Raw genomic sequence first — 144179 nt, forward strand, 5'->3', positions numbered from 1 at the left:
ATATTGGGCACATTCACTGTAGAATGAGAAGTTACTGTTTTTTTGCTTGCTGTCATTAAATGGCAAAATACCAGTAGGTGTTATACCCCAAAGCCTCTAAATCACATAACAGCAAGCTGAGATCTTACAAAAACAAACAAAACTGAGGACGTGATCCACAGAACAGGTTACGTACAGTAATTGTGTAATCTTACTCACATCATGGATATTCGTCGCCTCAGCTGGGGAAGAGGGAAATCAGACCTTATTCCTGAGCCGCATCCGTTAGGCTGCTTTCACACATCCGGTTTTTGCTGAGCGGCACAATACTGCACTTTGCAGAAAAAACGCAACCGTTTTTTTTTTTGCCGCCGGTTGCGTTTATTCCACGTAGACTTGCATTAGCTCCGTATTGTGCCGCATGGCCTTGCGTTGTGTCCGGTTTTTGCCAGATGCGGCAGATTTAGCCCATGTGGCGGCCGGATGGAACGTTGCCTGGCACTTTTTTTGTGCGGCGAAGAAACCGCATCGCGCCGCGATTTACAATGCAAGCCTATGGACGCCGGATGCGTTTTTTTGCACTGCGCATGTTCAGTATCAAGCCGCATCCGTCAAAAAATGGACGGGCCGCATGGAAAAACTTATGAAACGGATCTGTTTTTTTCGCCGCATCCGTTGCATAGGTTTTTGAGCCGGATTGAGCCGCACTGAAAAAACCGGATGTGTGAAAGCAGCCTAAGGCATGTACACCATAGCAGTGGGAGGTGTCTGAGAAGAGACTGCCCCATAAGGAGCTGTAGGGTCTTCTGACGACCGCCTGCAGTCAGTCTTCTGACAACCGCCTGCAGTCAGTCTTCTGATGACCGCCTGCAGTCAGTCTTCTGACGACAGCCTGTCTTCTGACGATCGCCTGTAGTCAGTCTTCTGACGACCGCCTGTAGTCAGTCTTCTGACGACCGCCTGCAGTCAGTCTTCTCATGACCGCCTGCAGTCACTCTTCTGACAACCGCCTGCAGTCAGTCTTCTGATGACCGCCTGCAGTCAGTCTTCTGACAACAGCCTGCAGTCAGTCTTCTGACAACCGCCTGCAGTCAGTCTTCTGATGACCGCCTGCAGTCACTCTTCTGACGACCGCCTGCAGTCAGTCTTCTGACGACAGCCTGCAGTCAGTCTTCTGACGACCGCCTGCAGTCAGTCTTCTGACGACTGCCAGCAGTCAGTCTTCTGACGACCGCCTGCAGTCAGTCTTCTAACGACAGCCTGCAGGCAGACTTCTGACGACCGCCTGCAGTCACTCTTCTGACGACCGCCTGCAGTCAGTCTTCTGACAACCGCCTGCAGTCAGTCTTCTGACCACCGCCTGCAGTCAGTCTTCTGACCACCGCCTGCAGTCAGTCTTCTGACCACCGCCTGCAGTCAGTCTTCTGACCACCGCCTGCAGTCAGTCTTCTGACCACCGCCTGCAGTCAGTCTTCTGACCACCTCCTGCAGTCAGTCTTCTGACCACCGCCTGCAGTCAGTCTTCTGACCACCGCCTGCAGTCAGTCTTCTGACCACCGCCTGCAGTCAGTCTTCTGACCACCGCCTGCAGTCAGTCTTCTGACCACCTCCTGCAGTCAGTCTTCTGACCACCGCCTGCAGTCAGTCTTCTGACGACAGCCTGCAGTCAGGCTTCTGACGACAGCCTGCAGTCAGTCTTCTGACGACAGCCTGCAGTCAGTCTTCTGACGACAGCCTGCAGTCAGTCTTCTGACGACAGCCTGCAGTCAGTCTTCTGACGATAGCATGCAGTCAGTCTTCTGACGACAGCCTGCAGTCAGTCTTCTGACGACAGCCTGCAGTCAGACTTCTGACGACCGCCTGCAGTCACTCTTCTGACGACCGCCTGCAGTCAGTCTTCTGACCACCGCCTGCAGTCAGTCTTCTGACCACCGCCTGCAGTCAGTCTTCTGACCACCGCCTGCAGTCAGTCTTCTGACCACCGCCTGCAGTCAGTCTTCTAACGACAGCCTGCAGTCAGTCTATGTGACTTCTGAATCTTCAGAGTGTGCACCGTCGCAGTCAGGACTCCGGTATTGCCAGAGGGAGCAGGCGCTCACATATGACCTTTCCATGCTTTCGGCCACACTCTGACTAGACGTATCCAGCCTCTCTCCATTTACTTGCACTGTAGATCGAGGCAGTTCACGTCTAGTCGGCATGTGATCCCATGTATGGCTGCAAATCACATCTTTTCGGTCACTTGATCGCTTGCTCCCTCCGGCAACACAGGACTCGTGATAGTGACGGTGCGCACTCTGAGGATTCAGAAGTCTGCAGTCGTATAGACGGACTGCAGGCTGTCCTCAGAAGACCCGACAACCCCTTTACGCTATGTTCACATGTTGCTTATTTATGTTAAATAAAATCTGTTTTTTACAGTACCAGCAAAAGCTGAGATTTCAGAAATCAAATGTACACTTTTTCTTTATCCTGTTTCAACTGTAAAACTGCAGCATTTTTGAAAACTGCCGTCTGTCAGTTCTTTCAGCATTTGTTTACCCATAGAAAGTAATGAGGAAGTGCAGAAACGCTGCTATTTTTGTAGAACCCCCCCCCCCCCCCCAAAAAAAAACACAGATACAGCAGGATATGAAACCTATATATTTTTGTGATTTTCCCAACTAAAACCTTAAAGGGAAACTGTCAGATGCAATATGCACTGAGAACAATGAGCAGATCTGGGTGTATATTGCTAATCCCTGCCTAACCGTCCCTGTATACACTAGCATAGATAAAGAGATCTTTAGAAAAATTATTTCTAAAGATTGTTTCTTATATGCTAATGAGCGCAGGGACTAGTCTTGATGGCGTACGTTCCCTTGGCTAATCAGCCCCCTTAGCAAGTTAGCACGCCCCTGTGGGCATACTAACATGCTATTTAACGTGCAGCACCTCCGCATATATCTCATTCTTCATGGCGGCCGGCGGAGGATGGATGCGCAATGCAGAGATCCAGAGTTCCCTGGACTTCCAATCATGCGCTCTAAACTGATGCCAGGTGTAAGATTCCCGGCTTCAATGAGGTATACTGCACATGACCGGAAGTCCCAGGCAGTGCGCATCTATCCTCCACCGGCTGCCATGAAGAGTGAGGTATGTGCGGTGCAGCTGCACGTTCATTAGCACGTTAGTACGCCCACAGGGGTATGCTAACATGATATGTGGGCCGACTAGCCAAGGGAAGTAATGCCCTTGCGAGTAATGGTGGACCTCATTAGCATAAAAGAAACTAAATACTAGTGATGAGCGAGTACTAAAAAGCTCGGGTGCTCGAGGCTCGGGCCGAGCATCCCAAGATACTCGTGTACTCGGCCCGAGCACCGAGCCCAATGTTATCCTATGGGAGACCCGAGTATTTTTCTGAAATGACCCCCGGCAGCATGTAGAAACCCTAAAAATGTCACAAAAGTCTCAGAAGAGTGCTCAAATGACATGGCAACAGCATGGGGAAGACCCCTTGAAGCATTTATCACTCAAAAGTCACAGCTGTGAACAATTTTGTCCGCGTTTTACGCCATTTTTACGGACTCACCAGAAAACCTTCCAAAATGACACCAAAATGAATTTTCATGGCGGAAATGATAAGGGCACATACCCAATAGTGAGATAGAGCTGGTGTATGTTACTTTTGGAGATTACATGAAAGATTTTACGTGAAAACATTGTGTGGCACTTCGATGTCCCTGAGAAGAGACGTACATGAAGGCCTCTTGAGTCTAATGTGCCCATTTTGAGGAAGTGGGTCTATTGTAGTATAGCCCTTTGGCAGGGCAGCCAAAAATTGGGAGGCTCCACGTTGTCCCTGGATAGAGACGTGCATGAGGGTCTGTAAACCTCAAGTGCCCATTGTAAGGAAGTGGGTCTATTGTAGTATAGCCCTTTGGCAGGACAGCCAAAAATTGGGAGGCTCCACATTGTCCCTGGAAAGAGACGTGCATGAGGGCCTGTAAAACTGAAGTGCCCATTGTAAGGAAGTGGGTCTATTGTAGTATAGCCCTTTGCCAGGGCAGCCAAAAATTGGGAGGCTCCACGTTGTCCCTGGAAAGAGACGTGCATGAGGGCCTGTAAAACTGAAGTGCCCATTGTAAGGAAGTGGGTCTATTGTAGTATAGCCCTTTGGCAGGGCAGACAAAAATTGGGAGGCTCCACGTTGTCCCTGGATAGAGACGTGCATGAGGGCCTGTAAACCTGAAGTGCCCATTGTAAGGAAGTGGGTCTATTGTAGTATAGCCCTTTGGCAGGGCAGCCAAAAATTGGGAGGCTCAACGTTGTCCCTGAATAGTGTTATGGTTAATATTTTATATTAAGTTTTGATTATCATTTAAGCAATTTATATATGTTTAATAATTTTGTATTTTTGTATTAGCTTTATAAGTGTTATTCATAAAAGCAATAGCACTGGGTGTAGTCTCTTTAAAGAGGCCTTTGTCTAAAGTTTCTTTGTTACTGAAGGTCCAGAAAACTGGACAGATCTGGTTTTAAGGAATTCAGCAGGATCCATAATTTACGATTTTGTTATTTCCAACTTTCATTCCATTTTTGGTCATGTACTAAGCCGTCCCCTTATCTTTTGTGGTTTTAATAAACTACTGTTTGGGCATCTGAGATTCAGACAAAGCCTGGTACACGGACATTGACTGTGTGTTCTTGTGTTTGTCTCCGATGCATCGCTATTAATTGGACCAACATTGGCAGATCTGGAGATCACTTTGCAGCTCACCCTAAATTAGCTCTCCCAGGAAAAGGGTTTCCACGACAATAGAGACGTGCATGAGGGCCTGTAAACCTGAAGTGCCCATTGTAAGGAAGTGGGTCTATTGTAGTATAGCCCTTTGGCAGGGCAGCCAAAAATTGGGAGGCTCCACGTTGTCCCTGGATAGAGGCGTGCATGAGGGCCTGTAAACCTGAAGTGCCCATTGTAAGGAAGTGGGTCTATTGTAGTATAGCCCTTTGGCAGGGCAGCCAAAAATTGGGAGGCTCCACATTGTCCCTGGATAGAGATGTGCATGAGGGCCTGTAAACCTGAAGTGCCCATTGTAAGGAAGTGGGTCTATTGTAGTATAGCCCTTTGGCAGGGCAGACAAAAATTGGGAGGCTCCACGTTGTCCCTGGATAGAGACGTGCATGAGGGCCTGTAAACCTGAAGTGCCCATTGTAAGGAAGTGGGTCTACTGTAGTATAGCCCTTTGGCAGGGCAGCCAAAAATTGGGAGGCTCCGCGTTGTCCCTGGATAGAGACGTGCATGAGGGCCTGTAAACCTGAAGTGCCCATTGTAAGGAAGTGGGTCTATTGTAGTATAGCCCTTTGGCAGGGCAGCCAAAAATTGGGAGGCTCCACGTTGTCCCTGGATAGAGACGTGCATGAGGGCCTGTAAACCTGAAGTGCCCATTGTAAGGAAGTGGGTCTATTGTAGTATAGCCCTTTGGCAGGGCAGCCAAAAATTGGGAGGCTCCACATTGTCCCTGGATAGAGACCTGTTAGGTTCTTAGTGCGTCCGTGCTTGCATTTAAAAACCGCATGTGTGTGCCTGTCGGTGGCAGCGTACAGGTGCACTTGTGTGCGTTTTGCACAAACTTGGATATAACGCACAAGTCTAGTGAATACACATCAGCACAGCATTGCAAAATGCGCAAGGGCGTTGGCAACGAACAAGGAAGTGGACGTGATGGTGGTGCAGGCAGAGACCGAGGTCGTGTGCAAGCTCTAATTTCGCCACAACAAAGGGCCACATCTACTCGCTCGCACGTCCTGTCCCAAATTCTTGGGGACCGCAGCAGTACACCGCTCATGAACCAAGACCAGTGTCAACAGGTTGTTAGTTGGATAGCGGATAATGCTTCCAGTCAGATTGGCACCACCACAAACACTCTGTCTTCCACACGGTCAAGTGTCAGTAGCCGTGATACTGCACCGCACATTTCAGAACCTGATCCTCCTTCCTACCACCAGGCCGAATACACGTCCACGGACATTACTGATCCCACACTTGGACACTCGGAAGAGCTGTTCACGTTTCCATTCACACATTCTGGCCTCTCGCCAGCTCCTGTTGAAGTGGGTCATGAGGAGATTGTATGTACAGATGCCCAAATATTTGAGCAGCCACGTTCTCACGAAGTTGGCAACGTGTCTCAACAAGGGGTGGACGATGATGAGACACAATTGTCAGGAAGTCAGGAGGAGGAGCAGGGTGCGGAAGAGGAAGACGACGTGGTGGATGATCCAGTAACTTACCCAACCTGGCAGGAGGATATGCAGAGCGAGGACAGCAGTGCACAGGGGGAGGGAGGCGTAGCATCCCAACAGGCAGTAAGAAGCAGGGTGGTGGCCCCAGGCAGATGTCAGGCAACCGTTCCCCGGAACAACAACACGACACAAGGTGCCTGTACAAATGTTAGGTCTTCCCGAGTCTGGCAGTTTTTTAAGTTGGCTCCAGATGATTCTAAAAAGGCCATTTGCAACACCTGCCATGGCAGCATCAGCAGGGGTACCAAAACTAGCAGCCTGACCACCACCAGCATGATCAGGCACATGTCAGCCAAGCACCCGACTTTGTGGGATGTACAACAGAGTCGAGGAGCAGTGCTTGCTGATGTCACTGCTACGTCTTCACTTGTTGTGCATGCGAGCCAATCCCCTGTCCATGCTGCCCGCGAACAAGCCTCCTCCGGCCCTGCACCTGCAGTTGCCCACGCAGAAATAACACCATCATCAAGCACGTCCTTGTCCCAGCGCAGCGTTCAGTTATCCATTCAGCAAACCTTTGAACGCAGGCGCAAATACACTGCCAACGCCCCACATGCCACACTTCTAAATGCTAACATTTCGTGACTGCTTGCGCTGGAAATGTTGCCTTTTAGGCTGGTGGAGACAGAAGCATTCCGCGACCTGATGGCGGCAGCTGTCCCACGTTACTCGGTCCCCAGCCGCCACTATTTCTCCCGGTGTGCCGTCCCCGCATTGCATAACCACGTGTCACAAAACATCACACGTGCCCTGAACAACGCTGTTTCAGCCAAAGTCCCCCTAACCACAGACACGTGGACAAGTGCTTGTGGGCAAGGCCGCTACATCTCGTTGACGGCACACTGGGTTAGTATTGTGGAAGCTGGGACCCAGTCTGAGCGAGGGACGGAACACGTCCTTCCCACACCAAGTTTTGCAGGCCCTACCTCAGTCAGGGTATCACCCACACTCTACAGCTCCGGAATGTCATGCTCCTCAGCCTCCTCCTCCTCCTGCGCATCCTCATCCACTTTACCCTCCACACCAGTCCCAAGCTGGAAGTGTCGCGGGCGGAGGAGGGGACGCTGCGCTCTCCCACTGCTCGGGTCCGGCTGCCGCTGCTCTATGGCTGCTGCTGCTCGGTGGCTCGAGCGATGGCCGGATCCCGGGGACTCGAGCGGCGCTCCTCGCCCGTGAGTGAAAAGGGGTGGTTTGGGTTTTGGGGATATTGTCCGTGACGCCACCCACGGTTGTGGTGATTGTGTGGACACCACCGCTGCTCTGGACGGGGATCCCGGGAGCCTGTGACAGGGAGCAGCTTTGTTGTTATTTCTCCCCTCCGTGGGTAGGGGGGGTTGGTTGTCCCGGGGCCCGGTGATGGGGTAGAGATGGATGACAGGCGGGTTGCGGGGCCTGATGAGGTGCAGGGTTGCAGGGGCAGCGCTGTGCCGCACGGCACGGAGGTACTCACTCAGCCCAATGATGATGACACAGTTCACTGTAAAACAAGCGGCTGGATGGACGGGTCCCTCGGACGGCTGCGGTTGTTCCTCCCTGCAGGTTAGTGATGACTGTCTCTCCCTGCACCTAAGTTCAGTGTTGGTAGCGATGGGTTCCCACCGGTAACCCGCTCCCCGACCTGGATATGGGCCGGAGGAGCCCCTTTTGCCCACAGGCACTGGCCCTGGGAGACGGTTGCCCTTGGCGGTGGCGGTGTCTCCCCTTCACGGTTGGACGGTTGCCTTCTATCGGGACTTGGCTGTTTGGAAACCCGGAGGTCCCCTTCACTAACGGATTTGGCAAATTCACGGCGATTCCAAGCCTTGCCGGGATCCGAAAGGCCCCTGCCAATGGTGCTGGCTTCTCTTTGTATACCGGTCCGGTACCGCCAGGTCACCACCCGTCCACGGTCCTTACGGCAGACTCCATTCGGCCTCCACTGCAGACGGTCACCACATCCTGCCAACCTTGCTGTCCTGTCCGGGCCACACACCCGGACCAACTTCAGGCTCTTTGCTGTCACTTTTCTCCTCTCTACTACTTTCCTCCTTCTACTTCCTTAGCTTAACTCTCACTGCCTGTGTTTTCCCTCTTCCAGGACTGTGAACTCCTTGGTGGGTGGAGACCAACCGCCTGGCTCCACCCCCTGGTGTGGACAACAGCCCCTGGGGAAGGCAACAAGGATTTTGTGTTTTGACTATGATGTGCCTGCAGGGAGTGTGGGGTGTGTAAGTGTTGTGCTCTGTGGCCCCTGGCTTGTCCAGGGCGACACAGAAGCACTGCAGCACTGCCTCGGCGAAGCGGCAACAGGCTGTGCTGAAGCTAATCTGCATAGGTGACAAACCCCACAATGCAGAAGAGGTGTGGACAGCTCTGAAACAGCATGCAGATCACTGGCTCACACCTCTGAACTTAAAGCCAGGAAAGGTTGTGTGTGACAATGGCCGGAACCTGGTGGCGGCTTTGAGGCGAGGCCAGCTGACACATGGTCCATGCGTGGCCCATGTGCTCAACCTTGTGGTTCAGCGGTTTCTAAAGTCATACCTAGAGCTGTCTGATCTGCTGGTAAAAGTTCGCCGCCTGTCTGCACATTTTCGAAAGTCACCTACTGCTTCAGCCGGCCTTGCCGGCTTTCAGCGCCATTTGCATCTTCCGTCTCACAGACTGGTGTGTGATGTCCCCACGCGTTGGAATTCAACTCTGCACATGTTGGTCAGGATATGTGAGCAGAAGAGGGCAGTTGTTGAGTACCTGCATCACCTAAGCCGTGAAATGGGTCAAACTCCACACATAACACCTGAGGAGTGGAGATGGATGTCCGACCTATGTACCATCCGCCAAAACTTTGAGGACTCCACCAAGATGGTGAGCGGCGATGACGACATTATTAGCGTCACCATACCGCTTCTCTGCCTTCTAAAACGGTCTCTGCTCAAAAACAAACATGATGCATTGCAGGCGGAGCGCGATGAGTTGGGGCAAGAAACAGTAGTGGGTGTGGGTGATAACACACAGCCCAGCCTCGTCTCATCACAACGTGCACTGGAGGACTATGACGAGGAGGAGGATGAAGACATGGAGCAACTCTCCGGCCAAATTGAGGATATGACATGCAGTCATATCCTCGGTTCAGCGTGGCTGGCCAGAGGACAGGGTAGATGATGATGAGGAGGAGGAGGAGGACAGCATGTTCAGTCATCGTGTTGGTCAGGATACTGAAGTGATGGCTGTTAAGAGTCTGGCACACATGGCTGACTTTATGGTAAGCTGCCTGTCTCGTGACCCTCGCGTTAAGAACATCTTGGCCGACAATCATTACTGGTTAGTAACACTGTTAGACCCACGCTAAAAGGAGAACTTTATGTCTCTTATTCCCGAGGTGGAGAGGTCAGGCAAAATGCAGCAGTTCCAGAAGGCCATAGTCACGGAAGTAGGCAAAGCATTCCCCTCACAAAACGCTAGCGGCATAGGTCAGGAATCAGTGGACAACCAAGGCGTACAGCCGAGAGGGGCACAAGTCCAATCCGCCAGAGGTAGGGGAACAGTCTTTAAGATGTGGGACCGTTTTCTCAGCCCCTCACATACCACAGCCCCTGAGGTGCGGGGTAGTGCCACAAGAAATCCTAAGTTTGCCCAGATGCCCAAGGAGTACCTTGCAGATCAAACAACTGTACTCCGACATTCCTCTGTGCCTTACAATTAATGGGTATCCAAGCTGGACACGTGGCATGAATTGGCTCTCTACGCCTTGGAAGTCCTGGCCTGCCCTGCCGCTAGCGTTTTGTCAGAGCGTGTTTTTAGTGCTGCAGGTGGAATCATTACAGATAAACGCACCCGCCTGTCAACTGAAAATGCTGACAGGCTGACTCTGATCAAGATGAACAAGGGTTGGATTGGGCCAGACTTCACCACACCACCAGCAAATGACAGCGGAATTTAAAGTTTGTAACGGGAATTTGCCATGTACCTCCACTCACCCATGGTAACACACTTCTGGACTTTGGCTAATCGCTGGACTGCTCCTCCTTCTCCTCATGCGCCATCATGATGACCGTTACAATAGTTAGGCCGTTGTTTCAGGTATACCCCCAGTGGTAAATTTTTTCGCCCATTCTTTCAGAATGGGCATTACAACGACAGGAGACCCGCTCCTTTGCAATGAGAACAATGTTTTGAGGCACTCATGCACATCTCTATCCAGGGACAATGTGGAGCCTCCAAATTTTTGGCTGCCCTGCCTAAGGGCTATACTACAATAGACCCACTTCCTTACAATGGGCACTTCAGGTTTACAGGCCATCATGCACGTCTCTATCCAGGGACAATATGGAGCCTGAAGCTGCCACCGACTGCCACACACGTGCGGTTTTTAAATTCAAGCACGGACGCACTATGAACCTAACAGGTTTTTAGGAGCGACAATTACTGAGAAGTCTGACACTATCAGACACTGCTGACTGACGTGTATTATTCACTAGACTTGTGCGTTATATAATAGTTTGTGCAAAACGTGCACCTGTACGCTGCCACCGACAGGCACACACGTGCGGTTTTTAAATGCAAGCACGGACGCACTAAGAACCTAACAGGTTTTTAGGAGCGACAATTACTGAGAAGTCTGACACTATCAGGACTGTTTTAGACTGTGTACACCAGCCCCAGATATGATGAAGGCTGGTATACGGTCACCACTAGGAATGGCTATATACCCTGCCTGCCTGCCTGTATACTGCTACAATAGTCCTGACAAGGACTCTTCTGGTCACTAGCCTGTATTCCGACCTGGCTATACCCTGCCTGTATACAGCAACAATAGTCCTGAGAAGGACTCTGCTACTGTACTCCGACCTGGCTATACCCTGCCTGCCTGTATACAACTATAATAGTCCTGAGAAGGACTTCTGGTCACACTGTTTGCAGCCCTGCTACGGAAATAACTATAAAGGGCCGCAAACCTTTCCCTGAAGCAGCAACACTCTCCCTGCACTGACTGTCTGGATGGCTGTGTGCAGAGCACAGCGCGCCCGCCGGTATAAAGGCTCGGTCACGCTGTGCGGGCCGGCCAATCACTGCAATTCCACAACTAACAGGGCTGTGGCATTGCAGTGGTCTGCCAGCCAATCCCTGCATGAGGGCTGGCTCTCAAAAGAGCGCCAACATGCAGGGATGAAGACCACGAGTACAGCACGAGTATCGCGAGATTACTCGGTCCCCGCCGAGTAGCCCGAGTACAGTGATACTCGTGCGAGTACCGAGTAGTAACAAGCATACTCGCTCATCACTACTAAATACCCTTTCTAAAGATCTCTTTATCTATGCTACTAGATACAGGGACAGTTAGGCAGGGATTAGCAATATGCACCTGGATCTGCTCGTGGTTCTTGGTGTATATTGCACCTGACAGGTTCCCTTTAATGTTTCAGTATTCTCACATGAGCATCTCTCAGTTTGTTTCTCCTGACTCCAAATACACTTTTAGGCTGGAGTCACACTTGCGAGAGACTCGCGCAAGTCTTGCAGCGCATCACCCGTCATGGCACACTCCGGACAGGAGTGTCTCAGCTGCATAGAAATACATACAGCCGATCCGCTCCTGTCAGGAGAGTGCGTGGCCATGCCGGGTGATGTGATACGAGACTCGCGCGAGTCTCTCGCAAGTGTGACTCCGGCCTTAAAGGGAACCAACCAGCAGGATTTTCCCATATAAAGTAAAGGCAGGGCTATACTGGGGCTAGGATAGGGAATCAAATCATACCTTTAGTTTAGAGATTGGATCTTTGCAGAAAAAAATGCTATCAAAGGTCCAGAAGTGAGTGCACTGGTTGAGTGATGTGTGCAGCGGGAGCAGGGGCACGTGTTCAGATTAAAAAAAAAATAAAAAATCTGCGCATGCGCTGATTCTGTTCATATTCATCTCCACAGTGTCTTCAATAAAATGGTGCCACATATCGCGGTAAACAAATTTGCTGACTTTGGTGCCATTTTAATGAAGACTACATCACAATAGCAATACTCACGCGCCGCCAACAACGGCAATTGCGGCGCAGCAGTAAATTTAGTGAAAAGGGTGTAAGCCAGGAATATGCAGGAGGAGGAATATACACCGAAGACTTGACCCACAAAGTGCTGCCGCGCTGCACACGTCAATCAACCAATGCACCTATTTCTGGACTTTTGAGAACGTTTTTTTCGGCAATCAAACATATAATCTGGAAACTGAAGGTATGATTGGATTTACCATCCTAGCGCCAGTATGGCACTACCTGTACTTTATAAGATGTAGATGGAAAACAGGAGGGGTCCAAGAATGGAACCTTGGAGGACACCGACAGGTGAGATGAGGAGGTGGTGTGAGAGTGGGAGACGCTGAATGTCCGGTCTGTTAGGTATGAAGAGATCCAAGATATGGCCAAGTGTGTGATACCAAGAGATGAGAGAATCTGTAGTTGGAGGGACTGGGACAACTCCTTTAAGGGCGCAGTCACACGGCCATATAACTCATCTGAGGATCTCATCGCAATGCTCGGACTGGCCGGCGGCTCTCCTGACCCGAGCGTGACAACTTCATAGAAATACGCAGATACCGAACATGTATAAGTTTTATTTAAGAGCTAATAGAAAATTCAGAAATTTGTAAGAAAAAAAATGTCGCTTTTGTCCCATTTTCTGTGACCCACAAGGTTGTAATTCTTTCGGGATCTGGGGCAGTATGAGCGCTTATTTTTTTGCTTCCTGAGCTGACGTTTTTACTGATACTATTTTGCGGTAGATACAATGTTTTTAGCACCTTTTATTGCAATGTTGCGGCAGTAAAAAAAACGTAATTCTGGTATTTTGATTATTTTTCTTGTTATGCCATTTACTGATCAGAATAATTTGTTTAATACTGATTATAGCGATACCAAATACAGTGGAACCTTGGTTTAAGAGTAACTTGGTTTGAGAGCGTTTTGCAAGACAAGCAAAGCTTTTTACAAATTTGTAACTTGGTTTAAGAGCAATGCTTTGCAAGAAGAGCAAATACTCACCGTGCACAAGTCTGGTTCCGTCCTTTCACCACGTTCTGACCCGCTCTGGTGGTAACTTTCTGTACCTATGTACAGTATACTGTATACCATTGTACAGTACAGTATATACTATATAGCATATCTATCAATTTGTATTTGTGGATATAGTATTGTACTTTCTTTCTGCTAAACAGTACAGCACATTGCTTGTACCTCTCGCACACCAACAATTTTATTGTAAGGTAAAGTGCAGGTTAATTTGCTTTATATGTTTTTTACTGTACTGCACAGTATTTTGTATTGGTGTACTGTAATAATTTTATATGAATACAGTAAATAAATAATAAATAAATATTTTTGGGCTGTGGAACGAATTGTCTGTGTTTCAATTATTTCCTATGGGAAAATTCGCTTTGATATAAGAGTAACTTGGTTTAGGAGCACACTCCCGGAACCAATTATGCTCGTAATCCAAGGTTCCACTGTATGTGAATTATTTTATTTTTATTGTTTCATTTGAAATATTTTTAAAAACTTTTTTTTCTCCCTCTTGATTGTTTTTCATAGTCCCCTTAGGGAACCTGAAGCTTCGCTCGGCTGATCGGTTGCAATCTACAGAGCAGTGCATCAGCACTGTTGTGTACAACAGAAATCATCTCCTATGAATGTTGCTGGCAGCCAGAGTTGACAAGAGGATTGTAATACAGAGACAGGGGTCATCATCGCACCAGCTGTCATGATAAGTCATCGGCACCCCGTAATCACGTCACGACCGTGGAAATAGGAGTGGAGAATGGCGCTCCAGCTTTCTGATGCTTGTTTAATCATGCTCTCAGTGATTGATCTTCGATCCACTCGCGGCTGTTAAAGGGAACCTGTCACCAGATTTGGTGACTATAAGCTGCGGCCACCACCATTGAGCTCTTATATACAACATTCTAACATGCTGTATATAAGAGCCCAGGCCGCTGTGTAGGACGTAAAAATGACTTTATAATACTCACCTAAACGGTCAGAACGGTGCAGATGGGTGTCTCCGTTCTCCGGGTACAGCGCTTTCTTTTTGAGCCATCTTTGTCCTCCTTCTGAAGCCTGGGTGCATGACGCGGCCTACGTCATGTACGCAGGTGGGCATTGAAGTCCCGCTCATGCACACTACAATACTTTGATCTTCCCTGCTCAGGGCAGAACAAAGTGCGCCTGCGCAGGACCTCAATGCTGGCCTGTGTGCATGATGTAGGACGCATCATGCACACAGGCTTCAGAAGAAGGACAAAGATGGCTGAAAGAGGAGGCTCCGCACCCAGAGAACGGAGACACCCATCTGACCCATCAGCACCTCACCGATCATTTAGTTAAGTATTGTAAAGTCATTTTTTATGTTCTACACAGCGACCTGGGCTCTTATATACAACATGTTAGAATGCAGTATATAAAAGCTCAGTGGTGGTGGCCACAGCTTATAGTCACCAAATCTGGTGACAGGTTCCTTTTAAATTGGCCGTCATGTGCAGGGAAAGATGCAAGCTCAGTGTGAGAACCTGGATCCAAGGCAGGGAAACGACCTTTGATGTACCAGTATGTCAATAGTTGTTAAGGGTTTAAATAATTAGCCCGTCATGATGCACAAGCGCCTGTACTTGGTTTGCACAGTCATTCTGTGCTGACAGAGTCCCTTTAAATCATTGGGGTTTTGTTCCTGTTACTTGAATTGGCTTTGCAGTGTATCTGCCACAATGATAATGGAAGGTGAGATTGCCAATCAAAGTATAACTGATTCTCAGAATCTTACGTTGCGTATGGCAGGGGCGCAACATCATATCGGAAGTGAATCGAGTCATACTGCGAACAAGTCGTCAAAAGGTGAGTATCTGTAGCCCTATATACAGGCACAATGACTGATTACAAGATTGTAGACACCTGTGATGCTTATTAGTGGACACACCTGTCCGGCCCTATTTCATGAGTTTTATTTTTGTAAAAGTTCTGTGGAAGCATGGCTAAATAGCAATGTCTGACTTTCATTTGTTCATTTTCATAGTTTTTTTATTATTACTTTTGTCAGAATCCAGTTCTTTTTCTGTGACCATTGTGGGTTTTTCTTTCATTAAACGAGGGGTGCCAATAATTTTTACCATGTGTGTATGTCTTCCTATGAACCTAGCAAAAAGACACACTATAGGAGACCATCATTTACGCTATATTCAGCAATACCAATACTATGGCATTGCAGTATGTAAACAGGTCTGCATAACATATGGGCTATGGGCCACATGCGGCCCGCCAAAGGATGTTGTATGGCCCACGGAGAACCGGCAGACTCATCTTCCTATATCTTTCAGACATGAATCCAATTGAACATTGTGGTGCCGGGACAGGCAGAGCAGAAAACTCGTCAGCCACCGTCCAGACGGTGGGGCAATGGGGGAAGAGTGGGGTGGAATTGTGAAGGAGGCACAGTATGTGGGAGACATTATGGAGAGGGGCAGCGTGAGTGGATATTACGGAAAAGGGCAGTGTGGGGGAATATTATGGAGAGGGGCTGTGTGTAAATGGATGTTGTAAATGTTTATTTGTGACACTGCCTCATCAGTACTGTTTCCTGACTGGTCCGGTCCGCAGACTGATGCTTGTCAGTAACATCAACTCCCAGTATCTACTTACCATTGTTAAGGACCTACTGGGAGCTGTAGGTTAACGTGAATCAAGTGAATATGGGGCTGACCTGGAACTGCAGTTGAGTCCTGTACTAAGCATGCCGATGTATTCCTGTACTGACAGTGGTTCTGGCGCTGTATTCCTGTACTGACTTAGGCTACTTTCACACTTGCGTTGGACGGCTTCCGTAGCATTACGTTGTGTGACGGATGCAACGGATGCGTTGCATATAGTGGCACAACAGATGCTACAGATCGTACAAAACAACGGAAGCTTTTTTTTTTAATAATTTTTTTTTTCTTTATAGTTTTACCGGCAACAGACTATTGTATTGTGATCAGCTGATCACCCAGCGGCCGGGCGCTCAGCTGATTGCTGATTGCTCTTGTCACGGGCGGGGAGGGGGCCGCCGCTGCTGCGCTCTCGCTGGCGCTCGGGTCCGGCGCTGCTGCAGCCTGCTGCTCGCTGCTCGGTGGCTCGAGCAGTGGGCCGGATCCGGGGACTCGAGCGGCTTTCCTCGCCCGTGAGTGAAAGGGGGTAGTTTTTGGGATTGGGGGAGTCGGTTCGTGACGCCACCCACGGTTTGTGGTGAGGTTGGGACACCACCGCTGCTCTGGACGGGGATCCCGGGAGCGATGACAGGGAGCAGCCGAGATGTTTCTCTCCCCTCCGTGGGTAGGGGGGTGTTTTGGGTGGTCCCGGGGCCCAGTGAGGGTAACTGGATAGTGGATGGCAGGGTTTGGCGAGGTGCAGGGTCGCGGGGGCAGCGCGGTGCCAGATGGCACTGTGGTACTCACTCAGCCAGTAACGTACACGGAGTCTCTGGTATAACAAACGGCTGGATGGACGGGTTCCGCAGACGGCTGCGGTGATCACTCCCGGTAGGTTGGCGGCGACTGCCTTTCCCTGCACCTGTAGTGTGTTTTCGGCCCCTATGGCTTCCCACCGGTAACCCGCTCCCCAGCGTGGATAGATGCCGAGGGAGCCCCTTTTGCCCGCAGGCTCTGGCCCTGGGAACTGTAGCCTTGGCGGTGACTGTATTTCCCTTCACGGTTGAGCGGTTGCCTTCAATCGGGTCTTTGCTGCTGGGAAACCCCGGAGGTTCCCGTCGCTAACGGATTTGACCGGTTTTACGGCGACTCCAAGCCTGGTCGGGGTTCGTAGGCCCTGCCGAATGGTGCTGGCTTCTCTTCGCTCCCCGGTTGGGTACCAGCGGGCCACCTCCCGTCCCCGGTCCTACGGTTCCGCGTCGATCGGCCCCTCCTGCAGACGGTCACCACCGTCTGCCAACCTTGCTGTATGTGCCCGGGCCACGTACCCGGACACGGTCAGACTGCTCCTCCACTACTACTTTCTACTCCTTCACTTTCACTCTCCTTAACTCAACTACTGTCCTTTCCCGCCTGCAGGACTGTGAACTCCTCGGTGGGTGGGGCCAACCGCCTGGCTCCACCCCACCCGGTGTGGACATCAGCCCCTGGAGGGAGGCAACAAGGATTTGTGTGTGACTGATGTGCCTAACCGGGGTGTGGTGTGTGTTCTTGTAGTACCTGTGACGTCCTGGCTTGTCCAGGGCGCCACACTCTCACATGCCGGCAGCTCAGCTGATCGCTCTCAATAGCCGGCAGCCGGGCGCTCAGCTGAACGTTCGGCCACCGAGAGACAAAAAAGTTTGTGATTTAAAAAAAAAAATTAAAGAGCATGTGCAGTGAAATCCTACGGATTGTGCTGCTCAAAAAAACGTTACATGCTGCGTTTTTTCCGCCCGATACAGCGTCAAAATAACGATGCTGAGTCGTCCAGCGGATGCAACGCTGACACTTGCGTTACAGTACGTCGTCCATACAAGTCTATGGAGAATAGCGCAATGCGTTAACGGACTGCGCTATTCTCCATAGTGACGGACTCCGCTCAACGCAAGTGTGAAAGTACCCTTAGTTTGTCTCTCACAAATGTTACTCTGGCGTTAATCTCATCCACTTTGCTGGAACTGTAAGGGTATGTTCCCACGCTGCAGATTTGGGCGCAGTTTTTCGGCACCTACAACTGTATCTCTTATGATGAAAACCTGCCCCCAAAAAAGCGGCGCATTTTTTAATGAATTTTATTTATAGGATTGCAATAGGAAAGACTCTGGAAACACGCAGAAACCAATTGACATGTCAATTGTTTAGTGCAGTTTTTTCTGCACCAAAATCTGCAAGGTAAAAATCTTCAATGTGTGCACCAGGGGTCCCAAAACGTTTTACACAGGGGTCAGTTCACTGTCCCTCAAACATGCGCAACCTTTGATAGGCCGGTGACCATTAAACGTCACTGCTATGCGCTGCATGCTGATGTCAGTGCTTGGTGCATAGCAGTGACGTTTGATGGCCCATAGGCCCGTTCAAACAACAGCGATTACTGGCGGCGGGCCCTTTTATATGATGAACTGGGGGCCCGCCGAGGACCCGGAGCCCAAGCTGTCTATCCAGGCGAGTCAGACCCTGTTTGTAATGGGCCCCCTATCCCTCTGGGCCCCTGTGCAGCCACATCTGTTGCACTGGCTATATGTCTGCCAGTGCCAGGAGCGCAGGATGTGGATGCATCCTATGCTCCTCTCACTGACCACCAGTGAAAGAAGTGCCCCTACCGGAAGTGCAGCGGAGGCCGGATAAATGTCCTCAGGGGGCCGCATGTGGCCTGCGGGCCGTAGTTTGGGGACCCCTGGTGCGCCCACTTCAGGATTGTCAGATTTTGCTGGGATGCATTTTCCCTTGCAAACAGATTAAAATCTACAAGAAAAAAAAAAGTAAACAACTCCACAGCGTCCGTTTTTGATGCAGCAAAAATACACAGCATCAAAAACATATGAAAAGTTTATTGTAGGGACAACACCCAAGGCTCTGTGCACACGCTGGGTATTTGGTTGCATACAGTTTTGCACCAAATCTACATCTGGCAGAAAAAAACGTGTGTTTTGGTGTGTGTTTCATGCATTTGGAGTGGAAAAACAGGCAAAAATGCTGGAAGAATTGATATACTGCAGTGGGCGGCATGGTGGCTCAGTGGTTAGCACTGCAGTGGGCGGCACGGTGGCTCAGTGGTTAGCACTGTAGTCTTATGGTGGCTCAGTGGTTAGCACTGCAGTCTTGCACCGCTAGGCTCCTGGGTTCAAATCTCACCAAGGACAACATCTGTAAGGAGTCTGTATGTTCTCTCCATGTTTGCGTGGGTTTCCTCCCACACTCAAAAGACATAGTGATAGGGAATTTACGTTGTGAGCCCCAATGGGGACAGTGTTCCTGATGTATGTAAAGCGCTGTGGAATATGTTAGTGCTATATAAAAATAAAGATTTATTTATGCTGATTATTTTCTGCACCGAGAGTGCGAGGGGGAAAAATCAGCAGCGTGTGAACAATGCAGCCATCTACAGAGGAGGGGTGAGGGGACAGAATTGTGCTTTGTAATTACATGTACTCTATGTGGCTAAAGGATACTGCCATTAAAAAAAATACAACTCATCCTGCAAAATATCAAACAAGTCCTGCCTCATACAGCTATGCGGACAGAAAAATACGAAGGACGGAGGACAAAAAACGAGGCAATTGGAAGGGGTTAATTGTTTGCTACACTGACTGTACTCATGGCCGGCGCTGCCGCTTATTTGTAAAGTAGCCCAGCATGCTCCCCAATCACTTCCGCCCTCACTTCCGCCCGTACTACCACGTGTGGGCGGGGCAGAGCAATGTCGTGGTGCCTCGCGTTTCCCATGATCCTTTGCGCGGCGCCGAGATCTGGGTCGCTCTCGCGGGATCTCGCCCTCTTCCTAGGCCGTCACTGAGACAGGACGGTGAGTGCTGCTGGTCCTCCGGAGACAATGTCTGTCTTATTTGTTTCTTCCAGTGGTTGGCGGCAAGAAATGGCTACGCAGGCCGGCGGTAAAGGCTCCCTTCTTCCCATAGAGGCGAGGATGCGGCTGCGCAGCGCTGTGTGTGGGGCGGATGGGGCCGGATAGCTGCACATAGGGTGCCGCGGCCGGTGGTGGCGCTGGGAGGTCACGTGGTGTGCTCGGGCCCCTGTGTAGCGTTATGCCCCGTGTTCGGGGGTCCTGTCTGTGCCCCCCATCCTGTGCTGTTTATTCGGGGGCCGTGTTTGTTTTGCAGGGGCTGCTTGGCTTGTTGAGCTGCTCCTCTGTGGTTCCTTCCATTTATTTGGGGCTGCCCAGTGTGTGGCTGTGCTGACCCCTCACCCAACGTGGATATCCCGCGGGGTCGCTCTCGCGGGCTCTGTCCTTGTGGCGTATGGGAGCGTAGCGTCTTCTGGCGCAGTGACGTACAGTCCCGTTCCACGACGTTGGAGATCATGCCCGTCCCCGGTTTTCTGGCCGGTGCGGACGACGTCCTGTATATTCCTACACCTTCCCCGAGCTCCCGGGCTGTGACTGGGGAGATAAACCATGCAGGACACAGGGGCACCTGTCTGTAGAAGGTTGTATGGCTGCGGTATGTGTGGCGTCTTCACTAACGTGTCCCTCTATTTCTTACAGAAAGGCCATGTTCAGCACGAGCGCCAAGATCGTGAAGCCAAATGGCGAAAAGCCGGACGAGTTTGAGTCTGGCATCTCCCAGGTGAGCGCTGCGCCCGGACACTAGCTGCACAAACGCCGAGTTTGAGGCTATTTAAAGGGTTTGTCCATTGCGGCTCACTACACATACCTGCCGGAGTGCAGCATGATTGCTATAGAGTGCGCTCCTGTCCATGTCAATTAGACACATGAACATATACCACGTGCAGAAGCAACTTTCTCCGGAATGGTTCTCTTCCTTGGCTGCACTGAACTATCCCTTTAAAGCAGCACTCCAGTGTTTATTTTTATTGCAGCGCTGGAGTGTTGCTGCTAATGTAAGCTCCCCTGTCTCATACTCACCCTGCAGTGCCTTCACTTTCTATCTCCTCTCGGTCTCCTGCGATCTGTGACTTGCCAGGTGCTCCAGTGTTTCATGGAGCATTGGAGGTCACTACTCAATACAAGTCTGAGAGCCTCGTTTTCAGAGACTTGTTCTGCGTGCTGTGACGTTGCGTCTTCTGCCGTTCTGTCTTTACGCCAGTGCGCCTCTGGGAAGAGCAGAGTACAGTGGGTGGAAAGTGTAAGATCAAGTGCAGGAACCTTACCAATACTGGCACCAATCCACTGTAACGCTGCATTATTGTACCCAAACTATTACTGTGCCTAAGGGGTACTTCACACACAGCGCGATCGCTAGTGAGATCGCTGCTGAGTCACGGTTTTTGTGACGCAGCAGTGACCTCATTAGCGATCTCGCTGTGTGTGACACTGAGCAGCGATCTGGCCCCTGCTGTGAGATCGCTGCTCGTTACACACAGCCCTGGTTCGTTTTTTTTATTGTTGCTCTCCCGCTGATAAGCACACATCTCTGTGTGTGACAGCGAGAGAGCAACAATCCTGAATGTGAAGGGAGCAGGAGCTGGCGTCTGCCAGCCTGCGGTAAGCTGTAACCAAGGTAAACATCGGGTAACCAAGGTGGTTACCCGATATTTACCTTCGTTACCAGCCTCCGCAGCTCTCACGCTGCCAGTGCCGGCTCCTGCTCCCTGCACACGCTAAGCGGTGTGCTCTGGTAACTAAGGTAAACATCGGGTAACCATACCCTACCTTACCTTAGTTACCAGTGTCCGCAGCTTCCAGACGCCGGCTCCGTGCAAGCCCAGCATCGCTTGCCCGTCGCTGGGGGCTGGTCACTGGTGAGATCTGCCTGTTTGACAGCTCACCAGCAACCATGTAGCGACGCAGCAGCGATCCTGACCAGGTCAGATTGCTGGTGGGATCGCTGCTGCGTCGCTAAAGTGTAACGGTGCCCTTAGTCAATCCCTCTCGCTTGTTCCCCAAGGCTGGAAAGCTGTGTACACACAACACCTCACAGATAAGTGAGTGCAGTACTAGAGTCCCATTTTATCTTTGCATTTTAATTCACCTTCAGCAAATAGAGATCTCTACTAGTGATGAGCGGGTACGGCCATGCTTGGGTGTTTGGTAATCATAACTAATGATGAGTGGGCACGGCCATGCTCGGGTGTTCGGTAATCATAACTAGTGATGAGCGGGCACGACCATGCTCGGGTGTTCGGTAATCATAACTAATGATGAATGGGCACGGCCATGCGTGGGTGTTCGATAATCAGAACTAGTGATGAGTGGGCACGGCCATGCTCGGGTGCTCGGTCATCATAACTAGTGATGAGCGGGCACTATCTTGCTCAGTGCTCGTCATGAGCATCCGGACGCTTGGATGGACTCGACTCATGCACAAAGTATAATGGAAGTCAATGGGAAGATGTTCTGTAAGAATGCTCCAGTTCCCTATTGACTTCCATTATACTCAGAACATGAGTCGCACTCGTCCGATCGTCCATATGTTGATTACGAGTGCTTTGCACCAGATCATGCTAGTGCTCACTCATCACTAATGAAGAGGAATTGTAATCGTGGTGTATAAAAAAAAAAAGCCTGAGGCGAGGGATTGTGGTGGCATTTGCAGTGTCCTGCTAAATCGCCTTTTAGAAAGTGCTTCGTTTCTTTTTGCTGTAAGTGCACGGTGTACATTTCTGAGCCTTGCCTGTCCTCTTCACTTTGCCTTGAGAACCTTTTGTCTTGTACGTTTTCCAAGAAATCTCATTATAGGAGATGTCTTATCACAGATGAGCCCATTTCAAAATGCAGCTACAGAGGTCAACTGTCCAAAATCCCATCCCCATTACCCCTAGGAAGAAGTTTTTTTTTTTTTTTGCAAGTGGAACTGAACATCAAGGCATTAATGTAATATGATGAGTGGCGGAGCTCTCCTATCTGCCCCGTAGAGCAGGGGCGTCCCCTCCTCACAATGTCCATATACCCCAATTGTCTTTCTCTGCAGGGTGCTCCTTGGGTTTGGAAATCCTCCCCTTCAGACAATCTGCTGATGTGGCCTTTTTGCAGCTTTTTGGGGCACTACTCCTGCAGATGTATTCTAATGTATAATGTTCTTCTCTCAACTCTACTGTCTTTTCAATTAAGTAATTCATGTTATGATTTAGGTTGTGCTGCTGTGATAACCATAATTTCCCACGGGATCAGTAAATTGTATCGTATAACCCAACGTGGATATCCCGCGGGGTCGCTCTCGCGGGCCCTGTCCTTGTGGCGTATGGGAGCGTAGCGTCTTCTGGCGCAGTGACGTACAGTCCCGTTCCACGACGTTGGAGATCATGCCCGTCCCCGGTCTTCTGGCCGGTGCGGACGACGTCCTGTATATTCCTACAACTTCCCCGAGCTCCCGGGCTGTGACTGGGGAGATAAACCATGCAGGACACACCAATGTCTTTGTAGAACGACTTGTGTTTTGATTGCTGCAGACAATTGATGGTTTTCTTTTCTTCCTTTTAGGCTCTGCTGGAGCTGGAAATGAACTCAGACCTCAAAGCTCAACTAAGGGAACTAAACATTACTGCAGCTAAGGTACGGCGTGGCCCCTCGTACGCGGCTTCTCCGGGGTTCCCCATTCAGTGCAATGGCGAGAATTTGAGCTGTAACCTTTGCTAACACTTTACTTGCTCTTCACCTTGATGATTTACTAAACATATTGCGGTGTATCTGGATTGTGGCGATTACCGACATCGCTGGTAGGTTTCGTAGGTTAGCCACCTGCAGTGTTCCTGCTGTGAACCTGAGGTGTTGGGTGATGTAATGCAAGCTGCTGTAGAAAACTATTGATGGCTGAGGTGCCATTGTAGTAGTATATCATGGTGGCAAGTAGGTGAGTGTTTGGCCTCTGGTAGATACTAACTTAGTACCATTGTGTACACCGCACTATTTAGGCTGATGTGGGATAGCTGCATTTTTGCATTAAAGGTTTAACACAACGTGGATATCCCGTGGGGTCGCTCTCGCGGGCTCTGTCCTTGTGGCGTATGGGAGCATAGCGTCTTCTGGCGCAGTGACGTACAGTCCCGTTCCACGACGTTGGAGATCATGCCCGTCCCCGGTCTTCTGGCCGGTGCGGACGACGTCCTGTATATTCCTACAACTTCCCTGAGCTCCCGGGCTGTGACTGGGGAGATAAACCATGCAGGACACACTCAAGAATTGGATTCTCTCGTCTGATTACTGTATATGATGTGTTTTTTTTTTTAAAATTATTAAATTATAAAATAATAATAATAAATAATTAAATTATAATTTTCCTTAAAGCGCCACACCAGCAGTTTTCTTTATCGTTCCTTTGGGAGACCCAGACCTTGGGTGTTTAGCTTCTGCCTCCGGAGGACACACAAAGTACTACACTTAAAAGTGTAGCTCCTCCCTCTGAGCTTATACACCCCCTGGTGAGCCAGTCCCAGCCAGTTTATCGCTTTGTGTTCAGGAGGCATACATCCACACATGCATTCTCATGATTTTTTTTTCCTTTTTTGGAAGAGATTGAAGAAGTGCGGGTCCACGTCTGGACCCCCGGCATGTCCCTTCTCACCCCACTGTGTCGGCGGTGTTGTAAGGTTGATTTCCAAGGCTGGAGCCTTACATGCTGTGCTCCTTCACCATCTCTTCTGGGCTCTGGCTTGAAGTGGGAGCCAGCACGGTCTTCATGCCTGGCAGGAGACCGGTCTCCATCCACAGCCCCTTGAGGATTCTGCTGGACCGGAGCACTCATCCCCAGGGACCTGGCCCTGCGTCTCAGCAGCTAAGTACATGAGACGTTTATATGTTGGGGGTCCCTGTTCTTTATTGTATGGGGAGAGTATGCTGAATGTATTTATTTTGGCATTTCCGGCGGGTTCTCTAGCTTTCGCCCGAGAACCGCGCCGATGGTGCCTGCGCGTCGGCCTCGCCGCTTAAATTTAGGCCCCGGCTTTGCCGGAGGCCTAGTTTCTGTTAACTACCCTCGCATGTCACTCATGCTGAGGGACAGGCACGGCTCCTCCCGGCGGCCGTCCTGCACAGGGGAGGGACACTCCCCACTGCTGGGGCGTGTCTCCTTCCCTGCAGGTCTCTATGGCCCTCCAGTTCCCGCTCTCCTACAGGAACGCCCCCAAGTCCCGCCCCCTCTCTTCGCTCCGGTGGCCATTTTTTTAGGCAGAGTTCACTCTGCGCTGGGCCTTTCTGCACTCTGCATCCCTGCTGAGGTGCTGTGCATTGGGGGTCCGGGCTTCGGGATCTGGAGGGCACACAACACCGCTTCCAGCGGTCTGGTAAGCCACAGCCGGTCTCTGGTTGTGGACCTCTGTATATTCTCCCTGGGGTTCATTCTCTGCAAAGCCCCCACTCCAGCAGCATGTCTCACACGAGGAGCAAGGCTCCAAAGCTTTATACTGTATGCGCTGCATGTAAGCTCCTGCTGCCTGAACCGAGCACCTATCCACATTGTGATGTCTGCTCTAACTTGGAGGTGCCACAGCCTGGAGTCTCACCCCCAGTGGTCTCTCCGGCTGCCTCTGCACCTGTGGCTGAACCCCCGGCCTGGGTAGAGTCCTTCTCTAGGTCTATATCCCAGTCATTTGCTGAGTCCATGAGACTTCTGTCCAGGACTTTGATGAATATGCATCAGCCCTCCTCACAGGGTGCCTCTAATGCTCTTGCTAAGGGTCCTTTAGGATCTCTGACCTCCGTCCATCGGAGCTCACAGAGGATTCATCATCAGGTCCCAGACCCCGTCCTCCTAAGAGAAGGCGCAGGGTTTCCTCTCCCTCCTCATCCCGTGGCTCTGATTCAAGAGCTGACTCGCAAGATGAGGAGGATGCCCTTACGGGGGGCTCGGAGGCTAACTCCATGTACCCCATCGATCTCGAGGGTGACTCAGATCTTAGTGACTTGATTGCTTCTATTAATTCTGTGCTGGATCTCAATCCGCCAGTATCAGAGGAGCAACACTCTCTGGCAGAAAAGCACCAGTTTACCTCGCCTAAGAGAGCAGAGTGTGTTCTTTAACCACTCCAGTTTTCAGACCGCTGTGACCAAACCCGGGGCCTGTCCTGACAAACGCTTCCCAAAGCGTGGTTCTGATGACCGTTTTCCCTTTCCACCTGAGGTGGTCAAGGAGTGGTCTCACTCCCCAAAGGTAGACCCCCCGGTGTCTAGGCTCTCAGCCCGGACCGTTGTGTCGGTGGCTGACGGCACCTCACTTAAGGATTCCACTGACCGTCAAATTGACCTTCTGGCCAAATCTGTGTATGAAGCGGCGGGGGCCGCGTTTTCCCCGACTTTTGCAGCAGTGTGGGCTCTCAAAGCCATCTCTGCTTCTCTGGAGGAGATGCATTCCCTCACCAAGGAATCTATGCCTGAGATGGTTGCCTTAACTTCTCAAGCTTCAGCTTTTTCATCTTATGCCATGTCTGCCATGCTAGAGGCTGCTCACCGCACTGCGGTGGCTTCGGCTAATTCCCTCGTTATCCGCAGGATCTTGTGGCTTCGAGAGTGGAAGGCAGATGCTTCTTCAAAGAAGTACCTTGCTGGGCTCCCTTTTGCTGGTTCCCGGCTGTTCGGTGAACAGCTGGATGAAATTATTAAGGAAGCTACTGGCGGGAAGAGTACTTCTATGCCACAAACCAAAACCAGGAAACCTGTCCAGGGTAGGAATCAGTCGAGGTTTCGTTTCTCCAACTGGTCATCCTCTAAGCCTTCCGCCTCGTCCGCTAACTCAGCCAAGGATCAGAAATCCAACTGACGCCCAAAAGCGCGTCCACAAAAGACTGCAGGAGGTGCTGCCACTAAGGCAGCTTCCTCATGACTCTCTGCCCGCTCCAGCAACGTCCTTAGTCGGTGGCAGGCTCTCCCACTTTGGCGACGCTTGGTTAAAACAAGTCTCCGATCAGTGGGTGAGAGATATCTCCCACGGCTACAGGATAGAATTCTCTTCCAGCCCGCCAAACAGATTTTTTTTCTCTCAACTCTCCCCCTGCTCCAAAGCCGCCGCCTTCTCACAGGCCGTGGCATCCTTGCAGGCAAACGGAGTAATTGTACCAGTTGCCGCTCGGGAACGGTTCAGAGGTTTTTACTCAAACCTCTTCCTAGTTCCCAAAAAGGACGGTACCTTCCGGCCCATCCTGGATCTCAAGCTTCTCAACAAGCATGTTCGGGTGCGGCATTTTCGCATGGAGTCTCTGCGATCAGTCATTGCCTCAATGACCCAAGGGGATTTCCTGGCGTCCATCGACATCAGAGATGCCTATCTCCATGTGCCAATTGCAGTTTCACACCAGCGTTGGTTACGTTGTGCAATAGGAGAGGATCATTTCCAATTCATGGCTCTCCCCTTCGGGTTAGCCACGGCCCCTCGGGCATTCACCAAGGTCATGGCAGCAGTGATTGCGGTTCTGCAGCTCCAGGGGTTGGCAGTGCTCCCTTACCTGGACGACCTTCTATTCAAGGCTCCATCCAGCGCAGACTGTCAGCGGAGTGTCTCGCTCACTCTCGCCACTCTAGCCCAATTCGGGTGGCTTGTCAATCTTCCCAAATCCACTCTGACTCCGACCCAGAGTCTCACGTACCTAGGGATGCAGTTCGAGACTTTGCCGGCACTTGTGAAGTTGCCCTTAATCAAACAGCAGTCACTCCAGCTAGCGGTGCGCTCTCTGCTGAGGCCCCGCCGTTATACCCTCAGGCGTCTGATGCAGGTGCTGGGTCAAATGGTGGCGTCCATGGAGGCTGTTCCCTTTGCCCAGTTCCATCTGCGCCCCCTGCAGCTAGACATTCTCCGCTGTTGGGACAAGCGGCCTTCCTCCTTACACAGGTTAGTGGCTCTGTCGCCACGGACCAGGAGCTCTCTTCAGTGGTAGCTTCGGCCCCTCTCCCTGTCCCAAGGGCGCTCCTTACTGGCCCCGTCCTGGGTGATTCTCACCACGGATGCCAGCCTATCCGGCTGGGGAGCAGTATGTCTCCACCACAGAGCGCAGGGCACTTGGACTCCGTCCGAGTCAGCCCTTTCAATCAATATGCTGGAAACCAGAGCCGTGCTTCTAGCTCTCCTAGCATTTCACCACCTGTTGGCGGGCAGGCACATTCGAGTCCAGTCAGACAACGCGACAGCGGTTGCCTGCGTCAATCACCAAGGCGGGACACGCAGCCGCCTGGCAATGATGGAGGTACAACGCATCCTTCAATGGGCGGAGGACTCCAAGTCCACCATATCCACAGTCCACATTCCTGGCGTGGAAAACTTGGAGGCAGATTATCTCAGCCGTCAAAGCGTGGACGGTGGCGAGTGGTCCCTGCACCCGGCAGTGTTTCAGTCAATCTGCCGCAAGTGGGGCACTCCGGACGTGGACCTAATGGCATCCCGTCACAACAACAAGGTTCCTGTTTACGTGGCTCGCTCCCACGATCCTCAGGCCTTCGCTGCGGACGCTCTGGTTCAAGACTGGTCCCAGTTTCGTCTGTCCTACGTGTTTCCCCCTCTAGCTCTCTTGCCCAGAGTCCTGCGCAAGATCAGAATGGAGGGCCGTCGAGTCATCCTCATTGCACCGGACTGGCCCAGGCGAGCTTGGTATCCGGACCTGCTCCAACTGTCCGTGGAGATGCCGTGGCTCCCGGACCGTCCAGATCTACTCTCGCAAGGTCCGTTTTTCCGCCCGAATTCTGCGGCCCTCAAATTGACGGCGTGGCTCTTGAGTCCTGGATTTTGACGGCTTCTGGTATTCCTCCTGAAGTCATCTCCACTATGACTCGGGCCCGTAAGTCTTCCTCCGCTAAGATCTATCACAGGACTTGGACAATTTTCCTGTCTTGGTGTCGCTCTACCGGCCATCCTCTTTAGCCATTCTCTTTGCCGACCCTTCTGTCTTTTCTACAGTCTGGTCTGCAGCTAGGACTGTCCCTCAACTCTCTCAAGGGACAAGTATCAGCTCTGTCAGTTCTGTTCCAGCGGCGTCTCGCTCGGCTGGCTCAGGTCCGCACCTTCATGCAAGGCGCGTCTCACATCATTCCGCCTTATCGGCGGCCCTTGGATCCCTGGGACCTTAACTTGGTCCTCACGGTATTGCAGAAACCCCCTTTTGAGCCTCTTAGGGAGGTTTCTTTGTATCGTCTTTCTCAGAAAGTGGCCTTTCTAGTTGCCATAACTTCTCTCAGGAGAGTCTCTGATTTGGCCGTTCTCTCTTCGGAGTCACCTTTTTTAGTTTTTCATCAAGACAAGGTGGTTCTCCGTCCGACTCCGGACTTTCTTCCTAAGGTGGTCTCTCCCTTCCACCTTAACCAGGACATTACCTTACCTTCCTTCTGTCCGGCCCCCGTTCATCGCTTTGAAAAAGCGCTGCATACTCTAGATCTGGTGCGTGCTCTCCGGATCTATGTGTCTCGCACCGCTGCGCTCAGGAGGTGCACCTCTCTTTTTGTGCTAACCTCAGGTCGGCGCAAGGGCCTCTCTGCTTCTAAGCCGACCTTAGCCCGTTGGATTAGATCGACTATTTCGGACGCCTACCAGAGTACTCAGGTGCCTCCCCCGCCGGGGATCAAGGCACACTCGACCAGAGCTGTCGGTGCCTCTTGGGCTTTTAGGCACCAGGCTACGGCTCAGCAAGTCTGTCAGGCTGCCACTTGGACTAGCCTGCATACCTTCTCGAAGCACTACCAAGTGCATGCTCATGCTTCGGCAGATGCTGTCGCCCATTTGTGAAGTTAGGTTCTGCCTACTTCTTAGTTTTTCTGGGTCTCCCAAAGGAACGATAAAGAAAAAGAGAATTTTGTTTACTTACCGTAAATTCTTTTTCTTATAGTTCCGTATTAGGAGACCCAGCACCCTCCCTGTTGACAAATTCTTGTTCCGCGTGTTCTCACCGGCTGTTGTCGTGGACAGTCTCCGGTTGTTCCGGCTCTTGCTCTGTTCTACTTGTGGGTGGCTATCCTCCTTCAGCTTTTGCACTAAACAGGCTGGGACTGGCTCACCAGGGGGTGTATAAGCTCAGAGGGAGGAGCTACACTTTTAGTGTAGTACTTTGTGTGTCCTCCGGAGGCAGAAGCTAAACACCCAAGGTCTGGGTCTCCCAATACGGAACTATAAGAAAAAGAATTTTCGGTAAGTAACAAAATTCTCTTTTTTTTTTCATTTGCTGCTTTCTTCAGCCCTGGAGTGGTGCTTTAGGGCCCCTGCCCCTTGTCTTAGGCTATGTGCCCACGGGAGCTCATACCTGCGGATGTATCCGCAGGTACGGCCGCAGGTTTACCGCAGCTGCCCGCCGGCATCCACAGCTATTTTTAGCTGCGGTAGTACAGCGGAATAGCTGCGGTAAACCTGCGGACTTTCATGCGATTTTTACCTGTGGACGTCCCGGCATCTATCTCCATAGTGGAGGACCGGATTTCCACAGAAAATTACGCAGGAATAATTGACATGCAGTTACGTGCGGCTGCGGGACATCCGCAGCATATTCCGTAGCCGCACATTCCGCAGCATGGACACAGCACTCCCCATGTCCCATAGGATAATATGGGAAGTGTCTGCACTTGCTGAAACCTGTGGATTTATCTGGAAAATCCAGATAAATCTGCAGGTTTTCTGCGGCAAAATCCGCAGAAGCAAGCTCCCGTGGGCACATAGCCTTATACTTTTCTCATGGGGTCTTCACCGTTTATCCAGTTCTGATCCCGTGGCTCCATCTTGTGACTGTAACTTTTGTTTGGCCTGAAGTCAGAAGTTGCATTAATACATCTGAGGCCAGATCGAGGCTCTCATAGACTTGTATTGAGTTGTGACATGTGGTGCGCTCCATTAAACACTGGAGATGCCGGCAGGTCACAGGAGACCGGGAGAAGTGCTGGGAGGCGAGTATCAGATGGGGGCAGGAGCTTGCAGTTAAAGCACCACTCCAGCAGTGCAATAAAAAAAATGCTTGTGCTGCTTTAATTGTTTAATTTTTAATAAAGGGTCTTTCCTTGATTTTACAAATTCTTAATGTCTTTTTCACATAGCTGTATCAAATGGAGTTTTCCTCTCTTGGAATAGCCCTGTCCTCTTAACTGTTGTATTCACCCTCCCCGGGTCCAGTGCTGAGTCTGTCGCTGCTCACATTGTTTGCACTATTCTGTAAGCTGAGCCGGAGTTGTCGGCATGACCCAATGCGCTGATTGGCTGCAGCACTGTCAACATATATTGCATAACATCAGTGAGCGCTAACTCCAGCTATGTATGCTGATTGGCTGCAGCGGTGTCATTGTGATGTCAGTGCTGCAGACAATAACACACTGGGAGCAGCAGAGACTCAGAGCTGGACCCGGGGAGGGTGAGTATGCTGTGTTTGCCCCTTTAAAACACTGTAGTCAGGCACAGTGGTTTTTAAAACTTGGGGAAAAAAAAATATTTTAAAGGCTTCGTGTAGTTTTGGGTCCGCACGGTGTATCTGTGAATCAGGGATCAGTATTTCCATAGAAAAGTACCCTAGTGGCGTGTTTTGTGCATTTGACTTAACAGCTTAAAGGGAACCAATCACCAGGATTTTTGTATATAACCTATAGTCAGTGCTATACTGGCACTATCAGCCTGATTCTATACATACCTGTAGTGATCAGCTCGGATGTTTAGGTTTTGAAATCCAAGAAAGTGAAGTTTATAAAATGAGCTGCTTGTTGAGTGACAGCAGCTGAGGATCAGATAATATATTCATAGTTATCACCTCCCCCTGTTAGAATTAGCATAAGTATTATACAAATGATTTACTTTGTCTTGCAGGACCTGTGTGAGGTCATACCCCTGTGACCAGAAGGGGCAGGGCCTCAGCCAACAAAGCTGGATACCAGGTCACATGGGTATGACCTCACACAGGTCCTGCAAGCGACACAGTGAATCGTTTGTATAATACTTATGCTAATTCTAACAGGGGGAGGGGATAACTATGAATATATTATCTGATCCTCAGCTGCTGTCAGTCAACGAGCAGCTAATTTCTTTGTCGCTCCTAATTGGGAGACCCAGACAATTGGGTATATAGCTACTGCCTCCGGAGGCCACACAAAGTACTACACTTAAAAGTGTAAGGCCCTTCCCCTTCTGGCTATACACCCCCCCGTGGGATCACGGGCTCCTCAGTTTTATGCTTTGTGCGAAGGAGGCCAGACATCCACGCATAGCTCCACTGTTTAGTCAGCAGCAGCTGCTGACTATGTCGGATGGAAGAAAAGAGGGCCCATACGAGGGCCCCCAGCATGCTCCCTTCTCACCCCACTTTCTGTCGGCGGTGTTTGTTAAGGTTGAGGTACCCATTGCGGGTACGGAGGCTGGAGCCCACATGCTGATTCCTTCCCCATCCCCATTAGGGCTCTGGGTGAAGTGGGACTTTACCGGTCTCCGGGCACTGAGGCCGTGCTCCATCCACAGCCCCTGGAGGATCTGCTGGATACGGAGCGGAGTTTCCTCAGGGACAGGACCCTGCTCCATCAAGGTACTCCGTGTCCCCGTGCTTATCGCACGCACACTGCAGCATTGCTGGGTGTGTTAGTGCGCCGGGGTAAACAGCGCTGCTGCGCTTGTGCCGTTACTCACTACAGCTCTGCTGAGTGAGGTGACTTAGTACGATCGGCCGATCCGGCCGCGGGGGTCAGTTTTTACTGCGTCGCGGCTGGGATTTGTGGTGCGCCGGGGACTTCCGCGCTGGCCGTGCATATATGACGGCCGCGCTAGATTACTACAGTCCCCGGCTTTTGCGGCCTAGTTCGTATCGTTCCCGCCCCCAGACCTGCCAGTCAGGAGGAGGGCGGGACGCTGTACAGACCAGCAGCGCTAAGAGCTGGAGTCTGTTTTACATACTCCAGCCCTCACACTAGGCACAGTGGGACGCAGTTTCCCGCACTTTTGTTTCTGACGCCCACGGTCCGCCCCTCTTCACAGGACGCCGGCAGCCATTCCTGCCTGCACGCTGAGCTGCAGAGGGGAGACGGGGAGACTCAGACAAGGGATTCTACGACCTCACACCCGCTTTTCAGCGGGCGGTAAGCAGCCCTCAAGGGCTCTCCCCCACTTGTGCCATAGTGTACTTTGTATTTTGTGCTGGCAATACTTTGCACTGTACAGTCGCTGGTGATTTTCTGCTATATACCCTCCTTAGATTTCTCAAGGAGACAACAGCATGTCGTCCGCAAAAAGCAAAAGTGCCAAGGCACGGACTTTATATGCTGCTTGTACCGCATGTGGGGCTACTCTACCGGCAGGTTCCACTGACCCCCATTGTGTGCAGTGCTCGGCCCCTGTGGCAATTGCTCAGCCGGGGCCGCTGCTAGAGGTGACCCAGGGAGAACCACCTGTGAATGCTGTCCAGGTGACAGGGACGGAGTTTGCAGCTTTTGCTGACAGATTGTCTATGATTATGTCTAAAATTCTTGAAACATTGCAGTCTAGACCAGTAACTCAGACCATGGGCACTGTTGATTCATTGCCACCTTGTCCCCCTCAGCTGGACCACTTCCTAGCTCCGGGGGTGTCACATGCACCCCAGGGTGACGGCTCTGACTCGGACGACAGTCCCAGACAACCTAAGCGGGCTCGCTATGAGCGACCCTCAACTTCATCACACTGGTCAGGGTCCCAGCGGGACGACTCTCTGTGTGATGAGGCGGATGTAACTGATCAGGAGTCTGATGCTGGGGCCGCTCTCAATCTAGATACCCCGGATGGTGACGCCATAGTGAATGATCTTATAGCGTCCATCAATAAGATGTTAGATATTTCTCCACCAGCTCCTCTTGCGGAGGAGGCAGCTTCACAGCAGGAGAAATTCCATTTCAGGTATCCCAAGCGTAAATTAAGCACTTTTCTGGACCACTCTGACTTTAGAGATGCAATCCAGAAACACCACGCTTATCCAGATAAGCGTTTTTCCGAACGGCTTAAAGATACACGCTATCCTTTTCCCCCTGACGTGGTCAAGGGCTGGACACAGTGTCCCAAGGTGGACCCTCCAATCTCCAGGCTTGCAGCCAGATCTCTAGTTGCAGTGGAAGATGGGGCGGCACTTAAAGATGCCACTGACAGACAGATGGAGCTCTGGTTAAAATCCATCTATGAAGCGATTGGAGCGTCGTTGGCGCCAGCATTCGCAGCCGTATGGGCACTCCAAGCTATTTCAGCTGGCCTTACACAGGTCGACACGGTCACACGTACATCTGCTCCGCAGGTGGCACCCTTGACCTCTCAAATGTCTGCATTCGCGTCTTACGCGATTAATGCTGTCCTAGACTCTACGAGCCGTACGGCGGTGGCGTCAGCCAACTCTGTGGTTTTACGCAGAGCCCTGTGGTTGAGAGAATGGAAGGCAGATTCTTCTTCCAAGAAGTGCTTAACCAGTTTGCCTTTTTCTCGTGACCGATTGTTTGGTGAGCGTTTGGATGAAATCATTAAACAGTCCAAGGGTAAGGATTCATCCTTACCTCAGCCCAGACAAAACAAACCCCAACAGAGGAGGGGACAGTCTGGTTTTCGGTCCTTTCGAGGCTCAGGCAGGTCCCAATTCTACTCGTCCAAAAGGACTCAAAAGGATCAGAGGAGCTCAGATTCTTGGCGGACTCAATCACGCCCAAAAAAGCCAGCCGGAAGAACCGTTACCAAGACAGCTTCCTCATGACTCTCAGCCTCCTCTCTCCGCATCCTTGGTCGGTGGCAGGCTCTCCCGCTTTGGCGACATTTGGCTGTCACAGGTCAAAGACCGTTGGGTGAGAGACATTCTGTCTCACGGGTACAGGATAGAGTTCAGCTCTCGTCCTCCAACTCGCTTCTTCAGAACTTCCCCACCGCCCGACCGAGCCGATGCTCTGCTACAAGCGGTGTCCGCTCTAAAGGCGGAAGGAGTGGTGACTTCTGTTCCTCTTCAGGAACAAGGTCACGGTTTTTACTCCAATTTGTTTGTGGTGCCAAAGAAAGACGGGTCGTTCCGTCCCGTCCTGGATCTAAAGCTGCTCAACAAACACGTAAAAACCAGGAGGTTCCGGATGGAATCTCTCCGCTCCGTTATCGCCTCAATGTCTCAAGGAGATTTCCTAGCATCAATAGACATCAAGGATGCTTATCTCCACGTGCCAATTGCGCCAGAGCATCAGCGTTTTCTACGCTTCGTTATAGGAAGCGAACACCTGCAGTTCGTAGCTCTACCTTTCGGGCTGGCGACAGCCCCTCTGGTCTTCACCAAGGTCATGGCAGCAGTAGTAGCAGTCCTGCACTCGCAAGGTCACTCCGTGATCCCGTATTTGGACGATCTACTTATCAAGGCACCCTCTCAAGAGGCATGCCAACACAGCCTGAACGTGGCACTGAAGACTCTCCAGAGTTTCGGGTGGATTATCAACTTTTCAAAGTCAAATCTAACCCCGACCCAATCACTAACATATCTTGGCATGGAGTTTCATACTCTCTCAGCGATAGTGAAACTTCCACTGGACAAACAGTGCTCGCTACAGATAGGGGTGCAATCTCTCCTTCAGGGCCAGTCGCACCCCTTGAGGCGCCTCATGCACTTCCTAGGGAAGATGGTAGCAGCAATGGAAGCAGTTCCTTTTGCGCAGTTTCATCTGCGTCCACTACAATGGGACATTCTCCGCCAATGGGACGGGAAGTCGACGTCCCTCGACAGGGAGGTCTCCCTCTCTCAGGCAGCCAAGGAATCTCTCCGGTGGTGGCTTCTTCCCACCTCATTGTCAAAAGGAAAGTCGTTCCTACCCCCATCCTGGGCGGTGGTCACGACAGATGCGAGTCTATCAGGGTGGGGAGCAGTGTTTCTCCACCACAGGGCTCAGGGTACGTGGACTCGGAAAGAGTCCACCCTTCAGATCAATGTTCTGGAGATCAGAGCAGTCTATCTTGCCCTACAAGCCTTCCAACAGTGGCTGGAAGGCAAGCAGATCCGAATTCAGTCGGACAACTCCACAGCGGTGGCATACATCAACCACCAAGGGGGAACACGCAGTCGGCAAGCCTTCCAGGAAGTCCGGCGGATTCTGACGTGGGTGGAAGACACGGCATCCACCATATCCGCAGTTCACATCCCAGGCGTAGAAAACTGGGAAGCAGACTTTCTCAGTCGCCAGGGCATGGACGCAGGGGAATGGTCTCTTCACCCGGACGTGTTTCAGGAGATCTGTCGCCGCTGGGGGATGCCGGACGTCGACCTGATGGCGTCACGGCACAACAACAAGGTCCCGTTTTTCATGGCACGGTCTCACGATCACCGAGCTCTGGCGGCAGACGCCTTAGTTCAAGATTGGTCGCAGTTCCGGCTACCGTATGTGTTCCCACCTCTGGCATTGTTGCCCAGAGTGCTCCGCAAAATCAGGTCCGACTGCCGCCGCGCCATTCTCGTCGCTCCAGACTGGCCAAGGAGGTCGTGGTACCCGGATCTGTGGCACCTCACGGTAGGCCATCCGTGGGCACTACCAGACCGTCCAGACTTGCTGTCTCAAGGGCCGTTTTTCCATCTGAATTCTGCGGCCCTGAACCTGACTGTGTGGCCATTGAGTCCTGGATCCTAGCGGCCTCAGGTTTATCTCATGAAGTGGTTGCCACCATGAGACAGGCTAGGAAGCCATCCTCCGCCAAGATCTACCACAGGACGTGGAGGATATTCCTATCTTGGTGCTCTGCTCAGGGAGTTTCTCCCTGGCCTTTTGCATTGCCTACTTTTCTTTCCTTCCTGCAGTCTGGGTTGGAAAAAGGTTTGTCGCTTGGCTCCCTTAAGGGTCAAGTCTCCGCGCTATCCGTATTTTTTCAGAAATGCCTGGCGCGACTTCCTCAGGTACGCACGTTCCTGCAAGGGGTTTGTCATATCGTCCCCCCTTACAAGCGGCCGTTGGAGCCCTGGGACCTGAACAAGGTTCTAATTGCTCTCCAGAAGCCGCCTTTCGAGCCTATGAAGGAGGTTTCCCTTTCTCGTCTTTCACAGAAAGTGGCCTTTCTAGTGGCGGTCACGTCTCTTCGGAGAGTGTCCGAGCTGACGGCGTTATCATGCAGATCTCCATTCCTGGTGTTTCACCAGGACAAGGTAGTTCTGCGTCCAATTCCTGAATTTCTTCCCAAGGTGGTATCTTCCTTTCATCTCAATCAAGATATCACTTTACCGTCTTTGTGTCCGCATCCAGTTCACCAATTTGAAAAAGGTTTGCATTTATTGGATCTGGTGAGAGCACTCAGATCTACATTTCCCGCACGGCGCCTCTGCGCCGCTCGGATGCACTCTTTGTCCTTGTCGCTGGTCAGCGTAAAGGGTCGCAAGCTTCCAAATCCACCCTTGCGCGTTGGATCAAGGAACCAATTCTTCACACCTACCGTTCTGCTGGGCTTCCGATTCCATCAGGACTGAAGGCCCATTCTACCAGAGCCGTGGGTGCGTCCTGGGCATTACGGCACCAGGCTACGGCTCAGCAGGTGTGCCAGGCGGCTACCTGGTCGAGTCTGCACACTTTTACCAAGCATTATCAGGTGCATACCTACGCTTCGGCGGATGCCGGCCTAGGTAGACAAGTCCTTCAGGCGGCGGTGGCTCACCTGTAGGAAAGGGCTGTTTGACGGCCCTATCACGAGGTATTCTTTTACCCACCCAGGGACTGCTTTTGGACGTCCCAATTGTCTGGGTCTCCCAATTAGGAGCGACAAAGAAGAAGGGAATTTTGTTTACTTACCGTAAATTCCTTTTCTTCTAGCTCCAATTGGGAGACCCAGCACCCGCCCTGTTTTCTTAGGAAGTTTGTTTTTTTTCGGGTGCACATGTTGTTCATGTTGAACAGTTCAGTTCTCCGAGGTTGTTTCTCGGGTTGAATTTGTATTTAAAACAGTTATTGGCTTTCCTCCTTCTTGCTTTTGCACTAAAACTGAGGAGCCCGTGATCCCACGGGGGGGGTGTATAGCCAGAAGGGGAGGGGCCTTACACTTTTAAGTGTAGTACTTTGTGTGGCCTCCGGAGGCAGTAGCTATACACCCAATTGTCTGGGTCTCCCAATTGGAGCTAGAAGAAAAGGAATTTACGGTAAGTAAACAAAATTCCCTTCTTTATAAACTTTACTTTCTTCGGCGCTCCATTGGGAGACCCAGACGATTGGGTGTATAGCTACTGCCTCCGGAGGCCACACAAAGCATTACACTAAAAAGTGTAAGGCCCCTCCCCTTCTGGCTATACACCCCCAGTGGGATCACTGGCTCACCAGTTTTCTGCTTTGTGCGAAGGTCAGACATCCACGCATAGCTCCACTGTTTAGTCAGCAGTAGCTGCTGACTATATCGGATGGAAGAAAAGAGGGCCCATATAGGGCCCCCAGCATGCTCCCTTCTCACCCCGCTTGTGGTTTGTAAGGTTGAGGTACCTATTGCTGGTACGGCGGCTGGAGCCCACATGCTGTTTTCCTTCCACATCCCCCTGAGGGGCTCTGAGGAAGTGGGATCTTACCGGCCCCAAAGCCCTGAGGCCGGGCTCCATCCACAGACCCATTGAACCTGCTGGATACGGAGCTGGGTACCGTTCAGGGACATGGCCCTGCACCATTCAGGTACTCTGTGTCCCCGTACACACAGGCACAGCACACTCCAGACTTGCTGGGTGTGCTAGTGCGCCGGGGACATTAAAGGGTTACAGTCACTGCAGCCTAGCTGAGTGACTTTATGTATGGGGAACTACCGCGCCGGACGCTCCGGGAGCGGCGGCGCGGCTGGGACTTGTAGTGCGCCGGGGACTTAGCGCCGACCGCGCTTTTACGGCGGCGGCGCTTATAAATCCAGTCCCCGGCTTTTGCGGCCTAGCTCCGCTTCGTTCCCGCCCCCACCCTGTCAATCAGGGTAGGGGAGAGACGCTGTACAATCAGCAGCGCCGAGGGCTGGAGCCTTATTTACATGCTCCAGCCCTCTCACTGGACACTGTGGGACGCCGGTTTCCCGCTCTGACTTGGGGGCACGCCCACGGCCCGCCCCTACTCACACGAGCTGGAGAAGGACGCCGGCAGCCATTCCTGCAGTCCGAGCTGAGAGATCGGACTCTGGGCAACCAGGCACAGGACTAGGGCGACCACACACCCGCTTATAGGCGGGCGGTAAGCGGCACCTGAAGTGCTGACCCCACTAAATACCGCAGTTGTCCATTTGTATTTTTATGCTTACACTGCATAGGTCGCTATTTTTGGCTATATGCCCTCTTAGATGGCGACACATCAGCAGCAGGAAAGCAGGGGTGCTAAGGCACAGGCTTTCTATGCTGCTTGTATTGCATGTACTGAAGTGTTCATGTGTATTTATGCTTGTATGCTATACACTGCACTGTACGGTCGCTAGTCTGGGCTATTTTCGCCTAGAATGACTAGACTACAGCAGCAGAAAAGCAAGGGTGCTGAGGCACAGGTTTTTTCTATGCTGCTTGTATTGCAGGGGTTGCAGTGTTCATTTGTACTTATGCTTGTATGCTATACATTGCACTGTATGGTCGATATTCTGGGCTATATTCCCCTAGATGGCTAGTCTACAGCAGCAGAAAAGCAGGGGTGCCAAGGCACAGGCTTTCTATGCTGCTTGTATTGCATGTGCTGCAGTGTTCATTTGTACTTTATGCTTGTATGCTATACATTGCACTGTACGGTCGCCATTCTTGGCTCTATATCCTAGATGGCTAGTCGGCAGCAGCATATAAGCAACACAGGCTTTCGATGCTGTTTTTACTGCATGTGATACTGTTCCACGGCACTGAACCCCATTGTGTGCAATGCTCCCCTGGAGCACTTGGTCAGCCGGGGTCTCTACTAGACGTGGCCAAAGGAACCACCTGTCAACCCTGTCCAAGGACAGGGATGGAGTTGCAATGGGATAGAGACTTGCAGTCCGGACAGGCCATGGGCAATCTGGATCATTGCTCCCTGGCCACCCTCATTGGGAATAAAATCGGTGCTCCGGGGGGGTCCCAGGAGGCTCTCTGTATGATGATGCAGACGTAGCTCATCAGGACTTTGATCCTGACAACGCTCTCAATCCGGATACACCGGATGGTGACGCCATAAGGAATGATCCTATAGCGTCCATCAATGGAATGTTGGATCTTTCTCCCTCAGCTCCCCCAGCGGAGGAGTCAGCTTCACAGCAGGAGAAGTCCCATTTCAGTAGCTCAAACGTATATTGAGTTTTTTTCTGGCCACGCTGACTTCAGAGAAGCAGTCCAGGAACACCACGCTTACCAGATAAGCGTTTTTCTCCAAACGTATTAAGGATACACGTTATCCTTTTCCCCCTGACGTGGTCAAGCGCGGGACCCAGGGTCCAAAGGTGGATTCTCCAATCTCCAGGCTTGCGGCTAGAGCCAGACAGATGGACTCTGGTTGAAATCTGTCTATGAGGCTATCGGCGTGTCGGTTGCTCCGGCATTTACAGCCGTATGGGCACCCTAAGCTTTTCAGCTGTTCTTGCACAGCTGGTCTTGAGCATATGTACATTTGTGCCGCAGGGGCGTCCGTAACCTCGCAATGTCTGCATTGCGACTTACCCTATTAATGCTGTCCTGGAAGGACAGTCGAGGTTTCGGTCCTTCCCAAGCTCGGGCAGGTCCCAATTGTCCTCGTCCAAAAGAGCTGAAAAGCCTCAGAGGGGCTCAGCTTCCGGGGGCTCAATCACGCCCAAGGAAGGCAGCCGGAGGAACCGCTACCAAGGCGGTCTCCTCATGACTCTCAGCTCTCTCATCTCTCCGCATCCGCGGTTGATGGCAGACTCGCTCGCCTTTGGCGACATTTAGCTGCCACAGGTCACAGACCGGTGGGTGAGGGACATTGTGCCCACGTGCACAGGACAGAGTTCTGTTCTCGTCCTCCGACTCGATTCTTCAGAACGTCCCCACCTCCCCACCGAGCCGATGCTCTTCTGCAGGCAGAAGGAGTGGTAATCCCTGTTCCTCTTCAGGAACAAGACACGGTTTTCCTCCAATCTGGTTGTGGTGCCAAAAAAGGATGGCTCTTTCCGTTCCGTTCTGGACCTAAAACTGCTCAACAAGCACGTGGAGGCCAGGCGGTTCCGGATGAAACCCTCCGCTCCGTCATTGCCTCAATGTCTCAAGGATATTTCCTAGCATCAATAGACATCAAAGATGCTTATCTCCACGTGCCGATTGCTACAGAGCACCAATGTTTTCTACGTTTTGTGATGGGAGACGGCCATCTTCAGTTCGTAGCTCTGCCATTCGGTCTGGCGACAGCCCCACGGGTGTTCACCAAGGTCATGGCGGCAGTGGTAGCAGTCTTGCACTCACAGGGACACTCGGTGATCCCTTACTTGGACGATCTACTTGTCAAGGCACCCTCTCAAGAGGCATGCCAACTCAGCCTGAATGTTGCGCTGGAGACTCTCCAGACGTTCGGGTGGATCATCAACTTCTCAAAGTCAAACCTGTCACCGACCCAATCACTAACGTATCTTGGCATGGAGTTTCATACCCTATCAGCGCTAGTGAAGCTTCCGCTGGACAAGCAGCGGTCACTACAGACTGGGGTGCAGACTCTCCGTCAAGGTCAGTCGCACTCCTTAAGACGCCTCATGCACTTCCTCGGGAAGATGGTGGCGGCAATGGAGGCGGTTCCGTTTGCGCAGTTTCATCTGCGTCCTCTTTATTGGGACATTCTCCGCCAATGGGACGGGAAGTCAACATCCCTGAACAGGAAAGTATCCCTTTCACAGAAGGACTCTCTGCAATGGTGTCTTCTTCCCACCTCATTATCACAGGGAAGATCCTTCCTACCACCGTCTTGGGCGGTAGTCACGACAGACGCGAGTCGGTCAGGGTGGGGAGCAGTTTTTCAGATCCATGTTCTGGAAATCAGAGCAGTGTATCTTGCCCTACTAGCCTTCCAGCAGTGGCTGGAAGGAAAGCAGATCCGAATTCAGTCGGACAACTCCACAGCGGTGGCATACATCAATCACCAAGGAGGGACACGCAGTCGGCAAGCCTTCCAGGAAGTCCGGCGGATTCTGATGTGGGTGGAAGCCACGGCCTCCACCGTATCCGCAGTTCACATCCCCGGCGTAGAAAACTGGGAAGCAGACTTCCTCAGCCGCCAGGGCATGGACGCAGGGGAATGGTCCCTTCACCCGGACGTGTTTCAGGAAATCTGTAGCCGCTGGGGAAGGCCGGACGTCGACCTAATGGCGTCCAGGCACAACAACAAGGTCCCAACCTTCATAGCACGGTCTCGCGATCACAGAGCTCTGGCGGCAGACGCCTTAGTGCAAGATGGGTCGCAGTTCCGGCTCCCTTATGTGTTTCCACCTCTGGCACTCTTGCCCAGAGTGCTACGCAAGATCAGATCCGACTGCAGCCGCGTCATACTTGTCGCCCCAGACTGGCCAAGGAGGGCGTGGTATCCGGATCTGTGGCATCTCACGGTCGGCCAACCGTGGGCACTACCAGACCGACCAGACTTACTGTCCCAAGGGCCGTTTTTCCATCGGAATTCTGCGGCCCTGAACCTGACTGTGTGGCCATTGAGTCCTGGATCCTAGGGTCTTCAGGATTATCCCAAGGGGTCGTTGCCACCATGAGACAGGCTAGGAAGCCCACGTCCGCTAAGATCTACCACAGAACGTGGAGGATATTCTTATCCTGGTGCTCTGCTCAGGGAGTGTCTCCCTGGCCTTTTGCATTGCCTACCTTTCTTTCTTTCCTGCAATCTGGGTTAGAAAAAGGTTTGTCGCTCGGCTCCCTTAAAGGGCAAGTCTCGGCGCTATCCGTCTTTTTTCAAAAGCGTCTAGCACGCCTTCCTAAGGTGCGCACGTTCCTGCAGGGGGTTTGTCATATTGTACCCCCGTACAAGCGGCCGTTAGATCCATGGGATCTGAACAGGGTACTAGTTGCCCTCCAGAAGCCGCCCTTCGAGCCTCTGAGGGAGGTTTCACTTTCTAGACTATCACAGAAAGTGGCTTTTCTGGTAGCGATCACATCTCTTCGGAGAGTGTCTGAGCTAGCAGCGCTGTCATCCAAGGCTCCTTTCCTGGTCTTCCACCAGGACAAGGTAGTGCTGCGCCCCATTCAGGAGTTTCTCCCTAAGGTGGTATCCTCTTTTCATCTTAATCAGGATATCTCTTTGCCTTCTTTTTGTCCTCATGCAGGTCATCGGTATGAGAAGGATTTACATTTGTTAGATCTGGTGAGAGTACTCAGAATCTACATTTCCCGCACGGCGCCCCTGCGCCGCTCCGATGCACTCTTTGTCCTTGTCGCTGGTAAGCGCAAAGGGTCGCAGGCTTCCAAAGCCACCCTGGCTCGATGGATCAAAGAACCAATTCTTGAAGCCTACCGTTCTGCTGGGCTTCCGGTTCCATCAGGGCTGAAGGCCCATTCTACCAGAGCCGTGGGTGCGTCCTGGGCATTGCGACACCAGGCTACGGCTCAACAGGTGTGCCAGGCAGCCACCTGGTCGAGTCTGCACACTTTCACCAAACATTATCAGGTGCATACCTATGCTTCGGCGGACGCCAGCCTAGGTAGAAGAGTCCTGCAGGCGGCAGTTGCCTCCCCGTAGGGGAGGGCTGTCTTCGCAGCTCTAACATAAGGTATTTCTTTACCCACCCAGGGACAGCTTTTGGACGTCCCAATCGTCTGGGTCTCCCAATGGAGCGCCGAAGAAGGGAATTTTGTTACTTACCGTAAATTCCTTTTCTTCTAGCTCCTATTGGGAGACCCAGCACCCGCCCTGTTGTCCTTCGGGATTTTTGGGTTTTTTCGGGTACACATGTTGTTCATGTTAAACGGTTTTTCAGTTCTCCGATGTTACTCGGAGTGAATTTGTTTAACCAAGTTATTGGCTTTCCTCCTTCTTGCTTTTGCACTAAAACTGGTGAGCCAGTGATCCCACTGGGGGTGTATAGCCAGAAGGGGAGGGGCCTTACACTTTTTAGTGTAATGCTTTGTGTGGCCTCCGGAGGCAGTAGCTATACACCCAATCGTCTGGGTCTCCCAATAGGAGCTAGAAGAAAAGGAATTTACGGTAAGTAACAAAATTCCCTTCTTCTTGGATTTCAAAACCTAAGTATCCGAGCTGAGCACTACAGGTATGTATAGAATCAGCCTGATTAGTGCCAGTATAGCACTGACTATAGGTTATATACGAAAATCCTGGTGATTGATTCCCTTTAAAGAGAGCCAACCAGCAGGATTTTGCTATATAAAGGAAAGGCAGGGCCATACATACTAGGATGCTGAATCCAGGCTTACCTGTTGTAGAAAGATTTGGATGCTTCATTGCTGAAATTTCTGTAATCAAAGTTACAGAAATGCACTGCACTTTGACAGGTTTGATAGGCCTTTGTGGGTCAGGTCCTCTGTACATTCCTCCTCCAGCGTCCTGTATGACGTGCTTCCTTTTCTTTATTTAAATATGGCGCTACACTATCGTAGGTGGCGCGTGCGCATTGCCATAGTAAGGATGTCTTTATTAAAATGGCGCCAGAGTCATTGTATGTGTGTACCGCAATTTCTGACGCCATTTTATGGAAGACTGTGTAGGAGACTGAGACGTATCAAAGTATGCACAGCTTCTTCTTTTTTTTTTTCTTTTTTTTTTTATCTGCCCACGTGCCCCTCTGCCGCTCATATTCTTCTCAACAGTGTCTTCAGTAAAGTGGGGCCGGAGATCTCAGTACGCGCATGCACAGACACGGCGCCATTTTAATGAAGACGTAATTTCTGTGGCAATGCACGTGTGCCACCAACAGCAGCAATGGTGGTGCGATCATTAAAAGAAAAGGGGCTACACCATAGAATATGCAGGAGGAGGACTTTACAGAGAGGACCCAGCCCACAAAGGCCTGTCCCCGCTGCACACATCCAAGTGCAGGGCATAATGTAACTTTGATTAAAGGGAACCTGTCATCAGAAATTTAGCTTGAAACCTAAAAGTTTCCCCCTCTGCAGCTCCTGGGCTGCATCCTAGCAAGGTTCCTGTACTTTTCTTTGTCGCTCTATTGGGAGACCCAGACAATTGGGTGTATAGCTTCTGCCTCCGGAGGCCGCACAAAGTATTACACTCAAGTGTTAAACCCCTCCCCTTCTGCCTATACACCCCCCGTGCTCCCACGGGCTCCTCAGTTTTTTGCTTTGTGCGAAGGAGGTCAGACACGCACAGCACAGCTCCACAGTTTAGTCAGCAGCAGCTGCTGACTATGTCGGTTGGAAGAAAAGTGGGCCCATATAGGGCCCCCAGCATGCTCCCTTCTCACCCCACTCTTGTCGGCGGTGTTGTTAAGGTTGAGGTATCCATTGCGGGTACAGAGGCTGGAGCCCACATGCTGCTTTCCTTCCCCATCCCCCTCAGGGCTCTGGGTGAAGTGGGATCCTATCGGTCTCCAGGCACTGAGACCGTGCTTCATCCACAACTCCTGTGGAGCCTGCTGGATAGGAGCCGGGTACCGTTCAGGGACATGGCCCTGCTACGTGAAGGTACTCTGTATCCCTGTGGGGACCGTGCACGGCAACACCTCAGCTTTGCTGGGTGTGCTAGTGCACCCGGAACCGCGGCACTGACCGGGTTAAACTGTGCCATTACACACTCAGCGTTGCTGAGTGTGTTTATATGTAGGGGCTACCGCGCTAACAGCCGCTGCCATGGGAAACTGCGGCGCGGCTGGGACTTGTAGTTCGCCGGGGACTTCGGCGTCGGCCGCGCTTTTACGGCGGCCACGCTTATACTCGAGTCCCCGGCTTGCTTGCGGCCTAGTTTCCCTTTCTCCCGCCCTCAGCCCTGACAGGCAGGGGAAGGGCGGGACGCTGCACGGAACGAGCAGCACTGAGGGCTGGAGTATGATTTCCATACTCCACCCCCCTCACTGTGCACAGTGTGAGCACCTCGGCCACGGCTCCCTCCTCTCGTCAGGACGCCGCAGCCATTTCCTGTCAGCTCCTACGACGCTGCAGAGAGGGACAAACCCTGGGAGACCCAGACACGGTCTCTGGTGGCCTCATAACCGCTTTAGGCGGATGGTAAGCAGCACCTGTGGTGCTAGCCCCATGGTGCTGTAGTGTATTGATACATTATTTGTTTATAGTATATATTTTACACTGTATGAGCACAGTTCATTCTGGCTATATACCCTATTGTGTTACTCAGGGCGCCCACAAAAGGCAGGGGTGCCAAAACACAGGCTTATTATGCTGCCTGCGTCGCTTGTACGACCCAGCTGCCGGCAGGTTCCATTGACCCTCATTGTGTGCATTGTTGGGCCCCTGTGACAATTCTTCAGCCAGGGCCCCTGCTAAGAGGGGCCCAGGGGGAGCCACCTGTTGACACTGTCCTAGTGACGGGGACGGAGTTTGCAAAACTCTCTGTGACTATGGCTAAGATACTAGAAGCCTTGCAGTCCAGGCCGGTATCTCAGCAAAGGGACTCTGTTGAATCATTGTTCCCTGGCCCCCCTCAGTTGGACCAAGTCCTCCCGGGGTATCTCATACATCCCAGGCTGAGGGTTCTGACTTAGACCCCAGCCCCAGACCGACTAAGTGGGCTCGCTTAGAATTTCCCTCGACATCATATTGTTCAGGGTCTCAGCGGGGGGAATCTCTGGTTGATGATGCGGAGACAGCTGATCAGGATTCTGATCCTGAGGGCGCTCTCAATCTTAATACTCCAGACGGGGACGCCATAGTGAACGTTCTTATTGCGTCCATCGATCAAATGCTGGATATTTCTCCCTCAGCTCCTCCGGCGGAGGAGTCAGCTTCTCATACACCGAGTATGTTTCTAGACCACTCTGATTTCAGAGAGTCACTCCAGAATCATCATGCTTGTCCAGATAAGCGTTTTTCTAAGCGCCTTAAGGATACACGTTATCCTTTTTCCCCTGACGTGGTTAAAGGTTGGTCTCAGTGTCCCATGGTGGATCCTCCAATCTCCAGACTGGCAGCTAGATCCATACTTGCAGTGGAAGAGGGGGCCTCGCTCAAAGATGCCACTGACAGGCAGATGGAGCTCTGGTTGAAATTCATCTATGAAGCTATCGGAGCTTCTTTTGCCCCAGCATTCGCAGCCGTATGGGCGCTACAAGCTATCTCAGCAGGTCAAGCGCAAATTGAAGCAGCCACATGCACGGCCGCGCCACAAGTGGCATCCATTACCACACAGACCTCGGCAATTGCGTCTTACGCTATTATTGCTGTACTGGACTCTGCGAGCCGTACGGCGGTCGCGGCCGCCAATTCGGTGGTACTCCGCAGGGCCTTGTGGCTACGGGAATGGAAGGCAGATTCTGTTTCCAAAGAAGCGCTTAACCAGTTTGCCAATTTCTGGCGACAGGCTGTTTGGCGAGCGTCTGGATGAAATCATCAACCAATCCAAGGGAAAGGATACATCCTTACCCCAGCCCAAACAGAACATACCCCAACAGAGGAGAGGGCAGTCGAGGTTTCGGTCCTTTCAGGGCGCGGGCAGGTCCCAATTCTCCTCGTCCAAAAGGTCTCAGAAAGGACAAAGGAACTCTGATGCATGGCGGTCTAAGTCACGTCCTTAAAAGGCCACCGGAGGCGCGGCTAACAAAGCGGCTTCCTCATGACTTTCGACCTCCTCTAGTAGCATCCTCGGTCGGTGGCAGGCTCTCCCGCTTTTGCGACACCTGGCTGCCACAAATAAAAGACCGCTGGGTGAGAGACATTCTGTCTCACGGTTACAAGATAGAGTTCACCTCTCGTCCCCCGACTCGATTCTTCAGGTCATCCCCGCCTCCCTAGCGAGCCGAGGCTCTTCTGCAGGCGCTGCGCACTCTGAAGGCAGAAGGAGTGGTGATCCCGGTTCCTCTTCAGTAACTGAGCCACGGTTTTTACTCCAACTTGTTTGTGGTCCCAAAGGAGGACGGGTCTTTCCGCCCGGTCCTGGACCTGAAACTGCTCAACAAACATGTAAAAACCAGACGGTTCAGGATGGAATCCCTCCGCTCCGTCATCGCCTCAATGTCCCAAGGAGATTTCCTTGCATCGATCGATATCAAAGATGCTTATCTCCACATACCGATTGCTCCAGAGCACCAGCGCTTCTTGCGCTTCGCCATAGGAAACGAACACTTGCAATTCGTGGCACTGCCGTTCAGCCTGGCAACAGCCCCACGGGTTTTTACCAAGGTTATGGCTACTGTAGTAGCGCTCCTACACTCGCAGGGTCACTCGGTGATCCAGTACTTGGATGCTGATCAAGGCACCCTCTCAAGAGGCATGCCAACGCAGTCTCGACGCTTCCCTGAAGACTCTCCAGGGTTTCGGGTGGATCATCAATTTTCCAAAGTCAAATCTGACACCGGCCCACTCGCTGACATATCTTGGTATGGAGTTTCATACCCTCTCAGCGATAGTGAAGCTTCCGCTGTTCAAGCAGTAGTCACTTCAGAAAGGGGTACAATCTCTCCTTCAAGGCCAGTCACACCCCTTGAGGCGCCTCATGCACTTCCTGGGGAAGATGGTGGCAGCAATGGAGGGAGTTCCTTTCGCGCAGTTTCACCTGCGTCCTCTTCAATGGGACATCCTACGCAAATGGGACAGGAAGACGACGTCCCTCGACAGGACCGTCTCCCTCTCTCAGGCGACCAGAGCTTCCCTTCGGTGGTGGCTTCTTCCCACTTCATTATCGAAGGGGAAATCCTTCCTTCCCCCATCCTGGGAAGTAGTCACGACGGACGCGAGTCTGTCAGGGTGGGGAGCGGTTTTTCTCCACCACAGGGCTCAGGGTACGTGGACCCAGCAAGAGTCCTCGCTTCAGATCAATGTTCTGGAAATAAGGGCAGTGTATCTTGCCCAGAAAGCGTTCCAGCAGTGGCTGGAGGGCAAGCAGATCCGAATTCAGTCGGACAATTCCACAGCGGTGGCATACATCAACCACCAAGGCGGCACACGCAGCCGGCAAGCCTTCCAGGAAGTCCGGCGGATTTTGATGTGGGTGGAAGCCACGGCATCCGCCATATCCGCAGTTCACATCCCAGGCGTGGAAAACTGGGAAGCAGATTATCTCAGTTGCCAGGGCATGGACGCAGGGGAATGGTCCCTTCACCCGGACGTGTTTCAGGAGATCTGTTGCTGCTGGGGGGTGCCGGACGTCGACCTCATGGCGTCCCGGCGCAACAACAAGATACCAATGTTCATGGCACGGTCTCAAGATCCCAGAGCTCTGGCGGCAGACGCCTTAGTTCAGGATTGGTCGCAGTTTCAGCTCCCTTATGTGTTTCCTCCGCTGGCACTGTTGCCCAGAGTGTTACGCAAGATCAGGATCGACTGCCGCCGCGCCATCCTCGTCGCTCCAGACTGGCCGAGGAGGTCGTGGTACCCGGATCTGTGGCATCTCACGGTCGGCCAACCGTGGACACTACCAGACCGAACAGACTTGCTATCTCGAGGGCCGTTTTTCCATCTGAATTCTGCGGCCCTCAACCTGACTGTGTGGCCATTGAGTCCTGGACCCTAGCGTCTTCAGGGTTATCTCAAGACGTCATTGCCACTATGAGACAGGCTAGGAAACCAACGTCCGCCAAGATCTTTCACAGGACGTGAAACATTTTTTTCTGTCATGGTGCTCTGTTCAGGGTTTTTCTCCCTGGCCATTTGCATTACCTACTTTTCTGTCCTTCCTTCAATCTGGACTGGAAAAGGGTTTGTCGCTCGGCTCCCTTAAGGGACAAGTCTCAGCGCCCTCTGTGTTTTTCCAGAAGCGCCTAGCCAGACTTCCACAGGTACGCACGTTCCTGCAGGGGGTTTGTCACATCGTTCCACCTTACAAGCGGCCGTTAGAACCCTGGGATCTAAACAGGGTTCTGATGGTTCTTCAGAAACCACCATTCGAGCCAATGAGAGATATTTCCCTCTCACGACTTTCACAGAAAGTGGTTTTTCTTGTAGCAGTCACTTCTCTTCGGAGAGTGTCTGAGCTAGCAGCATTGTCGTGCAAAGCCCCTTTCCTGGTGTTCACCAGGACAAGGTGGTTCTACGTCCGGTTCCGGATTTTCTCCCTAAGGTGGTATCCCCCTTTCATCTCAATCGGGATATCTCCTTACCCTCTTTTTGTCCTCATCCAGTTCACCAATGTGAAAAGGATTTGCACTTGTTAGATTTGGTGAGAGCGCTCAGACTCTACATTTCTCGTACGGCGCCCCTGCGCCGCTCGGATGCACTCTTTGCCCTTGTCGCTGGCCAGCGTAAAGGGTCACAGGCTTCCAAATCAACCCTGGCTCGGTGGATCAAGGAGCCAATTATCGAAGCTTACCGTTCGGCTGGGCTTCCGGTTCCCTCAGGGCTGAAGGCCCACTCTACCAGAGCCGTGGGCGCGTCCTGGGCTTTGAGGCACCAGGCTACGGCTCAGTAGGTGTGTCAGGCGGCTACCTGGTCGAGCCTGCACACTTTCACGAAGCACTATCAGGTGCATACCTATGCTTCGGCGGATGCCAGCCTAGGTAGACGAGTCCTTCAGGCGGCGGTTGCCCACCTGTAGGAAAGGGCCGTTTTACGGCTCTCTTACGAGGTATTAATTTACCCACCCAGGGACTGCTTTTGGACGTCCCAATTGTCTGGGTCTCCCAATAGAGCGACAAAGAAGGGAATTTTGTTTACTTACCGTAAATTCCTTTTCTTCTAGCTCTAATTGGGAGACCCAGCACCCGCCCTGTTTTTTTGTGTACACATGTTGTTCATGTTGAATGGTTTCAGTTCTCCGATATTCCTTCGGATTGAAGTTACTTTAAACCAGTTTATAATTCTTTTTCCTCCTTCTTGCTTTTGCACCAAAACTGAGGAGCCCGTGGGAGCACGGGGGGTGTATAGGCAGAAGGGGAGGGGCTTAACACTTTTGAGTGTAATACTTTGTGCGGCCTCCGGAGGCAGAAGCTATACACCCAATTGTCTGGGTCTCCCAATTAGAGCTAGAAGAAAAGGAATTTACGGTAAGTAAACAAAATTCCCTTCTTTGTGGCCCCTTTTAAACCAAATTAAATACCTTATAAACTTGTACCTTTTTGGTATGAAAATTTTGTAAATCGTCCATGGGGGCGGGCTCTCTGGCGTCCGTTGCTGTTCCTCCAGCACATTGACGCCGTTCCCCCTCCCCCCCACGCTCCATTTCGTACATCAGGACGCCGCCCACTGCGCCCGAGGTGCCGCCCACACGAGGATCGCTGGTGATGTGTGTCACAGGCACGAGTTATGGGCGGCGCTGTGATTGCATCGCAACTGCCCGCCCATAATCTCGTGGACGCACTGTCCCCACTGCCTCCAGCGTTCTGTGCAAGCTGGCCACATGACCCAACCCCCCCCCCCCCCCCCCCCCCCGGGCACCTCCTTCCCATCTTACCCTGCAGCAGGGCAAGATGGGAAAGAGGTGACGTCGGGTCATCTGGCCAGCGAACGCTTGCGCAGAACGCTGGAGGAAGAGGGGAAAGCGGTCACGAGGTTATGGGCGGCACTTGCTCATGACACTCACAGCGCCGCCCATAACCTCGTGCCTGCGCAAAACGTCACCAGCGGTCACACGTGCACGCAGTGCACAGTCCCGCTACAGTCGCACAGCGCATGCGCGGGATCTCGGGCGCCCAGGGGCGGCGTCCTGAGGTTTGAAATTCAGCGTTCGGGGGCAGCGTAAATCGGCAGGAGGACGGTAACTGACGCCAGGCAGCCCGCCCCCATGGATAATTTACATACGAAAAGGTACAAGTTTATAAAGTGTTTATTTTGCTATAAAAGGGGCCAGAAAAACTAGAGGAAGCTTGCTAGAATGCAGCCCAGGAGCAGCAGAGGGGGAAACTTTTAGGTTTATAGCTAAATTTCTGATGACAGGTTCCCTTTAAAGATAATTCAGCAACCAAGCATCAGATATTTTAATAGGTATGCCTGGATTACGCATCTTAGAGCCAGTATAGCACTGCCTTTACTTCATACAGCAAAATCCTGCTGGTTGGTTCCTTTTAAAATTGTGGATCAAATGAGATGGCAATGTACTATTATTGCTGAGACGTTTGTCCCTCCAGCTTTCGAGCCGCTGATTGACAGATGTCACTGTACGCACAGGAATAGTGAGAAAACTGCCGCTCCTCAGCTCGGGGGCAGCCGCAGCGTCATGAATATGGTATCACTCTGGGGAAATACAGCGGTGTAGCTATATTTTTCTTATTTCTGGCAGGAAATTGAAGTTGGAGGTGGTAGAAAAGCAATAATCATCTTCGTTCCAGTCCCTCAGCTGAAATCTTTCCAGAAGATCCAAGTCAGGCTGGTGCGCGAGCTGGAGAAAAAGTTCAGCGGCAAGCATGTGGTGTTCATTGCTCAGGTGTGTACTGCGCCATAGCCGAAGCGTTCTCCTCTGTATTGTTTCCTGTAGGGGCTCCTTATTTGTGCACATGGGGCTGTTTTGTCAGTGAGATGTCTGTAAATATGTGTATTACAGTAGCTGCATTACAAGTGAGACATCAATCTATTCCATGGGGAGGTGAGGGGATCCCTCTTTATAAATGCTGTGATATAAAATTCATCTCTATTACTTACCCAACGTGGATATCCCGCGGGGTCGCTCTCGCGGGCTCTGTCCTTGTGGCGTATGGGAGCGTAGCGTCTTCTGGCGCAGTGACGTACAGTCCCGTTCCACGACGTTGGAGAGCAAGTCAGTCCCCGGTCTTCTGGCCGGTGCGGACGACGTCCTGTATATTCCTACAACTTCCCCGAGCTCCCGGGCTGTGACTGGGGAGATAAACCATGCAGGACACATCTGTACATTAAAATGTCAGCTTTCTTTTATTGTCATACAGTGCAACCTCGCTTAACAAGTAACCCACTTAACGAGAATTTCGCTTAACAAGCAAAGGTTTCTGTAAATTTGTAACTCTGTTTACGAGAAAGCTTTGCTGTACGAGCAAAATATTCACCGCACACACTTCTGGTTCCGTACATCCACCGCGCTCTGACCCGCACTTGCAGTCCACACAAACACACACATACACGCACACACACAGTATTATGCTCACCTTACCTTCCATTCCACCGCCGGCCTCATGGTTCTTGTAGTTCCCAGGTACATCGTGACATCATTGCGGCGAACTACAAGTACCATGAGGCCAGCGGAGGAATGGAAGGTAAGGTGCGCATATAATATGTGTACCTTCTGTTTCATCGCCGGCCTCCTGGGTCTTGCAGTTCGCCGCTTCGCTCCACTCCAGGCTGTGCATTGGCATCCATAGCAACGAGGGAGGAACTTCCTGTCACCGCTACTGAAAGGCAGTGCGCTGGCTAATCTGAGGCAAGCGGCTCTGCCTTTGACATCAGCAGTCTGGCCGGGAAGTTCCTCCCTTGTCGTTGTGGTAACCTGATACACAGCCTGGCCCCGTACCAGAGAACAGCAAATCCCAGGAGACCGGCGATGCAACGGAAGGTAAGGTGAGCATATAACATGTGCGTGCGTGTGAGTTTGTTTTTGTTTCTTTGTTTGTTCATGTGTGGAATGATAGAATAGGGGACCAGGATGGGACATTGCACAAGTTGTGGAAGGAATTGTCTGCATTGCAATGATTTCCTATGGGAAATCTTGCTTTGCTGAATGAGTACCTTGGTTAACAAGCACAGTCCCAGAACGGATTGTTCCCGTTAAGCAAGGTTCCACTGTACTGTACTTTACACCTGTGGCAGCCTTTTTTTTCTGTAGTGATTCCATATTGTTTATAATTTAGGATTTGGCTCTCACCAATTGAAGTGACCAACAACGTGGCTGTATTTCTGTTGTCACTGCTAAAATTTAGATGGCGTAGGCAAAATATGTAGATGATTAATACCAACCGTAGGTTACGAGAGTCCATCATGTAAAGGAAAGCATCTGCAGATCTGTGCTGTGCTAACCACACGCAGCAGTAACTGATCTCACAGTGGAGCGGTAGTTTTAGTGTGTGTCCGTGCAACCGCTGCTGCCAGTCCAGTCGCCAGACCGGGAGACCTCCTTTCTCCACTGGGCACGACCACAGCAGCAGCTTACTGCCATCTTCATTAGTCCCATAGACTTGGAATGGATAAACATGTCGAAATGCGAGAGCTGCCGCTCCGTGCACCTTCACCAGGCCAAGGTCTTGCTGCCAGAGCAGAACAGAAGACCTAAGCACTCGTGGGGGACCCAGCGGCGAGACCCTCACTGATCTAACAGCTTTGTGTACGCACAGGCTCCCTCATTACTGTGAAATGCCGCAGCTTTGCAGAGAACGCACAGTTGTAAATGGGCACAGGGAGAAGAGGCACAAAGGAGCGGCTGGTATTTCTTGCTGACTTTCGTTAGGACGGCAGGAATGTGGACGAGATCCCTTTTAATTTTACGTCCGTTTCCTGTTTAATTTTTCCCACTTCTCATGTAGAATCTCCCATCTGCGGTCATGGAGAGTAAGGACACTGGTCTGTCATTCATTCCACAATATCTGTTGAATTTTTCTTCGGCGCTCCATTGGGAGACCCAGACGATTGACGATTGGGTGTATAGCTACTGCCTCCGGAGGCCACACAAAGCATTACACTAAAAAGTGTAAGGCCCCTCCCCTTCTGGCTATACACCCCCCGTGGGATCACGGGCTGCTCAGTTTTCAAGCTTTGTGCGAAGGAGGTCAGACATCCACGCATAGCTCCACTGTTTAGTCAGCAGTAGCTGCTGACTATATCGGATGGAAGAAAAGAGGGCCGCCTCTGCCACCCACAAAGATGGCCACACACTAGACCTTATCTTCACCCGTCTCTGCTCTCTATCTAACCTCACTACCTCCCCTCTCCCCTTATCTGACCACCATCTGCTGACCTTTTCAGCCCTGTCCTCCTCACCTGCCCCCCCTGTCCAGCACGTATCACACCCCCGCAGAAACCTTGCACACATCAACATACACACCCTTTCTGACTCTATCCTACCGCTGTCCTCCATATCTTCACTCCACGACACAAACAGTGCCACCATTTTCTACAACGCCACTCTCACATCAGCTATTGATTCAGTCGCTCCTCTTGTGAACGGCAGAGCAAGACGAATCAATAGACAACCCTGGCACAACAGCCTCACTAAAAAACTACGGCAAGTGTCTAGAGCCGCAGAGCGGCGCTGGAAGAAAACGCACTCCCAGGAAGACTTCACCACATTCAAAAATACAATTCACACATTTCGCTTGGCCCTTACCTCTGCTAAACAGAATTACTTCAAAAACCTCATATCCTCTTTAACACACAACCCCAAACAGCTATTTAACACTTTTACCTCCCTCCTTCGCCCACCGCTGCCCCCTCCAACCTCCCTCATCTCCGCAGAAGAATTTGCCACATATTTCAAAGAAAAGATCGACCAAACCAGACAAGTCTTTTCTGCTGAACCACCACAACCCCTTCATATAACAGACCACTGCTCCTCCCCCATAAACTTCCTCCCCACCATCACCGAAGGAGAGCTTGCACATCTTCTCTCAAAAGCACACCTCACCACATGCGCACTTGACCCCATCCCATCCCACCTCCTCCCCAACCTCACCACTATCCTTATTCCAGCCTTATCCCATCTCTTCAACCTATCTCTAACAACTGGTACCTTCCCTTCTGCCTTTAAGCATGCAACAGTCACACCTATCCTAAAGAAACCTTCCCTCGACCCAACCTCTACTACCAGCTATCGACCCATATCGCTACTCCCACTTGCCTCAAAACTCCTGGAACAGCACGTCCATGCTGAACTTTCCTCCCACCTCTCCTCTAACTCACTCTCTCTTTGACAACCTACAGTCCGGCTTCCGTCCACATCATTCCACTGAAACTGCCCTGACTAAAATCACAAATGACTTACTTACCGCCAAAGCTAACAACCACTTCTCTGTACTCCTACTTCTAGACCTATCCTCAGCCTTTGACACTGTTGACCACTCCCTGCTACTACAGATCCTCTCTTCCCTTGGTGTCAGAGATCTCGCCCTCTCTTGGATCTCTTCATACCTCTCCAACCGCACTTTTAGTGTCTCCCATTCCCACACAACCTCTTCATCCCGTTCTCTCTCTGTTGGTGTCCCTCAAGGCTCTGTCCTGGGACCCTTACTTTTTTCTATCTATACATTTGGCCTGGGACAACTCATAAAGTCCCATGGCTTTCAGTACCACCTATATGCCGATGACACTCGGATCTACCTCTCTGGTCCAGATGTCACATCTCTGCTGTCCAGAATCCCAGAGTGCCTATCTGCTATATCTTCCTTCTTTTCCTCTCGCTTTCTAAAGCTTAACGTGGCCAAAACTGAACTGATCATCTTTCCTCCATCTCCCCTACACTCTCCACCTGACCTATCCATTACAATTAATAACATCACGCTCTCCCCAGCACCCAAAGTTCGGTGCCTCGGAGTGACCTTTGACTCTGCCCTGTCCTTCATACCGCACATCCAATCCCTCACCACCTCCTGCCGTTTTCAACTCAAAAATATCTCCAGAATCCGCCCTTTCCTCAATCCCCAATCTACAAAAATGCTAGTGCATGCCCTCATAATCTCCCGCATCGACTACTGCAACATCCTCCTCTGTGGTCTCCCTGCTAACACACTCGCCCCTCTCCAGTCCATCCTTAACTCTGCTGCCCGAATGATCCACCTCTCTCCTCAATACCACCCCGCTTCTCCTCTCTGCAAGACCCTCCACTGGCTCCCAATCGTCTATCGTATCCAATTCAAACTACTAACCCTGACCTACAAAGCTATCCATAATCTGTCTCCTCCATATATCTCTGAACTAATCTCTCGCTACACTCCAAAACGTAACCTCCGGTCCTCCCAAGATCTCCTTCTCTCCTCCTCTCTCATTCGCTCCTCATGCAACCGACTCCAAGACTTCTCCCGAGCATCCCCAGTCTCCTGGAACTCACTGCCTCAACACATCAGACTATCTACTACACTTGCAAACTTCAAACGGACTCTGAAAACTCATCTGTTCAGAAATGCCTATAATCTACAATGACGCCACTGCCCCACCACCGTGCGGAGCTGCCGCCCCACCACCGTGCGGAGCTGCCGCCCCACCACCGTGCGGAGCTGCCGCCCCACCACCGTGCGGAGCTGCCGCCCCACCACCGTGCGGAGCTGCCGCCCCACCACCGTGCGGAGCTGCCGCCCCACCACCGTGCGGAGCTGCCGCCCCACCACCGTGCGGAGCTGCCGCCCCACCACCGTGCGGAGCTGCCGCCCCACCACCGTGCGGAGCTGCCGCCCCACCACCGTGCGGAGCTGCCGCCCCACCACCGTGCGGAGCTGCCGCCCCACCACCGTGCGGAGCTGCCGCCCCACCACCGTGCGGAGCTGCCGCCCCACCACCGTGCGGAGCTGCCGCCCCACCACCGTGCGGAGCTGCCGCCCCACCACCGTGCGGAGCTGCCGCCCCACCACCGTGCGGAGCTGCCGCCCCACCACCGTGCGGAGCTGCCGCCCCACCACCGTGCGGAGCTGCCGCCCCACCACCGTGCGGAGCTGCCGCCCCACCACCGTGCGGAGCTGCCGCCCCACCACCGTGCGGAGCTGCCGCCCCACCACCGTGCGGAGCTGCCGCCCCACCACCGTGCGGAGCTGCCGCCCCACCACCGTGCGGAGCTGCCGCCCCACCACCGTGCGGAGCTGCCGCCCCACCACCGTGCGGAGCTGCCGCCCCACCACCGTGCGGAGCTGCCGCCCCACCACCGTGCGGAGCTGCCGCCCCACCACCGTGCGGAGCTGCCGCCCCACCACCGTGCGGAGCTGCCGCCCCACCTACACCCCACCTACTGTCTCCTCCCCAAAATCCTTTAGGATGTAAGCCCGCAAGGGCAGGGCCCTCTTCCCTCTGTACCAGTCTGTCTATTGTAACTTGTATATGTATTCTGTATGTAACCCCCTCATGTACAGCACCATGGAATCAATGGTGCTCTATAAATAAACAATAATAATAATAATAATAATAATGCTAAAGGGCCCCCAGCATGCTCCCTTCTCACCCCACTCTTGTTGGCGGTGTTTGTTAAGGTTGAGGTACCCATTGCGGGTACGGAGGCTGGAGCCCACATGCTGTTTTCCTTCCCCATCCCCCTGAGGGCTCTGGTGAAGTGGGATCTTACCGGCCTCCAGGCTCTGAGGCCGGGGTCCATCCACAGACCCGGAGATCCTGCTGGATACGGAGCTGGGTACCGTCAGGGACAAGGCCCTGCAACATTCAGGTACTCTGTGTCCCCGTACAGACAGGCACAGACACACTCCAGCGTTGCTGGGTGTTCTAGTGCGCCGGGGACAGTAGCGCTGCGCGCTTGGGTTATACTCACTGCAGCTTAGCTGAGTGAGTTTATGTGTGGGGAACTACCGCGCCGGCCGCCCCCGGAGACTGCGGCGCGGCTGAGACTTGTGGTGCGCCGGGGACTTCGCGCCGACCGTGCTTTTACGACGGCAGCGCTTATAAATCTAGTCCCCGGCTTCTGCGGCCTAGTTACGTTTCGTTCCCGCCCCCAGCCCTGTCAGTCAGGGAAGGGGAGAGACGCTGTACAATAGTCAGCGCCGAGGGCTGGAGTCTTATTTACATACTCCAGCCCTCTCACTGGGCACAGTGGGACGCCAGTTTCCCGCTCTTTGTTTGCAGCACGCCCACGGCCCGCCCCTCTTCACAGGACGCCGGCAGCCATTCCTGCACGCAGTCTGAGCTGGAGAACGGACATAGCCCTGGGAGACCCAGACAGGGGATTCTGGCGACCACACACCCGCTGTTAAGCGGGCGGTAAGCAGCACCTAGGTGCTGACCCCACTAGTGCCACAGTGTTGTTTTTGTGTACTTTTGTCTGTACCTATATATTGCACTGTACGGTCGCTTCTTGGCTTATACCCCTATATTGCTCTGAGGAGACAACAGCATGTCATCCGCAAAAAGCAAGGGTGCCAAGGCACAGGCTTTATATGCTGCCTGTACCGCATGTGGGGCTGATCTACCGGCAGGTTCCACTGACCCCCATTGTGTGCAATGTTCGGTCCCTGTGCCACTTCGTCACCCGGAGTCTATGCTAGTAGTGGCCCAGGCAGAGACGCCTGTGAAACCTGCCCCGGTGACGGGGACAGAGTTTGCAGTTTTTGCTGATAAGATGTCTGTGACTATGACAAAAATTCTAGAAACTTTGCAGTCCAGGCCGGTCACTCAGACCATGGGCACTGCTGATTCAATGTTCCCCGGTCCCCCTCAGTTGGAACTAATCCGTGCTCCAAGGGGGTCCCAGGCATCACAGGCTGAAGGCTCTGACTCGGACGACAGTCCCAGGCAGCCTAAGCGAGCTCGCTGGGAGAGACCCTCGGCGTCATCACGCTGGTCAGGGTCTCAGCGAGAGGATTCTCTGTATGATGAGACAGAGCTAGGTGATCAGGAGTCTAATCCTGAGACTGCTCTCAACCTGGATACCCCTGATGGTGACGCCATGGTGAATGATCTTATAGCGGCCATCAATAGACTGCTGGATATTTCTCCTCCAGCGGAGGAGGCAGCAGCACAGCAGGAGAAATTCCATTTCAGGTATCCCAAACGTAAATTGAGTACTTTTCTGGACCACGCTGACTTCAGAGAAGCAGTCCAGAAACACCATGCTTATCCAGATAAGCGTTTCTCCAAACGTCTTAAGGATACACGTTATCCCTTTCCCCCTGACGTGGTCAAACGCTGGACCCAGTGTCCAAAGGTGGACCCCCCAATCTCCAGGCTTGCGGCTAGATCCATAGTTGCAGTGGAAGATGGGGCTTCACTTAAAGATGCCAATGACAGACAGATGGACCTTTGGTTGAAATCTGTCTATGAAGCTATCGGCGCGTCGTTTGCTCCAGCATTCGCAGCCGTGTGGGGACTCCAAGCTATTTCAGCTGGTCTGGCGCAGGTGGACTCTGTCATACGTCCATCAGTGCCGCAAGTGGCGTCCTTGACCTCGCAAATGTCTGCGTTTGCGACTTACGCTATCAATGCGGTCTTGGACTCTACCAGCCGTACGTCAATGGCGTCCGCCAACTCTGTGGTTTTACGCAGAGCCTTATGGTTAAAGGAATGGAAAGCAGATTCTGCTTCCAAAAAATGCTTAACCAGTTTGCCATTATCTCAAGACAGACTGTTTGGTGAGCAATTGGCTGAAATCATTAAACAGTCCAAGGGTAAGGACTCTTCCTTACCCCAGCCCAGATCAAGCAAACCTCAACAGTGGAGGGGACAGTCGAGGTTTCGGTCCTTTCGAGGTTCGGGCAGGGCCCAATTCTCCTCGTCCAAAAGGACTCAGAAGGAGCAGAGGAGCTCAGATTCCTGGCGGACTCACTCACGCCCAAAGAAAGCAGCCGGAGGAACCGCTTCCAAGCCGGCTGCCTCATGACTTTCGGCCTCCTCTCTCCGCATCCTCGGTCGGTGGCAGGCTCTCCCGCTTTTGCGGCATTTGGCTGCCACAGGTCAAAGACCGGTGGGTAACAGACATTTTGTCTCACGGGTACCGGATAGAGTTCAGTTCTCGTCCTCCGCCTCGGTTCTTCAGAACCTCCCCACATCCCGACCGAGCCGATGCTCTTCTGCAGGCGGTGTGCTCTCTAAGGGCAGAAGGAGTGGTGATCCCTGTTCCTCTTCAGGAACGAGGTCAAGGTTTTTACTCCAATCTGTTTGTGGTGCCAAAAAGGACGGCTCTTTCCGTCCTGTTCTGGACCTAAAACTGCTCAACAAGCACGTGAAAACCAAGCGGTTCCGGATGGAATCTCTCCGCTCCGTCATTGCCTCAATGTCTCAAGGAGATTTCCTAGCATCAATAGACATCAAGGATGCTTATCTCCACGTGCCGATTGCTCCAGAGCACCAGCGTTTTCTACGCTTCGTTATAGGAGACGAACACCTTCAGTTCGTAGCCCTGCCATTTGGTCTGGCGACAGCCCCACGGGTTTTCACCAAGGACATGGCAGCAGTGGTAGCAGTCTTGCACTCTCAGGGACACTCGGTGATCCCTTACTTGGACGATCTACTTGTCAAGGCACCCTCTCAAGAGGCATGCCAACTCAGCCTGAATGTTGCGCTGGAGACTCTCCAGACTTTCGGGTGGATCATCAACTTTTCAAAGTCAAATCTGTCACCGACCCAATCACTAACATATCTTGGCATGGAGTTTCATACTCTCTCAGCGATAGTGAAGCTTCCGATGGACAAGCAGCGTTCACTACAGACAGGGGTGCACTCTCTCCTTCAAGGCCAGTCGCACCCCTTAAGACGCCTCATGCACTTCCTTTGCGCAGTTTCATCTGCGCCCACTTCAATGGGACATTCTCCGCCAATGGGACGGGAAGTCGACGTCCTTAGACAGGAAAGTCTCCCTTTCCCAGACGGCCAAGGACTCTCCAATGGTGGCTTCTTCCCACCTCATTATCACAAGGAAGGTCCTTCCTACCCCCATCCTGGGCGGTGGTCACGACAGACGCGAGTCTGTCAGGGTGGGGAGCAGTTTTTCTCCACCCCAGGGCTCAGGGTACGTGGACTCAGCAGGAGTCCACCCTTCAGATCAATGTTCTGGAAATCAGGGCAGTGTATCTTGCCCTACAAGCCTTCCAGCAGTGGCTGGAAGGAAAGCAGATCCGAATTCAGTCGGACAACTCCACAGCGGTGGCATACATCAACCACCAAGGCGGGACACGCAGTCGGCAAGCCTTCCAGGAAGTCCGGCGGATTCTGATGTGGGTGGAAGCCACGGCCTCCACCATATCCGCAGTTCACATCCCCGGCGTAGAAAACTGGGAAGCGGACTTCCTCAGTCGCCAGGGCATGGACGCAGGGGAATGGTCCCTTCACCCGGACGTGTTTCAGGAAATCTGTCGCCGCTGGGGAAGGCCGGACGTCGACCTAATGGCGTCCCGGCACAACAACAAGGTCCCAACTTTCATGGCACGGTCTCGCGATCACAGAGCTCTGGCGGCAGATGCCTTAGTGCAAGATTGGTCGCAGTTCCAGCTGCCCTATGTGTTTCCCCCTCTGGCACTCTTGCCCAGAGTGCTACGCAAGATCAGGTCCGATTGCCGCCGCGTCCTGCTCGTTGCCCCAGACTGGCCGAGGAGGTCGTGGTATCCGGATCTGTGGCATCTCACGGTCGGCCAACCGTGGGCGCTACCAGACCGGCCAGACTTACTGTCACAAGGGCCGTTTTTCCATCTGAATTCTACGGCCCTGAACCTGACTGTGTGGCCATTGAGTCCTGGATACTAGCATCTTCAGGATTATCTCAAGGGGTCGTGGCCACCATGAGACAGGCTAGGAAGCCCACGTCTGCTAAGATCTACCACAGAACGTGGAAGATTTTCTTATCCTGGTGCTCGGCACAGGGAGTGTCCCCCTGGCCATTTGCATTGCCTACTTTTCTTTCCTTCCTGCAATCTGGTTTGGAAAAAGGCTTATCGCTCAGCTCCCTTAAAGGGCAAGTCTCAGCGCTATCGGTATTTTTTCAAAAGCGTCTAGCACGTCTTCCTCAGGTTCGCACGTTCCTGCAGGGGGTTTGTCACATCGTCCCTCCGTACAAACGGCCGTTAGATCCATGGGATCTGAACAGGGTACTAGTTGCTCTCCAGAAGCCGCCCTTCGAGCCTCTGAGGGATGTTTCACTTTCTCGACTCTCACAGAAAGTGGCCTTTCTGGTAGCGGTCACGTCTCTTCGGAGGGTATCCGAGCTGGCAGCGCTGTCATCCAAAGCTCCCTTCCTGGTTTTTCACCAGGACAAGGTAGTGCTGCGCCCGATTCAGGAGTTTCTCCCTAAGGTGGTATCCTCTTTTCATCTCAATCAGGATATCTCCTTACCTTCCTTTTGTCCTCATCCAGTTCATCGGTATGAAAAGGATTTGCATTTGTTGGATCTCGTGAGAGCACTCAGAATCTACATTTCCCGCACGGCGCCCCTGCGCCGCTCGGATGCACTCTTTGTCCTTGTCGCTGGTAAGCGCAAAGGATCGCAGGCTTCCAAATCCACCCTGGCTCGATGGATCAAGGAACCAATTCTTGAAGCCTACCGTTCTGCTGGGCTTCCGGTTCCATCAGGGCTGAAGGCCCATTCTACCAGAGCCGTGGGTGCGTCCTGGGCATTACGACACCAGGCTACGGCTCAACAGGTGTGCCAGGCAGCTACCTGGTCGAGTCTGCACACTTTCACCAAACATTATCAGGTGCATACCTACGCTTCGGCGGACGCCAGCCTAGGTAGAAGAGTCCTCCAGGCGGCGGTTGCCTCCTCGTAGGGGAGGGCTGTTTTTACAGTCCAAACTTGAGGTATTAATTTACCCACCCAGGGACTGCTTTTGGACGTCCCAATCGTCTGGGTCTCCCAATGGAGCGCCGAAGAAGAAGGGAATTTTGTTACTTACCGTAAATTCCTTTTCTTCTAGCTCCAATTGGGAGACCCAGCACCCGCCCTGTTTCCTTCGGGATTTTTGTTTTTTTCGGGTACACATGTTGTTCATGTTGAACGGTTTCAGTTCTCCGATGTTACTTCGGATTGAATTTGTTTAAACCAGTTATTGGCTTTCCTCCTTCTTGCTTTAGCACTAAAACTGAGCAGCCCGTGATCCCACGGGGGGTGTATAGCCAGAAGGGGAGGGGCCTTACACTTTTTAGTGTAATGCTTTGTGTGGCCTCCGGAGGCAGTAGCTATACACCCAATCGTCAATCGTCTGGGTCTCCCAATTGGAGCTAGAAGAAAAGGAATTTACGGTAAGTAACAAAATTCCCTTCTTTTGAGGACACTCGTTTCTCATTGTAGATTGTCTTGGCATTCAGTCTGTAAATTACTTACAGAAGGAATGAAATACTCCTCAGGGTATTGAGGACTCCCTGGTTTTGGGTGAAGGGGCAGAATTTGGGTAGATGTTATAATATGTAATTCTATAAGTTCAGATGTAATTTTCTGTGATCTGCAGCAGACGTTCATTACTTATATTAATCTCTTACAGAGAAGGATCTTGCCCAAACCAACAAGGAAAAGCCGCACGAAAAACAAGCAGAAGCGTCCCAGAAGGTAAAGGATGAGGACGGCTGTGGGTATTACTGATTCACACGTCCTCTGCTAGCCTAGCTTGTGTAAATGAAGAGGAGTACAATGCATCTAACGTGGGGTTTATTTGCTTTTTTTTGGGGTTTTTTTTTGTATAGTGGGAAAAAGGACTAATCTTCCCTCCCCCCTCTTTCTATACACAGAAAGATTGGTTGAAATTTTCTTAAGCTTTTTGCAGTAAATAGATGAAAATGGCACACAGACACTGTGTATGATATCAATCAGTTTCTGTGGACCCAGTCATGTTGATAATTGTATTGTTATTGCTTGCAAAGGGGTTGTCCAGCCTTTCAGAAGAGACTGCAGACTGGTGAATCCTCAGTGTTCAGTGTGCGCTGTCAGGATTTGCAGGGTGTGCAGACGATATTGTGTATGTGATTTGTACATTTCCAGCCTTGCTGAATTCACTTGTATTATGCGAGGCTGTGCTTTGGTAACCTCCTGGATCCTGACAGTATGCACACTGCGCTCACTGTACATTCACAAATCTGCAGTCATAGTGAGCGCCGGCTCGAACTCTACGGGCTCTTTTCCACCTGCGATTTCCTTGTGCGAGTGCAATTCGATAAACAAAAATCAGATTACACTTGCACAAGTGTTAATCAATGAAGCAGTGTCCTCTTTCCTGTTCTTTCTCTACATGAAACGTGCTCTCAGTGCAATAGCAGCATGCTGCGTTTTGCAGCGAGTCTCAGCTCATGCACCTCCATACAAGCCTATGGGAGCGTGTGAAAAATCGTACTGCACTCACATTTATGCTACTGAAGTGCGATATACACAGACAGACAGCGGAGGAGTTGGGGAGAAAGTGCTCCCTCCCTCTTCTCCACAGCTGTGATCCGATCGCAAGATCGCATCACAGGCTAATGACTCTCTGCTGCGGGTCATGCGTCTATCGCTTCCAATACTCTCGCATCAGAAGAGGTACGCTAGCAAAAAAGAACCCTTAGGCTGAATAACCCCCTTTTAATAACAGCAAAACCTATTGCAGTGCTTTTTAAGCACTTTTTTTTTTTTTTTCTCTGGATGTTTTCTAGTTGTGCACTTGTTGTAAAGATCTGTAAACCCAACGTGGATATCCCGCGGGGTCGCTCTCGCGGGCTCTGTCCTTGTGGCGTATGGGAGCGTAGCGTCTTCTGGCGCAGTGACGTACAGTCCCGTTCCACGACGTTGGATATCATGCCCGTCCCCGGTCTTCTGGCCGGTGCGGACGACGTCCTGTATATTCCTACAACTTCCCTGAGCTCCCGGGCTGTGACTGGGGAGATAAACCATGCAGGACACACCAATATATACTGGAAGCTGGCAAAGGTCTGAGAAATTTCATGTCAGATATAAATTTAATTTCCATTGGACAGATAATACTTGTGCCTTTTTATTGTCTCTTCAGGTTGTTTTGTGGGTCTGAATAGTTGGGATTGCAGATTGTTCTTTATAACCCAATTGTATGATTATTTTTTTTATTTAGCCGTACCCTGACAGCAGTACATGATGCCATCCTTGAAGATTTGGTGTTCCCAAGTGAAATTGTGGGCAAGAGAATCCGTGTGAAGTTGGACGGCAGTCGGCTCATAAAAGTCCATTTGGACAAGGCACAACAGAACAATGTGGAACACAAGGTAGTGGTTGGAATTCAGGTCTTGTATCCGCAGATACCTGATGTGTGATGTCATTATAGTCCTATAAGTGGTGACTTGCCATACAAAGTGAATGCTTTCTTGGTTCTGCTTAGATTGGTGGTTGGCTGTTTGGAGGCTTTCTGCAGAAGCTCCCGCACAGTGCTCTAAAGGTCCAAACAGCGTTTCACACTCACACATACAGGCGCTTAGTAGTTCTGCAGGATCTGTTTAGTTGCCCTTCAATAGAAATCTTTCAGTCTTTACCATCTAATGTGAGAGCAGCCTAATGTAGGGGCAGAAACTATGTCCTGGACTGGGCTACTTGCTGTAGTTTTTATGAAATCACTGTATTCATTACAGTACTGCAGCTCCACCTCCACTACTGATTGGCAGCTTTCTGCCTATGCAGAGTGTACACAAAAAACTGGCAATCAGTGGTGTGGGTGTGGTTGTGCAGGGGTCAGAAAGCAGGTAGATCTGCAGCAGATGAAATGGTAATTTTTATCAAAACTACAAGCATCTCTGTAACTGATGTATCACTGGAATCAGGATCTCTGCCCTTACATCATCCTGATCTCAGATGGTTGGCAAAATCTTGATACAATTCCCTTTTAACTCCTTCATGACCTTGCATTTTGTTTGTTTTGTTTTGGGGGTGTGTTTTTTTTTCCCAAGAGCCATAACTATTTTATTTTCCCCAATCATAGCCGTAGCAGGGCCTTCTTTTTTTGTGGGGCTAGTTGTATTTTGAATGGCAACAGTCATGTTACCATATAGTGTCCTGGAAAATGGGGGGGGAAGACATTTCCACTTTTTTTTTTGTCTTTATCACATTCACTATGTGGTAAAACGAATTTGGCAGTATGATTCTTTAGGTCATTACGAGTACATGGCTAGCAAACGTGGGTATTTGACATTTTTACCGATACCATTTTTAGGTAGATATGTTTTGATTGCTTCTTGTACTTTAATGCGCAACTACGGATGTGTGCCTGCTAGGCACGAGCAGAATCGTTATCTGCTCGTGCCGTTTAACCCCTTATATGGCGCTGTCAATATGTGACAGCGCCATTATAAGCGCGATCGCGGTAAACATTTACTTACCGCCCGATACCGGAAGTCATGTGACGCGATCACGTGACTCCCGATAGTTGTCATGGTAGCACAGGGTCATGTGATAACTCCTGTACTACACCTGACTTGCTTTCACTTTCGCTGTGCCAGCGGCACAACAAAAGAGAGCGTATCTGCTGTTTACAGCCTTGTAGCTGTGATCAGCAGATACTGCAGAGCGATCGGATTGCTGATCGCTATAGCTCCCTAGGGGGACTAGTAAAATGAAAACAAAAGTTAAAAAAAAGTTTTAAAAAATAAAAAAAAACCTAAAGGTTCAAATCACCCACCCATTCGCCCCATTGAATATTAAAGGGTTAAAAAAATAAAAAATATACACACATTTGGTATCGCCGCGTTCAGAAACACCCGATCTATCAAAATATAAAATCAATTAATCTGATCAGTATACGGCGTAGTGGCAAAAAAATTCCTAACGCCAAAATGATGTTTTTTTTGTCGCCACAACTTTTGCGCAAAATGCAATAAGAGGCGATCAAAACGTAGCATCTGCGCAAAAATGGTACCATTAAAAACGTCAGCTCGAGACGCAAAAAATAAGCAGTCATTGAGCCATAGATCCCGAAAAATGAGAACGCTACGGGTCACGAATATGGCGTAAAACGTGCGCCCGATTTTTTTTTTTTTTTTTTTTTTTTTTTTTTTTTTTCTTCAGCGCTCTATTGGGAGACCCAGACGATTGGGGTATAGCTACTGCCCTCCGGAGGCCACACAAAGCACTACACTAAAAAGTGCAAGGCCCCTCCCCTTCTGGCTATACCCCCCCCGTGGTATCACGGGTTCTCCAGTTTTCAAGCTTTGTGCGAAGGAGGTCAGACATCCATGCATAGCTCCACAGATTTTAGTCAGCAGTAGCTGCTGACTATTTCGGATGGAAGAAAAGAGGGCCCATATAGGGCCCCCAGCATGCTCCCTTCTCACCCGTTGATGGTGTTGTAAGGTTGAGGTACCTATTGCTGGTACGGAGGCTGGAGCCCACATGCTGCTTTCCTTCCACATCCCCCTGGGGGGCTCTGAGGAAGTGGGATCCTGCCGGCCTCAAAGCTCTGACGCCGGGCTCCATCCACAGACCCATTTGAACCTGCTGGATACGGAGCTGGAGTACCGTTCAGGGACATGGCCCTGCACCATTACAGGTACTCTGTGTCCCCGTACACACAGGCACAGCACACTCCAGACTTGCTGGGTGTGCTAGTGCGCCGGGGACAGTAAAGGGTTACAGTCACTGCAGCTTTGCTGAGTGACTTTGTGTATTGGGAACTACCGCGCCGGACGCTCCGGGAGCGGCGGCGCGGCTGGGACTTGTAGTTCGCCGGGGACTGGGCGCCGACCGCGCTTTTACGGCGGCGGCGCTTATAAATCCAGTCCCCGGCTTCTGCGGCCTAGTGCCGCTTCGTTCCCGCCCCCTCCCTGTCACTCAGGGAAGGGGACAGACGCTGAGCAATCAGCAGCGCCGAGGGCTGGAGCCTTATTTACATGCTCCAGCCCTCTCACTGCACACTGTCGGACGCCGGATTCCCGCTCTGACTTGGGGCACGCCCACGGCCCGCCCCTCCTCACACGAGCTGGGGAAGACGCCGGCAGCCATTACTGCAGTCCGAGCTCGGACTTTCGGCAACCAGGCAGGACGGGGGCGACCATACACCCGCTTATAGGCGGGCGGTAAGCGGCACACATAGTGCTGACCCCAATATATACTGCAGTGTGTACATGTGTATTTTAACTGCATAGGTCGCTATATGCCCGCTTGGAGAGCGACACATCAGCAGCAGGAAAGCAGGTGTGCTAAGGCACAGGCTTTCTAGGCTGCTTGTATTGCACGTACTGAAGTGTTCATTTGTGTTTATGCTTGTATGCTATACACTGCACTGTACAGTCGCTAGTCTTAGCTATATTCTCCTGGAATGGCTAGACTACAGCAGCAGAAAACCAAGGGTGCTGGGGCACAGGTTTTTCTTCAGCGCTCTATTGGGAGACCCAGACGATTGGGGTATAGCTACTGCCCTCTGGAGGCCACACAAAGCACTACATCAAAAGTGCAAGGCCCCTCCCCCTCTGGCTATACCCCCCCCCCGTGGTATCACGGGTTCTCCAGTTTTTAGCTTTGTGTGCGAAGGAGGTCAGACATTCCATGCATAGCTCCACAGATTTTAGTCAGCAGTAGCTGCTGACTATTTCGGATGGAAGAAAAGAGGACACATATAGTGTCCCCAGCATGCTCCCTTCTCACCCCTGGATGGTGTTGTAAGGTTGAGGTACCTATTGCTGGTACAGGGCTGGAGCCTGACATGCTGTTTTCCTTCCACATCCCCTGGTAGGGCTCTGTGGAAGTGGGATCCTGCCGGCCTCTCAGCTCTGACGCCGGGCTCCATCCACAGACCCATTAGAACCTGTTGGAGACGGAGCAGGAGTACGATCAGGGACAGGCCCTGCATCATACAGGTACTCTGTGTCCCCGGCAGGCACAGACACACTCCGGGCTGGCTGGGTGTTGTAGTGCGCCGGGGACCGCAACGTTGGAGCTAGTGTCCCTACAGATTACTGGGGGATTGTTTGTGTATGGGAACGCAGCGCCGACCCCCTCTGGACCGGGTGGCGCTGCTGTGACTTGTGGTGCGCCGGGGATCCGCCGTCCGCGCTTTTACGGCGGCGGCGGTTATAAATTGAGTCCCCGGCTTTTTGGGCCTAGGACGCCGGCAGCTCCGATTCGTTCCCGCCCCCACCCTGTCATTCAGGGTAGGGGAGAGACGCTGTTCGCTAGCAGCGACGAGGGCTGGAGCCTGATTTACATGCTCCAGCCCTCACACTAGGCACAGAGGGAAGCAGGCTTCCCGCTCTTAGCCAGGAACGCCCAGGGCCCGCCCCCCTTCTCTCTCAGACGCCGGCAGCCATTACATGCAGTCTGGCTGGAGGAAGGACGCAAGGCTCTGGGAGACCTGGACTAGGGGCTATCTGGCGACCACACACCCGCTTTTTAAGCGGGCGGTAAGCGATTTGTCTGTGCTGGTCCCTCTAGTGCCTCACGGTGTATCGGTGTACTGTACAGATATATAGATATTGTATTTCTTGCACTGTGAGGTCGCTTCTGGCTGCATCTCCCAGATCACTCTGTGGAAGCAGCAACATGCCATCCTCAAAACGCAAGGCTGCCAAGGCCAGGGCTGTGTGTGCTGCGTGTGCTGCATGTGGGGCTAATCTACCAGCAGGCTCCCATTGTGTGCAATGCTCCGACCCGGTGCTGCTTCGCCAGCCGGAGTCAGGAGGGGTAGTGACCCAGGCTGAGACGCTTGTAAGTTCTGCCCCGGTGACAGGGACAGACTTTGCAGTTTTTGCGGATAATATGTCTGTGTCTATGGCAAAAATCCTTGAAACCTTGCAATCTATGCATGGGGCTCAGTCTTTGGACACGGCGAGGCCTCTGTCCGCAGGTCCCCCTCACTTGGATTTAATCCAGCCCACAGGGGGGTCCCCGGCTTCACAGGCCGAGGATTATGACTCAGATGATAGCCCCAGCCACCCTAAGCGAGCTCGCTGGGAAAGACCCTCGACGTCATCACACTGCTCAGGGTCTCAGCGCAATCAGTCTCCCTGTGATGTGTCTGATGAGAGTGATCAGGAATCCATTCCTGGAACCCCTCTCAACCTGGATACCCCTGATGGGGATGCCATGGTAAACGACCTTATTTCAGCCATCAATAGGCTGTTGGATATTTCTCCCCCAGCCCCTTCAGCAGAAGAGGCAGCTGCGGAGCAGGAGAAGTTTCGTTTCCTTTATCCCAAGCGTAAATTGAGTGCTTTGTTGGATCACGCTGACTTCAGAGAATCAATCCAGAAGCACGACGCTCACCCAGAAAGGCGTTTCTCTAAACGATCTAAAGATACGCGTTTCCCTTTCCCCCCTGAGGTGGTCAAGCGCTGGACACAGTGTCCAAAGGTAGACCCCCCGATTTCCAAACTCGCAGCTAGGTCTATAGTTGCAGTGGAGGATGGCGCTTCACTTAAAGATGCCAATGACAGACAGATGGACCTTTGGTTAAAATCTGTCTATGAAGCTATCGGCGCGTCGTTTGCTCCGGCATTCGCAGCCGTATGGGCACTCCAGGCTATTTCAGCTGGCTTAGCAAAAGTGGATGCTATCATGCATCCAGCAGTGCCGCAAGTGGCGCACCTTACCACGCAGATGTCGGCGTTTGCGTCTTACGCTATCAATGCGGTCCTAGAATCTACCAGTCGCACCTCAATGGCGTCCGCCAATTCGGTAGTTTTGCGCAGAGCCTTGTGGTTAAAGGACTGGAAAGCAGATGCTGGTTCCAAAAAATGTTTAACCAGTTTGCCTTTATCTAGAGATAGACTGTTTGGCGAGCCATTGGCTGATATCATTAAGCAGTCCAAGGGTAAAGACTCCTCTTTACCACAACCCAGAACAACCAAACCTCAGCAGAAAAAGTGGCAGCAGAGGTTTCAGTCCTTTCGAGGTTCGGGCAAGACACCATTTACCTCGTCCAAAGGGACTCAGAGGACGCAAAGAAACTCAGATTCGTGGCGGGCTCACACGCGCCCCAAGAAAGCAAATGGAGGTACCGCTTCCAAAGCGGCTACCTCATGACTTCCAGCCCCCTCCCTCCGCATCGCCGGTCGGGGGCAGGCTCTCCCGCTTTTCCGGCATTTGGATGTCACAGGTCAAAGACCGGTGGGTGACGGACATTTTGTCTCGCGGGTACAGAATCGAGTTCAATTCTCGTCCTCCAGCTCGGTTCTTCAGAACCTCCCCACATCCAGACCGAGCAGATGCTCTGCTGCAGGCGGTGGACTCCCTAAGAGCGGAAGGAGTGGTGATCCCAGTCCCTCCTCAGGAACAAGGGCAAGGGTTTTACTCCAATCTCTTTGTGGTTCCAAAAAAGGACGGCTCGTTCCGTCCTGTTCTGGACCTAAAACGGCTCAACAAACATGTGCACGCCAGGAAGTTCCGGATGGAAACCCTGCGTTCTGTCATTGCCTCAATGTCCAGAGGAGACTTCCTTGCCTCAATAGACATCAAAGATGCTTATCTCCACGTGCCAATTGCTACAGAACATCAACGTTTTCTACGTTTTGTGATAGGAGACGACCATTTTCAGTTCGTAGCTCTGCCATTTGGTCTGGCGACAGCCCCACGGGTCTTCACCAAGGTCATGGCGGCGGTGGTAGCAGTCTTGCACTCTCAGGGACACTCGGTGATCCCTTACCTAGACGATTTACTGGTCAAAGCTCCCTCTCAAGAGGCATGTCAGCACAGCCTGAATGCTACGCTGGAGACCCTACAGTCTTTCGGATGGATCATCAACTTTCCAAAGTCGATCCTATCACCGACTCAATCACTAACGTATCTTGGCATGGAGTTTCATACTCTAGCAGCGATAGTGAAGCTTCCGCTGGACAAGCAGCGGTCACTACAGACAGGGGTGCAATCTCTTCTGCAGGGCCAGTTGCATCCCTTGCGGCGCCTCATGCATTTCCTAGGGAAGATGGTGGCAGCCATGGAAGCAGTTCCCTTTGCGCAGTTTCATCTGCGCCCACTTCAATGGGACATTCTCCGCCAATGGGACGGGAAGTCAACGTCCCTGGACAGGAAAGTCTTGCTTTCCCAGACGGCCAAGGAATCCCTACAATGGTGGCTCCTTCCCACCTCATTGTCTCAGGGAAGATCCTTCCTGCCCCCATCCTGGGCAGTAGTCACGACAGATGCGAGTCTGTCAGGGTGGGGAGCAGTATTTCTCCACCACAGGGCTCAGGGGACGTGGACTCCGCAGGAGTCCACCCTTCAGATCAATGTTCTGGAGATCAGAGCAGTGTATCTTGCTCTACTGGCCTTCCAACAGTGGCTGGAAGGAAAGCAGATCCGAATCCAATCGGACAACTCCACAGCGGTGGCATACATCAACCACCAAGGAGGGACGCGCAGTCGGCAAGCCTTCCAAGAAGTCCGGCGCATTCTAATGTGGGTGGAGGACAGAGCATCCACCATATCCGCGGTTCACATCCCAGGCGTAGAAAACTGGGAAGCAGACTTCCTCAGTCGCCAGGGCATGGACGCAGGGGAATGGTCCCTTCACCCGGACGTGTTTCAGGAAATCTGTCGCCGCTGGGGAGTGCCGGACGTCGACCTAATGGCATCCCGGCACAACAACAAGGTCCCGGCATTCATGGCGAGGTCGCGCGATCAAAGAGCTCTGGCGGCAGACGCCTTGGTTCAAGATTGGTCGCAGTTTCAGCTCCCATACGTGTTTCCGCCTCTGGCGCTCTTGCCCAGAGTGCTACGCAAGATCAGATCCGAGTGCAGCCGCGTCATACTCGTCGCTCCAGACTGGCCGAGGAGGTCGTGGTATCCGGATCTGTGGCATCTCACGATCGGTCGACCGTGGTCACTGCCAGACCGACCAGACTTACTGTCCCAAGGGCCGTTTTTCCATCAGAATTCTGCGGCCCTGAACCTGACTGTGTGGCCATTGAGTCCTGGATCCTAGCATCTGCTGGATTATCTCAGGGAGTCGTTGCCACAATGAGACAAGCTAGAAAGTCGAATTCGGCTAAGATCTACCACAGAACGTGGAAGATTTTCTTGTCCTGGTGCTCTGCTCAGGGAGTGTCTCCCTGGCCATTTGCATTGCCCAAGTTTCTTTCCTTCCTGCAATCGGGGTTAGAAAAGGGCTTGTCGCTCAGCTCCCTTAAAGGGCAAGTTTCGGCACTATCCGTGTTTTTTCAGAAGCGTCTAGCACGTCTTTCTAAGGTGCGCACGTTCCTGCAGGGGGTCTGTCATATTGTGCCCCCGTACAAGCGGCCGTTAGATCCATGGGATCTGAACAGGGTACTAGTTGCTCTCCAGAAGCCGCCCTTCGAGCCTCTGAAGGAAGTTTCCTTTTCTCGGCTGTCACAGAAAGTGGCGTTTCTTGTTGCGATCACATCGCTTCGGCGAGTGTCTGAGCTGGCAGCTCTGTCATCCAAGGCTCCCTTCCTGGTGTTCCACCAGGACAAGGTAGTGCTGCGCCCTATTCCGGAGTTTCTTCCTAAGGTCGTATCCTCTTTTCATCTTAATCAGGATATATCCTTGCCTTCTTTTTGTCCTCATCCGGTTCACCGGTATGAAAAGGACTTACGTTTGCTAGATCTGGTGAGAGCACTCAGAATCTACATTTCCCGAACGGCGCCCATGCGCCGTGCCGATGCACTTTTTGTCCTTGTCGCTGGTCCGCGCAAGGGGTTGCAGGCTTCTAAAGCCACCCTGGCTCGATGGATCAAAGAACCAATTCTAGAGGCCTACCATTCTGCGGGGCTTCCGGTTCCTTCAGGGCTAAAAGCCCACTCAACCAGAGCCGTGGGTGCGTCCTGGGCATTTCGTCACCAGGCTTCGGCTCAACAGGTGTGCCAGGCAGCTACCTGGTCCAGTCTGCACACTTTCACCAAGCATTATCAGGTGCATACCTATGCTTCGGCGGATGCCAGCTTAGGTAGAAGAGTCCTGCAGGCGGCAGTGACACCCCCGTAGGGGAGGGCTGTTTTGCAGCTCTAACATGAGGTATTTCTTTACCCACCCAGGGACAGCTTTTGGACGTCCCAATCGTCTGGGTCTCCCAATAGAGCGCTGAAGAAGGGAATTTTGTTACTTACCGTAAATTCCTTTTCTTCTAGCTCTTATTGGGAGACCCAGCACCCGCCCTGTTGTCCTTCGGGATGTTTTTTTGTTGTTTGCGGGTACACATGTTGTTCATGTTGAACGGTTTTTTCAGTTCTCCGATGTTATTCGGAGTTAATTTGTTTAAACCAGTTATTGGCTTCCTCCTTCTTGCTTTGGCACTAAAACTGGAGAACCCGTGATACCACGGGGGGGGTATAGCCAGAGGGGGAGGGGCCTTGCACTTTTGATGTAGTGCTTTGTGTGGCCTCCAGAGGGCAGTAGCTATACCCCAATCGTCTGGGTCTCCCAATAAGAGCTAGAAGAAAAGGAATTTACGGTAAGTAACAAAATTCCCTTCTTCTCTATGCTGCTTGTATTGCATGGGCTGCAGTGTGCATTTGTACTTGTGCTTGTATGCTATACATTGCACTGTATGGTCACTCTTCTGGGCTATATTCCCCTAGATGACTAGTCTACAGCAGCAGAAGAGCAGAGGTGCCAGGGCACAGGCTTCTATGCTGCTTGTATTGCTTGTGCTGCAGTGTTCATTTGTACTTTATGCTTGTATGCTATACATTGCACTGTACGGTCACCAATCTTGGCTATATACTTCTAGATGGCTAGTCGGCAGCGGCAAAAAAGCAACACAGATTTTCAGTGCTGTTTTTACTACATGGGATGCTGTTCATGACACCGTCCCATTGTGTGCATGCTCCCCTGTAGCACTTCGTCTGCCGGGGTCTCTAGCACTTCGTCTGCCGAGGTCTCTACTAGTCGTGGCCAAAGAAACCACCTGTCATCCCTGTCCAAGGACAGGGACGGAGTTGCAGTTTCGACAGATATATTGTCATAAGATAGAGACTTGCAGTCCAGACAGGCCATGGGCAATCTTCCTGACCAACCTCATTTGGAACGGGGGGTCCCAGGAGGACTCTCTGTATGATAAGGCAGCTCTCCAGGACTTTGATCCTGACATCGCTATCAATCCGGATACACCGGATGGTAACGCCATACGGAATGATCCTATAGCGTCCATCAATGGAAGGTTGGATCTTTCTCCCTCAGCTCCCCCAGTGGAGGAGTCAGCTTCACAGCAGGAGAAGTCCCTTTTCAGTATCTCAAACGGATATTGAGTATTTTTCTGGCCACGCTGACTTCAGAGAAGCAGTCCAGAAACACCACGCTTACCAGATAAGCGTCTTCTCCAAACGTTTTTAAGATACACGTTATCCCTTTTCCCCTGACGTGGTCAAGCGCTGGACCCAGGGACCAAAGGTGGATTCTCCAATCTCCAGGCTTGCGTCTAGAGCCATAGTTGCACTGGAGATGGGGCTTCACTTAAAGATGCCATTCACAGACAGATGGACTCTGGTTGAAATCTGTCTAGGAGGCTATCGGCGTGTCGGTTGCTCCGGCATTCACAGCCGTATAGGCAACCTAACCTTTTCAGCTGTTCTTGCGCAGCTGGCCTTGAGCACATGTACATCTGTACCGCAGAGGCGTCCGTAACTCCGCAATGTCTGCACTGCGACTTACCCTATTAATGCTGTCCTAAAAGTACAGTCGAGGTTTCGGTCCTTCCCAAGCTCGGGCAGGTCCCATTTGTCCTCGTGCAAAAGGGCTACAAAACCTCAGACGGGCTCAGATTCCGGCCGGGCTCAATCACGCCCAAGGAAGGCAGCCGGAGGAACCGCTACCAAGGCGGTCTCCTCATGACTCTCAGCTCTCTCTCTCTCTCCGCATCCGCGGTTGATGGCAGACTCCCCCGCCTTTGGCGACATTTAGCTGCCACAGGTCACAGACCGGTGGGTGACGGACATTGTGCTCACGTGCACAGGACAGTGTTCTGTTCTCGTCCTCCGACTCCATTCTTCATAACGGCCCCACCTCCCCACCGAGCAGATGCCCTGCTGCAGGCGGTGGACGCTCTAAGAGCAGAAGGAGTGGTGATCCCTGTCCCCCCTCAGGAACGAGGGCGAGGGTTTGTACTCCAATCTCTTTGTGGCTCCAAAAAAGGACGGCTCCTTCCGTCCTGTTCTGGACCTAAAACTGCTCAATAAGCATGCGAACGCCAGGCGGTTCCGGATGGAATCCCTCCGATCCGTCACTACCTCAATGTCTCGAGGAGACTTCCTTGCCTCAACAGACATCAAAGATGCCTATCTCCACGTGCCAATTGCTACGGAGCACCAACGTTTTCTACGTTTTGTGATAGGAGACGACCATCTTCAGTTCGTAGCTCTGCCATTCGGTCTGGCGACAGCCCCACGGGTGTTCACCAAGGTCATGGCAGCAGTGGTAGCAGTCTTGCACTCTCAGGGACACCCGGTGATCCCTTACTTGGACGATCTACTCGTCAAAGCACCCTCCCTCGAGGCATGACAACGCAGCCTGAATGTTACGCTGGAGACTCTCCAGACTTTCGGGTGGATCATCAATTTGGCAAGGTCAAATCGGTCACCGACTCAATCACTAACGTATCTCGGCATGGAGTTCACACTCTATCAGCGATAGTGAAGCTTCCGCTGAACAAGCAGCGTTCACTGCAAACAGAGGTGCAGTCTCTCCTTCAAGGCCAGTCGCACCCCTTAAGGCGCCTCATGCACTTCCTAGGGAAGATGGTGGCAGCCATGGAGGCAGTTCCCTTTGCGCAGTTTCATCTGCGCCAACTGCAAGGGGACATTCTCCGCCAATGGGACGGGCAGTCAACCTCCCTGGACAGGAAAGTCTCCCTTTCCCAGACGGCCAAGGACTCTCTGCAATGGTGGCTTATTCCCACCTCATTGTCACAGTGAAGATCCTTCCTACCCCCATCCTGGGCAGTGGTCACGACAGATACGAGTCTGTCAGGGTGGGGAGCAGTTTGTCTCCGCCACAGGGCTCAGGGGACGTGGACTCAGCAGGAGTCCACCCTTCAGATCAATGTTCTGGAAATCGGGGCAGGGTATCTTACCCTACTAGCTTTCCAGCAGTGGCTAGAAAGAGAGCAGATCCGAATCCAGTCGGACAACTCCACAGCGGTGGCATACATCAACCACCAAGGAGGGACGCGCAGTCGGCAAGCCTTCCAGGAAGTCCGGCGAATCCTCATGTGGGTGGAGGACACAGCATCCACCATATCCGCAGTTCACATCCCGGGCGTAGAAAACTGGGAAGCAGACTTCCTCAGTCGCCAGGGTATGGACGCAGGGGAATGGTCCCTTCACCCGGACGTGTTTCAGGAAATCTGTCGCCGCTGGGGGGTGCCGGACGTCGACCTAATGGCGTCTCGGCACAACAACAAGGTCCCGGCATTTATGGCACGATCGCGCGATCACAGAGCTCTGGCGGCAGACGCCTTAGTGCAAGATTGGTCGCAGTTCCGGCTCACATATGTGTTTCCACCTCTGGCACTCTTGCCCAGAGTACTGCGCAAAACATCAGATCCGATTGCAGCCGCGTCATACTCGTCGCCCCAGACTGGCCGAGGAGATCGTGGTACCCGGATCTGTGGCATCTCACGGTCGGCCGACCGTGGTCACTACCAGGCTGGCCAGACTTACTGTCCCAAGGGCCGTTTTTCCATCGGAATTCTGCGGCCCTGAACCTGACTGTGTGGCCATTGAGTCCTGGATCCTAGCGTCTTCAGGATTATCCCAAGGGGTCGTTGCCACCATGAAACAGGCTAGGAAGTCCACCTCTGCTAAGATCTACCACAGAACGTGGAAGATTTTCTTAACCTGGTGCTCGGCTCAGGGAGTGTCTCCCTGGCCATTTGCATTGCCTACTTTTCTTTCCTTCCTGCAATCGGGGTTAGAAAAGGGCTTGTCGCTCGGCTTCCTTAAGGGGGAAGTCTCGGCACTATCCGTGTTTGTTCAGAAGCGTCTAGCACGTCTTTCTAAGGTGCGCACGTTCCTACAGGGGGTCTGTCATATCGTACCCCCGTACAAGCGGCCGTTAGATCCATGGGATCTCAACAGGGTATTAGTTGCTCTCCAGAAGCCGCCTTTCGAGCCTCTGAAGGAAGTTTCCTTTCTCGCCTGTCACAGAAGGTGGCGTTTCTCGTTGCGATCACATCGCTTCGGCGAGTGTCTGAGCTGGCAGCTCTGTCATCCAAGGCTCCCTTCCTGGTGTTCCACCAGGACAAGGTAGTGCTGCGCCCCATTCCGGAGTTTCTCCCTAAGGTCGTATCCTCGTTTCATCTTAATCAGGATATATCCTTGCCTTCCTTTTGTCCTCATCCGGTTCACCGGTATGAAAAGGACTTACGTTTGTTAGATCTGGTGAGAGCACTCAGACTCTACATTTCCCGCACGGCGCCCATGCGCCGTTCCGATGCACTTTTTGTCCTTGTCGCTGGTCCGCGCAAGGGGTTGCAGGCTTCTAAAGCCACCCTGGCCCGATGGATCAAAGAACCAATTCTAGAGGCCTACCGTTCTGCGGGGCTTCCGGTTCCTTCAGGGCTAAAAGCCCACTCAACCAGAGCCGTGGGTGCGTCCTGGGCATTACGACACCAGGCTTCGGCTCAACAAGTGTACCAGGCAGCTACCTGGTCCAGTCTGCACACTTTCACCAAGCATTATCAGGTGCATGCCTATGCTTCGGCGGATGCCAGCTTAGGTAGAAGAGTCCTGCAGGCGGCAGTGACACCCCCGTAGGGGAGGGCTGTTTTGCAGCTCTAACATGAGGTATTTCTTTACCCACCCAGGGACAGCTTTTGGACGTCCCAATCGTCTGGGTCTCCCAATAGAGCGCTGAAGAAGAAGGGAATTTTGTTACTTACCGTAAATTCCTTTTCTTCTAGCTCTTATTGGGAGACCCAGCACCCGCCCTGTTGTCCTTCGGGATTTTTTTGTTGTTTGCGGGTACACATGTTGTTCATGTTGAACGGTTTTTCAGTTCTCCGACGTTATTCGGAGTTAATTTGTTTAAACCAGTTATTGGCTTCCTCCTTCTTGCTTTGGCACTAAAACTGGAGAACCCGTGATACCACGGGGGGGTATAGCCAGAAGGGGAGGGGCCTTGCACTTTTTAGTGTAGTGCTTTGTGTGGCCTCCGGAGGGCAGTAGCTATACCCCAATCGTCTGGGTCTCCCAATAAGAGCTAGAAGAAAAGGAATTTACGGTAAGTAACAAAATTCCCTTCTTTTTTTTTCTTTTACCCCTTATATAAAAGTAAACCTATACATGTTTGGTGTCTACGAACTCTCACTGACCTGAGGCATCATACCCACACATCAGTTTTACCATATAGTGAACACAGTGAATAAAATATCTCAAACCATAGTGCTATCGCACTTTTTTTGCAATTTTTCTGCATTTGGAATTTTTTTTGCCGTTTTATAGTACACTATATGGTAAAACTGATGGTTTCATTTAAAAGTACAGCTCGTTCCACAAAAAATGAGTGCTCACATGACCATATTGACTGAAAAATAAAAAAGTTACGTCTCAGAAAAAGAGTGCCGAAAAAAAAAAACGGAAAGCGAAAAATCGGCCGGTCGTGAAGGGGTTAGAGACTAAAATTTTTACTGTATTTACTAGTCCCTTTAGGGGACTTGAAGCTGTGATCATCCAATAGTTTGTTGTGCAGGGCATCAGCACCGCTCTCTAGCTTCTGTAACGTTAAGGCTATGTGTCCACGCTGCGGATTTTGCACGGATTTTGCCGCGGATTTTCCGAAAATCTGCAGCAGCCGCACTTCGAAGCCATTTCAATGGCATTTTGGAAATGCCGTGTCCATGCTGCGGATTTTTCCGCGGCGGATTTTGATCCGGAAAAATCTGCAGCATGTCAATTATTGTTGCGGATTTTGGGTATAGAATGGGGGGTGGGGGAATCCGCATCAAAATCCGCGGTAAATCCGCGGCAAAAATAAGGTGCGGATTTGCCGCGAAAGTCGCGGATTTTCATGCAGAAAAATCCGCAGGTACATTCTACCGTGGACACATAGCCTAAGGCTGTGTGCTCAGTGTTTTGTTACACCACTGTAAGCAAATCCTTATGCCAGCAAAGTCAATAAGATACAGACACTCCCCATGTTATCCTATGGGATTTTTGGGGGTGCGGTATGTGCGGCTTTGGAAAATGCTGCGGATGTCCCGCAGCCGCATGTAACTGCATGTCAATTATTCATGCGGAAATAGCTGCGAAATTCCTGCCATTCCACTATGGAGATAGAGGCAAGGACTTCAGCAGATATTTCTGCACTTGTCCCGCAGGTTTACCGCAACACAAATGCTCGAATCCCGCAGCAATGGATAGCTGTGGATTCTGGGGAGCGGCTGCGGGAAACCTGCAGTAAAATCCGCGGGTACATTGTCCCGTGGGCACATAGCCTAAAGCCATGAACACTGCTTACCTGGTTTCTTTTTAGAAACTGTTTGTAACCCTCAACCTCAATACACTGATTACAGGAGGTCCTAACAGGGACCGAGTCTTGGGAAGGGTGCGGGCACTCAGTTGTAACATTTGTCATTTTAGCTTTCCTAGGCGGTCGTTTCTTACTGCTTTGACACTTCTTTGCCATTTCTAAATTTAAGCTCTTGTAAAATGGATGTTTGTTCATTTTTATTCATATTCTGACCCTGAACATTTTGGCATGATTTAATTTTAGTTTACTAGTCATTGAGGTCTGACAAGTTAGCGCCATCAGAGAAAGTGTAATATTAACATTTTGACTCGTATCTTGACAGTATGCACACTGCGCTCACTATACATTCACAAATCTGCACTCAGTGAGAGCAGACTTGTACTCTAGGGCCAGAGTCACACTTGTGGGAGACTCGCACTAGTCTCACATCGCATCACCCGGCATGGCCGCACACTCTCCTGACAGGAGCGGGTCAGCTGCATGTATTTCTGTGCAGCTGAGACACTTCTGTCAGGGGAGTGTGAGGCCATGCCAGGTAATGCGATGCGAGACTAGCGTGAGTTTCTCGCAAGTGTGACTCCGACCTAAGGCTGAATAACCCCTTTAATAAAAGCAAAAACCTCTAATTTAAGTTTTTTTTTTTTTTTTTTTTTTTTTGTGCTGGATGTTTTCTAGTTGTGCACTTGTAAAGATCTGTAAACACCAACGTGGATATCCCTCGGGGTCGCTCTCGCGGGCTCTGTCCTTGTGGCGTATGGGAGCGTAGCGTCTTCTGGCGCAGTGACGTACAGTCCCGTTCCACGACGTTGGAGATCATGCCCGTCCCCGGTTTTCTGGCCGGTGCGGACGACGTCCTGTATATTCCTACAACTTCCCTGAGCTCCCGGGCTGTGACTGGGGAGATAAACCATGCAGGACACAAACAAAACTTTTCTTTTTTTTTTTTTTTCTTCTGGTATATAGTTAGCTTTTATTTTATTTTTTTTAATAACCATTTTCTTTTTTTTTTTTTTTTCCTTTTCCACCAAGGTTGAAACATTTTCTGGTGTCTACAAGAAGCTCACAGGCAAAGATGTGGTTTTCGAGTTTCCAGAATTCCAGCTGTAAAGTGCGAATGTTCTAATAAAAAGTACTTGTTATGTCGGTTTCCGTTTCTTACTCTGCGGTCGTCCTGGCATCGGGCACAAATACTTTCCTATTTTGTCTTATTAATGCAAAATCTCCACCCTACAACTTGTGAAGAGCCAATCACATGGAAAAAAATCGCTCATATTGACATCTAACGAAAGCTCCTGAGAATCGCTGCTTCATTTGGCCTCTTCAGTTACGGCAGCCATCGGGCAAAGTTATGATTTTGGGACTCGCTGTCAATTATTTGCAGACTTCTAGTGTTAAAAATGCCATTAATAGTTGGATCAACACAGTCTTTGGGGTCTCCCAGGCGTAGGTCAGTGTAAAACTGGCCGTTTTGATGGACTCCAATCCAAGACAAATAAAGCATAATAAGCGGACCTATTCCAAGGGTCCAAAGGATCCAAATCACCAACAGTTCAAGCTTCAATAATTGATTGAGCACATCCATAGGTGTAAATATTTTTGCTTTTTTCATTTAAAAACACTCCATGGATCAATGCATCACCGTCTGAAATGCAGTCCTGATTTATAAGCGCAGTACATGTTAAGGGTAAGTTCACACAGTGCGTTTTTCGTGGCGTTTTTGCGCAGTTTTCGGGTGTGTTTGCTCAGAAAACTGCATGACTTTGCTTCCCCAGCAAAGTCTGAGTTTTCATTTTTGCTGTCTGCACACAGCGTTTTTTTTTTTCAGCTGCGTTTTTGTGGTGCCACAAAAACGCAGCATGTCAATTATTCCCGCGTTTTTCACTGCGCTTTTCATCCATTGAGTGCAATGGGATGTTAAAAGACGCAATGAGAAACGCAAATAGCTGCGTTTTGGTGCGTTTCTAAGACCAAAAACGCAGCTATAAACGCAGGAGGTGGGTAGTAAAGTGACGTGTACAGGAAGAGGATTCCTTCTGTCAGTAAACACAGAAGCGTGAATCCTTCCGGTACCGTCACCGCCGCTTTCACCTCCAGTCCTGTGCATGTATGCTGCCGTGCGGCGCCATGTCTGGGCGGGAGGTGGAAGCGGCTGCGAAAACAAAAGTGAACAGTAAAAAAAAAAAAAAAGTTATACTCGCCTGTCTGCAGCCTCCCGGTGCCATGCCCGCTCCCATCTCCTCTCACGGTATCGCCGCTTTGGCTGTGTGCAGACGGCTGGGACACCTCCGATGGATGCAGGACCTGGCGATGGATCACCTGATGCGATGGATCACCTGATGCGATGGATCACCTGATGCGATGGATCACCTGATGCGATGGATCACCTGATGCGATGGATCACCTGATGCGATGGATCACCTGATGCGATGGATCACCTGATGCGATGGATCACCTGATGCGATGGATCACCTGATGCGATGGATCACCTGATGCGATGGATCACCTGATGCGATGGATCACCTGATGCGATGGATCACCTGATGCGATGGATCACCTGATGCGATGGATCACCTGATGCGATGGATCACCTGATGCGATGGATCACCTGATGCGATGGATCACCTGATGCGAAGTCTCAGGCTGATGCCAGCGGCCGGCCGGCTTCACCTATCAACGGATGCGTCAGGAGACTTCATCCCTGATTACCGGCAGCTGCTGCAGCGATCGGACAGGATCAGACTCCCGCCCCATCGCTTCAGGAGCTGCCGGTAATCAGCACATAAGTGAGTTTTTTTTTTTTGTTTTTTTTTGCACCGATGCATCTGCTGATTGTATAAAAGCCGTTTATACAATCAGCGGATGTGTGATGTGCTTCAGCCCCTAGAACCTGATACATCATCTGATCGCTTTGCCTTCCAGCAACCCGATCAGATGATATTGGATCCGGATTGGACGGCGCGGGACCCTTGACCCAGGATTACTGCGGAGGGGGGTTCTTTATTTCAATAAAGATGGAGTCACTAATTGTGTTTGTGTTTTATTTCTAATAAAAATATTTTTCTGTTTTTTTTTTTTTTTATATCTTTACTAGAAATTCATGGTGGCCATGTCTAATATTGGCGTGACACCATGAATTTCGGGCTTAGGGCCAGATATATAGCTAGCCCTAACCCCATTATTACCCAGCGAGCCACCCGGCATCAGGGCAGCTGGAAGAGTTGGATACAGCGCCAGAAGATGGCGCTTCTATGAAAGCACCATTTTCTGGGGTGGCTGCGGGACTGCAATTCACAGCGGGGGTGCCCAGAAAGCATGGGCACCCTGCACTGTGGATTCCAATCCCCAGCTGCCTAGTTGTACCCGGCTGGACTCAAAAATTGGGCGAAGCTCACGTCATTTTTTTTTTTTTGTAAATTATTTCATGAAATTCATGAAATAATTAAAAAAAAGGGCTTCCCTATATTTTTGGTTCCCAGCTGGGTACAAATAGGCAGCTGGGGGTTGGGGGCAGTCCGTACCTGCCTGCTGTACCCGGCTAGCATACAAAAATATGGCGAAGCCCACGTCATTTTTTTTTGTTTGGGGGGGGGGGGGGGGGAAGAAATCCTGCATACAGTCCTGGAAGGAGAATGCTGAGCCTTGTAGTTCGACAGCTGCTGTCTGCTCTCCTGCATACACTATTGGATGGAGGATGCTGAGCCTTGTAGTTCAACAGCTGCTGTCTGCTCTCCTGCATACACTATTGGATGGAGGATGCTGAGCCTTGTAGTTCGTCAGCTGCTGTCTGCTCTCCTGCATACACTATTGGATGGAGGATGCTGAGCCTTGTAGGTTTGTTCCCCCTGACTCTCCCTCAAGCATACAGTCCTGGATGGAGCATGCTGAGCCTTGTAGTTCTGCAGCTGCTGTCTGCTCTCCTGCATGCACTATTGGATGGAGTATGCTGAGCCTTGTAGTTCTGCAGCTGTCTGCTCTTCTGCATACACTAATGGAGAATGAAGAACACATTGAAGAAGGAAATGACATCAGACCTTTTTTTTTTGTTCACTGATAAACGCATAAAGACGCTGTGAGCAAAAACTCAGCAAAACGCAGCAAAAAAACGCACCAAATCGCGGCAAAACGCGTGCGTTTTTTGCCGCGGTTTTTTGACGCTGGTGCGTTTTTGTGCGGTTTTTGCCTCAAAAAACGCACAAAAACGCAGCGTCAAACGCAGTGTGTGAACATAGCCTAAAGTGTATCGAAGCAAAAGAAAGCTGTACATTTTATGGATGGACTATAGAAGCTTGGGCACCAAATTGTTAAATATTTCACGTTCCATACTGGGATGACATAAAAAAATTAAAATTTTAAATGTTTTCATAAAAATGGCATTTTTAATTTTAAAATAGTCAAAAGTACACATTCTGTATTGCGGCATGTGGACATTTGAGCTATAAATCCCAACTAAGAAATCTAAAGGCCAAAAAAAAAAAATAAATAGGAGAACTAAGGAACAAAAATAACCCAGTTAAAAATTAACTTTTAATGAATACATTAAAAGGTCAGATGACCAAAAACCCAAAATGCAAAGAAAAAGTAGGGTGTATAATAACTAGCTAGGTGGGAGATGAAGATAAATACATACAAACTGACCCTAATTAGGCCCTAATTTGTCTCTCCCTACCTGTCTTTCCCTACGGCCTCTTCTCCACTAGCGTTTTTTTAATCACAGCAATACTCGGCTCAAAATGTGAGTCGAGTATCCTGCGTGTGTCCTGCGTGTGATCTGCGTACCGTGTGTGTTTTTTTCCTCACATAGCATCCATATGACATGTGAGCGTCATGCGGGTGCTATGTGAGTTTTTAGGTAAGCAGTGTAGGGCTGGCTACGGGAGAAATCTCCTGTAAAAACAGTCCTGGCCGCGGTTACCTGCACTGAGCTCCAGAGCTGTAATCTGAGCTCCAGCGTCTGCCTGATCTGTTTGCAGCTGTGCTGACCTGACCAGCAATCGCCGGGGAATCCATCACTCGGCGCTCACTGTTCAGGCTGCAGTCTGGAGCCCAGGGGACAGCTCCCGGGTTCAGTGCATGTAACCGCGGCCAGGACTGGTTTTACAGGAGATTCCTCCGGTAGCCAGTCTGACCCGGTATGCAAGTGTCAGGATCCGTGTGACATGCGCATGCCACCCGGATTCTGATTTGCATGAGGGTGACAGAGCTGAGAATCGCATCAAATCGCAGCATGCTGCGATTTCAAGGAGAGCCCGTGTATCGTCTGGGAAAAAAAGGGGAAATGGAGACAGCATCATTAGAAACCATTTGCAAGATTGCAAACCGTTTCTCAATGCGAGGGAATTTGCAGGACAAAAACGCTAGTGGAGAAGAGGCCTACCTCCCACTCCCGACTTCAAGATTTCTCCCGAGCTGCGCCTATGCTCTGGAACACACTATAAAGAACAATCCGATTAATTCCCAACATCCACACGTTTAAGCGGGCCCTAAAAACGCATTTCTTTAGACTAGCCTATCACCTCACTGCCCTGATCTAATCTAGTCCCTTTCTGCCCTTCAAAAAAAACTTACTTCTAGTTCTTGTCCCCTGTACCTGTATAAATTCTCACCGACTGCTTCATGCAGCTGCTTTTGAATCCCCTATTAAATCGATGGCTGGACCATATATGACAAGCTTTTCTCCCCCACATTCACCTTTTGTGTCTCCCCTATTTCCTCATAGACTGTTAGCTTACGAGCAGGGCATTCCCTCCTCCTGGTATCTTAATTTTATTATTTTGTATTGTCTCATATTGTCTGTACATGTCCCCTCTTAATTGTAAAGCGCTGCGGAATATGTTGGCGCTATAGAAATAAAACTTATTATTAATATTATTATTACCTAGCAATGGAGGGTATGATGCACTAGGGTTGTGCCTCCATTCACTGACGGGAGACCCTAAATCGCCCTGTCAGACCCTACACTGACTAAAACCACCATACACAAAACTTAACAGTAACCCCCCCATTGCGGGGCAACAGTGGGCCCACAATATTAAACTTATCCGATGACTATGTCCAGAGACGCAGTCCCAATGTGTTTCTTCCCTAAGATGCCAGGGGTTCATCAGGGGACAGAACCAGGGGCTATACAGGAAATGCAGAAATCTCCCTGGGTCACCGGATGGATGGTGCAAGAGGGTGATACCTCCGTCACATCCATCTGGTATCCCAGTCATCTTGGGGAGGAAACATGTCGGGACTGCGTCTTTGGACATCGTCATCTGATAAGTTTAATATTGTGGGCCCACCGTTGCACCGCAATGGGGGTTACTGTTAAGTTTTGTATTCAAATTGTCTCTCCAGTAAAGGAGACAAACTCTAGCACAGCGCCACCTATTGGAAGTAGCGATCCTAAAAGTCACAAGTACATTTTTAACAATCCTTTGCAATATGACTCAGGATATATATGCCAGATCAGAATCCCAATTTGCAGACATGGTGTTTCGGGGTGCTTTCCCCTCGTCAGTGCAAAGTATGGGGTGTCTGATCTGTTAAGTTTTGTGTATGGTGTTTTTAGCCAGTGTAGGGTCTAACAGGGCGATTTAGGGTCTCCCGTCGGTGAATGAGAGCGCCACAACCCTAGGGTGTCATACCCTCCATTGCTAGGTAGGGAGACAAATTGGGGTCAGTTTGTATGTATTTATCTTCATCTCCCACCTCGCTAGTTGTTGTTCTATACCCTGCACCCTGCTTTTTCTTTGCATTTTGTCTGTTTTTGGTCAATTGACCTTTTAATGTAATCATTAAAAGGTAATTTTTAACAGGGTTATGTTTGTTCCTTGGTTTTCTGATTGGTTACCCCTTTATCGGCTATGGCATGGTTTTGTATATTGTATGTAAAGATAAATGATAACATTGAAAACATACCTCACATGACATAGAAGGAAAAAAAAACAAATATTTCTAGCTATCAGAATATGGCGATAGGCAAAAGTAGGGAGACTTGAGAAAAATATAAAAAGCTAATACTGAAATCCTACTGACCTGAAGAATAAATTCTGATCAGTTATCCTGCTTGTGAATAGTTAAAAAAGAGAAAAAAAATCGATAAATTCTTGAATTGCTGCTTTTGTTAATTCTACCACCCCACCTCCCAAAAAAAATAAAAATTGTTCATTCTGCCTCACCACAAAGAGTATAAGGGCTTGTGCAGACTATTTTCTATCCCATGAAACAGTGGATCGTACTCTGGGCAATGAATGTGTCTGATATTGCAAGAGGTCGGAGGGAAAAAAAAATCTGAGATCTGATAGTCTGCAAGTCTATTGGTCCGTGAAAAAAAATCTGACCGCTTAGATGACATCTAAATGCGGTCTGATTTTTCACGGACTGTCGGAATGGAGATTTTTTTTTTTTTTTTCTTCACTCACCATCTGAGAAAGATCACTGTTAGGCTACTTTCACACATCAGCATTTTTCCATCAGGCACAATCCGGAAAAAAACCTGGTTAAAACAGATCTGGCACCGCATCAGTTTTATCCACATTGATTTGTTTTAGCGCCGCATTGTGCTGGATGGCATTGCGTTGCATCCGGCTTTTGCCTGATCCGGTGTAATTGGCTAATGCGACGGCCGAATGGAACGTTTCTTGTAACGGTTTTTTTTTTGTCCCTGACACAAAACCGCATCGTGCTATGGACGCTGGATCCGGAGTAATGCGGCAAAAAAAAAAAGGATGTGGCCGCCGGATCTGTGTTTTTTTTTTTTTTTTTTTTTTTTTTTAACACTGAGCATGCTCCAATTTATTGTAAAAAAAAAAACAAAAAAACAAAAACGGACGACACGGATGCAAAAACGGATGCGCTGGATCTGTTTTTTGACGGATCCGGTATACCGGATCAGTAAAAAAGAAAAAAAAAAAAAGATCCGCTCATCAGTTTTTGCATATTCTACTCCGGATTGTGCCTGATGCCAAAAACTGATGTGTGAAAGTAGCCTTAGTTCAGAGTGATTTCCTCTGAAAAATCCGGTTCTGTGAACCAAGCCTCGTGATTGATTTCTCATTTGTCCTGCGCTCTGGGCCGAGTACTTGCTTCACAGATTTTGTCTAAACTGATGAAACCTCCATGTACCAAACCATTCAGTATAATGAAGCAGATGGGGACACTCTGGATTGTGCTCTGCCGGTATCTGTCATTTTACAACTGCCCAAAAGTGTGGTTAACCATGGTTTGTCCATGTCTAAATAGATAATATAATATTCACTTACATACATTATGATCCTCCTGAATTGTAAAGCGCTGCGGAATATGTTGGCGCTATAGAAATAAAGATTATTACATAGCGCTATTGATTTCACAGCACTTTACATACATTGGTAACACTGTCCCCATTGGGGCTCACAATCTAAATTCCCTATCAGTATCTTTGGAGTGTCGGATGAAACCCACGCAAACACGGGGAGAACATACAAACTTCTTGCAGATAGTCTTTGGTGGGATTTGAACCCAGGACTCCATTGCTGGAAGACTGCAGTGCTAACCACTGAGCCACCGTGCTACCCATATAGATAAGACACTGACAGAACAGAGGCCAAAGAGACTCCTATCTGCCGCTGAATGTTTTTGTCCTGGGTTCCATTTAAATCTCATTTTCTTCAGCGCTCTATTGGGAGACCCAGACGATTGGGGTATAGCTACTGCCCTCTGGAGGCCACACAAAGCACTACATTAAAAGTGCAAGGCCCCTCCCCCTCTGGCTATACCCCCCCCGTGGTATCACGGGTTCTCCAGTTTTTAGCTTTGTGTGCGAAGGAGGTCAGACATTCCATGCATAGCTCCACAGATTTTAGTCAGCAGTAGCTGCTGACTATGTCGGATGGAAGAAAAGAGGACACATATAGTGTTCCCAGCATGCTCCCTTCTCACCCCTGGATGGTGTTGTAAGGTTGAGGTACCTATTGCTGGTACAGGGCTGGAGCCTGACATGCTGTTTTCCTTCCACATCCCCTTGTAGGGCTCTGTGGAAGTGGGATCCTGCCGGCCTCTCAGCTCTGATGCCGGGCTCCATCCACAGACCCATTAGAACCTGATGGAGACGGAGCAGGAGTACGATCAGGGACAGGCCCTGCATCATACAGGTACTCTGTGTCCCCGGCAGGCACAGACACACTCCGGGCTGGCTGGGTGTTGTAGTGCGCCGGGGACCGCAACGTGGAGTTGGTGTCCCTACAGATTACTGGGGGATTGTTTGTGTTTGGGAACGCAGCGCCGACCCCCTCTGGACCGGGCGGCGCTGCTGTGACTTGTGGTGCGCCGGGGATCCGCCGTCCGCGCTTTTACGGCGGCGGCGGTTATAAATTTAGTCCCCGGCTTTTTGGGCCTAGGACGCCGGCAGCTCCGTTTCGTTCCCGCCCCCACCCTGTCATTCAGGGTAGGGGAGAGACGCTGTTCGCTAGCAGCGACGAGGGCTGGAGCCTGTTTTACATGCTCCAGCCCTCTCACTTGGCACAGAGGGAAGCAGGCTTCCCGCTCTTGGCCAGGAACGCCCAGGGCCCGCCCCCCTTCCTCTCTCGAGACGCCGGCAGCCATTACATGCATGCCTGGCTGGAGGAAGGACGCAAGGCTCTGGGAGACCTGGACTAGGGGCTATCTGGCGACCACACACCCGCTTTTTAAGCGGGCGGTAAGCGATTTTTCTGTGCTGGTTCCTCTAGTGCCTCACTGTGTATCAGTGTACTGGTACAGATATATAGTTATTGTATTACTTGCACTGTGAGGTGCGCTTCTGGCTGCATATCCCAGATCGCTCTGTGGAAGCAGCAACATGTCATCCTCAAAACGCAAGGCGGCCAAGGCAAAAAGGGCTGTGTATACTGCGTGTGCTGCATGTGGGGCTAATCTACCAGCAGGCTCCGATGACCCCCATTGTGTGCAATGCTCCGACCCGGTGCTGCTTCGCCAGCCGGAGTCAGGAGAGGTAGCGACCCAGGCTGAGACGCTTGTAAGTTCTGCCCCGGTGACAGGGACAGACTTTGCAGTTTTTGCAGATAATATGTCTGTATCTATGGCAAAAATCCTTGAGACCTTGCAATCTATGCATGGGGCTCAGTCTCTGGGCACGGCGAGGCCTCTGTCCTCAGGTCCCCCTTACTTGGAATGTATCCAGCCCACAGGGGGGTCCCCGGCTTCACAGGCCGAGGATTATGACTCAGATGATGGCCCCAGCCACCCTAAGCGAGCTCGCTGGGAAAGACCCTCGACGTCTTCACACTGCTCAGGGTCTCAGCGCAATCAGTCTCCCTGTGATGTGTCTGATGAGAGTGATCAGGAATCCACTCCTGGAACCCCTCTCAACCTGGATACCCCGGATGGGGATGCCATGGTAAACGACCTTATCTCAGCCATCAATAGGCTGTTGGATATTTCTCCCCCAGCCCCTTCAGCAGAAGAGGCGGCTGCGGAGCAGGAAAAGTTTCGTTTCCTTTATCCCAAGCGTAAATTGAGTGCTTTGTTAGATCACTCTGACTTCAGAGAATCAATCCAGAAGCACGACGCTCACCCAGAAAGGCGTTTCTCTAAACGATCTAAAGATACGCGTTTCCCTTTCCCCCCTGAGGTGGTCAAGCGCTGGACACAGTGTCCAAAGGTAGACCCCCCGATTTCCAAACTTGCAGTGGAGGATGGAGCTTCACTTAAAGATGCCAATGACAGACAGATGGACCTTTGGTTAAAATCTGTCTATGAAGCTATAGGCGCGTCGTTTGCTCCGGCATTCGCAGCCGTATGGGCACTCCAGGCTATTTCAGCTGGCTTAGCAAAAGTGGATGCTATCATGCATCCAGCAGTGCCGCAAGTGGCGCACCTTACCACGCAGATGTCGGCGTTTGCGTCTTACGCTATCAATGCGGTCCTAGAATCTACCAGTCGCACCTCAATGGCGTCCGCCAATTCGGTAGTTTTGCGCAGAGCCTTGTGGTTAAAGGACTGGAAAGCAGATGCTGGTTCCAAAAAATGTTTAACCAGTTTGCCTTTATCTAGAGATAGACTGTTTGGCGAGCCATTGGCTGATATCATTAAGCAGTCCAAGGGTAAAGACTCCTCTTTACCACAACCCAGAACATCCAAACCTCAGCAGAAAAAGTGGCAGCAGAGGTTTCAGTCCTTTCGAGGTTCGGGCAAGACACCATTTACCTCGTCCAAAGGGACTCAGAGGACGCAAAGAAACTCAGATTCGTGGCGGACTCACACACGCCCCAAGAAAGCAAATGGAGGTACCGCTTCCAAAGCGGCTACCTCATGACTTCCAGCCCCCCCCCTCCGCATCGCCGGTCGGGGGCAGGCTCTCCCGCTTTTCCGGCATTTGGATGTCACAGGTCAAAGACCGGTGGGTGACGGACATTTTGTCTCGCGGGTACAGAATCGAGTTCAATTCTCGTCCTCCAGCTCGGTTCTTCAGAACCTCCCCACATCCAGACCGAGCAGATGCTCTGCTGCAGGCGGTGGATTCCCTAAAAGCGGAAGGAGTGGTTATCCCAGTCCCTCCTCAGGAACAAGGGCAAGGGTTTTACTCCAATCTCTTTGTGGTTCCAAAAAAGGACGGCTCGTTCCGTCCTGTTCTGGACCTAAAACGGCTCAACAAACATGTGCACGCCAGGAGGTTCCGGATGGAAACCCTCCGCTCTGTCATTGCCTCAATGTCCAGAGGAGACTTCCTTGCCTCAATAGACATCAAAGATGCTTATCTCCACGTGCCAATTGCTACAGAACATCAACGTTTTCTACGTTTTGTGATAGGAGACGACCATTTTCAGTTCGTAGCTCTTCCATTTGGTCTGGCGACAGCCCCACGGGTCTTCACCAAGGTCATGGCGGCGGTGGTAGCAGTCTTGCACTCTCAGGGACACTCGGTGATCCCTTACCTAGACGACTTATTGGTCAAAGCTCCCTCTCAGGAGGCATGTCAGCACAGCCTGAATGCTACGCTGGAGACTCTACAGTCTTTCGGATGGATCATCAACTTTCCAAAGTCGATCCTATCACCGACTCAGTCACTAACGTATCTTGGCATGGAGTTTCATACTCTAGCAGCGATAGTGAAGCTTCCGCTGGACAAGCAGCGGTCACTACAGACAGGGGTGCAATCTCTTCTGCAGGGCCAGTTGCATCCCTTGCGGCGCCTCATGCATTTCCTAGGGAAGATGGTGGCAGCCATGGAAGCAGTTCCCTTTGCGCAGTTTCATCTGCGCCCACTTCAATGGGACATTCTCCGCCAATGGGACGGGAAGTCAACGTCCCTGGACAGGAAAGTCTCGCTTTCCCAGACGGCCAAGGACTCTCTACAATGGTGGCTCCTTCCCACCTCATTATCTCAGGGAAGATCCTTCCTGCCCCCATCCTGGGCAGTAGTTACGACAGATGCGAGTCTGTCGGGGTGGGGAGCAGTGTTTCTCCACCACAGGGCTCAGGGGACGTGGACTCCGCAGGAGTCCACCCTTCAGATCAATGTTCTGGAAATCAGAGCAGTGTATCTTGCCCTACTGGCCTTCCAGCAGTGGCTGGAAGGAAAGCAGATCCGAATCCAATCGGACAACTCCACAGCGGTGGCATACATCAACCACCAAGGAGGGACGCGCAGTCGGCAAGCCTTCCAAGAAGTCCGGCGCATTCTAATGTGGGTGGAGGACAGAGCATCCACCATATCCGCGGTTCACATCCCAGGCGTAGAAAACTGGGAAGCAGACTTCCTCAGTCGCCAGGGCATGGACGCAGGGGAATGGTCCCTTCACCCGGACGTGTTTCAGGAAATCTGTCGCCGCTGGGGAGTGCCGGACGTCGACCTAATGGCATCCCGGCACAACAACAAGGTCCCGGCATTCATGGCGAGGTCGCGCGATCAAAGAGCTCTGGCGGCAGACGCCTTGGTTCAAGATTGGTCGCAGTTTCAGCTCCCTTACGTGTTTCCGCCTCTGGCGCTCTTGCCCAGAGTGCTACGCAAGATCAGATCCGAGTGCAGCCGCATCATACTCGTCGCCCCAGACTGGCCGAGGAGGTCGTGGTACCCGGATCTGTGGCATCTCACGATCGGTCGACCGTGGTCACTGCCAGACCGACCAGACTTACTGTCCCAAGGGCCGTTTTTCCATCAGAATTCTGCGGCCCTGAACCTGACTGTGTGGCCATTGAGTCCTGGATCCTAGCATCTGCAGGATTATCTCAAGGAGTGATTGCCACAATGAGACAAGCTAGAAAGTCGAATTCTGCTAAGATCTACCACAGAACGTGGAAGATTTTCTTATCCTGGTGCTCGGCCCAGGGAGTGTCTCCCTGGCCATTTGCATTACCCAAGTTTCTTTCTTTCCTGCAATCGGGGTTAGAAAAGGGCTTGTCGCTCAGCTCCCTTAAAGGGCAAGTTTCGGCACTTTCCGTGTTTTTTCAGAAGCGTCTAGCACGTCTTCCTAAGGTGCGCACGTTCCTGCAGGGGGTCTGTCATATTGTGCCCCCGTACAAGCGACCGTTAGATCCATGGGATCTGAACAGGGTACTAGTTGCTCTCCAGAAGCCGCCCTTCGAGCCTCTGAAGGAAGTTTCCTTTTCTCGGCTGTCGCAGAAAGTGGCGTTTCTTGTTGCCATCACATCGCTTCGGCGAGTGTCTGAGCTGGCAGCTCTGTCATCCAAGGCTCCCTTCCTGGTGTTCCACCAGGACAAGGTTGTGCTGCGCCCCATTCCGGAGTTTCTTCCTAAGGTCGTATCCTCTTTTCATCTTAATCAGGATATTTCCTTGCCTTCTTTTTGCCCTCATCCGGTTCACCGGTATGAAAAGGACTTACGTTTGCTAGATCTGGTGAGAGCACTCAGAATCTACATTTCCCGCACGGCGCCCATACGCCGTTCCGATGCACTTTTTGTCCTTGTCGCTGGTCCGCGCAAGGGGTTGCAGGCTTCTAAAGCCACCCTGGCTCGATGGATCAAAGAACCAATTCTTGAAGCCTACCGTTCTGCGGGGCTTCCGGTTCCTTCAGGGCTAAAAGCCCACTCAACCAGAGCCGTGGGTGCGTCCTGGGCATTACGTCACCAGGCTTCGGCTCAACAGGTGTGCCAGGCAGCTACCTGGTCCAGTCTGCACACTTTCACCAAGCATTATCAGGTGCATACCTATGCTTCGGCGGATGCCAGCTTAGGTAGAAGAGTCCTGCAGGCGGCAGTGACACCCCCATAGGGGAGGGCTGTTTTGCAGCTCTAACATGAGGTATTTAGTTACCCACCCAGGGACAGCTTTTGGACGTCCCAATCGTCTGGGTCTCCCAATAGAGCGCTGAAGAAGAAGGGAATTTTGTTACTTACCGTAAATTCCTTTTCTTCTAGCTCCTATTGGGAGACCCAGCACCCGCCCTGTTGTCCTTCGGGATGTTTTTTTGTTGTTTGCGGGTACACATGTTGTTCATGTTGAACGGTTTTTCAGTTCTCCGATGTTATTCGGAGTTAATTTGTTTAAACCAGTTATTGGCTTCCTCCTTCTTGCTTTGGCACTAAAACTGGAGAACCCGTGATACCACGGGGGGGGTATAGCCAGAGGGGGAGGGGCCTTGCACTTTTAATGTAGTGCTTTGTGTGGCCTCCAGAGGGCAGTAGCTATACCCCAATCGTCTGGGTCTCCCAATAAGAGCTAGAAGAAAAGGAATTTACGGTAAGTAACAAAATTCCCTTCTTTTGGGAAATCTGACGCAATTGCTCACAAGACAGTATGGGATTACCGTATGATCCATAAATAGTATGCTAGAATAGAATGCTATCCAAAAGATTAACTTGTCCCAGTCTGGCGTTTGACAATGGAATCACAAAGGCTGTGGAAAAATGACATGGCTCCCTAAAAAAAAAAAAACCCCCTGCAAATTTGTGCTCCCCAAGTCAAATGGTCACCCCTCTCCTAAGGGCGGCTTTGCACGTTGCGACATTGCACGTGCGATGTCGGTGGGGTCAAATCGAAAGTGACGCACATCCGGCGTCGCAGTCGATATCGCAACGTGCAAATACTTTTTGATACGATGAACGAGCGCAAAAACGTCGTTATCGTATCATCGCTGCAGCCTCCGACATTTCCATAATGCCGGTGCAGCGACAGGTACGATGTTGTTCCTCGCTCCTGCGGCAGCACACACCGCTGTGTATGAAGCCGCAGGAGCGAGGAACTTCACCTTACCTGCCGCCGGCTGCAATGAGAAGGACGGAGGTGGGCGGGATGTTTACATCCTGCTCATCTCCGCCCCTCCACTTCAATTGGCCGCCTGCCGTGTGACGTCGCTGTGACGCCGCACGACCCGCCCCTTTAGGAAGGAGGCGGGTCGCCGGCCAGAGGGACGTCGCACGGTAGGTATGTGCGTGTGAAACTGCCGTAGCGATAATAATCGCTACGGCAGCTTTCACTAGATATTGCACGTGCGACGGGGGCGGGACTATCGCTGCAGCATCGGTAACACATTGTTACTAATGTCGCAGCGTGCAAAGCCCGCCTAAGTGTTCACAGGTATGGCATTGCTGTAGTGGAGTGATGTCTCCAGACGCACCAGCTGGGCACTACCCTGCCTTATCTGCAGATCCACTGCATCACAATAGATAATAAATCTGCAATAAAAGCTGCACCCGTGGATGAATTTACTGAGCCCATATTGCCTCTGACCCTAAGTGGTTTTCTTCGGCGCTCCATTGGGAGACCCAGACGATTGGGTGTATAGCTACTGCCTCCGGAGGCCACACAAAGCATTACACTAAAAAGTGTAAGGCCCCTCCCCTTCTGGCTATACACCCCCCGTGGGATCACGGGCTGCTCAGTTTTCAAGCTTTGTGCGAAGGAGGTCAGACATCCACGCATAGCTCCACTGTTTAGTCAGCAGTAGCTGCTGACTATATCGGATGGAAGAAAAGAGGGCCCATATAGGGTCCCCAGCATGCTCCCTTCTCACCCCACTTGCGGTTTGTTAAGGTTGAGGTACCCATTGCGGGTACGGAGGCTGGAGCCCACATGCTGCTTTCCTTCCACATCCCCCTAAGGGGCTCTGTGGAAGTGGGATCTTACCGGCCCCCAAACCCTGAGGCCGGGCTCCATCCACAGACCCAGAGACCCTGCTGGAGGAGCTGAGTACCGTCAGGGACAAGGCCCTGCAACATTCAGGTACTCTGTGTCCCCGCACAGACAGGCCACGCACACTCCAGACTTGCTGGGTGTGCTAGTGCGCCGGGGGCAGTAGCGCTGCGCGCTCGGGTTAGAGTCACTGCAGCTTAGCTGAGTGATTTTATGTGTTGGGAACTACCGCGCCGGCCGCTCCGGGAGCGGCGGCGCGGCTGGGACTTGTAGTGCGCCGGGGACTCGCGCTGACCGCGCTTTTATGGCGGCAGCGCTCATAAATCTAGTCCCCGGCTTTTGCGGCCTAGCTCCGCTTCGTTCCCGCCCCCACCCTGTCAATCAGGGAAAGGGAGAGACGCTGTTCTATAGTCAGCGCCGAGGGCTGGAGTCTTATTTACATACTCCAGCCCTCTCACTGAGCACAGTGGGGACGCAAGTTTCCCGCTCTTGGTCTAAACACGCCCAGGGCCCGCCCCTCTCCACAGGACGCCGGCAGCCATTCCTGCATGCAGTCTGGCTGGAGAACGGACACAGGCTCTGGGGGACTCAGACAAAGGGCTCTGGCGACCACACACCCGCGTTTATGCGGGCGGTAAGCTGCACATAAGTGCTGGCCCCACTAGTGCCACAGTGTTATTTGGTGCACTTTTTCCCTGTACCATATATATTTATATTGTACTGTACGGTCGCTTCTTGGCTTATACCCTATATTGCTCTGAGGAGACAACAACATGTCATCCGCAAAACGCAAGGGTGCCAAGGCACAGGCGGTATGCACTGCTTGTGTCGCATGTGGGGCTAATCTACCGGCAGGTTCCAATGACCCCCATTGTGTGCAATGTTCAATCCCTGTGCCACTTCGGCAGCCAGAGTCTATGGTAGTAGTGGCCCAGGCAGAGACGCCTGTGAACCCTGCCCCGGTGACGGGGACAGAATTTGCAATTTTTGCTGATAAGATGTCTGTGACTATGACAAAAATCCTGGAAACCTTGCAGTCCAGGCCAGTTACTCAGACCATGGACACTGCTGTGTCTATGCTCCCCGGTCCCCCTCAGTTGGAACTAATCCGTACTTCAAGGGGGTCCCAGGCATCACAGGCTGAAGACTCTGACTCGGATGACAGTCCCAGGCAGCCTAAGCGGGCTCGCTGGGAAAGACCCTCGACGTCATCACACTGGTCAGGGTCTCAACGAGAAGAGTCTCTGTATGAGGAGACAGAGGTGGGTGATCAGGAGTCTAATCCTGACACCGCTCTCAATCTAGATACCCCTGATGGTGACGCAATGGTAAATGACCTTATAGCGGCCATCAATAGACTGTTGGATATTTCTCCCCCAGCCCCTTAACAGACATTTTGCCTCACGGGTACAGGATAGAGTTCAGTTCTCGTCCTCCGCCTCGGTTCTTCAGAACTTCCCCACATCCCGACCGAGCAGATGCCCTTCTGCAGGCGGTGGGCTCTCTAAGAGCAGAAGGAGTAGTGATCCCTGTTCCTCTTCAGGAACAAGGGCAAGGTTTTTACTCCAATCTCTTTGTGGTGCCAAAAAAGGACGGCTCATTCCGTCCTGTTCTGGACCTAAAACTGCTCAACAAGCATGTGAACGCCAGGCGATTCCGGATGGAATCCCTCCGCTCCGTCATTGCCTCAATGTCTCAAGGAGATTTCCTTGCATCAATAGACATCAAAGATGCTTATCTCCACGTGCCGATTGCTACAGAGCACCAACGCTTTCTACGTTTCGTGATAGGAGACGACCATCTACAATTCGTAGCTCTGCCATTTGGTCTGGCGACAGCCCCACGGGTTTTCACCAAGGTCATGGCGGCAGTGGTAGCAATCTTGCACTCTCAGGGACACTCGGTGATCCCTTACTTAGACGATCTACTTGTCAAAGCACCCTCTCAAGAGGCATGCCAACTCAGCCTGAATGTTGCGCTGGAGACTCTCCAGACTTTCGGGTGGATCATCAACTTTTCAAAGTCCAATCTGTCACCGACCCAATCACTAACGTATCTTGGCATGGAGTTTCATACTCTCTCAGCGATAGTGAAGCTTCCGCTGGACAAGCAGCGGTCACTACAGACAGGGGTGCAGTCTCTCCTTCAAGGTCAGTCGCACCCCTTAAGGCGCCTCATGCACTTCCTAGGGAAGATGGTGGCAGCAATGGAGGCAGTCCCGTTTGCGCAGTTTCATCTGCGCCCACTTCAGTGGGACATTCTCCGCCAATGGGACGGGAAGTCAACATCCCTGGACAGGGAAGTCTCCCTTTCCCAGACGACCAAGGACTCTTTGAAGTGGTGGCTTCTTCCCACCTCTTTATCACAGGGAAGATCCTTCCTACCCCCATCCTGGGCAGTAGTCACGACGGACGCGAGTCTGTCAGGGTGGGGAGCAGTTTTTCTCCACCACAGGGCTCAGGGTACGTGGACTCAGCAGGAGTCCACCCTTCAGATCAATGTTCTGGAAATCAGGGCAGTGTATCTGGCCCTACTAGCCTTCCAGCAGTGGCTGGAAGGAAAGCAGATCCGAATTCAGTCGGACAACTCCACAGCGGTGGCATACATCAACCACCAAGGAGGGACACGCAGTCGGCAAGCCTTCCAGGAAGTCCGGCGGATTCTGATGTGGGTGGAGGACAGAGCATCCACCATATCCGCGGTTCACATCCCGGGCGTGGAAAACTGGGAAGCAGACTTCCTCAGTCGCCAGGGTATGGACGCAGGGGAGTGGTCCCTTCACCCAGACGTGTTTCAGGAAATCTGTCACCGCTGGGGGGTGCCGGATGTCGACCTAATGGCGTCTCGGCACAACAACAAGGTCCCGACCTTCATGGCGCGGTCTCGCGATCAAAGAGCTCTGGCGGTAGACGCCTTGGTGCAAGATTGGTCGCAATTCCGGCTCCCTTATGTGTTTCCACCTCTGGCACTCGTGCCCAGAGTGCTACGCAAGATCAGATCCGATTGCAGCCGCGTCATACTCGTCGCCCCAGACTGGCCGAGGAGGTCGTGGTACCCGGATCTGTGGCATCTCACGGTCGGCCAACCGTGGGCACTACCAGACCGACCAGACTTACTGTCCCAAGGGCCGTTTTTCCATCGGAATTCTGCGGCCCTGAACCTGACTGTGTGGCCATTGAGTCCTGGATCCTAGCGTCTTCAGGATTATCCCAAGGGGTCGTTGCCACCATGAGACAGGCTAGGAAGCCCACGTCTGCTAAGATCTACCACAGAACGTGGAAGATATTCTTATCCTGGTGCTCTGCTCAGGGAGTGTCTCCCTGGCCATTTGCATTGCCTACTTTTCTTTCTTTCCTGCAATCTGGGTTAGAAAAAGGTTTGTCGCTCGGCTCCCTTAAAGGGCAAGTCTCGGCACTATCCGTCTTTTTTCAGAAGCGTCTAGCACGACTTTCTAAGGTGCGCACGTTCCTGCAGGGGGTTTGTCATATCGTACCTCCGTACAAGCGGCCGTTAGATCCATGGGATCTCAACAGGGTACTAGTTGCCCTCCAGAAGCCGCCCTTCGAGCCTCTGAGGGATGTTTCACTTTCTCGACTAATTCAAATTCAAATTCAAATTCAAATATGCTTTATTGGCAGGACCAAAATACAATTAGTGTTGCCAAAGCAAGAGAAATACAGTAAGTGTGGTGGGAGGGGATCAGGGTTATGGGGAGTTGGGGGGCACAATTTGGGCTCTGACAGTCCATTTAGGGGTCTTAGGTTCCCCTCAGCTTATGACATGTGGTGACATATTGGGCGGCGATCTCCACCATTGATTCCTCTTCCCCCAGTAGGAAGCGGAGTTTCATGTCCTCATCCATGGATGGAAAGCCCGGGCTATGGGTGGTAAATTTCTGGAAGTGGGAGCCCCTCACTGCTGAGTATTTGTCACAGTGCAGTAGGAAATGCGTCTCGTCCTCCAGAGCCCCAGGTTGCCCAGGTTGATAACCCTACTTCGGCCATTTTCCAGGGTTCTTTCGCTGGGGGTCACGTGTGAGAAACATCTGTGGGAGTTCCTGGAAACCTGGTCTACAGCGCCCCCCTGTGGCCAGACGCACAAGGTAACTGCTGGAACTGTGTATGCCTGTTTGTAACCCATGCTTTGATTGTAACTGTACTCTGACCTATGTATATTCTGTAGATTCCCTATTGTATATATTGTAGTTTCTAGTGTGCTTTAGGCTGATTAAATTATATAATTAATCTTGGGCTGTTCTGTTAACTCGATCTTGAATCCCACGTCTGTGTGTTCGGCTAATAGTTACCGTGAAGCGGTTGGTGGCAGCGAGTTGTGCCAAGGATTATTGTGGGGAGGCCAGTGAGATTCGGGGAGGTTTTATATATTCCGCCCGCGGAGGTCGGGGGAATATATACCCTACTCTCACCGGGGACCCTTCAATAATCGGCATAAGTAGTATAGCGGCCTCCTTGCTTATTGTCGGGCAATTCCATAATTGGCCTGACTATAAGAGGGGCGCTAGAGAGCGCGTCACGTGCTCTGTCTGTCGGTCGGGAGGTATAAAGGAGGGGTGACACCCACTTGTTACCCCCCGATTGTGACGTACTGGTAGCCAGCGCGGGGGATTTCTGAGTGACCCCCCCCGGTGGTTTGTGATTTCCAGAGCCTATCACAGAAAGTGGCTTTTCTGGTAGCGATCACATCTCTTCGGAGAGTGTCTGAGCTAGCAGCGCTGTCATCCAAGGCTCCTTTCCTGGTCTTCCACCAGGACAAGGTAGTGCTGCGCCCCATTCAGGAGTTTCTCCCTAAGGTGGTATCCTCTTTTCATCTAAATCAGGATATCTCCTTGCCTTCCTTTTGTCCTCATGCAGTTCATCGGTATGAGAAGGATTTACATTTGTTAGATCTGGTGAGAGCACTCAGAATCTACATTTCCCGCACGGCGCCCCTGCGCCGCTCCGATGCACTCTTTGTCCTTGTCGCTGGTAAGCGCAAAGGGTCGCAGGCTTCCAAAGCCACCCTGGCTCGATGGATCAAAGAACCAATTCTTGAAGCCTACCGTTCTGCTGGGCTTCCGGTTCCTTCAGGGCTAAAGGCCCACTCAACCAGAGCCGTGGGTGCGTCCTGGGCATTACGACACCAGGCTACGGCTCAACAGGTGTGCCAGGCAGCTACCTGGTCGAGTCTGCACACTTTCACCAAACATTATCAGGTGCATACCTATGCTTCGGCGGACGCCAGCCTAGGTAGAAGAGTCCTGCAGGCGGCAGTTGCCTCCCCGTAGGGGAGGGCTGTCTTTGCAGCTCTAACATGAGGTATTTCTTTACCCACCCAGGGACTGCTTTTGGACGTCCCAATCGTCTGGGTCTCCCAATGGAGCGCCGAAGAAGAAGGGAATTTTGTTACTTACCGTAAATTCCTTTTCTTCTAGCTCCTATTGGGAGACCCAGCACCCGCCCTGTTGTCCTTCGGGATTTTTGGTTTTTTCGGGTACACATGTTGTTCATGTTGAACGGTTTTCAGTTCTCCGATGTTACTCGGAGTGAATTTGTTTAAACCAGTTATTGGCTTTCCTCCTTCTTGCTTTAGCACTAAAACTGAGCAGCCCGTGATCCCACGGGGGGTGTATAGCCAGAAGGGGAGGGGCCTTACACTTTTTAGTGTAATGCTTTGTGTGGCCTCCGGAGGCAGTAGCTATACACCCAATCGTCTGGGTCTCCCAATAGGAGCTAGAAGAAAAGGAATTTACGGTAAGTAACAAAATTCCCTTCTTCTGCATGTTATAATACAATTATACCGTACATATTTTCTGTTTCTCCAAAAATAAGACCCTATCCTATGTTATTTTTTTGCCCCGAAAGAAGCGCCAGGGCTTATTTTTGAGAAACACGTTTTGGGGGTAAGTTTACTCCCCTTAAAAAAAGCAGACCCCCCCTTCCCAGGAGAATCATACTAACCAGACCCCGGACATCTGCATGGCTCCCAGGTCCTATCTTTGGCAGGCTCTTCCAGTAGGTATGGTCCACATGGTCCTCCACTGCTTCTGCCTGACACACACAAACACTCCTATTCTAACTCGTACACATACACTCACCACATCTGGCAATAGCGATTGCTTCCGGCAGGGGACAATGGGATGCAGTGCAGTGGAGCGTGAGGACCTGCAGTAGAACACATCAATGTCTTCCACTGTTGGTCCTTGCGCTCCACTGCACTGCGTCATATCTTCCCCTGGTATCGCCGTGCATGCGATCTGGTGTGTGTGTGTGTGCGCGCGCCCACGTACGTTCCACTGCAAGTCCTTGATGCGGTACAACTGCAGGCCCTCCCATTTGGCGTCTGGTGAGTTTGATTGCATGGTATTCTTTCTTCTCTTTTGGAGGTGTCCGTTGTCTATAATGAAGTGTCCCTCTTTAACTTTTTTAGATGCATGGACACTTCATTATTGAACCGCGACTGAGGCTTGTTTTCGGAGTAGGGCTGAAAATTCCTGCTAGGGCTTATTTTTGGGGTAAGGCTTATTTTTTTAAAAAAAAACCAAAAACATGGCATCACCCACCCCCTCCCAATTACGTACTGTGGCTCTAATATTCGTAACTTCTAATGCCTCCCTGCCAGGATACGTTAATGCATCAGAGATCTTTTATTATAAAATTAGTAGCTTTGATTGAATTGGTCACTTTTTCAGGCTTCATTCAGGTGTGCAAACAGACTGTATTGTGAGGTGTAACCCCCCCCTCACTACCACCTCCTCCCTGCACATGGGGGACGTTTTCATCCCCACCATACCTTTATGTGTAATTGTCACAAGTGGCCCATAATATATTTGTGACTTTACTCACGGCATTTACAAACAAAATGTCCTCCAGTCCCCTGCTAGTGTAACGTTTTGTGTGCCAGAACATGTGTGCTGCATTTTGTCCGTAATGGTAGAAAAAAAACCCCCACAACTTTTGAACTGCGGGCACCATTTTGAAGAATATGATAAAAAAAAAATAAATTACAACTTCTAGCAGCAGAAAAAATAAGTGACTTTAAGCCTTCCTCAAAAAAAAAAAAAAGGCCAGAAAATGCTGAATGGGACCAATAGTTTTCTGGTACATGGAAGAGTTGTTGTCTAGCGCCTATTCTGGACGAGTGAAATCCATTTGGTATTCTGTATGTCATGCGAGTGTGTGATTTATTTTTTGTAATTTATTTTTTCTTTGCACTTGTCCTATTTATATGCAAGCGGGAGTTGGGCCTAATTTAGAAGCTCATTTTTATCATATTGAAAGTATACGCTATAATGCGGGCGTCACACGCTACGATATATCGGGCGATATGTCGTCAGGGTCACGTCGTAAGTGACGCACATCCGGCATCGTTAGAGATGTCGTACCGTGTGACAGCTATGAACGACTGTGAACGAGCAAAAATACCTTATCGTTGCTCGTTGACACGTCGTTCATTTTCAAAAAGTCGTTCCTCCTTCTGTGCTCCGGTTGTTCATCGTTCCCGGGGCAGCACACGTCGCTCCGTGTGACACCACGGGAATGACGAACTGCAGCTTACCTGCGACCGCCGGCAATGCGGAAGGAAGGAGGTGGCCATGATGTTTATATCCCGCTCATCTCCGCCTCTCCACTTCTATTGGTTTTAAGCAAATAGATTCACCAGTTGGTGATTCTGCAGGGACAATGCTCACAGTTAATTCAGTAGACAGCACCAGTGAGAAATAAATATAAAACTTAGCTTTTAATCTTAATCATTAAAATTGTGTGATATATTAAAAATACATACAAATTTGGATCACCCTGCAGGTAGCCAAGGCCCGCATTCCCACACTGAAACTGGATAACCTTGGACAGTTACCGTAAGGGGATAACAAGAATGTGTGTTTAAGGTAATATGGCCAGACTGTTATAGTGCACAGTAATGCAGGGGATAAAGGACAGTGGTCCTGCTATTAACATCTATATATATAATTGCCTTATTCTGTCTGTCTGTCTGTCTGTCTTGCTCCAAAATTGTGTCCTTATGGTGACACAAAGCGGATTGGCCACTGGCCTCGCCATGGCCCCGCCCCCCGCACGGATTGGTCGCTCGCCCTGGCTCCCACCCCACACTGGCCGGCCGCTCGCACAGGCTCCGCCCCCCACACGGATTGGCCTCTCGCCCCGGCACCCTGCACGTATTGGCAACTCGGCCACGCCCCGCCCCCCTCACGCAATGCACGCTCGCTCTGGCCCCGCCCCCCGCACGCCTCCCCCGAACTGACACGGAGACACGACTACCAGGTGAGTACTGTACCCCCGGGAGCCCACACCAGCATACTCCGCCATCCCAGCCGACACAAACCCTTGCATTGCTGGGGTTTGCCGCCGTATGCTGGTGTGGGCTCCCGTGCGAGTGGGGGACGTGATGCGCTGGTAACCATGGTAGAATAGTTACCAGCGTATCAAGGTCCTGCAGCGGCGGAAAATACACACACGCACACACATAACAACATACACACACACATCAGATCACACTCACTCTCACACACACCTCACATCGTATCCACACACTCACAGCATCCGGAGATATCGCTTGCTTCTCGGCCGCGATACTGTGCTGTGAGCTTCCAGGACCTGCCGGAGGATCACATGGCCAGAAGCATGTGGTATCTCCGGATGTTGTGAGTATGAGCGCGTATGTGCAATATCGTCAATGTGTGTGTGCATGAGTGTATGCGATCGGGTGTGCGTGTGAGTGTATGCGATCGGGTGTGTGTGAGTGTATGCGATCGGGTGTGTGTGTGAGTGTATGCGATCGGGTGTGTGTGTGAGTGTATGCGATCGGGTGTGTGTGTGAGTGTATGCGATCGGGTGTGTGTGTGAGTGTATGCGATCGGGTGGGTGTGAGTGTATGCGATCGGGTGGGTGTGAGTGTATGCGATCGGGTGGGTGTGTGTGTGTGTGAGTGTATGCAATCGGATCTGTGAGTGTCGGCAGAGGAGCACGGCGTGCTGGAGGAGGCTGGGAGGAGAGAGGCTGATCCTGGGGAAGGCTGGGAGGGGGAGGCTGATGCTGGGGGAGGCTGATGTTGGGGGAGGGTGGAGGCTGATGCTGGGGGAGGCTGATGCTGTGGGAGGCTGGGAGGAGAGAGGCTGATGCTGGGGGAGGCTGATGCTGGGGTGGCTGGGATGGGGGAGGCTGATGCTGGGGGAGGCTGGAAGGACAGAGGCTGATGCTGGGGGAGGCTGATGTTGGGGGAGGCTGGGAGGGTGTAGGCTGATGCTGGGGGAGGCTGGAAGGAGAGAGGCTGATGCTGGGGGAGGCTGATGCTGGGGGAGGCTGGGAGGGGGAGGCTGATGCTTGGGGAGGCTGGGAGGAGAGAGGCTGATGCTGGAGGAGGCTGGGAGGAGAGAGGCTGATGCTGGGGGAGGCTGGGAGGAGAGAGGCTGATGCTGGGGGAGGCTGGGAGGAGAGAGGCTGGTGCTGGGGGAGGCTGGGAGGCGGAGGCTGATGCTAGGGGAGGCTGGGGGAGGCTGATGCTGGGGGAGGCTGGAAGGAGAGTGGCTAATGCTGGGGGAGTCTGGGAGGGGGAGGCTGATGCTCGGGGAGGTTGGGAGGAGGGAGGCTGGGAGGAGAGAGGCTGATGCTGGGGGAGGCTGATGCTGGGGGAGGCTGGAAGGAGAGAGGCTGATGCTGGGGGAGGCTGATGCTGGGGGAGGCTGGAAGGAGAGAGGCTGATGCTGGGGGAGGCTGATGCTGAGGGAGGCTGGGAGGTGGAGGCTGATGCTGGGGAAGGCTGGGAAGAGGGAGGCTGGGAGGAGAGAGGCTGATCCTGGGGAAGGCTGGGAGGAGGGAGGCTGATGCTGGGGGAGGCTGGAAGGAGAGAGGCTGATGCTGGGGGAGGCTGATGCTGGGGGAGGCTGATGCTGGGGGAGGCTGGAAGGAGAGAGGCTGATGCTGGGGGAGGCTGATGCTGGGGGAGGCTGATGCTGGGGGAGGCTGGGAGGAGAGAGGCTGATGCTGGGGGAGGCTGGGAGGCTGGGAGGGGGGAGGCTGAGAGAAGAGAGGCTGATGCTGGGGGAGGTTGAGGCTGGGAGGAGAGAGGCTGATGCTGGGGACAGAGAGGCTGATGCTGGGAGGAGAGAGGCTGATGCTGGGAGGAGAGAGGCTGATGCTGGGGGCAGAGAGGCTGATGCTGGTGCAGCATGGGGGATGGAGCACGATGGGGGGTGCGCAGCATGGGGGATGGAGCACGATGGGGAGTGCGCAGCATGGTGGATGGAGCACGTTTGGGAGTGCGCAGCATGGTGGATGGAGCACGTTTGGGAGTGCGCAGCATGGCGGATGGAGCACGTTTGGGAGTGCGCAGCATGGCGGATGGAGCACGATGGAGGGTGCGCAGCATGGGGGATGGAGCACGATGGGAGGTGCACACCTCCCCCCAACACACACACACACAACACACCACACACACACTGGGAACCACAAACACCGCCCTACACAGACACCCACACACAGACAACGCTGCACACACACAACACCCAACACACAAACACCGCGGCATACATAAATATACGCACATACCACGCAACACACACATTGCACAAAACATACCTCCCCCCAAAACACACCACACCCACACAAACCGCGCAACACACACACACACAACGCTACAGACACACAGCGCTCCACAAACAACGCAACACACGCAACACACATACAACACCGCTCTCACCCCCCGCCACACCCAGACAACACCCAGAACATGTACAGCGCCCTACACAAACACTTGGTAACTACACACAACAACATCTATATATATAACAAAAATCATACATTAACTACACAATACGTAAATTCTAGAATACCCGATGCGTAGAATCGGGCCACCTTCTAGTACAATATATATATATATATATATATATATATATATATATATATATATATATATATATATATATATATATATATATATATATATATATATATATATATATATACATTGAATCCCACAGTTACTGGCAACAGGATATAGCCTTATACCTCTTTTAGGTTATTAAAGGGAACCTGTCATCAGAAATTTAGCTATAAAGCTAAAAGTTCCCCCCTCTGCAGCTCCTGGGCTGCATTCTAGGAAGCTTCCTATAGTTTTTGTGGCCGCTTCTATACCAAAATAAACACTTTGTAAACTGGTACCTTTTCTTATGCAAATTTCTTAAATCTTCCATGGGGGCGGGCTGCCTGGGGTCCGTTGCTGTTCCTCCTGCAGATTTACGCCGCCCCCGAACGCTGAATTTCAAAGCTCAGGACGCCGCCCCTGGGTGCCCGTGGTCCCGCGCATGCGCTGTTCCATTGTAGCGGTGCCGTGCACTGTGTGCACGTGTGACCGCTGGTGACGCTTTGCGCGGGCACGAGGTTATGGGCGGCGCTGTTAGTGTCATCAGTAAGTGCCGCCCATAACCTCGTGACCGCACTTTCCCCTATTACTCCAGCGTTATGCGCAAGCGCTCGCTGGCCTGATGCCCGGACGTCACCTCCTTCCCATCCTGCTCAGCAGCAGGAAATAGATGGGAGGAGCGGACGCATAACGTCCATAACGTCCTTGCGCATAACGCTGGAGTAATAGGGGAAAGTGCAGTCACGAGGTTATGGGCGGCACTTACTGATGACACTAACAGCGCCGCCCATAACCTCGTGCCCGCGCAAAGCGTCACCAGCGGTCACACGTGCACACAGTGCACGGCACCGCTACAGTGGAACAGCGCATGCGCGGGACCACGGGCACCCAGGGGCGGCGTCCTGAGCTTTGAAATTCAGCGTTCGGGGGCGGCGTAAATCTGCAGGAGGAACAGCAACGGACCCCAGGCAGCCCGCCCCCATGGAAGATTTAAGAAATTTGCATAAGAAAAGGTACCAGTTTACAAAGTGTTTATTTTGGTATAAAAGCGGCCACAAAAACTATAGGAAGCTTCCTAGAATGCAGCCCAGGAGCTTCAGAGGGGGGAACGTTTAGCTTTATAGCTACATTTCTGATGACAGGTTCCCTTTAAACACACAGACAAAGCAAAAATTGGAAGGATCTCACCCATTTAGATGATCTTCCTAGTTTTGCACAGCATTACCACATTGGAGGGGTCACAGCGGGGCTTGAAATCCGGGCTTGATGTAGCTTGCCCTATGCCCCCTTGACTCCCGTCCTTACAAGGACGGTCCACATCTGAACCTAAGTCCTTGTGCACAACCGCCCCACATGCCTCCCGACGCGTTTTGTCACAAAAAAGTGACTCCTCAGGGGACCGGGCATGAAAGAAAAGTGTGTAGGGCCAAAGAATGGTGTGGCACCTGCAGGGTGCAGGTGCCACACTTCTATTGGGCGGCCGCTGTGTGACGTCGCTGTGATGCCGAACGTCCCTCCCCCACAGCCAGGTCGTCCAGCAGGTAAGTGCGTGTGACGGGGGTAAACGACTTTGTGCACCATGGGCAACAAATTGCCCGTGACGCACAAACGACGGGGGCGGGTGCGATCGCACGATTTATCGTCCCGTGTGACGCCCGCATAAGGCCATGTACACATGTTGAGTATTTGGTGAGTTTTATTACCTTTAGTATTTGTAGCCAAAACCAGGAGTGGGTAGAAAATACAAAAGTGGTGACATGTTTCTATTATACTTTCCTCTGATTGTTCCACTCCTGATTTTGGCCATGGGCATACAATGCGTTTTTTGATGTGGTTTTTGGTGCGTTTTTGTGCCAGAAGATGCAGATTTGCTGCAGAAAATTTATGCACCAAATACTCCACTTGCACACACAGCCTTTGTCTTACAAATCCTGAGGTAAAAAAAGGTCATAAAATAGTCAGTGTGCACATAGCCTTACTTTTTTTTCCCTACGCCTTAGGTTAGGTGTCCCCAACCTGTGGCTCGCAGGCCCGTGATGTGTGGCTCACAGCTGTCTTCCAGCTCGGTGCATAAACATTAGGTCTGCAAGCAGCTATGAAGAGGGGGGTCTCAATTTGTTGATTTTTGTAAGTAGCCCCAAATAGAAGAGCAGACCTGTTAAGGTAGGAACCCCTGAATCTTGGTATACTTTCTCGGAGTGATTTCTGTGGAAAACCTTTTGCAGTCAAACTGGTAATGGGGCTCTGGGTGTCATTACTGTGAGGGAGGCAGGAGCTGGATGTGGCTCGCCAACCTCTCTCAGACCTGAATGTGACTCCCGACCATCTTTCAGAGCTGTATGTGGCTCTCAAGATCAGAAAGGTTAGGGATCCCCTGCCTTAGGCCATGTGCACATATCTGGTGAGGTTTTTTTTTACCTCAGTATTTGTAGCAAAAATCAGGAGTGAGTACAAAATGCAGAAGTAGTGACGTGTTTCTATTTTACTTTTCCTCTGATTGTCCCTCTCCTGGTTTTGGCTACAAATACTGAGGTAAAAACTCACCAAATACTTAGTGTGAACTTGGTCTTACAGTTCTAACAAAGTGGATGGGATGAAGGCCCTGTGCCCACGGGAGAAAATATCTGCAGAATTTTGTGCAGTTATTTCCGCAGGTTCACGCAGCAGCTACCCGGAATCCCCAGGTATCCATTGCTGCGGATTTCATGCGGAATTATTGCGGGAAACATGCAGAAAACGTGCGGAATTTGAGCGTTATTCCTGCGGATTTCCCCCCTGTAACTCCCTAGTACCGTAGGAAGGTAGGAGATCCGCAGGAATAATTGACATGCAGTTCTTTGCAGCTGAGAGAAATCTGCAGCATTTTCCGCAGGTGCAAAATCCGCAGCATTGAAACCACACTCTCCAAATCCCATAGGATAACATGGGGAGTGTCTGTACTTGCGTAAACCTGGGTACTTGTGCAAACCTCTCTCGTGGGCACAGGGCCTTAGGCTATGTTCCCACGGGAGCTCGCACCCGCAGATATATCCGCAGGTACGTCTGCAGGTTTCCTGCAGCAGCTCCCCGGAATCCGCAGCTATACATACTCTGTTTCCCCGAAAGTAAGACACTGTCTTATAATTTTTTTTGCCCTGAAAAAAGCACTAGGTCTTATTTTCGGGGGGTGTCTTATTCTCGAGGAGACATGGTTGGGAGTAAGTTTACCCCCTTACAAAAAGCACGTCCCCATCCCAGGATTGTCATACTTACCAGTCCCGGGTGTCTGTATGGCTCCCAGATCCTCCTGTGATCTCCCAGCAGGTCCCCCATCCCAGGATCGTCATACTTACCAGTCCCGGGTGTCTTTATGGCTCCCAGATTCTCCTGTGATCTCCCAGCAGGTACGCTGCATGCCTCCCCTGCGACTGGCTGACATCAAATCACACACACACACACACACACACACACACACACACACACACAGACACACACCACATCAGTTCTCCCTATGATCTCCCTGCAGCTGTGCTCCCCTGCGTCTGGCCGACACGCACACATCAGAACACAGTCACACATCAGACAGCGAACACACACACACACACACACACACACCGTCCTCCTCTGCTGACACTCACAGATCCGATCGCATACATTCTCACACACACACACACACACACACACACACACACACACAATATCGCACATACGCGCGCGCACACACAACAGCTGGAGATACCACATGCTTCCGGCCATGTGATCCTTGGCAGGTCCTAGAAGATCACTGCACGCACAGTGCACAGTATCGCCGCCGAGAAGCAAGCGATATTGCTGGATGTTGTGAATGTGTGTGTGTGTGTGTGTGTTCCGCTGCAGGACCTTGATGCGCTCACCTGCTCCCGGTCGGCGTCTGGTGAGTATGATCGGGGGTCTTCTTTCTTCTCTCTTCTGGGGATGTCTGCTGCCTATAATGAAGTGTCCTGCAGTGTCTTTAACTTTTTCACCGCTGCATGGACACTTCATTATTGACCGCGGCTAGGTCTTATTTTCAGGGGATGTCTTATATTAAAGCTTCCCTGAAAACTCCTGGGAGGTCTTATTTTCGGGGTAACATGGTAGCTGCGGGATTCCAGTGAAATAGCTGCAGTAAAGCTGCGGACATTCATGCGACTTACCTGTGGAAGTCCAGGCCTCTATCTCCGTAGTGGAGGGCCGGGATTTCCGCAGGTAAATCCGCAGGAATAATTTACATGCAGTTATGTAAAATGCAATGAAAAAACACTTGTATGTGCACATAAGTATTTGCCACAGAAATATCTGCATTTTGGGGCAGGAAAAACTCAGTATAAAATATTGTGTTTTTGCTGCATTTTTTATTGTGTTTTTTTGTTTATTTTTCCCCATTAGTATGGGTGAAATCTGATATAAAAACACTGACAAAGTTGACACACTGCAGATTGAAATCTGCTGCAAATCTGCAAGGAAAAAATGAGCAACATGTGCATGACATTTCAGTAATCTAAATAACTTTGCTGATATTAGTAAATGCTTTGTGACAAAACAGCTCAGAAAATAAGCAACAAAAATGCAACGTGTGCACAGACCCGAAGAAGTGCAGAAATGCTGCAGAAGATCTGCAACATCAAAAGCTCACCAAATACTCAGTGTGGGATTGTAGCCACATGGTTTTGTTTTTTTATTTTACAAGGCTTTAGAATCATTTTAAATTCACATTAAAAAAATTCAAATACTTTGAATAATTTTCCAATGGATTTTAATTGGAAGAGCTCCTATAGTGCACGCAGTACTGTTATGTTTTCATGTTATTTTGAACAGCTCCATGTAACACTAATTAGAAGCTTATTCAAAGAGTCTTATAAGCATTTTTTTTCGTAAAAAAACCCCTGTGTGAATAGGCTCTAAAGAAGAAGAGGAAGGCATGCATGCACATGGCTCTCTACAATACATCATGGGCTTTTTGCGTACTGCCTAATGATTCAGAACTCCCATAAACTACAGTGGAGCGAGCCACAGACCCTGAAGGCCACCTGTCTAATTCATACACCGCTTTCTGGAGGGGCATACGAGTTAAGTGACCCTGTTTTTCTGATGTATGAATCATTGAAAGATGTCTACACCAGGGGTCTTAAACACGTGAGCTGCATGTGGCCCCTGAGGCTGCTTGTTGCGTCCCGCAGACCCCAAGATGATCGCGACCCTATGCAGGGGGCCAGCGCTGTCAGCAATTTACTTCCCTTGAATCATTTGCGGTGAGATGCCGAGGAGCTCTTTGCACTCTACTAATGGCAACCACAGGCCAATCAGAGGCAAGCAGGTGACGGTGTGACGTCATCTGCTTGCCTCTGATTGGCCGGTGGCTGCAATTTGTAAAGTGCAGAGAGCTCCTCTGCGTGGCACCGCAGATGATTCAAGGGAAGTAAATCGCTGACGTTGCTGGCCCCTGCATAGGGCTGCGTTTGTCATGGAGTCTACGGACCTGGGGCCGCAAGAAGCAGGTAAGGGCACCAAGGGAACGCAGGAAAGGTGAGAAGAATCTTTTTTTGCATATGTGAAGAGCGGCATAAGAGGGGACCAGGTTGAGGACATTACTAAAGGATGAGCACAATACTACAAGGCACAAGGATGGGGGACATTACTACAGGGCACAAGGATGAGCATATTACTACAGAGCACAAGGATGGGGGACATTACTAAAGGGCACAAAGATGGGCACATTAGTACAAAATGTTGGCCAAGATTACTATATTATGTTGCTAATTGTAAAACATGGAGTCACTAAAAATGTCACTTTGTCCTGCAAAGAATGCGCCCCCCCCCCCCCCAAATCCCCCAATTTTTGTGTGGCCCATATACCCAGGTGAGTTTGAGACCCCCTGGTCTACACAGTGCACCATTAGTACTTGCTGCTCCCTGCTCCTAAGCTGCTTGCAACTACTCTTGTGTGTGGCTGCCCACATATACTGTAACTATCAGTCAAGCATTTTTCTGTCCATATCATTTAGAGCAGCGCAGAATGGCATTGTGGGCCACATGTGGTCCCTGAGTCGCAGGTTGTGCCCCCCTGATATACAGTGGTGTGAAAAAATGTTTCCCCCTTCCTGATTTCTTATTCTGTTGCATGTTTGTCACAATTAAATGTTTCAATTCACAAAATCAATTTAAATATTAAACAAGGAGAACACAAGTAAAGACAAAATACAGTTTATAAAGGAAGGTCTTTATTATTAATGGAAAAGAAATCCAAACCTACAGGGCCCTGTGTGAAAAAGTGATTGCCCCTTAAACCTAATAACTGGTTGGGCTACTCTTAGCAGCAACAACTGCAATCAAGCGTTTGCAATAACTGGCAATGAGTCTTTTACAACGCTCTTGAGGAATTTTGGCCACTCATCTTTGCAGAATTGTTGTAATTCAACCACATCGGAAGGTTTCTGAGTATGAACTGCCTTTTTAAAGAGAACCTGTCAGGTTCAATATGCACCAAGAACCACGAGCAGTTCTGGGTGTATATTGCTAATCCCTGTATACACCAGCATAGATAAAGAGATCTTTAGAAAAAGTATTTCTAAAGATCTTTTATTGTATGCCAATGAGCATGGGGACTAGTCCAAGGGCGGTGCTTCCCTTGCTAGGTGGCCCCATTAGCATGTTAGGGGGGGGCATACTAACATGCTAATGAATGCACAACATCACAGGACGATCTCAATCACCTCTCCACTGTCATCGCCGCTTGATGCTGGATTTTGGCTCAGTGCACATGACCTTGGAGTTTCAGTCAGGCACACTATGAAGCTGGGTGTACACTTCCTGGCTGCATACTGAGGTAGTGCGCATGAACGTAGGGGCGTACTAACATGCTAATGTAGCCGACTAGCAAGGGAAGCAACACCCTCGCTCATAAAAGATCTTTAGAAATACTTTTTCTAAAGATCTCTTTTTCTATGCTAGTGTATACAGGGACGGTTATTCAGGGAATAGCAATATACACCCAGAACTGCACATGCTTCTGGGTGCATATTGGACCTGACAGGTTCCCTTTAAGATTATGCCCCAGCATCTCTATAGGATTAAACTTAGACTTAGGGCACACCAAAATTTTAATTTTGTTTTTCTTAGACCATATTTTGTATATAAAATACACAATGCTTTACAGTACCAACATAACCCATGTGATTGCTGAAATCTCATGCGCACGCTGCATATTTTTCCCGCGCATATTTTGAGCTCTGTTGCATTTTGTTTTGTTTGTTTTCCAAGAACATGTAAATTTTTGCAGTGATTTTCACACATTCAAAGTTTAGCATGGGAGTGGTCACCAGGACAATTGTAAATGTAATTATACTTATATCCATAATTGAGTCCATCTCATTATGCCCTTTTTCTCCTCCCTCCGTCCATCTTCTTTCCCATATTCTATGTATATTGGTAATATACTGTACTCTGCCACTTGACACCACCTTCCTACCTTAATAAGAGATAATGGTCACATATCATGCTCTCTTAATCAACATGTCCAATGTGACTTAAGCCCGCTTTACACGCTACAATAAATCTTACGATGTGTCGGCGGGGTCAAGTCGTAAGTGACGCACATCTGGCATCGTTAGTGATATTGTAGCGTGTAAAACCACCATGCGATTTCGATTGAACAAAAAAACGTTCATCGCATAAACGTCGTTCAAAAGCTAAAAATTGAACGTCGGGTTGTTCAATGTTCCCGAGGTAGCACACATCGCAGTGTGTGACACTCCGGGAACGATGAACAGATCTTACCTGCGTCCTGCGGCTCCCGGCCGGTAATGCGGAAGGAAGGAGGTGGGTGGGATGTTTACATCCCGCTCATCTCCGCCCCTCCGCTTCTATTGGCCGGCTGCTGTGTGACGTCGCTGTGACGCCGATCGTCCCTCCCACTCCAGGAAGTTGATGTTCGCCGCCCACATCGAGGTCGTATGGACGGGTAAGTACGTGTGACGGGAAATAATCGTTTGTGCGAAACGGTCAACAAATTGAACAAGCCGCACATACGATGGGGGCGGGTACGATCGCATACAATATCGTATGCGTAATTGTACCGTGTAAAGCAGGCTTTATACAGATTGTTGATTATTTGCCACATATGTGAACATTTTTCATATTTTACTCCATTAAAAACAAATGATATATTTTTTTATTTTACCATTAATTTACTTTTTTTTTCTATTGGAGATGGCACTCCATTAATTAATGTAGTATTCCCATCTCCAAGGTCCTATCCAAATATGTAGTAGGTGTAATAATATTAGCAAATACCTCCATGTAGAAATATAGTCAAGTTCTTATGATTCACTGTCTCTTACCTCATGTAGAGGGCATTGCAGAACCTTAGGTACCCATGGTTATGACCACTAGCAACTAACTGTGACCGTATGTGTGGTTGTAACTATGGATACCTAAGGTTCTGCAATGCCCTGAACATTAGGTAAGTGACATAGTGAAACAGAAAAACTTTACTACATTTGTAATCAGAGGTATTTGCTAATATTATTATTATTACACCCATTACGTATTAGTATAGGATCTTGGAGATGGGAATACCCCTTTAAGCTTTTTTCTTTGGTCAACACAGATTAAAGGAAATGTAGAATGCAACAAAGCAAATACTGCCATCTGGTGGCCAGAAACATGTATTACATGCCACCACATAACATACACAGTGCCTACAAGTAGTATTCAACCCCCTGCAGATTTAGCAGGTTTACACATTCGGAATTAACTTGGCATTGTGACATTTGGACTGTAGATCAGCCTGGAAGTGTGAATTTCACTGCAGCAAAAAAGAATGTTATTTCTTTTTTTTTTTTTTTTTTTTAACCCCTTAACGACCCATGACATACTAGATACGTCATGGATCGTGTGCCGGTAAGCCCCGCCCCCTGCCGCCGGCAGGCGGCGGCGAGACGCGCACATAGCAGCTGTTATCAACAGCTGATATGTGTGCCTGCTAGCCGCGGGTGGAATCGCTTCCACCCGCGGCCATTAACCCCTTACATTTCGCTGCCAAAGTCTTGGCAGCGATATGTATATGGGCGCCGCCATGACAGTGACTTACCCCGCCCCCACCGGAAGTCACGTGACATGATCACGTGACTTTCGGCGGTTGCCATGGTAGCACAGGGTCATGTAATGACGCCTGTAGCTAACATGAGTCACTTCCTCTCAATGCCGGAATACAGCCGGCATTGAAAGTGAAGCAGCAAATCTGCAGTTCTCAGCTCTGTAGCTGAGATCTGCAGATAGTGCAGAGCGATCGGATTGCTGATCGCAATAGCCCCCTAGGGGTGTTGAGGAGAGCCATAAAATGAAATACTTAATTAACCTCTGGACATAGAGCATTGTGGGAAATATGTCGATTTGCCTTACATAATTCAGGTTTCAGATCATATACATGACATAGATATAAAGGTGGCTGTCATTGCCTGTTTCTCCACACCTTGCCTGGAATGCAAGGAATGTCCAGATGAAAGAAGACCACCATATAAGAGAAGACCAAACCAAAGATCAGATGACATTACAGACCAGACCATCCAGCATGGATCCACCAGATGGGAGGGACGTCATCACCATCACCATGGATCCATCCAATGATGTCATAGACCCGCCTACAATGACCCCTACCAATCAGCTCATGGACTAACACATTGTTCGACCCACTGACCAATGAACACATCCGGACATGCCCCTTTGCAAGGTTATATCAGAGCAAGCTCAGTTGTAATAAAGCAGAGCATGGGCTGACTTCTGTCGAGGAAAGATGAATATCCGACTGTGTCTGATCTCATTTTTCAAGCATGCACTCGACCCACACCAATTAGGCCAGGCAGTAGGCAACTAGTGATCTCTGGTTAAGAGTTCACCTTAACATTATTGGTGCCCAACGTGGAGCCAATAGACGTAGACACCTGAAATCCTGATGAACCGGCAACTGGAATGGCATGACGTGCTGGACACCCCAGGAAACTGATCACTTCCGAACGAGAGTACGGTAAGTCTGCTGATTTTTCATAATCTGTAGTCTTCCCGTGGTCTCGGTGGGGTGTGTGGCACTGATTGCCTGACTGTGTCCGGTTTGTTGGGGTATCTGTTGACGGGCAGACGGGTCTCACGGCTATTGGCCATATTTGATTGCGGAAGAACCGTCACATATTCAGTTGCCTGCTGTCTCTTCTGTATTTGTCTAGAGGGGAGATTGACTGGTAGTTAGGATAGCAAGTGAGTTTTTGAGCGGTGTTTGGAAACGTGGAGGACACTCCATGTAGTACGGTTTTTGGTTGTTGCCTGTCATATGTTTTGCAGTTCTGGTGGAGATTTAAATAGAATTGTGGCTCGAGGCCTAGAGTGAATGACTCGGCGAGAGGCCTAGAGATAAAGCGCAAGTTTTAATTGGTCAGGTTAGGCACGTGTTTTTCACGAGCTCTCAAATTTGTTAAAGGAAGTCTGTGTTATAGAGGCTAGTTAACATGTCCTCCAAGAGAGGCAGGTTAATGGGAGCCGGTGTTATAGAGGCTAGTTAACATGTCCTCCAAGAGAGGCAGGTTAATGGGAGCCGGTGTTATAGAGGCTAGTTAACATGTCCTCCAAGAGAGGCAGGTTAATGGGAGCCGGTGTTATAGAGGCTAGTTAACATGTCCTCCAAGAGAGGCAGGTTAATGGGAGCCGGTGTTATAGAGGCTAGTTAACATGTCCTCCAAGAGAGGCAGGTTAATGGGAGCCGGTGTTATAGAGGCTAGTTATAAGTCCTCCAAGAGAGGCGAATCGGCCGGTATAGACACCTTGTAGTCAGGGGTGATACTAGGTGGTTTTTTATTAGGCTAGTTATAAGTCCTCCAAGAGAGGCGAATCGGCCGGTATAGACACCTTGTAGTCAGTGGTGATACTAGGTAATTTTTTTTGTATATTACGGAACGCAGAAATCAGACAGGGACCACATGGCAGTATAAGGAAGGATTTGGAAGTGTGTGCTGCAAACTGCAGGTTTTCTTTAGTGTTTCAGTTATGTCATCTCCCCCGTCTTTTTGTTTGTCTGTTTTTATCTGGTATGCATAGAGAAAGATTGCTTGTTTAATGTTGTTTATCTTGAGAGAAAGATGGAAAAATTGATGAAGTGGTGTCTAGTTGTGGCCGGAAAGATCCGGATGAAAGTGGACTTTGTTGGGATGTGGGGACTCTAGGCCGCAATCCTGTGATAAACCATGTGCTAGTCATGGAGGCAGACATTTTAGGTAAGATTTTAAAATGGTGGACGAAGCACATGGCTACAGCATGATTGAGACAAAGAAAGCAAAGTGAGTCAGGGGTTTGTGTGAAGAAGACCATGTGCTCTGTAAATGTTTGAGCAATGGATTGGATGGAGTACTATATACTTAGACCGAAAAATAAGTGTTTTTGTCTATAATTAGACTTAGATCTAGGACATATGTGTGTGTGTGTATAAATATATATATGTATAAGTACAGACTATAGAAAATGGGGAGACAGAGTTTGAGCAGATGTGAGGTCAGTTTTCCCTTTCCTCTGCCACATGTTCCTACAGATTTTAAAATGGTGGATGAAGCACATGGCTGAGGCATGATTGAGACAAAGACAGAGAGTGAGTGGGGGATGTGCAATGGTTTGTATGTATAATATCCAGACTATAGAATATAGGGGGAAATAGTTGAAAAAAAAAAAAAAAGTTTACCTTCCCCTCCCCCACATGATTACAATCCCAACAAAGAGAAGGAAGTCACGTGCTGTGGGGCCATTTTCTATAGGCCTCAGTGGAGCTGACAAAACTGCAGCCACTGAATAACATGAAGTGTTAGTAAATGTTATTAGCACTAAAAGGTGGAATATTGAATGATTGGGTGGTTGTGGAAAACACTTAATATAGATCCAGTGTGCAGGTTGGATTGAGTCAGGACAGTCACAAGGAGGAATATCTTATTAATTAATATGCAATAAAATTAGAAAATAAACCTTTAAATAACGTACCTTTGCAGTAGAGGTCATGATAAAGAAGTAAATAGTAAATATTTCCGTTATGGATCTGATAGATTTATCCTGAGAGTTGCATGTTTTAAAAAAAAAATAAAAATAAACAAATCAATAGAAGAAGGGAAATGTGACTTGTCTCCTGCAGCTGAGGAGACCTCTTTCCATCTGGTTTTGGGGGGGAGGAGCAATCTTAAAAACTTGTGGAACAGGGTTTTTTTGTCTCCCCTTGGAATCTATTGTGAGAGCAGCCAAAAAGAAAAAAAAAAGGGGAATTCATTGCAAATTATATTGGAAAAAGGTCATTGACAATAGTTTTATTTTACTAATTTTATCCCAAAGAAATAAAAGTCAACTGTGGACATGTTTACATTCATTGATAGCTTTTCAAGCATAGAGGTCTGTTACATGATTTTTCTATGGCAAATCGACATTTTGTTTTCCCACATGGCCAGTTTATTTGTTCTAGATTCTTTTATCCCTTCAAGTTATAGGACAGTATCACAGAGATGCTGATAATGTCCTCTGATTCAAAAATGAACGCCCCTACATCCAATATCCAAAGGTGTGCTACGTTATTATAGTTATTAATAATAATAATAATAATTTATTAATATATTTATTAATAATTACAATAATTTGTTTTAAGGAATGTGGATGATTTATGGAATTCTGTGTTTTATATTTAATGTATTGAATAATCTGCTTTCTTTTTATAGAAAGAATGATTGCAGTGCAGATTTCTGTGGTCCAAGCAAAGGTTATAAAAGCCATTGAAAGGGTTTTCCATTATTAAGTTACAGATAAACACAATATTTCTGGTGTTCCCGATTAGGTACAATCTACACAATGTAACTTTTATGCCTAAATGTAGAGCTCCGGGGCCACACACTTTTTGAATCTAATTATGCTTTGGATAATAGATTCATAAAGGGGGGGGAAAGATGATGTGGAAAATCACACGTATTATTTAAGGTTTTAATTTGTTCATCGATTGAGTTTTTCTATTAAGTTGTCTTTATATTTTTATCTGTAAGGAGGATACAGTAGACAGACATATCTCATGATTGCTCTGATGTAACAAGAATTGTCAGGTTTTGAACATGTCTCAGATGAGGCCATTGCTAATGCAGATTTTGAGTTTTTCTGTAGATGGATCCAGATACCAAGATGCTGGTTGATTCTGCACTGGATATGCTGAGGTTACACAACATGAGGTATTAAAAAACAAACCACTCCTCTCTCATCGGAATAGGAGAATGAGATGAAGATTTGCGATCACTGTGGTTCGTAGAGCGGAAAGGGATAAGATAGTCAAAATGTGGATATAGGCAGCAGCCGGAGGAGATGCTCGCACAGGTGCACAACAAAGAAGCAGTGAATGGGCCTAGAGTTGAGAGTGCAATGCAGACCAGTACCTCGGTGGCTCCTGTCACGTCGTCCGTGACATCTGTCACTCCTTGTGTTCTTAAATCCTTACAGGAACAAGCGATTCAGCAAGGAACAGAGTGTGAGACGCAGGGAGCCAGTGACTGAGGAAGGTCTGTGGATAAAGGGCGGTAAGCTTTCTCTGCCGTGAGCGCTCTACTCAATAATGGCCCAGGTAACCCATGTGACCAAGGTGTTGGGATGGACAAGATATGGGCGGCACCACTGCTCAGTACCCAGGTGGCCAGGCACCTCCAGTCTAGTAAGATGTGTGTCTATTAAGGTAGAAAAACTGTAAAGACCTCGTAGCAACACCCCCCTCATCCGCTCTACTGCTCCGGTGATTGCAGATTAGTCATATACATCTACCATGAGTAGGTTTATATGAGTTTTGTGCGTGTTGAGTGAATTTCTTTTCAGGCCTGCTCTGAAACATATCCAGTGTGGAAAACATTACTGCTGAAAAACTCATGGTGCTGGTGGTATGTAAAGATGGAGTTCCTAAAAAGCGGTAAAAGTACATATTCTATAGCAGAGGTCACTATAGAGATCAGTACCTGATGAACCCATCTGCCACTGCGAAGAAGGGAGAAAAGCGTTGGGATTCTTTCATGCTAAGTGTCTGACAAATATGCGTTTATTTTACTAGCCTGAGTGTGAATTGCACAGGGAGGGTCTGTGATTGGACGAGATCTCCTCATGACTTTACCTGGCCTTATTATTATTATATTGATGCAGTGGGTACATGTTATACATGTGAGATATTTAATTTATTTTAGGGTTTGGTTCTTGAATTTGCTGTATCATATTGATTTAAGCTACAAACAGCTATGTAAATACAGAGTGTGAATATTTAATCTTTGGGAATGAATTGGATATATATAATTGCATATTGACGCCTCTTTATCCCCGGTATCTCACGGTTTCTATATTCCCTCACTGACATTAGCAGCACGTATTAGCTTAGCAGTGTAGGGATAGGGAGGGTGAGCCGTCGGTGAGCGGGGGCGCCAATTCGCCTTATAGGGTGCCGACCTCCGCTGCGAGGTAGGGAGAGTTTAGGGCTATTGCCCCAATCCCTGCCCCCTCCTTTATTGGAATATTTAATTGTGTCTATAGTCAAATGGGTGTATGTTGTTTGGAATTTTAATGATTATAACATAAACATGTAACGATCCACAAGATAATGGTGGACGCTGCAAATCATGTAACAAATGTTCGTTTTCCTTTAATAATTAGATCTTTATATAAGGTATTTTTGGTTTAGTACCTAGAACGTGATTATATTTCTCACAGATACTGCAGATACAGTGTGATATCCTGACCAGTGATGTACGAGCCGTATACAACTGCCTGTATAGTGTGTTAAACATGTGTATCCTCCAATTCCAGATCCTAAATCAGTGTCAGGAGCACGTGGTCTCAAGCCAGGAGACTGGGTGACCCTAAAAAGACAAGTCAGAATGAGCCATGAGTCAGAATCAGGTGGACCGATCCAGCTTATCCCAACCACAGCAACTTCCATGAAGCTTGAGGGAAAACCCATCTGGAGACAACAACCACTGTAAAGAGTCCATCGTACCAGCAGAATGAGGGTCACAACACACATAGTGCTGGATTATCTCACATAGAACCTTATGGAGAATTTCTAGATTGGGGATGATACATGGGAAATAACCATAAGGGAACAATGGGTACAGGAACATTACACAAATAAGGGCTCATGGTGGGAAAGACATTATTTGACCTGAACCAATCAATTATTTTAAGGGTTTAAGTGACTTAAGGATAACATACACTTATAGGTAACTGGTATTGTTTTATTTGTTGGTATTTGAAGCCGTAAAAGTGCTACTCTGTGTTACTGAAGGTAATCGGATCCATGTGTAAGGGAAATCTTGTTAAAGGCCTCCTGGTGGTAGTTTATAGACCCCAGACAAGAAGAGATCCATTAGTGTTGTGATACAATCAGGTGTATTCGGGTAGAAAAGTCTCTAAGACGCGGACAGCACTTGGATATTGACTGAGAATCAGTCTTTCAGAAACAGTAACGCTAAAAGCTGCAGCATAACAGTAAGAAGCTTATTCTTACAATTGCCTTACTCTTTCTAATCGATTAATCTCGAAATCTGAGTGAGCTCGTCAGCATTAAATAGTCTATTCTAGTTACCTATACCTCTGTGAATTGTGTGTGCGGGATGTGATCAACTCTCTGATCAGCAGTCTGTACCAGCGGGGGCAAAGGCTTAGCATTGCTTGTATAGTGGATAGCAAAACGAAAAAAAGGTTGCAGTTAAAGCATTAGAGCTGATGTGTTAGAGGACCATGGTAGGGTCAGAAGGTTAATAAAGTATTTAGGGGGGACTGTTGAGGAGAGCCATAAAATGAAATACTTAATTAACCTCTGGACATAGAGCATTGTGGGAAATATGTCGATTTGCCTTACATAATTCAGGTTTCAGATCATATACATGACATAGATATAAAGGTGGCTGTCATTGCCTGTTTCTCCACACCTTGCCTGGAATGCAAGGAATGTCCAGATGAAAGAAGACCACCATATAAGAGAAGACCAAACCAAAGATCAGATGACATTACAGACCAGACCATCCAGCATGGATCCACCAGATGGGAGGGACGTCATCACCATCACCATGGATCCATCCAATGATGTCATAGACCCGCCTACAATGACGCCTACCAATCAGCTCATGGACTAACACATTGTTCGACCCACTGACCAATGAACACATCCGGACATGCCCCTTTGCAAGGTTATATCAGAGCAAGCTCAGTTGTAATAAAGCAGAGCATGGGCTGACTTCTGTCGAGGAAAGATGAATATCCGACTGTGTCTGATCTCATTTTTCAAGCATGCACTCGACCCACACCAATTAGGCCAGGCAGTAGGCAACTAGTGATCTCTGGTTAAGAGTTCACCTTAACAGGGAGACTAGTAAAATAAAAAAAAAAAAGTAAAAAAAAAAGTTTTAAAAAATTAAAAAAAAATAAAAAAACCTAAAAGTTCAAATCACCCCCCTTTCACCCCATTGAAAATTAAAGGGTTAAAAAAATAAAAAATACACACATATTTGGTATCGCCACGTTCAGAAATGCCCGATCTAGCAAAATATAAAATCAATGAATCTGATCAGTAATCGGCGTAGCGGCAAAAAAATTCCAAACGCCAAAATTACATTTTTTGGTCGCCGCAAATTTTGCGCAAAATGCAATAACAGGCGATCAAAACGTAGCATCTGCGCAAAAATGGTACCGTTAAGAACGTCAGGTCGAGACGCAAAAAATAAGCCATTACTGAGCCTCAGATCCTGAAAAATGAGAACGCTACGGGTTTTGGAAAATGGCGCAAAACGTGCGCCACGTTTTTTGAACAAGCTTGTGAATTTTTTTTAACCCCTTAGATACAAGTAAACCTATACATGTTTGGTGTCTACAAACTCGCACCGACCTGAGGCATCATACCTACACATCAGTTTTACCATATAGTGAACACGGTGAATAAAATATCCCAAAAACTATTGTACAATCCCACTTTTTTTTGCAATTTTTCCGCACTTGGAATTTTTTTGCCGTTTTCCAGTACACTATATGGTAAAACTTATGGTTTCATTTAAAAGTACAACTCGTCCCGCAAAAAACAAGCCCTCATATGGCAAGATTGATGGAAAAATAAAAAAGTTACGCCTCTCGGAAGAAGGGGAGCAAAAAACAAAAACGCAAAAACGGAAAGTGCCCGGGGGCTGAAGGGGTTAAATTGAGAAAAGTTTATTCAGAGGGTCATTTATTATTCAACCCCTCAAACCACCAGAATTCTGTTTGGTTCCCCTAAAGTATTAAGAAGTATTTCAGGCACAAAGAACAATGAGCTTCACATGTTTGGATTAATTATCTCTTTTTCCAGCCTTTTCTGACTAATTAAGACCCTCTCCAAACTTGTGAACAGCACTCATACATGGTCAACATGGGAAAGACAAAGGAGCATTCCAAGGCCATCAGAGACAAGATCGTGGAGGGTCACAAGGCTGGCAAGGGGTACAAAACCATTTCCAAGGAGTTGGGCCTACCTGTCTCCACTGTTGGGAGCATCATCCGGAAGTGGAAGGCTTATGGAACTACTGTTAGCCTTCCACGGCCTGGACAGCCTTTGAAAGTTTCCACCCGTGCCGAGGCCAGGCTTGTCCGAAGAGTCAAGGCTAACCCAAGGACAACAAGGAAGGAGCTCCAGGAAGATCTCATGGCAGTGGGGACATTGGTTTCAGTCAATACCATAAGTAACGTACTCCACCGCAATGGTCTCCGTTCCAGACGAGCCCGTAAGGTACCTTTACTTTCAAAGCGTCATGTCAAGGCTCGTCTACAGTTTGCTCATGATCACTTGGAGGACTCTGAGACAGACTGGTTCAAGGTTCTCTGGTCTGAGGATGAGACCAAGATCGAGATCTTTGGTGCCAACCACACACGTGACGTTTGGAGACTGGAGGGCACTGCATACGACCCCAAGAATACCATCCCTACAGTCAAGCATGGTGGTGGCAGCATCATGCTGTGGGGCTGTTTCTCAGCCAAGGGGCCTGGCCATCTGGTCCGCATCGATGGGAAGATGAATAGCACGGCCTACCTGGAGATTTTGGCCAAGAACCTCCGCTCCTCCATCAAGGATCTTAAGATGGGTCGTCATTTCATCTTCCAACAAGACAACGACCCAAAGCACACAGCCAAGAAAACCAAGGCCTGGTTCAAGAGGGAAAAAATAAAGGTGTTGCAGTGGCCTAGTCAGTCTCCTGACCTTAACCCAATTAAAAACTTGTGGAAGGAGCTCAAGATTAAAGTCCACATGAGACACCCAAAGAACCTAGATAACTTGGAGAAGATCTGCATGGAGGAGTGGGCCAAGATAACTCCAGAGACCTGTGCTGGCCTGATCAGGTCTTATAAAAGACGATTATTAGCTGTAATTGCAAACAAGGGTTATTCCACAAAATATTAAACCTAGGGGTTGAATAATAATTGACCCACACTTTTATGTTGAAAATTTTTTAAAATTTAACTGAGCAACATAACTTGTTGGTTTGTAAGATTTATGCATCTGTTAATAAATCCTGCTCTTGTTTGAAGTTTGCAGGCTCTAACTTATTTGCAGCTTATCAAACCTGCTAAATCTGCAGGGGGTTGAATACTACTTGTAGGCACTGTATGTATATATATATGTGTGTATATATATATGTGTATATATATATATATATATGTATATATATATATATATATGTATGTATATATATATGTGTATATATGTGTATATATGTGTATATGTATATATATATATATATATATATATATACACATGTATGTGTGTATATATATATATATATATATATATATATATATATATATATACACATGTGTATATATATATGTATATATATATATATATATGTATATATATATGTATATTATATAATATATATATGTGTATATATATATGTATATTATATAATATATATATATATATATATGTATATTATATAATATATATATGTATTATATAATATATTGTTATATATTATATATATATATATATATAATATATATATATATATATACAGTACTTTATATAACATAAAATTTAGATCTCAGTCTACACATGTGCTGCCACTAGGGTCATTTTCCTGAAGACGGCTGGGAGATCAATGTGCAAAGCGTTGCCCACGGCTGGAGCGGCCTCCAGCACAAAATTAGGAAGATGATGAAGACCTCAGAGGCGGTGGAGGGGCCAGGCCAGAACCTGTCTCTACTATCCTGCTGACAGTTTCTCTTTTATTCTTTTTAATCTGATAAAGTACAAGTCGTTGCCTAGGTAGGTTACTTGTTACCTCTGCAGTCCCAGTCTGGCCAGTTACCAAGGCAAAGAGCGCGCGGTTCTAAGCTTTACAACTTGTAAGTACTCCCCTGAAGCTGGCTAAATCGCTGGACCTGACCAGCCTCAGTTACTTTGTGCTTCTCCCATGCTGCAGAGGCAAAGCTGGCTGCTGTTATCCTGGGAAAGAGCTCAGTTTGGACCAGGGGCACAAATGAATTGTCGATCTTCAGGAGCACACTGCCCAGCAGAGCAGGAAATTGTGGATCAGGAGCAATGTGCTCCTGCTCCTGAAAATTCATTTTGAGAAACCCCTTGGATGGTACTATCTAGGATGGTCCATGACAGTGAGGTGAAAAAGTGACTATATCTATTTATTTGTCAAGGATTTGGTACTCCATTTGTTTGTTAGGCTGGATTCATACTAATATTGTGAGTTGTATTTTTCTGCTTTATTATAGGTACCAAAGAACAGAACTCATGAAGGAAATAGATATCTTACATGATGGACACAAACGGACCCCACTTACTAAGCTGCATTTTTTCTTCCTATTAGGCCAGTACTAAAACTCAGGTCAGTCATGTCTCCAAGTTGAGGACATGACCGGCTCTGAGAAGTGATGACTGGGCAGTGAAGTGATCAAGAGCTTGGCATTCAAATCGAGCAGGTCGGCCGCTCGAACGGACTCAACTCGAGTGTCGAGTATAATGGAAGTCAATGGGAAACTCTAGCAATTTTCTGGTAGATCCTAACAGGAGGGCTGGAGAGGTAGGAAAATTGCTGACATCGATGGAAACAGCATGGGGAACATGCCTTGATGCATCTCTGACTCCCAGATCCCTATTAGTAATAGGCTATGTGCACGCATTGAGTATTTGGATGCAAAAAATTCTGCACCATTTCTGAATCTCTGCAGGAAACACAGCTGCAAAAACGTGCCTTTGTGGCATTTTTGCATGCATTTTTCACCTGTTTTTGTTTAGCGTTTTTTTGGACACCAATGAATGCTATAGAATGAGATAATAGATAGACATAGATAGAAATATAGATAGATAGATACATACAGTAGATAGATAGACATATAAACAGGCAGACATATAATTACACAACCCTCCAATATATATAAAATTGCACCTTGAGGGCAGCTGCGTGTGCTTGTTTATATTTTGGGTGAGTGCAGGAGCTGCTTGCTGTAGTGTACTTGTTAACAGGTAAGAGAATGCAATAACACACACAATGAGGCGACAGTGGTAGTTGAACCAACAATGGTTTATTCACTTAACACAAACTAACTAAAGATGCCTTCAGCACGGAATCAAGGAATAATTAAAATAATGGCAAAGAAGCAGATTATATATCTAATATATAAAGCTAAGTGAATGTATGTATGTGTGTATTTATGTTCGCTAAAGGAATTTGCACCGTCGCATTTACAATCACAAAATTTTGCACAGACTCCCCATGTGACCCAGGGAATGTCATAGACTATGTTTTGACACGAAAATGTAATCCCGCGCTTTACAGTTACTCTCCGAAAAACATGCCTCCATTAAAGTAAATGGAGCCTGGAACTACTGGTTTTAATAGCAGCTGTGATTGGTTGCTATAGGAACAAAAGACATTGTTAGTATAAGAAGCTTCTGTGTGAGGTAATATGATGTTGGTGGGGAGACGGATAGAGAGACAGACAGGGAAAGAGACAGACATACGGTGAAAGAGACTCACAGAGACAGACGGTGAAAGAGACAGACCGGGAAAGAGACAGACCTGAAAAGAGAGAGATGGGGAAAGAGACAGACAGACAGACAGGGACAGAGACAGGCAGACAGGGAAAGAGGAGACAGCCAGAGAGACAGACAAAGATAGAATGGGAAAGAGACAGACCTTGATAGAGACAGAATGGGAAAGAGACAGAGAAATAGAGACAGACAGGAAAAGACAGACAAAGAGATGGACAAAGACAGACCTGGGAAAGAGACAGACCTGGGAAAGAGACAGACCTGGGAAAGAGACAGACCTGGGAAAGCGACAGACCTGGGAAAGAGACAGACCTGGTAAATAGACAGACGGGGCAAGAGACAGACGCGGCAAGAGACAGACGCGGCAAGAGTAAGACGCGGCAAGAGTAAGACGCGGCAAGAGTAAGACGCGGAAAGAGACAGACGCGGCAAGAGACAGACGCGGCAAGAGACAGACGCGGCAAGAGACAGACGCGGCAAGAGACAGACGCTGCAAGAGACAGACGCTGCAAGAGACAGACGGGGCAAGAGACAGACGGGGAAAGAGAGAGACAGACAAACAGATACAGACACCGAGACAGACACAGAGATAGAAAGACAGACAGACACAGAGATAGAGACAGATTGATACAAAAGACAGACAGAGAGATAGAAACAGACAGACAGAGACATAGACACAGACAGACAAGGAAAGAGACAGACAGACAGCGACACACAGACAAAGACTTGGAGAGAGACAGAGAGACAGTTACTATCCCGGGCAACGCCTGGGTACTACAGCTAGTTGCAAATAAAATAGAGCCATTTAGACGTTTAGGATACCTATACAATGCTATTTGCGTGATAGGTTCAGGGAAAGGGGGTACAGCATGGATACATTTGAGGGTCGGGCCAGTGAGATGCGTGATAGGTTCAGGGAAAGGGGGTACAGCACCAGATCCATTAAAAAGGCCTATAGTTGTGCTAAAGCAGTTCCGAGAGACCAACTTCTTTTGCGCTTTAACCCTAATAAGACAAAGCCTGCTGAACCTAAGGTGCGCTTTATTTCCTCATTCAACCGCCAATGGGACCACATTCGTGGCATATTAACTAAGCACTGGTCTGTTTTACAAACAGAACCTGTGCTGAAGGATATGCTTCCCGACCGACCCCTCATGACGGCACGTCGGGGCCGGAGTCTACGTGATATGTTGGTCCAGAGCCATTATGTGGCACAAAAGAAACCATCATTTATGATGGGACGTTCTATCTGCGGATCATATCCATGTGGCTCATGCATTGCGTGTCGTCATGGTAACATCATCAGGGCAACATCCTTTGCTTCCTCGGACGGCTCCAAAACATTTGAGATCCGACAATATATTTCTTGCAGTAGCACAGGCGTAATTTATTACGCCACGTGTGCCTGCGACTTAATATATGTCGGACTCACCAGTCGTGAATTACGGGTCCGGACGAGGGAACATACTAGGGACATCATCGCTGCTAAACAAGCGAAATCCGAGGATGTTGATTCCCTGAAGACCATCCCCCGTCATTTTAGGTTATATCATGGGTCGGACCCCTCAAGTTTTAAGGTGAGGGGGATTGACCGTGTACACCTTGGACTGAGGGGTGGTAATATCCATAAGGTGTTGACACAGGCGGAATGTCGATGGATATTTCTCCTCGACACAGTGGTTCCTCGGGGATTGAATGAGAGGCAGACCTTTGTTTCTTATCTATAAACCAGTGTATCTCGTCTGCGGTTGATGTTTACCCCGTAATGGGTTGTATCTGTTTTTGGCTACGGGTTCCTTGCATTGAATCTGCTCTGTGTATAATGGTTTTTAACATTTTTTAACTGGACCCCTTTTGTGTCCTTCTCTTTCTACAGTTTTTTCCTTTTATGCTCTTGGTGGATATATTTTTCTATGTCACTAACCTGGTGGTTCGGCTGCATTGGAACAGGAGCTGGGAAGGAATACAATATACTCAAGTCATCCATATGCGATTGTCTATTATACTCTGCTTTATTGAGTAATATGTTGTTATATTTGATATTGTTCTAGTGTATAAACAGTGTAATGCTTTCAATGTACATCACTGTGGATGCTACTATGATGTTATTGTACGCATGTTCGTCCCCCTACAGCGCTCTGTATTCTTTATTATTCTCAATGCGATTTGCCCTGTCTTCTGCCAGGAGTAGACATGGCATTTGCAGCTCTATTTTTATGATTGCGGTTCTGCGCATGCGCAGTGTGCGCGGCTCTCCTTGAAGCGTCTCCTGGGTAATATTGACGTCATCAAAGGGGTTTTCCCTAGCCCAGGTGACGCTGGAGTAGCCGCCCACGCTAGCTCAGCGTGTTTCAGCATACTGAAGCCGCGACAGGTGCTGCAAATGATTTGATATACACTAGTGTATAAAACTGACCATTTCCCTCTTTTGTCCACGGTCCCCCGAGGAAGTCATCACGAAACACGTGTTGGGACTGCCCCCCATGTGCGTCTGCATGTGAGTGTTTACATTCGGTGGATTCCCCGCTGGGTTATGTGTTTGGGTAATGTGCCTATGGTTCTTCACTAACTATTACTCTGTCTTGATACCTTGAACCTCTATTTTGCTTACTGCTAAGGCACTTACACTGGCCCTACTGGGAATGTACCTTTGTATTTACCTTGCTAGATCCATGCAGCCCCACATGGGGATTTTTTGCTCGCTATTCTGTGTCATGTAACCTCTTCACTGTCTATGATGTTTTTATATCCCATGTGAAATTTATATGCCTGACCCAACCAATTAAAGTTTTTTATGTGCAACTTGCTTTGGTGTTGGTGGTTCCTGGGCCATGGGATATGATGTAATATGAGGCAAATTTAAAGACTTCTTTTTCTGCTCTCTTTGCTATTTATACACTATAGTTCTGAGTGAGTAATAAAGTAATAGTTACAGTCACTAATGTTTTAGTCTTAGCATCCCAACCCAGGAAACATCAGTGTGGCTACTGTACCCATCACCGTTGGCACTCTTTTATGCTACACAAAATATCATATGGGTCACAGTGTTACCAATAATACCGACTAGGCCGCAAGTCTCAATAGGTGAGTTATTCTTCACCCTTGGCATGCCCACCTTCATTCTCTGAAGTACTGTATGTTCACACAGGAAGCAATGGCTTACATAGACGGTCCGCCGCTACGGCCTGGTCGTCTCTCCCCCTTGCAGCTCTGGCTCTCTCGGATCTGGTCTCGGATCTTCTCTAGGGCTGGTCTTGAGTCTTATCTCGAAACTGGTATTGGGTCTTCTCTAGGGCTGGTCTTGGGTCTTCTCTCAGATCTGGCCTTGGGTCTTCTCTCGGATCTTCTCTGGGATCTGGTTTCGGATCTGTGGCTGTAAGCCCCCTCCACTGCTCACCCCACTATCCTGCTACAAGTCCAGGCACCAACTCCTCCCCTTCTTGGCCCTTACGAGCCTTTTATATTTAGTAACTGCACTACAGTTGTCATCTGACCCGGCGTCTCTTCCAATATCTCCCCCAAGGAAACATACACTTCACTCTTAAGTTGCTGCTGGTCCTTTCTCTATCATCTCTGACCAGCAGATGACGATATTCGCTTGCCGACACTGTGAGGTATTAACTGAATGCATCTTCTATCTCATCTTCTTCCTTACATTACTCCTCTCTTTAAACTCACTAGTACTTGGGCGACAAGAGTCACTGTGACCCTTGATGTTCTTCGGAGACGGCCCCAATTTTGGCAGTATTTGAGTACACTCTCGTGTTCACATGATGAGCTGCCAGATGCCAGATGAAGTAATCTTCTGCATACCTCGTGGGTGGAACACCAGCATATAAGCATATTCAGTTCCGCAAGGCCCCTTTTTCGTTTGTCTCCTCAGTAGCACTTAGACTTTCTGGTACTTCCCTTGTGAGTTTAGCCACTGACCTATTTTCTGGATCACTCTGAAGTGGAAGTTTTGCTTCTCTGGGTACTGCCGGTACAAACCATCGTTTATCATTATTATCTATATCACTCCATGTTGCAGCATTCCTCTGTTCTTTCAATGGTTCAGCCACTCTTTCCCCTTTAGACACACAGAGACAGAGCATGTTGCGGTGTAGCACCCTTCCTGGGGTGTCTTCTTCCCCCTCCAGTTGAACCTCATACACCGGATTCTCACCTTGAACTCTTCTCATTACTCAGAGAGGACTTGCCTCCCATCTGTAATCCAGCTTGCCCCTAAGGCTCATATCAGCACTCAATCTTCTGGTTGTAGTTGTGCTTCTTGCAATGGAGTCACATCAGGATGACTCATCTTTTGGAATCTCTGACTAACCAGCCACCTCAATGTTTGCAATCGATACTGGTGTTCAGTCACCAAGGTAGACATATTCACTCTCATGCAATCTTTTTCTAGGTCAAGCTCCAGCTCAGTGATTATGGCCAAACAGTAACGTGTAGGGCATGTATCTGGTTGTGGCGTGAGGTTGGTTGTTGTATACCAACACCAACTCCAGAACAAGTTCATGCCACTTCATCTTTCGATCATCTTCTATTGTTCTCAGCATATGGAACAACATTCTATTGAAACGTTTGAAGGCCCCATTTCCCCACTGAGGTTGGTAGGGCATTGTTCGGGACTAGAGCTAGTCGAACTTGCAGAAAACCTGCTAAATTTAAAAAAAAACAAACCCGGATCTGGCCAGGAATCTGGTACTCATGTAAGTTTATGGGAACCAGAATTCGGAGAGTAAAAATGTTGGTAGAATGGATAGGGGGGTAGGAGCGCGCATGGTGTACTCACCAAAGATTCGTCATGGTGGCAAGCTGCTTCCAGGTCACTCTTTCCCTTCCGGACCCAACAATTAATCCTCATTGAATATTCACTGCTTTCCCTGCCTACCGGCGCGTGTAATTGGTTGCAGTTAGACGCGCCCCCACCCTGAGTGGCAGCGTGTTATCTGACCGCAACCAATCACAGGCGCCAGGACGGCCGGTGGGTGGGGAAAACAGTGCAAATGTCTGCTGGTTAGTATTGTGGTATAAAAATAAATGAATAAATAGAACAATTGGATCAGAGTCCCCGTTTTATCATACCAGCACAGATAAAGCCCATGGCTGCAGCCTCCAGCTGTTAGGCTGAATCTTGGCTGTGTATCAAAATAAGGCCGGAGTGTGTGAGTCTCGCATCGCATCACCCGGCAGCCGCACACTCTCCTTACCAGAGCCTGAAGCTGCATAGACATACATGCGAGAGCGAGAGTCGTGCAAGTCCCTTGCAAGTGCGACTCCGGCCTAAGAGGAACCGCATGCAGCTTTTTTCTTTTATTTAAATAAATAAATAAAAAACGACGTGTGGTTCCCCCCAATTTTGATACCCATCCAAGATAAAGCTGACAGCTGGGGCTGTGTTCTCAGGCTTTATCTATTCCAACCTAAAAATACCAGCTGCCCGGAATTGTCGCATCTATTAGATGTGACAATCCTGGAGCTTTCCTTCGCTCTTCCCGATTGCCCTGGTGCTGTGGCAATCAGGGTAATAAGGAGTTAATGGCAGCCCACAGCAGCAAGTCCAGCATTAGTATTGTCAGTGTCTATGAAACCCCGTTACAAATCAGTAAGTGACAGTAAATATACACAGACCCCGAAAAAAATCCTTTATTTGGACTAAAATACAAAAACCACCCTCTTTCACCACTTTATTAACCCCAACACACCCCTGCAGATCCGACGTAATTCACACGAGGTCCCATGGCGATTCAGCTCTGCTACATCTGAACATCACAGCGAGAGGCTATAGAGCAGTATGGCTGCTCATTATGATTCCAAAAGGAATGAGCCACGATGAGCAGTGACTGGATGCAGGGAGACATGTCAGACATGCTGGGAGTGAGTGTGACTGCAACCAATCACAGATGCCTGGCCAGCTGGTGGGCAGGGAAAGCCGCGCATATGAAATGAGCAGCACAGGGAGGCCCCAGAAGCAGTGTATAGCAGCGCAGGAGCAGAATACAGCCGTCCGGAGCCTTGGTAAGTTATTTTCTTTAGTTTTCGTTTCTTTTTTTTTTTAATTTTTCAAGATCCAGATCAAACAACCGGAATCCCGAGTCTGGCACCCAAGCAACTTTGAAACTGCACGGAACCGGACTTCTACATTTCGGGTCCGCTCGGCCCTATTTGGGACCTCTCAATACCGTAGAGTCGATGCAGTTCTTCCATGACTCTCCCCTGGAAGCATGCCCCTTGCTCAGAGTGGATCCTCTTCGGACAGTCAAATTCCCAGAGGAACTCTCATCAGATGGCTCAGCACGCTCACTCGGCCATCGGATCCCGAGTCGGGGTCACGACAGTGAACTGGTGAAATAGTATGTGATTACCAGGCAATATTTACAACCGTTATGGGATAAGCCAATCATAAGATAGTCCACCATCACTACTTCTAGCAGCTCAGAAGTCTATCTTCTGGGTTGTTGCCCTCTGCTCTAGAGGCTTGGTCAATTCTGACAGACTTTTTCCACCACCCATCGTAGTTAGGTCCAATACACGAGCCGCAGTAGCCATTGGAAAATCCTTTCTGTTCTGAAGTGTGCGCCCATTTCAAGAGCTTCCTTCACCACACTCAGCACCATCCCTTCCGATATCACTAGTGGTCACGTAGTCCCGAACCCTGGGTAACTGTATCCACCTGTATAACAGGCCATTTTTCATAGAGAGCCATTCCCATTGACCTAATGTCTATAATGCACCAATGGACAAGGCTGCTCTCTTTGCTCTGCTGTGCTTCTGGGGTAGGGTGACCCCGAGGAAAAGGCTCCTGGCCTATTGCTGAGAGGCACTGGATATTTAGCGCAAGCTCCCACTAGGGGAGTTGCCTGATCAACGTACCAGCTTAGCTTATCAGTGACCCATACCCCAACTAACTAGTTGTCAGGTCCCCGTGTCTGTCCCATCCTGTTGGCTCCCGTCCTGTCCGGTTGGTGCCAGTGTCCATGCCCGTTCGTCCTGGCTGTGCCTCAGCTATCCCGGCGGCCATTGCCACACTAGAGCCTGTGCCTGTCCGTACCGGCCATGCCTCCTGCCTCAGTTATCCCGGTGGCACTTGCCCCACTAGAGACTGTGCCTGTCTGCCCCGGCCGTGCCTCCAGCCTCAACTATCCCGGTGGCCCTTGCCACACTAGAGACTGCGACTGTCCGCCCTGGCTGTGCCTCCAACCTCAGCTATCCCAGTGACCCTTGCCACAATAAAGACTGTGCCCGTCTATCCCAGCTATGCCTCTAGCCTCAGCTTTCCTGGTGGCCCTTGCCACACTAGAGACTGTGTCTGTCCGCCTTAGCCGTGCCTCCAGCCTCAGCTATCCCTGTGGCCCATATCACACCAGAGACTGCCTGTCCGTCTTGGCCGTGCCCTCTGCCTCGGCCACTCCGGTGGTCCCAGCCTCTGCTACCCTCGTGGTCCTAGTCTACACTCGAGACTCAGCCATGTCTACTCCAGTGTCTGCCTCTGCCCTGGGGGGCAGTTGCCACAGTCCCGGTCCCTGCCCTGGGAGTAGCACCTGGTGTCCACCTCATGGTGGGCGCTTAGTCAAGCCCCTCCCATGAAAAAGGTAGGTCTGGGATCACCCTATGGTCCAGTGTGTCCACTTCTGCTCATCGCAGTATCATCACTCAGTGGTGAGCATGACAATAGTATTCTATTGCTATCCTAATTGTCTAAATTGCTGTATTTTACTTGCAATACAATCTGTTTTTTTGCCATTTTTTCATAATTCCTTAATTCTCTGGCAAAGGCATCTTTTATTTCTTTGTGTTAAATGAATATGAAAAAAATCATTGTTGTTTCAACTACCACTGTTTCCTCGTTGACTGAGCTGTTGCATTCTCTTACTGTTAACATTTGGCATAATCAGCAGATTGCAACACTCAAGCAGAAAAATGGCAGGTCAGTAAATGAGTCCACAGGGGATAGCCTTCCCCTCAGAGCTGTACTCAGCAACATACCAAATTTTAAGGCTGACTATCTACTGTTGTGGGACTGGGTTAAACGATTAAAGAACATATTATGAATGACACCTGCATTGCAGGCCAAGATAGCTTTGTTGACGATAGATGGAGAAGCTCAACAGACAGTCATGTTCAGTCAACCCCCAAAACCGTGATACTGTAGATCAGGTGTCTCAAACTCAGCTGGGTGTATGGGCCACATATAGAAAAAAATTTGAAAGGGGCCGCATTCTTTGCAGGACAAAGTGGCATTTTTAATGAATCCATGGTTTTTTTCTATACATCTTTGTATCACTTTTTTGAACATTTTTTGCTTGTTTATTAGACCAAACCTGTACTTTTTTGTATGGTTAAGTTTATATATATAAAAAAGCATTTTTAATGGCGCAAAAAAATAACATTTCATGTTATTTTGAATTTTATCACCTTCTTGTAATATTGTTTTAAAATTAGCAGCATCATATAGTAATCTTAGCCAACATATTGTAGTAATGTCCCCATCTGTGTGCCCTGTAGTAATGTCCCCCATCCTTGTGGTATTGTGCCCAGTAGTATTGTGCCCATCCTTGTAGTATTGTGCCCATCCTTGTAGTATTGTGCCCTGTAGTATTGTGCCCATGCTTGTGCCCTGTAGTATTGTACCCAGTAGTATGGTGCTCATCCTTGTGGTATTGTGCCCATCCTTGTAGTATTGTGCCCATCCATGTAGTATTGTGCCCATCCTTGTGCCCTGTAATATTGTGCCCAGTAGTATTGTACTCATCCTTGTATTATTGTGCTCAGTAGTATTGTGCTCATCCTTGTGGTATTGTGCCCATCCTTTTAATATTGTGCTCAGTAGTATTGTGCCATCCTTGTAATATTATGCCCACTAGTATTGTGCCCATCCTTGTAGTATTGTGCACAGTAGTATTGTGCCCATCCTTGTAGTATTGTGCCCAGTAGTATTGTACCCACCCTTGTAGTATTGTGCCCAGTAGTATTGTGCTCATCCTTGTAGTATTGTGCCCAGTAGTATTGTACCCATCCTTGTAGTATTGTGCCCTGCAGTATTGTGCCCATCCTTGTAGTATTGTGCTCATTCTTGTAGTATTGTGCCCAGTAGTATTGTGCTCATCCTTGTAGTATTGTGCCCAGTAGAATTCTGCCCATCCTTGTAGTATTGTGACCATCCTTGTAGTATTATGTCAAGTAGTATTGTACCCATCATTGTAGCATTGCGCCCAGTAGTATTGGGCCCATCCTTGTAGTATTGTGCCCTGTGGTAAGGTGCTCATCATTGTAATATTGTGCCCTTCCTTGTAGTATTGTGCCCAGTAGTATTGTACCCATCCTTGTAGTATTGAGCCCAGTAGTATTGTGCCCATCCTTGTAGTATTGTGCACATCCTTGTAGTATTGTGCCCTGTAATAAGGTGCTCATACTTGTAGTATTGTGCCCATCCTTGTAGTATTGTGCTCATCCTTGTGATATTGTGCCCAGTAGTATTGTGCTCATCCTTGTTATATTGTGCCCTGCAGTATTGTGCCCATCCTTGTAGTATTGTGCCCATCCTTTTAGTATTGTGCTCATCCTTGTGCCCTGCAGTATTGTGTCCTGCAGTATTGTGTCTTGCAGTACTGTGCTCATCCTTGTGGTATTATAGCCATCCTTTAATAATGCGCAAAAAAAAAATTCTCCTCACCTTTCCTCCGTTCCCTGTGTGCCCATGATCAGTGTTTGCAGCGTTTTGAATGCAGCATGTTTCAGCTGCGTCCAAAATGCTGCGATGTACAGTACAAGCAGAGTGGATGGGATTTCTAAAAATCCCATGTCCACTGTGCTTGTGCGGCCAGCAGTGAAAACTGACCTGCGGTGTGGCTTTCAGAGGTCGCAGCATGTCAGTTCTTTGCTGCAAGTCGCATACCCTTCATGCCCTCGCATACCCTCCTTCCCACAGTGAGGAGACCGCAGCACCCCTAACCCTGATCGCGGGCACTGGCAGCTGCAGTCTCCTAAGGAGGAGACTTGTGGCCCCGCAGGTCAGGACCCGCCGTGTCCAGGACGCAGCGGGTCCTGATCGTGAGCACGGACCTGCTTGTTGTGGCCCGTGACGATCGCAGCTCTATGCCCGGGGCCGACACCGGCAGGACTTTACTACAATTGAATCATTTGCGGTGCCGCGCAGAGGAGCTGTCTGCGTTATACCAATGACTACCGCCGGCCAATCAGATGCAAGGAGGTGACGTTAAAGAGCGATGTCACTTCTTTGCATCTGATTGGCGGGCAGCAGCCATTGATATAATGCAGACAGCTCCTCTGCGCGGCACTGCAAATGATTTAATTGTAGTAAAGTCCTGCCGGCGCCGAACCCCGGGCAAGAGCTACGATCGTCATTCATGACAGTGGGGATGGTGTTCTTTGAGTCATAGCATTTCTCTTTCTTCAAACACGGCGATTTGAGTTAAGGCCAAAGAGCTCAATTTTTTCCTCATCTGACAACAGCACCTTCTCACAATCGCTTACAGGATCATCCAGGTGTTCATTGGCAAACTTCAGACAGGCCTGCACATGGGCCTTCTTGAGCAGCTGGACTTTGCAAGCACTGTAGGATTTTAAGCCATTACGGCATAATGTGTTACCAATGGTTTTCTTGGTGACAGCGGTACCAGCTGCCTTGAGATCATTAAGAAGTTCCCCCGTGTAGTTTTAGGCTGATCACTCACCTTCCTCATGATCCTGGATAGCCCACAAGGTGAGATTTTGCATGGAGCCCCAGATCGATGTCGATTGACCCTCATTTTGTATTTCTTCCATTTTCTTAGTATTGCACCAACAGTTGTCTCCTTCTCACCGAGCGTCTTACTTATGGTTTTGTAGCCCATTCCAGCCTTGTGCAGGTCTATGATCTTGTCCCTGACATCCTTAGAAAGCTCTATGGTCTTGCTCATGTGGTAGAGGTTAGACTTTGATTAATGTAGTCTGTGGACAGGAGTCTTTTATACAGGTGACAATTTAAGACAGCTGTCTTCAATGCAGGTAATGAGTTGATTAGGAGCGTCTAAGTGTCTGTAGGAGACAGAACTCTTAATGGTTGGTAGGGGATAAAATACCTTATTTTTCGCTTTATAAGACGCACTTTTGTTCCCCCAAATTTTTGGGGAAAGTAGGGGGTGCGTCTTATAAACCGAATATACGGATTATATACTGCAGGGTCCAGGGGAGGTGGGGGCCGCTCTGGAGCGGTGCTGGGGGGTCTGGTGGAGGCAGGTGATGCTGCGGGAGAGAACCTTTGATCTCCTGCTCCCACTCATATAATATGCACAGCTGCTGTCCATCACTGAGGTGCTGAAACCGCACCGCGGCGATGGGCTGGGGGAGCAGTGTATATTATATCTGCCTGCGCCCCTTTCATCGCACATGCACCCCTGTGTTAGCTATGGCCCCCATGCTGCTGCCCATAGTAAAATAAAAACTCATTACTTACCCCCTCCAGCATTTCTCCCCGGTCTTCCTCCTGGTGCTGTGATCAGGCACGCAGAGATTTCGGCCGTGTCTGGCAGCCACAGGGGGGCAGTGTGTGGCAGCCACAGGGGGGGTAGTGTGTGGCAGCCACAGGGGTGCAGTGTGTGGCAGCCACAGGGGTGCAGTGTGTGGCAGCCACAGGTGGGCAGTGTGTGGCAGCCACAGGGGGCGTGTCCCAGCACAAGGGGGCTATATTCAATATAAGGTGGCCATATCCAGATTAAGGGGGCTTATTTTAGGATGGGGGGGCTATGAGGGACATATACCCTATATGATTTGTTAGACGGACACTGGCATTATAAGACGGACCCCATTTATTAAAAAAAATTCTTTATTCCTTCACCAAATTTGGGGGTGCGTCTTATAATCCGGTGCGTCTAATAAAGCGAAAAATACGGTACTTATTTCTCTCTGCAAAATGCAAATAAATTTATATAATTTATACAATGTGATTTGCTGGATTTTATTTTGGATATATCTTTCACTGTTAAAATTAACCTACACTTAAAATTATAGACTGTTCATGTCTTTGTCAGTGGGCAAACTTACAAAATCAGCAGGGGATCAAATACTTATTTCCTTCACTACTGTGTATGTTTACCCATCTTTTTTCTATTTTTTCTAAGATATACAATAAAAGTTAATGTATTACTTTTTTATATTGTCTCTTAGGGCTCATTACTCCACATTTATTTTAGGCCTTATATAGATGTGTAATTTTTTTTTTTCCACATGCTAGACTTTTATGAACTTTTAGTTGTGAGGAGCACTGGTGAGGACTACACTTTACTAGAGACTATGGTCTTCTATACTACAGTATATTTAGTACCATCAAGAGGAACAAGGGAGGAGAGAGAATCCAGAACCGATGTAGTAAAAGTATTTTCTTTATTCAAAATTCATAAAATGAAAAATCTGACCAAGTGCTGTGAAAGCCAAACCACTTGTTCCTTGCACCGGACCAGAGGCTGGAGATGCCTGCTCTAGAGTGGTGAGCTGAACCTATATTTATTTGTGTTTTTACAATATATTTAGTTGCAAAATATAGAAATAACTTTGATTTCGTAAATCTGACTCGTTACATAAATATTAGGTCACTAGTGGTTTATTTATGTGGTGGACTTTGCATCAAACTTACGTTCTGCGATCACGATGCACACAAGGCCTGATCTCCACTCACGTTCACCGGTGTATTTGATAGCTAACGAGCTGCAATTTTGGAGAATCTTGGCTCCATGCTGTCACTCGTACTGCTTGGTGCTTTATTGAAGTCAGTACTGTTATCATCCAAACCTTGCGTTTCGTCTACAACCCATTGACATCTTGTGCTGCCCCTTAGAGATGAGCTGCAGTAGGTTACATCATGGGCCACTCTCTTGTTTCCCACACTTTGTTTGCCTAATTATCCAGCAGAACAGCTGAAAAGTTTCAAACAGGAAGCAGTTTACAGATAACACTTGTGACTTCTTGAGCTTGAGAGCTGAAGGCATCTTTTTCAATTAAGATCTGTCAGCCTTTTGTAAACAGCAGCAATGAGGTTCATACGCCTTGCGAGACAGAGGACAGTTCCAGCCCCAATCCTCACGGGAAATATAAGGTAGGAAACTTGCTCAACTTTTTTTAAATACACCTCTGCTTGGTGTCTTTCTCCGTCTTTTCAAAGACGAGTCTTTTATGTCGTCTAATTTAAATTTATTCTCCACCTGCATTAATACATATATAGCAATGGTCATCGCTCCCATCATTGTAGCAATAAATCTTGTAAGTCAGAATCAGATCCAAATCTTGATGCTTCCCACATTTGACCCAAAATGACACGTGCCGGGCAGAAGATGCTTACAGTTTGGAGTCAAATGCAGAAAAATCCGTTGGGAACCTGTGATAAAAATGTTGTGACAAAAGCCTCAAGAATAATCTTCAAATCTATAAGTCACAAGTCAAAGTTACAATATAGTAAGGAACCTTCATTATCAGACAAGTTGGTTGGCTTTTTTTTAGTACCGGCTTTGAAGCCAAATCTAAGAAGAGGTTAGAAGAAAAAGAGAAGAATTTATTGATATCCTTCCCTTTACTGTCCTTTCCTATCATTAGTTTAAAAAATTCATAAAAAAAAGGTAACAAAACAGCCTCAAAATTGCAATTATCGCCGAATTCTGGTAATTTGTACTAAAATTGAGAACTATATTTGGTAGTGAGTTGTGTATGATAAATGTGGTGCGCTCAATGTACTGGATGTGGGTTACGGTGTAGAACAAAAATATGCAGTTAGCTTAATTATATGCACAAGTGTTAATTTTTATAAGTTTTTTATTTTTTGGAAAAAAAATATTTTTGTAATAAAAACATTACAAAATTGCAGTGAAAACAGCAAATTTCAACATACCATACTCACCATGATACAAGAGGGGGGTGAGAGGCAAAAGCGTATTCTCTCAGACTCAAGTTTGTATGTATCATAAAAATGGGGCTACTTTTTTGGATGTACTTATAAAAGTTTTTGTTTTTTTTTTTTTATATTTTTTTTATATTTTTTGATAAAAATGTAGCAATTGTGGCAAAGTCTGGCAACCTCTACTAAAAAAATCAGAGATCTTTCCTTCTTTTTTTAAGAAATGAAAAACTGAGAAGTTTTGTCTTTTAAGTCTTACATATTTTTACTTTTTAGGAAAAAATAAGATATGGCCATTGCTTCCTTTACACTGTAGAAATCACTAAATATCTGCAGCTTGCACCATGTAAATGCTGCCTTATGTACAACCCCTGTTTATGTTTGTCACATACAGAGTGGTGTAAAATATTTCATCAATAATATCAAAACTGTTTTATGCTGCTAAATTCACAAACGTAAGTAGCTATTGTGGTGAGTGCGTTCAGATATAGTGATATTTACTGTGCAGCAGATGGAGGAGATGGAACATTTTTTATGTGTATGCAGAAAGCAGAATTTTCCCTAAATTACATTTTAGGTTTGTTTTAAAGGGAACCTGTCAGCAGATGTGTCCCCTATAAGCTGCAGCCATCACCAGTGAGCTCTTATATACAGCATTCCAGAATACTGTATATAAGAGCCCAGGCCGCTGTGTAGAACATAAACATTTTTATTACAGTATACTCCCTGCGGGGCGGCCCGGTCCAATGGATGTCGTTGCTGTCGGTCTGGCGCCTCCTCCATCTTACCACTCAGTTAACTGCTGCACATAAAGGGTATCGTGCAGCCAGGTAAAATATTTCAAAAACAGCATAGTTTGATTCAAGATATGTGCACTCAATGTCTTTTTAGGAGGATTCCGCCTGGAACCTGCCTGAAAAGGTGCTAAAAAAAACTGCCAGAAAGAATGAACATGTGCATAGTACCTTGAAAAAGTATTCATACCTTATGAACTTTTCTACATTTTTTTCCCATTACACCCACAAACTTAAATGTGTATTAGGCCTCTCTCACACATCCGTGAAAAACCACGCACGTTTTTCATGGACGTGTCAGAGGTGCGTTTTGCCCTCCGTGACCCGTGTTTATGGGCTACGTGTGTTCTCTGTGTGTTATCCGTGATAACACACGGAGAACGGGAACTATCAACTCACCTGTCCCTGGCGTCGCTGTCCGTGGTGCTGATCTTCGGTTTCCGGTCCTGCCGACTCCCCGGTGCTGCTTCCGGATGCAGTGAAGTGAATATACAATGAGCATAATGAGCGGCGGTCGGCAGCAAGTGACAGCAGCGGCAGAGACAAGAGGGCAGAAGAAGGTGAGTAAAGGTTTGGTTTTTTTTCTACAGACACATGTCTTCTCTCCGGTGCGTGTCACACGGAACACATCCGTGTGGTCCGTTTGCAGTACGTGTGACACGTTTGCGTTCCGTGTGACACCCATGAGACCCGGAGAGAAAACAGACATGGCGGCGTGAGAGACACACGAACACACGTAAGTACGGAACGGACACACGTTCCGTGCGCAAATACTTACGTGTGTCCAAAATCATAGGAATACCTAGGTCTACGTGTGTACGTGTCTCCGGTACGTGAGAAAACTGCCAAACATGTACCGGAAGCACATACGTGTGAAGGGGGCCTT

The 144179-nt window shown here is 49.7% G+C and overlaps 1 protein-coding gene and 6 non-coding genes across 8 annotated transcripts; all 7 read left to right on the top strand.

Moving 5' to 3' along the window:
• Nucleotides 1-19647: 19647 nt before the first annotated feature.
• Nucleotides 19648-81778, top strand: RPS7 (ribosomal protein S7). Of its 2 annotated transcripts, none has more exons than XM_075341083.1 (7): nt 19648-19745; nt 20442-20523; nt 23337-23408; nt 51996-52139; nt 63784-63848; nt 65353-65506; nt 81669-81778. In XM_075341083.1, the coding sequence occupies exons 2-7, from the start codon at nt 20449-20451 to the stop codon at nt 81744-81746; spliced, it is 588 nt and encodes a 195-aa protein (XP_075197198.1). In that variant the 5' UTR covers nt 19648-19745; nt 20442-20448; the 3' UTR covers nt 81747-81778. The 2 variants fall into 2 exon arrangements, with proteins under 2 accessions (XP_075197198.1, XP_075197199.1); XM_075341084.1 differs by having other exon boundaries at nt 65353-65503.
• On the top strand, nt 20145-20366 carry LOC142297926 (small nucleolar RNA SNORA73 family). Its single transcript, XR_012752177.1, has one exon. It is a non-coding gene; the product is annotated as a small nucleolar RNA SNORA73 family (small nucleolar RNA).
• Nucleotides 23046-23267, top strand: LOC142297927 (small nucleolar RNA SNORA73 family). The gene has a single exon (XR_012752178.1). It is a non-coding gene; the product is annotated as a small nucleolar RNA SNORA73 family (small nucleolar RNA).
• On the top strand, nt 23809-24030 carry LOC142297925 (small nucleolar RNA SNORA73 family). The gene has a single exon (XR_012752176.1). It is a non-coding gene; the product is annotated as a small nucleolar RNA SNORA73 family (small nucleolar RNA).
• Nucleotides 52355-52576, top strand: LOC142297922 (small nucleolar RNA SNORA73 family). The gene has a single exon (XR_012752173.1). It is a non-coding gene; the product is annotated as a small nucleolar RNA SNORA73 family (small nucleolar RNA).
• LOC142297924 (small nucleolar RNA SNORA73 family) lies at nt 64951-65172 on the top strand. Its single transcript, XR_012752175.1, has one exon. It is a non-coding gene; the product is annotated as a small nucleolar RNA SNORA73 family (small nucleolar RNA).
• LOC142297923 (small nucleolar RNA SNORA73 family) lies at nt 81342-81563 on the top strand. The gene has a single exon (XR_012752174.1). It is a non-coding gene; the product is annotated as a small nucleolar RNA SNORA73 family (small nucleolar RNA).
• Nucleotides 81779-144179: the final 62401 nt, after the last annotated feature.

The sequence above is a fragment of the Anomaloglossus baeobatrachus genome, chromosome 3 (genome assembly GCF_048569485.1).
Source record: "Anomaloglossus baeobatrachus isolate aAnoBae1 chromosome 3, aAnoBae1.hap1, whole genome shotgun sequence".
NCBI classification, from domain to species: domain Eukaryota; kingdom Metazoa; phylum Chordata; class Amphibia; order Anura; family Aromobatidae; genus Anomaloglossus; species Anomaloglossus baeobatrachus.

Excerpts from the sequence above, each read along its gene's own strand:
- RPS7 (XM_075341083.1), top strand. The coding sequence starts at position 20,449 with ATGTTCAGCACGAGCGCCAAGATCGTGAAGCCAAATGGCGAAAAGCCG. Across the intron at positions 23,409-51,995 it reads TAAACATTACTGCAGCTAAG|GAAATTGAAGTTGGAGGTGG; the intron begins GTACGGCGTGGC and ends TATTTCTGGCAG. Across the intron at positions 52,140-63,783 it reads ATGTGGTGTTCATTGCTCAG|AGAAGGATCTTGCCCAAACC; the intron begins GTGTGTACTGCG and ends AATCTCTTACAG.